Source organism: Ixodes scapularis, unplaced genomic scaffold, assembly GCF_016920785.2.
Source record: "Ixodes scapularis isolate PalLabHiFi unplaced genomic scaffold, ASM1692078v2 PGA_scaffold3__209_contigs__length_174095766, whole genome shotgun sequence".
Taxonomy (NCBI): domain Eukaryota; kingdom Metazoa; phylum Arthropoda; class Arachnida; order Ixodida; family Ixodidae; genus Ixodes; species Ixodes scapularis.
Window position 1 is genome coordinate 55,701,326 of NW_024609868.1, and position 144,179 is coordinate 55,845,504.

Here is a 144,179-nt window from a genome sequence, read left to right on the forward strand (position 1 = left end):
CAGAGGGACAAAACTAATTTAGAAGGGATTCAAATAAAGCCAATGATGGCTGCATAACGACACTCTCAGAAAGGCTATTCCAATCAGCTACTGTTCGCGGAAAAAAAGAGTACTTGAAGCAATTGTTATGCGATCGAAAAGGAGTTATTGTTAGCGTATGCCTCTGTCGAGTAGCGTAGCCTGATGAGAAGTTTATTAAATGAGACAGATCTATCCTATAATGTCCATTTATTAATTGGTACAAAAATTTTAGTCGAGAATGCTGATTTCTGAGAGATAACGACTTTAAGTTGAGTCTCTATTTACGTTAAGTTCAAAACCAGAATCTCTTTTTCTGGTAAATGGTATAAATGCCGATTTCGTGGCAGATAGCTCCATTCCTCGTTCCCTTAAAAAATTGTTTGTTGTGTCTAAAGCTATCTGTAACAGATTCTTTAAGATATCTGGGGACGATCCAGAGACCAAGATACAAATATCGTCAGCATATACAGATATTCGTAAAGGTGGCTGGGGGTTTCTAAGGTAACTGCGCCATTACGACACTGAAAAGAGTGGGGCTCAACACGCTACCTTAGGGTACTCCATGGTGCAGTTCATGATGCTTGCTGTCTCCATCATTTGTACACGCTGCAATGTACCTGCATCGAAGAAACTCTTGTATCCAGCGAAGCATGCGTCCGTGTGCACAAAGAAGCACAAGTTCTAAAAACATCAGCGTGACTAACCGTATCAAATGCTCGGCGAATATCTAGGAACACTACCACTGTAATGTTTCCGTTATCTCGTTCATACTCTACACAGGTGGTGAGGTCTAAGATGCCATTCATTGTGCATCTACGTGGACGAAATCCTGCATATTCTTCGGGAAACGCTTTACTAGTTTCCAACCCCCACTGCAAGCGGTTATGTATGATCTTCTCGAGCAGCTTTCCGACGCAACTGGTTAGGCTTACAGGGCGGAAGGAATCCAGGCTCAGTGGTGATTTCCGAGGTTTTAAAAGCGGAACTATTTTAGCTAGCTTCCACGATTCTGGTATTGCCTCTGTTCTCCAAAATTTCGAGAAAATAGCAGGTGGCATCGGGGCCGATATTTGCTAGTGCATCGTAAGTGATATTATCGAGATCAAGAGCTGTAGACTTCCGGGTGTTGTGACGCGCACAATAAATTTAACGTATGTTGATTTCATGATCTAGCTCTGCATGCACTAGTTTCCTCTCGTTCTCGAAAGTGCGAGTAGCCTGCGTCTTGGAAGATTGGTATTGGAAGTTGTTACCACATCGCTTTGTTCAGCTAACAGAGCGCAAAATTTATCCCTAATTGTCACTTCCAATATGCCCCTAAGAAGAGTTAGCGCGCGGAAAGGTTGTTTTTGCATAACAGGTGTGCGAGGAGAACGAAGTATTTTCCATACTATTGGAATCGCTGTGAAGGGGGTCAGGTTACCGCTAAACTTCCTCCATCGGCGGACTGAGAGAATTTGCAGCTCTTGACGCATAAGCTTATGAATATGTTGGGCCTGGTTATAGTCTTCAACTTTCCCTGATCTTCTACAGCGGCGTTCTGCTCTTCACCTTTCTGCGCGTAGTTTATCGTATTCACCAATAACACCAAAGTGCCGTTAGGTACAGGTACAAGACGCGTTGCTCATTCGTAACTGAGCAAAGTCGAGTTTAAAAAATCATCGGGCTCTTTTAAATCGGTATGTTTTAAAGTATTTAAATGTCTGAACATCTGCCAGTTTGTTATCCATGCTCTATGTTGCTGCCCACGAATATTAAGAAGAGGGTGTTGTACAAGAATGGGAAAATGGTCGCTACCTCAGGTTTCCCTGTCTGTCATCCATGTCATTTGAGGTGAAATGTTTGGAGAGCATAAAATCAGGTCTAAACAGCTGCAGTAGGTAGGGCCACGAACAAAGGTTGGTGATTCATCGTTGAGGACGCATATGTTATACTTGTCCACATACTCGGCAATAACACTTTCACGTCGATCGCAATGGTCCCCCCCCACATTGTGTAATGTCCATTGAAGTCTCCACATATAATAAAAGGAGCAGATACGTGACGAAATATTTCAGAAAACCCAAATGAGGTTATTGGAGTTTGAGGTTCGATGTACACGTACGTTCACAAATGTAACTGAAGATTTACCACATCGTACTTTGCAGGCGACGAATTCTGGGATTTCTTTTGTAGAAGAGAATAGGTGCACCGATACCAGATCTTTCTGTACAGCTAGCATCGCTCGACTTTGACCATTTTGACGAGATGATTTGTACTGCACGTAGTTTGAGAGGCGAAAGTCGTCGTCCACGCGAGCTTCGGTTAATGCAAGTATTGGTATATTGTTCTTTTTTACGAAATTGACGAAAATCACCAGACTTTTGCCGTAATCTGTTGGCTTTCCACTGAAATATTCCTATAGGGCTGTACAAATCAGGCGCTGGAATACTCTTCATTCATCAATGTTCGTGAAGACTTAAGTAATCTTTTCACAGCGAATAGTGCTGTTACCTCAGGAAGATTGTTGGCTGCGGGCACGGCGCTGAGTATGGTCCTTAGAGCCGTAAAAAACATCGGTAGCAGCAAATACGAGACGTTGCTCGATTGCCGTGTCTCAAAGTAATCCTCCCGATGATCGCGTCTGCTCATATCACGCTTCTGTTTGCGGGGTGCTGGTACATGGGAGAGGTTTGATGTTCTGTCTCCTGGAGGCGTTTGACCAGAAATCGTCGAGTTTAGGTGAGATGGAGTCTTGAACTGGATCTGGGCGTTTAATTGGCGTTTTAACACATCAGAATACTGCGACCTTTGAGGTGGTTGAGATACTTGTGTCTGCTGTGGTGATGTAGAGGGACGAGGGGGAAGTGGAGGTGGGCAAGAAGGTGGTAGAGGAGGCAGCGGGGTGCGTTTCCCCTCAAGATTCGGGGAAGGATAACGGTTATTTTGTATTGGTCCATTCGGGATTTCATGTTTTCTGGCTGCAGCTGCTGCCTTTTTGTGAGGACAGCCTGAAAACGAAGTGCACTGGTTGTCTCCACAATTTGCACACTTTGGATTCGTTTTGTCCATGCAGTCCTTGTAGCTGTGTGGTCCAGCGCACACCTTGCATCTCTGTTGGCCGCGAGAGTGTCTTGGGAGGTGCCCATGCCGTTGGCATTGAAAGCACTGTACCGGGTTTCAAAGTACTCCGTCACAGGATGACTAGTGAAGCCCAATAGGGCCCGTGCAGGCATCGGGTGATTCTGTGGAAAGTGATGCAGAACACTTTCTTTTGATTGTTGCTCCCATGCTGCCGTCTTCTTTCTTTGAATATGCAATTTGTCCTTGGACATGCGATGACACCAGCGTCTTTTCAGGTAGTCTAGCAGTTCGTAGCAGTATTGGACAGGGATGTTGTTGACCTTGCCAACATTGCGTGTGTATGACCCGTACACGGTCATTGCTACGTCGATTCCGACATGAGATTTCATCATAAGAAGCCTGTTCGTTGCGTTCAACGTCGCCGTGTTGACCGTGATTGTGCCATCTTTCCTTGTGTGTGGTGCTAGTAATTTCTCTTGTGATGCTGTCATGATTTCTTTTATTATTCTGTGGGGGTTGATTTTCCAGAGCGAGGTTCCCTGCTCTTTTGGCTTGATGATCAATGGGATTCCGGCGGGGCGATTTTTCCGCACAGTGACTTGAGTGAAGTCGTCTTCGTCTCCAGGATAGCTAGGTTCGACATTGTACATGTACCTTTTTTTAGTACACGGAAGTGACGTCATCACGTCTGATTGGTTGGAAACAAAAGTGACGTAATTTCCCTAGAAAAATGTGGGCGGAGTCGGCAAAACTGGGCGGAGTCGGCTACCGGACGTGACAACAAAATGACGTTTCGTTTTGTACCGAGTACGTTTCAAAAGGTACTTGCTCGAAACTAGGTGTCATTGGCAGCATGTGTTCGGCGGCGAGGCGTCGCCGTCTCGTCAATTCGTCTTTTTCTTTAATAGAGCTTTTTTTTTCGCCAGAAAGGCTGTATCGGGAACACCGCGATGCATTCGAGCTCGCGGAGGAGATCTTTTGGAAGCAATACCGCCTACCCAAGATCGTGGTGCGGTGGTTGTGCGACGAACTTCGCGAGGAACGGGAGGTGGGGAGAGTGCGTACCTCGTGTACGGTCATGACTGTGGAGCTTCAAGTGTTGTGTGCACTGCGCTTCTACGGCACGGGGAGCTTCCAAGGCATGGTGGCGAGCGACGAACACGTAGCGCGGGACCAAACGACAGTCAGCGTTGCGGTCCGCGCCGTGTCCGTCGCTATCGTGCGTCGTCTCGGGGTCCAGCGTGGCTGGATCCACTTCCCCGAGACGCCGAGCGAGAGGTTCGACGCGGAGAAGGGCTTCAGGCTGTTCGGCAGGATACCCGGCGTCATCAGTTGTGTGGACGGGACCATGGTCTCCATCGTCGGCCCGTCCAAGAACGACCCCACCGTCACGAAGGCGGCGTACTGTTGCCGCAAGTACTTCTACGCCCTCAACGTGATGGTGGTAAGTACACTCATGTTACGTTGTCAAAACGCGCCCCAAATCTCTAGAAAAAAAAAACGTATTGCCGATACGGTTTAAGTATGCCGTTTTATGACTGCGGGCTGTGGGGTCTCACGACTGCGCGAGCGTGTGCTCTACGTAGCATGTGAGCCGTGAGACGCTTCTCCCAAAAATAATATTTGTCTGTTAAAACGTGCAAGCTTCCGTAAAGAAAAAAACACATTATTTTTGTTTCAAGGTAGTTAGTTGTACCTTGCATCCAGGAAGGTGTGTTGACATGCATGTGTCAGACAAAATAACTTAAAAGCTTCTGAAATTGCGACTGCTTTGTGAACCATAAGTACAATCTACTACTTGTGGATTCAGGTAATTACATGTCAATATCTCTCTCACTCTCAGGTGTGTGACGCCGACTGCCGGATAATGTGCATCGACCCACGGTATCCCGGGTCGGTGCACGACTCCTTCGTGTGGCAATTTTCCTGGCTCCGAAACAAACTCGAGCAACGGCAGCTGCCACGCGACGGCCGGTTCCTGCTTGGTGAGCATACTAAATTCATTCCTTACGCACACGGTGGCTCCCACTGCTTGAAAGCCACAGTACCACACGTACTATGCTTGTTGTGAGGCACACAGACACAGTTGCTGGAACTCCTTGAAGTGAGATAACACCCAAAGTTTGGCCATTAATCTCTGTTTATGTCCACATAACTTTCACACTCTGCAGGCTACGAAAGACACACTACACCAATCTCACGAGAGTGATAGACTACGCAAGGCATGCGACCGCAGTGCGAGTCGCTGTCCGGTTCGGCCCACTCACTGTTACTGTCTGCCTGTACCCTCTTGCTGGTTGGTTTTTGCATGAAGTTGGAGCTCTTTCACTGATACCTGGCGGCTCGCCTAGTCGCTTTGACGGTCGTCAGTTTGTACGGAAGGGGATCAATTCCTCCTTGGCCACTTGGGGCTCGCCAAATCTGTCCTCGGGTCGTCTCTGTCCCACACACTGGATTCTTTTCCCTGACCCTTCTTTTTCGGTCTGCTTATATAGCTCCTCCTATTAGACCCTCCGTGTCCCAACAGGACCTGACTCCTTTCCAATCTAACCACCCCCTCTCTTTTCCCCATCTCCAACTCCACCGAGGATTAGGAAAGAGGTTCGTCGAACTGGCGCCTTATCCCTTTGCTTGCCAAAGACAAGGCCAGCGTGTTCTGCTCTGCCCGTGCCTAAGGTCACGGCCACACTCCCAAAAGCAACAGAGCTTTTATCTGTCGGATGCAAGGGCCTAATAATGCACTTGCATACAACACAGCACCCCTAAGGAATCGTGCACACATCCCATACAACCCACCAGGAAAACACATAGTTACATGAAATAACAGGGAGTTTGCAGGCAAGCTGGTGCTAATTAATCATAATGTAAACTGATACTGTAGTGCAGAAATATTAACACACTTTTAAGTCCCACTTAAGTTACATTATAATTGACATAGTTGCACACAGCTGTTTTCTTGCCTTTCATTTTAAAAAGTAAAGAATGTAATATGTTCCATCCTCTACATGTGCAGGTGACAGCGGCTACCCCTTGGAGCCTTGGCTCATCACCCCTGTCCCCGGGAACCACGCGACCTCCACCGCTTGCGACCGGTTTAATAAGGCGCATTCCTCGATCAGGTCTGTTGTGGAGCGCTGCATCGGGCTGTTGAAAAACAGATTCCGGTGTCTCCAAAGGCACCGGGCTCTGTATTACCACCCTTCAACAGCCACCGCCATTATTTCGGCATGTGCAGTGCTCCACAACATCTGCCTTGCATCGAGCGAGCCAGAACCGGAGTCAGACTCCGACCCTGAAGAGTCAGAGTTGGAGTCTGAGCCGAGCTCGGACGGTTCTGAGCCGAGCTCGGAGAGGTCAGCGTCGGCTCCCGAGAGGCTGGCTCCTGCCGGCCCTCCGGTCAACCTTCCGGTCGGCCTCTCGGACAGGGGGAAGGCTCTGAGGCAGCGCCTTGTCGCCCGGTTTGGAACCCGCCGCAGACGTGCCCGTGCGGAGCGCCACACGCAAGGGGTCCGCCGCCACGACGGTAGTCCCGACCACCAGGGACACCGTCGGGAAGCCCCTCAGCGCCCTCGCTGCGGTGGTGCCCAGCACGGACGCCGCCAGCGACAGGGAACCTCTCGCCACCACGACTGAGGTCCTGACCACCAAGGACCCCGTCACATCCTTGCCCTCAGTGAAGCCTTACGCGTGGAAGCCGTAAAGTGCACACTTCGCTTCCTGCTCCACAGTCATGGCCGTCCACAAGCTACATACTCTCTTCAGCTCCTACACCTTGTGAAGTTCGTCGCACAGCCAGCGTGCTGCCTCCGGATACGTGTCGAGTGCATCGCGGTGAAATCGATATAGCCTTTTTTTTTATTTTTATGAGCAGAAGGCACGAGACGCAGTCGATAGTGACAGAAATGGTTCGGAGGTTTAGTTGCCAAACCAACAGGTCATCTGGATTGCCCCTGCAAACAACTCAGAAGTAATTTAGACTACCTCTAGAAAGAAATGCTTGCTTTTGCAGAGATTGCTTTCTTAGTTGCTGATTGAACCAGGGATATTGTTGTCATGGACATTGTTTCATTTTACAAATGCTTCAAAGCGTCTTGCCTTCTGCTCCATTTTATTATCTCTTTTATGGTACTTCATCAAAGTTAGGTGATTGTGTTATCTCAAGACTGTGCACATGTAGTTTGTTTTAAAAATTGCTTTATTTCTTAAAGAAAAACCTGTGACTTCATGAATAAAAGTGTGATAACATGGAATGTAATATTTCATTCTTGGAAGTAAAACTGAGCATCGACTGGAACCATGTAAGCAATTGGGCAATCTTAAGTATATATCACAGATATCTTGTTGAACACTCTGGTCTTATTTGAGCACAATAGTTAAATTTCGAAAGGAAAAAAAAATATATATTTTCTGACTAGCATACCACCATGTAAACACTGGACCACTTTGAAAGAATTATCACAGATGTTGCGCCAAACATTCTTATTTGAGCACAGCAATAGCAAGTTCTCAAAGATAAAAAAATTGTTTCTGACTAAAGCAGCCGTCACTCGCGAGCTCCCCGTTGGTTCCGCCGACCCCTCCGCTGCCCCCGGCACACCCGGCTCCTCGTGGTTCGACATTTTGGTTTGAAGAAGGCGCGTAGCGCACATCCCGCATAATATTGGAACAACTTTCTCTCCAATTAATTCTTAAATGTATTGCAAAAGGGTACAAAAAAGCGGTTTGTTTTAACAACGCCCAAAAGGTTTTGATTGTTTTTCAATACTTTTACCTGTACTAGAACAGATGCGACGGCCAGCGACGCACAGGATTGGTTGCCGTTCCTTCGCTAAACGCAGGAACTGCTCCCCGCGTCGTACTAAATCCTACCCCGTATCCCGCTCGTAGGGACGCCTCAGGGAATGCGTAGCTACTTCCGCTCGTCGGTGGTTGGCTCCGGACGTCGCTGAAACGGGTGACGGGTGTCAAGTTTGCGATGACGTAGCGGCGTCAAAGTGGGCAGAGCCGCCACGTGAGTGTTGCTAGGATACGCTCCTCCTTTGCATTACGTCACTTCCATGTACCTTTTCTCAAATGTCCAACCTAGCGATCCAGGATCGCTAGGTTGGACATTTGAGAAAAGGTACATGGAAGTGACGTAATGCAAAGGAGGAGCGTATCCTAGCAACACTCACGTGGCGGCTCTGCCCACTTTGACGCCGCTACGTCATCGCAAACTTGACACCCGTCACCCGTTTCAGCGACGTCCGGAGCCAACCACCGACGAGCGGAAGTAGCTACGCATTCCCTGAGGCGTCCCTACGCGCGGGATACGGGGTAGGATTTACTACGACGCGGGGAGCAGTTCCTGCGTTTAGCGAAGGAACGGCAACCAATCCTGTGCGTCGCTGGCCGTCGCATCTGTTCTAGTACAGGTAAAAGTATTGAAAAACAATCAAAACCTTTTGGGCGTTGTTAAAACAAACCGCTTTTTTGCACCCTTTTGCAATACATTTAAGAATTAATTGGAGAGAAAGTTGTTCCAATATTATGCGGGATGTGCGCTACGCGCCTTCTTCAAACCAAAATGTCGAACCACGAGGAGCCGGGTGTGCCGGGGGCAACGGAGGGGTCGGCGGAACCAACGGGGAGCGCGCGAGTGACGGCTGCTTTAGTCAGAAACAATTTTTTTATCTTTCGAGAACTTGCTATTGCCGTGCTCAAATAAGAATGTTTGGCGCAACATCTGTGATAATTCTTTCAAAGTGGTCCAGTGTTTATATGGTGGTATGCTAGTCAGAGAATATATATATTTTTTTTTCCTTTCGAAATTTAACTATTGTGCTCAAATAAGACCAGAGTGTTCAACAAGATATCTGTGATATATACTTAAGATTGCCCAATTGCTTACATGGTTCCAGTCGATGCTCAGTTTTACTTCCAAGAATGAAATATTAGATTCCATGTTATCACACTTTTATTCATGAAGTCACAGGTTTTTCTTTAAGAAATAAAGAAATTTTCAAAACAAACTACATGTGCACTGTCTTGAGATAACACAATCACCTAACTTTGATGAAGTACCATAAAAGAGATAATAAAATGGATCAGAAGGCAAGACGCTTTGAAGCATTTGTAAAATGAAACAATGTCCATGACAACAATATCCCTGGTTCAATCAGCAACTAAGAAAGCAATCTCTGCAAAAGCAAGCATTTCTTTCTAGAGGTAGTCTAAATTACTTCTGAGTTCTTTGCAGGGGCAATCCAGATGATTTGTTGGTCTGGCAACTAAACCTCCGAACCTTTTCTGTCACTGTCGACTGCGTCTCGTGCCTTCTGCTCATAAGAATAAAGAAAAGGCTGTATCGATTTCACCGCGATGCACTCGACACGTATCCGGAGGCGGCACGCTGGCTGTGCGACGAACTTCACAAGGTGTAGGAGCTGAAGAGAGTATGTAGCTTGTGGACGGCCATGACTGTGGAGCAGGAAGCGAAGTGTGCACTTTACGGCTTCCACGCGTAGGGCTTCACTGAGGGCAAGGATGTGACGGGGTCCTTGGTGGTCAGGACCTCAGTCGTGGTGGCGAGAGGTTCCCTGTCGCTGGCGGCGTCCGTGCTGGGCACCACCGCAGCGAGGGCGCTGAGAGGCTTCCCGACGGTATCCCTGGTGGTCGGGACTACCGTCGTGGCGGCGGACCCCTTGCGTGTGGCGCTCCGCACGGGCACGTCTGCGGCGGGTTCCAAACCGGGCGACAAGGCGCTGCCTCAGAGCCTTCCCCCTGTCCGAGAGGCCGACCGGAAGGTTGACCGGAGGGCCGGCAGGAGCCAGCCTCTCGGGAGCCGACGCTGACCTCTCCGAGCTCGGCTCAGAACCGTCCGAGCTCGGCTCAGACTCCAACTCTGACTCTTCAGGGTCGGAGTCTGACTCCGGTTCTGGCTCGCTCGATGCAAGGCAGATGTTGTGGAGCACTGCACATGCCGAAATAATGGCGGTGGCTGTTGAAGGGTGGTAATACAGAGCCCAGTGCCTTTGCAGACACCGGAATCTGTTTTTAAACAGCCCGATGCAGCGCTCCACAACAGACCTGATCGAGGAATGCGCCTTATTAAACCGGTCGCAAGCGGTGGAGGTCGCGTGGTTCCCGGGGACAGGGGTGATGAGCCAAGGCTCCAAGGGGTAGCCGCTGTCACCTGCACATGTAGAGGATGGAACATATTACATTCTTTACTTTTTAAAATGAAAGGCAAGAAAACAGCTGTGTGCAACTATGTCAATTATAATGTAACTTAAGTGGGACTTAAAAGTGTGTTAATATTTCTGCACTACAGTATCAGTTTACATTATGATTAATTAGCACCAGCTTGCCTGCAAACTCCCTGTTATTTCATGTAATTATGTGTTTTCCTGGTGGGTTGTATGGGATGTGTGCACGATTCCTTAGGGGTGCTGTGTTGTATGCAAGTGCATTATTAGGCCCTTGCATCCGACAGATAAAAGCTCTGTTGCTTTTGGGAGTGTGGCCGTGACCTTAGGCACGGGCAGAGCAGGACACGCTGGCCTTGTCTTTGGCAAGCAAGGGGATAAGGCGCCAGTTCGACGAACCTCTTTCCTAATCCTCGGTGGAGTTGGAGATGGGGAAAAGAGAGGGGGTGGTTAGATTGGAAAGGAGTCAGGTCCTGTTGGGACACGGAGGGTCTAATAGGAGGAGCTATATAAGCAGACCGAAGAAGAAGGGTCAGGGAAAAGAATCCAGTGTGTGGGACAGAGACGACCCGAGGACAGATTTGGCGAGCCCCAAGTGGCCAAGGAGGAATTGATGCCCTTCCGTACAAACTGACGACCGTCAAAGCGACCAGGCGAGCCCCCAGGTATCAGTGAAAGAGCTCCAACTTCATGCAAAAACCAACCAGCAAGAGGGTACAGGCAGACAGTAACAGTGAGTGGGCCGAACCGGACAGCGACTCGCACTGCGGTCGCATGCCTTGCATAGTCTATCACTGCCGTGAGATTGGTGTAGTGTGGCTTTCGTAGCCTGCAGAGTGTGAGAGTTATGTGGACATAAACAGAGATTAATGGCCAAACTTTGGGTGTTGTCTCACTTCAAGGAGTTCCAGCAACTGTGTCTGTGTGCCTCACAACAAGCACAGTACGTGTGGTACTGTGGCTTTCAAGCAGTGGGAGCCACCGTGTGCGTAAGGAATGAATTTATTATGCTCACCAAGCAGGAACCGGCCGTCGCGTGGCACCTGCCCTTGCTCGAGTTGGTTTCGGAGCCAGGAAAATTGCCACACGAAGGAGTCGTGCACCGACCCGGGATACCGTGGGTCGATGCACATTATCCGGCAGTCGGTGTCACACACCTGAAAGTGAGAGAGATATTGACATGTAATTACCTGAATCCACAAGTAGTAGATTGTACTTATGGTTCACAAAGCAGTCGCAATTTCAGAACCTTGTAAGTTAGTTTGTCTGACACATGCATGTCAACACACCTTCCTGGATGCAGGGTACAACTAACTACCTTAAAACAAAAATAATGTTGTTTTTTTTGTTTTTTTTACGGAAGCTCACATGCTACATAGAGCACACGCTCGCGCAGTCGTGAGACCCCACAGCCCGCAGTCAAAAAACGGCATACTTAAACCGTATCGGCAATACATTTTTTTTTCTAGAGATTTGGGGCGCGTTTTGACAACGTAACATGCGTGTACTTACCACCATCACGTTGAGGGCGTAGAAGTACTTGCGGCACCAGTACGCCGCCTTCGTGACGGTGGGGTCGTTCTTGGACGGGCCGACGATGGAGACCATGGTCCCGTCCACGCAACTGATGACGCCGGGTATCCTGCCGAACAGCCTGAAGCCCTTCTCCGCGTCGAACCCCTCGCTCGGCGTCTCGGGGAAGTGGATCCAGCCACGCTGGACCCCGAGACGACGCATGATAGCGACGGACACGGCGCGGACCGCAACGCTGACTGTCGTTTGGTCCCGCGCTACGTGTTCGTCGCTCGCCACCATGCCTTGGAAGCTCCCCGTGCCGTAGAAGCGCAGTGCACACAACACTTAAAGCTCCACAGTCATGACCGTACACGAGGTACGCACTCTCCCCACCTCCCGTTCCTCGCGAAGTTCGTCGCACAACCACCGCACCACGATCTTGGGCAGGCGGTATTGCTTCCAAAAGATCTCCTCCGCGAGCTCGAATGCATCGCGGTGTTCCCGATACAGCCTTTCTGGCGAAAAAAAAAGCTATATTAAAGAAAAAGACGAATTGACGAGACGGCGACGCCTCGCCGCCGAACACATGCTGCCAATGACACCTAGTTCCGAGCAAGTACCTTTTGAAACGTACTCGGTACAAAACGAAACGTCATTTTGTTGTCATGTCCGGTAGCCGACTCCGCCCAGTTTTGCCGACTCCGCCCACATTTTTCTAGGGAAATTACGTCACTTTTGTTTCCAACCAATCAGACGTGATGACGTCACTTCCGTGTACTAAAAAAAGGTACATGTACAATGTCGAACCTAGCTATCCAGGAGTGCCGTCATGAAACGAGTAGTTGGTTTCCTGTCCTCATCCATTTGTTCCGAGGGAAGATTCACGCACTGTTTCTTCGTTGGAACGTCGTCATTGATGTCCTTAGCTGTCAGTTGCGGTTCTTGTAGTGGTTGACGCGTTTCCGCTGCAGAAATGTGGCTCGTAGTCGCGACGGTATCCGTTTGAGCGTCCGAGGTCAAGGTCTGGTTTATCGGGTCATTGGAGCGGGGCAGCTCTGTCGCAAGTGGTCGCTTTTCAGGAGCCAGGGTTGTGCCCAGTAATAACCCCGCAGTGACCAGTTACTAAAATAAATGTTGAGGTAGCCAAATTGAGAAGAATAGCATAATATTTCAAGCTTACAGGAAGAGCGGCAGAAAATGGTGCTGGCTATTCCAATCGTCGTCGTCGTTCTCTCGGTCGTAATCAAACGCTAATAATAATAATAATAATAATAATAATAATAATAATAATAATAATAATAATAATAATAATATTTATTTTGGTTCAGGAGAACCGCGGTGCCGCAGAAAGGCAAGTAGCCCATACCAGGAAGGCCTGTGGCGCCGCATTTAAGGACGATGGGATGAGATTCTGTACAGATGACAGAGAGGTGCTGACGATGTTGAAATGGAGCTTGTCGGCGAGGGTGGCGGGATGATGTTACGGGTGATGTGGATGTGAAGAGCGTGAACGGGCCTTACCTCTCGAATAGTTATTTTCAAGTAGCGTTTAATCGTACACACTCGTGAGTCGTGAGTAGCTGTTATCTATACAACGACACATGATTTTTTTAAAGGTGTGCGAGCTCACGAATGACGACACCTTCCGAGCGCTCCCTCTCATATTGACGAAACTACCCTTTCGCACGATCGACCATTGTCACATGTGCTTCTTCATCCACGCAGCTCCAGATTCAATTCGGCGGCACCGAGGCAATGCGCTGGATTCCCAGTGGGCGAGTTCTTTAAATCCCGGTCGAAGTGCTCTCTACATTTACAACCAAAAACGCGCAATGATAAGTCTGTAGGAAATTTATTTCGGGCGCGAAAACGTCAACGTCTTTCCAATAGTCTGCGCCTGTCCGCCATTGCTAGATCAGGGACTCCTGAAGGCTCCGTTATACACTCTGAAAAAAAGTCTGTGCGTCTACTTTCACGCAAGCCACTCGGAGAGCCAATCACTGCAACTTACGGAGGCAGCTCAACGAATGACGATGCCGAAGCATATGTTTAGGCCAAAAAACGCAGTCTGAGTTGTGACATTAAGCAATGCAATTAAGCGTGACGCTTTGCATTGCTTAATGTCACAACTCAGACTGAGTTTTTTGGTCTAAACTTATGCTTCCGCATCGTCATTCGCTGAGCTGCCTCCGAAAGTTGCGGTGATCGACTCTCCGAGTGTTGTGCGTGAAAGTAGACTTACAGAAATTTTTTAGAGTGTACTCCGATGTTGAGCGCCGCTAACGTGGCGCAACGCAGCGCAAACAGACACTAGACAGTAGGGAGTTTTAGAATAACGTACGCAATTTTAGCGCACGCTAGCGCTAAATTTAGCGCTTGCATTAGCGCCCGCGACGCGAGAGAGTTTTAGAATAGCGTTTCTTTGCCGCGACGCAAAAGCCCAAGCATCTGGCGCTTGCGACGCCATCAAGATACAGTAAAATTTTTTATTTCACACACGAAATAATGTAACTTCAGAAAAAAACTATTTTTTTGGTCCAGAGTAGTATTCTAATTTGTTTAAACATGAGAACGCGACGCGAGCGGTTGACCGGTCGTGTCCGCTTGCGTCGCCTCGGCAAGAGAGGTCTCGGGTACTGACCTTCGCACATCGTTCCTTCGCCGTGAAATGTTCGCGCGTCGCAAGCATCAAGTTGCCGGTGATCGCTGCCAAACCGAGTACAGTGTCGTCCCGTATTGAAAATTGCAGTCGCGAGGATGACGCCGACGTCGCACTCACGACGCCGCCAAAGCAGCCGCCAACATAATCCTGGAAGCCGCCATTTTTTTTAACTGTGCTCGTCTTGGCTTCAGCCAACTTCTCATCACGAATCCTCCTTGGAGAAGTGCAAAGACTCTTTGAGTACGCACGCTATTTCCGAGAAATAGCGCGCGCTAAAATTGCGCACGCAAAGCGCAAAACCTGGTTTGCGTTCGGAGGATGCGCAGTGGCGACGACGCTATTCTTTACGCACGCAAAGCTTTAGCGTGCGCTATTCTAAAACTCCCTAGTTTTAGTGGACCGTACGTTATAGCTTTGCGTGCGCAAGGAAATTGTGGGTCGTGAGTGCGCTTGCGCAGGACGCTATAGAAGGGCTAGCGTATTGCGTACGCACGCAACGCTGGGGATTTTGCGAGGCGGGCTAGCGCAATACCACCTAGAAGACAAGGCCTGCGCATGACGTTTCGTTAGTAGATCCCCGACCCGCCCCAAGCGGCAAACAGCCCGAAGCTTGACGAGAGTATATATGGGCCGCTTCAGAACTACGGCCGCGTTCCAAATCTTACCCAAACGGATCCGAGTTACTCCGACGGGTCGTGTCACGTGACAAGACAGATATTGAAAAACGCTGGACCCGGGTAGGTTTTAGAACGCCAAGGTATAAACACCTTATCCTGGAGTAAGATCGAGTAAATTTTAAAACATGGCCAACTACGTCGCATTCACTTGCGGCCACAGCTGCGTGCGCGTCTGCTGTGCGCGTCTGCTGAGCGCGAGCTGATAGCGAGCTTGCAGGTCATTTGTAACGTGCATGCGAACACTCCCTCGGCCAGAAGCGCCGGCTAGCACGCGCTCCTGGCTTTGGGACGAGCATTTCTCGAGCGTGCGCTCGTTCTGCCGAAGAACGCTTCAAAGCAGCCACCTTGAGCTCTCGTGCTTCTGGCATTGGCTGCGTTATCTGCTTAGGAATGAACGGAGTATGAACAGCGCCCTCAAAAATGGCGTCCAGTGCCAGCGTCCAGCGCCCAGCGGAGGGCTTTGAGGCCCTTCGCACAGCAGTAAGGCACTTTCACTCATGCATTTGACGCTCTACGTGAACGTCGAACTTCATCGTATGCTATAGCAAAAGACACTCGACATGAGCATCTGTTTCATTATCTGCTACACAAACCACTGAAGCAGTCAATGGAGCAGACGATGTTGCAGACGATGTAGCAGACGATGTCGCTCATCCGGGCTAGCTAGGGGGCGCTGAGGGGATCTACTAGTGATGACGTTTAGAGGAGGAAACGCGCAGGCCTTGTGTTCTAGGTGGTATTGGCTAGCGGGCCTTGCGGGACGCTCTCGAGAGATCTCGGACCCAACGAGAGCGCCGGTTTCAAGATGGCGGTTACCTCGACTGGCGCAGCAATGGCGACGTGTTGTTTCCGAAGTTCTGTGTTACGTGAAATTGCGTGGTGTTCAGCTCGGGAATTCTTTCTGGGACCTACCGCGGTCAAATCAGATCGTCGTGCAGCTGAAGGAGTGCACAGTGAAAATGTTCGCCGCTCGAAGTCTGCGTCAACGCTGCGATCTGCTCAACGCTAAGCCTATTCGCACAGTTCATCGCCGACGGACGAGCGACTCTAAAAAATCGCCGAAGTTGTCGCTATGCACTGGACATCAGTAGGTCATGAATTGCATTCCGCGATAGCATTGATAAAAGGTGCCGTTTCAACGGGACGATTGACGGAGGCTCCGTGATCGAATTTGGATACGCACTCTTAAGCCTGGTTCAGACAGTTGCGTTTGACTGCGTTGCAGCAGCGAGAAACCAGGACATCTCTGCTACTTATATTGCGTGCTAAGATGATTCTTTGAATTGGATTGCACGCTTCATACGAAGCACAGATCTGCCGGTGACTCGCTTTTGTTTCTCGACGCAACGCAGTCAAACGCAAGTGTCTGAACCGGCCTTTACTCGTAGCCTCTGTACCCCGCAGAAAAGCGCGCTTGAAGAGGCAGCTGCGGCTTGGTTTAATTTGAAATAAAATGATTGGACACGTTTTCTTTTTCAATATTTCTTTCCAGGAGCATGGTTGCGCTATAAGCACGCAGAATTCTGCATATCTAGCAAATCTAACCAAGATCATGAGCGGTGTTCACTCGAAAACGTAACGCACAACTAAATTCGGTCCGAGCAGGTCATTTTTAGCGTACGCTATACTATTGCGTGTTGCGTACGTAAGAGCCAGCAACGCTATACTAAAACTGTCTACTGATTGGTCGCAGATATCGGGTTCCTGGTCGCTGGTTAATGAAAGGTGCACGTTCTGCGTTACGCTGCGTTCGCTGCGCTCAACGTCGGACTATAACAGAGCCTTGAGCATATATTGGACACGAAGGCTGCGCCAAGATTCGGCGTGAACTCGGCTCAGCTTGTATTGGAAACGAGTGTGACGTCAGCGTTCGGCGAAGACTCGGAACCAATCACGCGCTTCGTGTCCAAGCGCGACCGCCAATGTTGCTTGATGGACTCTTGAAAAGGATCTATTGTTTGCAGCAGGGGTCTCAAACTCATTTAAGTGAAGGGGGGGGGGGGGGGGGGGGGGCAGATAGCCTCCCTCGAAAGCACAAGGGTCAATTATTTCGGGGCTAAACATAAACAGACAGACAAAATTGTTGTTTCACGTTACCCAGCAGCGCGAACTGCTCACCCCAGAGATTTTATAGACAAGGAACCTTGATCTTTCTTCTTTTTGTTAGCTCACCGTTTTGCCAATTTTAGCTTTCATTTGCACATGCGACTACTTTGGGCACGCACCTGAAGTTATCAGATTATTTAAATCATCACCACACCACAGTGCTGGCAGTTTTCAATAGGAGAGCAAGCACACCATCCTTGCTCTGTCAGACAATTTACTCGTTCCCAAAGGAAAAGCAAAAAAGCAAAAAAAAAAAACATATCTCTTCATATGGCAGTTTTTACTTTCCTGGCAATTTTTATAGCACCATTATAATAATATTCTTTAATTTTAAAGGTATTGTCTGACAGCTAGAAGCCCGAGCGCCCAGCTTAATCTTTGGCAGTTGCTCCTGTTGACGAGAGTTCCTGCAACTGAGGTGCCTCCTTGAGCAAAGAGCTCGCACTTGTAGCCTAGAAGTCGTATTGCCATTCCGGTTGATTTATATGAGAAAGGGGAGGGGAGGGCTCAAAAGCAAATATCTAGACGAAGCCAATACTTAGTTCAAAAGAAAACACTAGTGCAAAATGCGTGAACACGTTGCATGAGCAGAACTCCTTTTCGAGGGGAAATGAATCGACGATATAAAACTATTATTTATGGCGCATTTTGTCGCTCAAGGCATGAGAACGAAAATTCGCGGCCACGGTATGCTTGCGGGCTGCGTCCCAGAGAGTCGCGGGCCGGATGTGGCCCGCGGGCCGCCTTTTTGAGACCCCTGGTCTCAAAAAGTAGACACGTAGATCAAGATTAATTTTTGTTCTTGGTAATACTAGCGGGTCCGCTCAACCAGTTCTGCGGAGTGTGAGAACATCTAAAGTAGTGTTATGAAAAAAAAAAAAGTGTTTCAGAACCTGTATTTCTACATAAGCAAGTTACATTGCTGTGTTCGTGTTTCCAAATACATTTCTATCTTTCAAACATATTTATAATACTGGTCGCGATACCAATTTATGAGTGCATTGCAGAATCAGTACTTTAGCTCTCTTTGTCATGTATTTGTGGTTTTCTATTTCAATATACTTTTTAACTGTATTGTGCCCTACCCCGGTTGCAACAGGCTGTGCCATGGCACAGCCTGTTGCAACCGGGTTGTTGGGCAACCAGTGGTTACCCAACTTCAGCTCGCGACTCCCTGCCCCGGCTTCCTGCGGCGGCTTCCTGCCCCGGAACGAAATGGGAATATATAACTAGATGCCTTTTTCCCGGAATGGAGTGGGAATGGAATGGGGGAGTCGGTTCTTATACGGGCTGTGTCAATTTTTATCGAGGGCAGACGGGCTGATGGCGCAATTCACTAGTGCATTGTAAGTGGCTTTTGAAACAGCATAGCTGCAATGGAGGTGACTGACGACTTGATTGTGCTTATGCTTATCCGAAGATGAAAATGGCGCGTCCTGAGCAAAGTCACCAGAACTGAATAGTTGTATAGACGAACAACGTGTTGTTCCTGACGACGCGAGGCGCGACAAAGCGGCTACTGTAATCTTGCGCGATTAGCATGTAGTTTTTAACCAGTGTTGAACAGAACCGACAACCGAAGCAAAACCATTATTTTTAACTAATCCGGAACTGAACTGCATCCGAAATCAAACATTTGATGTTGAACCCTAACCGGAACACAATCGTAATCTAATGTGGCGGTTACCGGTTCTTTGGAGATGGTTCGGCGTGATAAACTGTGAGCCGCGCCTTCTTGCGGGTAGAGGCGCGAAGTCTGTTAAATATTCGACGCTGGAGCCAGCGGCTCAGTTTTCACTAAACAAACGGCAGCGACGACATGAAGACAGCTAGATAATAATAAAATAAATAAATATATTACAGTCGATGTGCAGCACGAATTGCCGTCGGCGAATGGCTTGAAAAAGCTATTCTTTGTGTTTGTTTGTGTGTGCGTTTGAGTGTGTTCGTGCGTGTGGTTTCTTTCTTTCTTTTTTTTGGCTCATAGCCGATTCACACGACGGACTGATCCGCGGACGAATTGATCACGTGACGACATGTCCGCGGTTCGTTCGTTTCCCAGGCAGATCCACAAGAAGGAGACGATCAGCCGACGCCAGCGAGGACGAACCGAACCTGTTCGCCACCATACAGTGACGCGAAACTCCAACATCGCACCGTGGCACCCTTGTCCAAGAGAGAAATCGACGTTTGCTACCGCGATGAAGAATCGTACGCCGCTGTTAAGTACAGATCAACACAGAACGCCGTTATAGGCTTCGCGCGAAGCGCCACTAGATTACTATACTCCGTTTCACCTTCAGTCCGAGCGCAGTGGACGCCACGAGCCATCCCAGCCGGTCCAGCGCCGGGAGAAAGTCGCGTGACCTGCCGGTGGGGCGGGGCGACACAGGGAGCTCAAGGTCGCATGACACTCCCTCAACGCCGTATTGGCTGGGATGGCTCCTAGCGTCCGCTGTGCTCGGACGGAAGGTGAAACGGAGTATAGCCCAAGGCATGACAGTGACACAAGCATGGTCCTGCTCGAGAAGGCTTCGGCGTAAGCGACGAAGCTCTGGGCTCACGGAGGGGTGTTTGGGGTGCCTTCAAGCACTCCGCGCTCGTGCAAAACACTTCAAAACACCACAGCCACAAGAAAGGTGTTGCTGGGTAAAAGGCTGATTGGACGTGCAAGAATTATTGTGGCGTGCTAGACGACTTTAGACGGAAGCTTCTTGACACGGACCCAAAATAATCCCAGAACCTGCGTCGCGTCAGCCGGGAAAAGTTTCTGCACTCTCTTTCACGTGTGGGACCAAGAATCGCGCGACAAAATGAATTAGCAAACTCACAAAACACGAGGATGCGCCATTTTTGTTTTAATCGCCCCCAAAAAGCAAAAACAAGAAACCATTGTACCGTTGCCAGACTAAATGCTTTACAAGTCAATCTCCAGCCAAAAAGCCGGGAGGGAAAAGGCGCTTGACTTTATCAGTCCGTACGTCCAAATACGAGGCGCGGATCGCAGGAATCGAAGACGTGACGGTCACGTGATACACTGTCCGCGGACGAAAATCGCGATTCGATCCGTCGAGTGAATCGACTATACGCGGTATTCATCAAGGAAAGTAGAAAGCCAACATAAATATCAAAATCAAAACAAAAAATGAAGGCTGTCGGTGCGTTTGTTCCGCAGTGGCGAAGTCTGAAGGCGCCAAGAGGCGTAGCCGCGACGAGTGCGACACTACGGCGCCAGTCGCCAGGACGCCAATCGCCCAGAGCCCTGGACGCTGCTTGAAGAATTTTTTTTTTGCGTGTGTTCGTTTTCTAGAAACATGAAGTCACTCGTCGTCTTTTGCATGTCCTTTTTGGTTTGTTTTAATCGTCTTTCGACCGGCCTTCACTTTCTTTCTCCTCTTCCACCCAGTCGTTTGAGCAAGTCGTTCGGGCGTGCGGTGTGGGTAGTTTGCCGTTTCGATCTGAATGAGCATCGTACCGGCGTGCGATCGTGTATCAGTATTGCGTGATGCCGGTTGAATACCCCAGGATAGCTGTCGTACTGCACTGGCTATATTTCTCACCTACAGGGAGTAAGAATGTCGCCATATTCTGGCAGACCAAACTTCAGCTGTCTAAACAACTAAAAACTAATTTGTTGTTTTTTGTGGGTAGCTTGCGAGTATGGTACGTGCTAGCGTCATGATGTCATTGTGCATGCTGGCTGGTTGACTTCCCATGTGAATACTGTACTTTGGTAGTGTTTCCAAGTGCCTGTATACCCACGTATTTTTTTTATAAAATGGTGTTTCCGTTAAAAATTCAAGATAATAAAACGAGTCTATATGTGTTTCATTGTCCTCATTTCCGCTGCACGGTTTCTGACCTAATTTTTTCAATGCAGATGACGCCATGTTGAACTCGTCCTTTCTACTTAACGACTAGGAGCTTTGAACTTTTTTTTTTATAAAGAACCGGTTTGAACTGGTTCGCACTTGGTGTAACAGGTAACCAAACCGTTATTTCAAAAGAATCATGGAACCAGAACCGAACCGGAACAAAAGGCAAAGCTACTAAACCCGAACCCTAGCCGAGCCGGAATAATGACCGGTTGACTCCCTGCTTTTAACCCAGCCGTTCTTGGAACACAATTAAAGAATTTGATTCAATATGCTAAGAAATTTCAAGAATCCTAATGCAAAGGTAAAAGTTTACGTTTTAAGACGGGTTACATAATATGGTGCTACAGTCCCTTGTGCTGGCGCCGCACAACATTCGCACTTTTTCAGCGGTTTTCTGCTCCTGCAGCACTGCATGGAGATTTAGGTCAGGTATATGCGGCTACGCTTCCATACAAAAAAGAAAAAAAAAAAAGAAGCACTAGCGGCTGTGTTGTGCAAGTACTCGAAGTAGAGAGCTAGATTGCTTCTTCTGGCACCACACACGAACTAGACATTTTTAAAACCTTATCAAACAAACAAGATCGCGTGATCGATGTCCGCAGTGGCACCCAGTGCCACGAAGGGCTTCGTGCGACCACCCTTCGGTTTAGTATAATGAATGCTTTGAGAAAGCTTTAGCATACTTTTGCAACCGTCTCCACATTTGATAACGTCAGCAGCTTTATGTTGCTTTTTCCCAGTAAGACAATATGGCTGTCAATTGCCACTTTTTTACATCTAGGAATTAAAGGAATGGAAGGGTGGATTTTTGCCATTCCAGGAGTGGGAATGAGCCCAGTGCCTCCATTCCGAGGAGTTGAAAGGAATGGACTTTTCGGAAACTCTAATTACCCGGAATGGAATTGAAATGGAATGGAGGTGCCCATTCCGCAACGCTAGTAGCAACGTTAATAGAAGGAGGGTAAGTTGCTAAACTGGGCGATATTGTTAAAGTGAACTAGAGGAGGGGTAGTGAGATCAGGCGCCGAGGCGCGCCATGCATTGCTGTGAAACGGCGCGTGTGGAAAGGTCCCGGATGTACGCGGTGGCGCTGCGGACGTAGTGGCTGTAGGATCCGACCGCTTCCGAGCGTTCCGAGGGCCCTGGGTGAGAAGAGTTGGCTTGCATTTTTGGCAGCTCGAAGTGGCCCCCATTCTGAACCGCTTTTTATCCCGTTTTACCCGTGTCTGCTGTCGTTTATGGTCATTGAAGTGCCATGCCGAATGGACGTCGACAACGCCACTGCTTCGCTCCGGGGTGCCAGAGGGGCTATCAGCTGGCGGAAAGGTGAGCAGCCGTAGCTGTTCTCAGTGCCTTAGGAGGAAGAGCAAGGAAAAGTTTGGGAACGGAACTTGCATCGCCAGGATAAGCTCCTGGACGAAACGTGTTCGGTGTGTGAGCTTCATTTCGACCGATCGTGTATTACGCGAGACTTCGTTCACATTATAAACGATGAAGAGGTGCGCATTCCGCGTGGAAAGCCGCAGCTCTTGCCGGGCGTTGTACCGACAATGCCTAAGAATGCTCCGAGCTACTGATCAAAGAAAGCGTCGCAGCCAAAGCCCACGAGAAAGCGAAAAAATGCCGATGCTTCCTCAGTTGACGGTAAAACAAAAGGCCACACACTGCCTCTCAAACTGCCTGCAGCAGCACTGCCAGCACCACACCGGCTGCAGCCGATACCGGGGCGTTTGATGAAGCCTGTATGCCCGAAGAATACTCCACGCTGCGTGTCCCCTCCGAGTACTGGAGCCGTCACCGAGCTCCGAGCCTCAGTGGTTTCGTGTATTGTAAACTTAAAATGTGTGACAATGAAGTTTTATCCGAGAGAGTAGTGATTTGTTCACGAGACAGCATGCCTGGTGTTGTCAGCTGCGAGGAACCGGAGGTTCTTCTCCGAGACGTCGTCTCCTATCGTCTCTGTGGAGGTGCCGTGCCGACGAAAAATAGGTCCCGCGAACAATTCCGGTAAAATGTAAACACATTGGAACCTATAGCGAGATCCCCCCGCGTCGCGAAAATGATAGAACCCACGAATTATTTTGAAACTTCAGCTTCGACCTAAATCGCGAAATATTGAGCCTGCGAAAAATACGTCGTTTACAGTATTGTGTTTTTGCTGAGTTTAACCAATAAAAAGTGTATTCATGTATAAATAACAGGATTTGCTGTCACACAAGTTTCTTTTGTCCAGTAGTATGTACCCAACAGGTTTCTTTGAAATTGGCTTAACGAGACACATGATGGTGAATCAATAAAGGAGATTAAACCTTGGGGCTAGCTATGCACGGTTTCAATACTAGGTATAAAAGGAATGCCCTGTTACCGATTGCATGCCATTTTTGAGGCTTGAGCCGTGATTGTTTCAATGTCTAGGAAACGTCAATATGATCCTGTCTCGTAAATATTACAACTAGCCATTTATGCGTGCGAGTGAAGGACTTCTTGACCATTAAATAGCTTCACCCTATTTCTAATGAGAGACTCGTAAAACCCCACCCGCAATTAAAAAAAAAAAAAATTGCACGAACATTTTGGTTTTGAAACGCCGCCCGGGAAATTGAACTGGCGGTGTTCGCCTTCCACGTCGCGCATTTCTGCTTCGTACCCCGCGCATTAAAGCGAACACGGCCGGACGAATTGCGTCAATTTTGTGTCGCGTATTTCCTTTATGGGGTTCGGACCTAAAACGAAAAACATTTCGAGCCTAAACGCTCCAACAAAGAGTGTTTAGTCGCGCAGCAAATGCAATGCGAGCCGCCCTGGCCACCCGCTTCATCCAGCCCATGCATTCGCGACGCCCTCTCGTGCCGTCGACACGAAGTGCGGCCGCCGTCAGCGCGCTCTGACCTCACTACCCCTCCTCTAGTTCACTTTAATATTGTGCCGCGCCGCCATCACCAACCACGACAAGTGGCGCTGCGGTCGTACCAGGCTCCAGTGCTGCCGGCCATTTCATTGCGTTAAGCGCGATCCAAAGCAACGCTTCTTTTTGCGCCTGTAGGTCGTGCGGCTGCGGATGTGACGCATTTCGTGGCGTTTTTGCTGTTTCCGGGCGCGCTTTCTGAGTCAGAACCGTGCGCTTTGGTTTGGACGGGCGAAACTTCGGGCGAGCGCGCACGCAGGCACGAGCGCACAAGCAAGGTGCAACTGCGACAGACTGGCCGGCCAGACGGCGAGAGGAAGAGAGAGAGAGAGATCGCGTTGTCATGTTGGAAGAGAATAAAAGGGGGGGAGAAGAGGGCAGCCAGACGGCGAGAAACGCGGAGCCGGAACTAGTTTGCCCTCCACCGATTGGCCGGGACACAGGAGCGCCCAATACGTCACCGGGCGTTTTTGTGCGCGTTGAGAAAGAAGTTGAAATCAACCAACTTTCTTGTGCGCGCCCGGAAGGAGCGAAGAAGCGGCGCGACGTCACGAAAATACGTCACATCCGCAGCCGCACGACCTACAGGCGCAAAAAGAAGCGTTGGTTTGGATCGCGCTTTACCGTAGTGCAGTATGTAGTGTCCGGAGAACGCGCATGCGAAGTGCGCCCGTAAGCTGCTGTAAACTGAGGTTTCGTGCTGCTTGTGGCTAGCTAAACTCTCGATGGTCATATACACAAACCGCTCTTCACCGAATATACGACTAAACGTCGCCTGAACGAAATATAACCTCAATCTCACCGGTCAGCTGGACTCCTCTATCTGCGAGAGCTGTGACGTCGTAGAAACGCTGGAACATGTCCTTTGTCAGTGCGCCCTCTACGCTGACCAAAGAAATGAATTGATAAACTCCCTCGCTCTTCACAAGGGAGAAGCGCTCACGCTCAATCATTTCCTGCGGCTATGGCCATCAACATTGCAAGGAGTCAAGTCGACGAGTTAATTTATTTATTTTCTCCAAAAGACTAAACTTGACAAAAACACTGTAGGACACGCTCCAAAAGTAAGTGACAACCATCCTCAAAGTTTTCTTTCTTTCTTTTTTCTTTTTTTGCCTCGTTTTCCTTTTCCCATGTCTAAGTAGCAATCCTGCAAATTCCCGCGGGATAACCTCTTCGTCTTTCCAAAAGAACATAATTTTCTCTCTTTGTCGATGGTCATGCATTCATCATGCCAACGTAACTGAATGCACGAGCGCTTACAAAGCGAACCAGACATCGAGACATTTTTCTCTAGGCTCCGCGTGACCCGGATCTCCGCGCGACATGAGATCGCGCAGTTCCTCGTCTCGACAGAAAAATCTTCCACAAGTCACGTGTGTGCAACCTTCATTTTCATGCAGAGGACATCTTAAAGTCGTAGACACACGTTATCGATGGGAAGAAGGTGCAGATCGAGCAGGGTAAGTGGAGTCTCGCGGGAAGAAATCGACCGTAGGCATCCCCAAACCTACCACCTTATCATTTCATAACCACCGGTGAAGAATAGGAAACTGCCAGATAGGGAGCGCACAGGTCCAGAGACATCAGCCTGAAAGAAAGATATGACGGATTTGCACCTGAAGCTCTCAAGCCCCCATCATGCTCACTAGTGAATCTGCTGGCTGGCATCGAGCCACGAAGTAATGGAAAGCGAGACAAAGGCTGAACGAGTACTCGGGAACCTGTTCTGGTCGATTGTGAACCTCCTCACAAGCCTACACACTTACTCAACTAGGGTGTAGGCTGCACTTTTGAGCAGTTCACAGTGTAAGGCATTACGACTTGATAATGAGCATGCACTTTTACATAATATTTCTCGCAGAAACGAGGCGAGTGACTGAGAAGGTTAAGGATGCCACAAAAAAGTATCGCTTGATATAAATAGCTTTTGGCACTGAATTCAGCCGCCCAGATGAGGGTAGTTTGCAACAAAGTTGGGTAAATAAAATGTTTTAATTTCGGTCTGGAGTGATTTTACGTAGCACTCTTAAAATGATCCAATGCGCATGCGAATGCTTTTACAGCCACGTACACAAGTAGATGTGTCATTTCCCTCGTCGGGAGCATTTGGCAGGTCAATCTCTTGGACTGGATCTGATTTTCTCGTGAACTGTATAGAATGCGTGCATTGATGGAAGCGCTATTCGAAGCCCAGGCGACGCGCTTGTGCTCCTCTTGAACGCCTGTCTGCGTCCCAGTGCGTGCCAACTTGTACGACTAAGCACAGAAGTCGTCATTGAAGGGACTTCTGCGCGTTTTCAAACACTGTCGGTGTCGCGGTCTTACGCACACTAGAAACTGGTTACGCAACGCGTAAACCCAAAACTCCGGAGATCACTAGCGAAGTAAAAATTCTTTGACAAAGCCAAATTTTGAGGTGACTTCTACAGCCTTCTAAGGGACTTTCTTTTTTCAATAATCCTAAAAAAAATACCGTTAAAAACTTTTTTTTTTGTCGTTATATATTTTTATTGCGTATGTACGCAGCTCACTCTACATGGGTCGCTCTGCGCTGCTGCGAAGAATTTCGGGCGGCCGTCACGGAGTTTTCGAGTAAAGTTCGTTGCTCACAAAGAAATTAAGTTAATAAGACTATAAGTAAGCTGGAAAATTAGACATTTCTGATTAGTTGCATCCAAAAGCGCGCGACGCCCCGCTGCCAGCATTAGTGCCATCAAGCCCCTCTATCCTGGGAAAAGTGGCGCCACTCATTGTTGCGGGAATGCTCGAGACACGTGTCACGCGCCACTTCTGGGAAGAACATGGCGTCTGAAATCTAGGTCAGTGCTGCGCTGTGCCGCCATGATCTCCCCAAAATCTGCACTTTGCACATGCCTGGTGCATCGAGCGCTACGTTTGAAACATGAAGGGGTTTTGCAGTGCCACAAAGATGGATGCTACCGCTCATGCTTCGTCTGCTCCTTCCGTCGAACTGCTCGATAGGGATCGCGTGGTTCATGGGTCGAAAGCGCTGATTGTCTGCAAACGCCTCCGCCTTTCCGTCTGCTTTTCTCCCCTCCACGCGAACAGGCAGCGCATTCGCACTAGCGACAAATGTCCCCAGGAGGCGTCCGCCATTCAATTGTAAACGCTCCCCTTGATTTGAGATGGATCTTCTCAGTCTAGGCTTTCTACAGGCATGTTGCTACCGCCGCGCCACGGGAGGCACTTACTTGATCGAATGGTGTTTAGCGAACGCGCACGCTTCACCGAATGACACTTTAGCGAATAGTCGGACGCCGCGAAGCGGCGTTTTCGGGTGGGTCAAATGGGTTCACATTTTTGTAATGAGCTGCCGCAGACTGTCGCCGGCGAAGCGGCGTAAAGCGCAGCGCGACGGATGGGTTAACGCGCGCCCCCGTTATTCGCTAAAACGTCGATTCGCCCAAAATGTCACTGTTCGCTAAAATGTCGTTCGCTCATGTGATATGGACCCCCGCGCCACAGGCACTGGAATCTGCTCAGGCCTGTCGCGAGAAGTTGACAACCTACCGTCCTTTTGTTAACGTATACGTGTTGGTGGTTCAGAAAATGATTTCCTTCCGTTGTATTTTATAGTCAAAGTCAAGGAGGATATCTTTCCCCAAATATTCAGCCTTTTCATTACGAGCGAAATTGTACTTTTTTATGGCTCTTCGGATATATTCGTCTGGCCACCCCTGGCTATGGTATGCAATAAGTCTTACCAGTCGTACCAACGGAAGCACTCTCTACAGTGATACGGACCCCCAAACGCTTTGAAAATCCTTCACATCCCATCTCACAAGTTATGTGCCGCGTTGTCAGAGACACAGGTCCACGGGCGTGGATCCGAACAGTGCTCTATCTCCACCAACAATGTAGCCTGGAAAACGCTTTCTGAAGCCACGCGCTCACGTCTATTGGCCACGAGATGTTTCGGTTGCGCCGTCTGACGGTTCCTATCACTGACGTCACGACCGAGATTATTAGCAGTGAGCGACAAGCTCGATGGTGCGTAAAAAGAGCGGCGGAAGCCTGGTCATTACGTTCCTCAATCAATACCGTCAAAGGTGACAGTTTACCTTTTCTCCTATTTCCGTCGGTGAGAGCAGAACTCATCATACTAAAAACGTCACAGTGAGCGTTTGACCCATCGGATTCTAGTGACGCTTTTGGTCGCGCGCGTCGCCAACTCCCTCGGTAGCAATGCACGGAACCCCTGAGATGAATTGGGCTCTACCTGATATTTGGAAAATCCCGTCGGTGATGGAAGCAAAATGAATTTTCTGCCCTCGGATGGAGAGTAGCAGAGGAAAGACTCCATTCGCGATTAAAATTATATATATATATATATATATATATATATATATATATATATATATATATATATATATATATATATATATATATATATATATATATATAAACGAAATTGTGCAGATGAATGAACCGTACTGCACTGTGCTCAAAGAGTACAACGTAATGAGACATATAAATGTGCTGATTTATTTATTACAATCATAACATGTTAAAAAAAACAAAAAAACAAAAACGAAGAGATTTAAAAAGTGGGTTATAAGGCAGCAGACCAAGTTTCTAAAGTCAGCTAGCGTCTTGGAAAATGCTGAGATTGCCAGTTACCGTATGAGCGAAATCATGAACAAGGCACAAATACCTTTTTAATTGAGAAGTAGTCAACGAGCCTCATTATGTCGCGATTAATGCCTTCTCTTGAGAGAAACGAATGTAGCGAACTTCTTTGCCGAGGACAGCGTCTACGAGACGTTCAGGCTTCCGCTTGAAAAGTTGTGTGAAATGAGGAAAGTTTACTAGGGTCATTTCAGACACTTGTATACAAGAGCCTATATACAAGACCCATGTATACGACCCTTAAAGGGATACTGAAGCGAAACTTATAATACACCTATTATGGTCAGAAATAGGTTCAATATGATCAATGATATTCATAAATCATAATCGCGCGTTTGTATTTTGAACGGATGGCTATATTTTTCACCCTGATGGGCCCGATTGGGCGCGCGCTCAAAAATCGGCCATCGGAGAGCGCGATGCGTCTTGGGATATTGGGCGCATTCGTGACGTCACTTGTGCCGGTCGGGAAAGGCTACGGCGTGAATGTTGTGGTTACGAGCGTTGCCACTTGGTGGCGCGTCGACGATTTACGACCTGTGACAACGTGGCCGTTTGAGATGTGCAAGGGCTGCACGCACGCTGCACCACGGGACCACGGCTGACCACGGCAAGTCGGCAACCACGGCAGCACCAGGCAGCACTGACAAAACCAGCTCTGAGGCCGGATTCTCAAAGCGAATTCACGACGAAAAAAGTGCGTACGACATATTTGAGAGAAAACCCGTGCTCTCGAAACGAAATTGTCGTAACCTTTGCGCAGGTTACGACAGAATCCTACGACAGCTCCGAAGCTGTCTTACGCACTTTTTACGATCAAATCAACAAGGCCGACAGCGTCGCTCAGTTACTTGGTCTCGGCCACCAACGGACATTTATTTTTCTTCGTGCTCTTCTCGTGCGTCCCGACTTCAACCAGCAAGAAAAAAAGGAAGGAGTACTTAAAACAGACCACGACGGTCAAGAACGCAGGATCCACAAACACACGAGAAGAGCTACAACAGCCACGATTCTGCCGACCGAGCGAGCTCGGCAGAATATAGTAGGCCTAGCAGCAACATCGACTCATCGCACCGTTGCTCCGGCGGTCCTTGGCCAAGACCGTCTGTCCATGACCGGCTGGCCTGCTGAATGGAATATGCCCGCGCGACCCTTGTGGACCCTTACCGGATGAGTAGTTTGATCCCTGAACTAAATTTCAGAGGTCAATATTTTCCCCTTGTCATCTCGATCTCCTTGTTTTCCGAGACAGCGGTGACGAACGCTGTCGTCGAAAAGGGACTCTCATTGATTCTATCTCCTTGTTTTGTGTGATATAGAGCTCAAATAAACGCCATACGGATTACCTTGGCAACTCGGTATGTACACTCTGTTATTAGTATGCCATTTTTATTCTGACTCGACGCTACGTCAGTGTCGAGCTATAGCAGTTCGTGGGAGCTACGCGATGTCGGTCTAACCTTTCTTTGCCGAGTGTCATGTCAGTATCGAGTTGCAATCGTAAAAGATCGGTTCGGAAGCGCTTACCGAAACGCGGTCTAACAGAGCGAATCCAGCACTTCGATCAAACGCGCGTGTCCGCTCCGAGTGCGAACAGGTATTTGGCATTTGCGTGGCTCTTGCTGACACCCTCGTAGTTCAAACATATCCTTTTTAACGTCGGCTCGCAGCTCGCAACTCGCAGCAACTAATACCGGCCGTGCCAGAAGCATGCTCGGGACGTGTCGTGCAAAGAGCCGCAACGAGAACGAGCTCACTGTGGCCAACTACGCTTTGGCTTTTTCCGCCAAGGCTTTGCGAACGCGTTCAGGCCTAGGCGAATTCTGCCGGCACGCCGTATTGCCGCAGAACGGCGCTGCTATTTTGGCACAAGTGATGTCACGAGAACTTCCCCCCATCCACCAGATGAGAATTTGAAATCGTTTAATTATGTTTAAAATTAGTTCTCCTGTGTTTTACAGCGCAATATTTATATTTCCGAGGTGGTGCCTGTCCCTAGCCCATATTTATGCAACAAGATCGGCGCTAAAATTTCGTTTCACTACCCCTTTAATTGTATACAACTATACAAAGTTCATTCAAGGTCGGAACTACTTCCTACAGAGGAACTTTAAAAAAAATCTGACAGGCACGAATCTATGTCAGTGTTCCAAAGTATTCCCCTCCTGCGATTGTTTTGGCAGTTTCCTAATTCATTTGGTGTAAATAGAACTGGGCAGCGTGACTGCAGACGGATGAACGTGTCCGAGCTGTTTTATTGTTATCCGCCTCGTCCTTTGCCATAATGTTGACGAAATTCGTGCTCTCTTGTCCATGACATTGTTTGTTTCGCGTACTGTGATTGCACACTTCTCAAAGTTTCTACTGTTTGAACGTTCTCCCTCTCCAGAATTTTTTTTTTATGCCCAGCTGCTCTACAGCTACAGAGACAATGCGTTAAATACGCCACTTTGGGCGTCCGTAAATTTTATTGCGCTACACTTGGTCAACGATTTTTACGGACAAAATTCCCAGTCAACCTTGAACGATCCTTGTACCTACAACAGACGGCGCCGTTTCCTGACGGGCAGGGTGCGTGACGTTACGAAGCGAATGAGTGCCAAAATGTAACGCGCATAGCACCCTGGTTACCCGCTGCGCCCCTCGTCGGGAGCACGTGTGTGAGAACTCCACTCGTACGAACAAACTGGATCACATATTTGAGCAGTGTTGTAGGCGTTACCGAAAAAAAAAAAGGAACGAAATACGTTATTCGGTACTTGCAAATAAAAGGAACGCGTTGCCATCTTACGTCACCTCAAAATAAAAGGAACGCGTTACAGCTACCGTAACCGATAAAAAGTAACACGGGTTACTTTTGCTTTTCGTTTTATTTATGAATTAACACGTTTTACTGTTTTGAGGTTACAGGCATGCATACGCGCCACTTTTCAAGAAACATTATGGTCATGCAGAAACTGAACATAATTACTTTATTTTTTCTACGGTTCCACCTAAATACTCGTGGAAAAACGCAAAAAAAACGCGGAAAAACTAGGAAATTCACATGACTCGGCGCCTATCAACACACACACAAAAAAAATTGAGGTGTAATTTTTTTATATTTTGAGAAGGAAAAGTAACGAGTAATGCAAATTCGTCCCACGTTACTTCAAATAAGTAAGGTAAGTACGTTACCCGTAACTGTTTTGAAAAAGTAACGAGTAGGCAGTACGTTACTACGTTACCGAAAAATAACGCTTTATCGGTAACGCGTTGCCGCCAACACTGCATTTTAGCGATCACGCCACAGCGCACCATGTCCATTGAAGCGCGATCTCGCCTTCACAGTTGGGGTATTGCACCGCGGGAAGCTGTATGAAGGAATTTCTATGATTGTGCATTGCGATTTGCAGCTAGAACGACCGAGATACAAAGATAGCGCCTTTGGGCAGTGACGAATGTGACGATACCGCTAAGAATAATCAAAAGCCCGTGCTCTAACATTTTGGACGTCATGGCAGAAGGATCGCAAGCACACAGAAATTGCACACGACTGCTTCTTCGGCATTCAGTTAGGCCTCACGTCTAGTCAATGCGTCGAAGGAGACCCGACGTTGAGCTCAGGCCCACCTGTTGAGTTGGCGTCATTCGAAAGTGATGACGTCACGTGACCGTAGAGGAGGCGGTTCATATGATTTTAAGAGTTCAGGTGGCGTTGAACGTTACTGCCCGCCTATGTATGTCTGGATAAGCATATTACACCACACATGATAGCAATGTTGAGACCCATCAATTTATGAAAAAAAAATATAGCACTACAAATCGATTGTATGTTCTAACCGCGTCGCGTATTGTACGTACTAAATCATGCACCGAACATTTTTACTAATATGTTCTTAATATTATATTTTTCTAACGTTCTTAGGACTTCAATATATCTCACCGCAGCTGATCATTGGCGCTTTTGTGATGCGACCTGTAAGTACCACTTTTTGACAAATGATAACCCGCGTACAGAAACGTTATGTGCGCCACTGTATTGCTTACTACGTATCACCCCGCTTTCTACGTATGAACAGATGCCTGTCTGATCTCGAGAGCAGAACCACTAAACAATGATATTTCATTTTTCAGTTCAAATTTACACAAATATACAAAGCGTTTCAGCCGAATGCATTAAAAAAAATACAAATAGGGCAGTTGAGAAAAAAAAAATCTAGAACGAACCGCCAGCAACAGCGGACGCTAAAGTTGGCATAAACATACTAATTAACTTTGTTACAACGGCAAGTTTCTAGCTTCGGACACGACGATCTCATGTCCGTTTCTCAAACGGAGAAAAGGCTCTTTTCCCAAACCTTGCAGTGCAAGAGAATGTTAAACTTTTTCTCTTCACGCAGGACGCGCTCCCCCGAGCCAATACCTCTCCGGGTACTCCCACTCCCTGGCCATCCCTTAATCACCCCCCCCCCCCCCCACACACACACACACACGCACACACGCACACACACACACACACACACACACACACACACACACACACGCACACACACACACACACACACAAACACACACACACACACACACACACACACACACACACACACACACACACACACACACACACACAGCACCAGCAACGCCGCAAACACCTTGAGCAACAACGCCTCTCGAGGACCGATGCCAGCATCATCCGGCGAGCCCAAACAGGCACACTCCCATTACCTCACTTCACACCTTTTTACCCAGGCACAAGGCTCTCCCAAGTGCCCCCATTGTGGCGGCTATCCCAACATCCCACATACCTACTGGTACTGTTCCCACGCTCCTAGTCCACCTTCCTCCCCAAACCCTCCCTCTTCCTGGCAGGAGTGGCTGGCCCCCCCGCCCGATCGGGTGGAACAGTTCTTCGAAGCGCTCGTTGCCCTGATTCCTTTCAAAAGAATGCCCTGGACATAGGGCAATATTCTTTTCAATAAAGATGTTCTCTTTCTCTCACGCAGGAAAACCGAAATGCAGTGCATGAGGAGAGCAGGAAGGCGCTTCTCATGCGCCTTCTTTTGTGGCGATTATAAATCACTTTGAACATCACTGCTGAAAGGAGACTTCAGCATTTATTCGAATAAATAAGGTTGGCATTACTTCTCGGCATATTACATCACGTTTTACCCAACGTGTTTCATGCGGACTTTCAAGAACGAATTTGTTAAATGTTTTAGGGGGGAAGCTCCTTTGCGTCTAACCTTGTCCGTCCGGCGTCCGTGCTCACACCAATTGCACTGCCTCCCAGATCGGCCCACTCAAAAAAAAAAGTTACAGGTTCGAACTCAGGACCGCTGGCTCACGAGGCAGACGTCTTAACCACTACGCTACACTCCAACGTTGAATGCAGCCGCTCAACGTCTATCTAGGAGAGGGCGCTGCGGTCAAATGCGTATATAATCGCGTTAAACTTTGCATGCACTGGCTCAACGTTTATAGACGAGAGGGCGCTGCGGTCAAATGTTAAAATGCGTATAAAACCACGTTCCATACCACACATTCTCTTTCTGACATGGACCGTTGACTTAAGCGGTGGAGATGCGTTCCCACGGCTTCTAGCGGATCCAAGCTGATCCGCTAGAAGAACCACTGGCTCTGCATTTCACCGACCATAAAGCGGTAATAATGAAGTCGAAACGCAACCCGGAACTCAGCACTACCCATGAGCAATAAAAAAAAAAAAATCAGCACCATCAGCACTACCTATGAACAATAAAATCAGTGTCATCAGCACCCACCAGAGATTCGCCCCAATCAACATCATTCACCACGTGGAGATGCGGCCTCTTTTTTATCATCGATTTCGGAGGTAAATCTCCTTGGTGATAAAGCGTCTTATTCACTATCAGCAACCGAATGCTTTACTGGGTGATGCCCTGTCATGAATGTGACGTTCCCGTTGCGCTCGAATGAATCACTTAACTAAAACATCATGACGAGGAAACATTTCTAGGGGAGTGTATTGAGTGAAATAAAAGTATGCGCCTGTCTGGGGGTGGGTAAGATGAAAAAAGAACAAAAATCGAAAGGAAGCCCGAAAGTGTAGAACGTCTTGAGTTATTTTGTTTCTCGCCAGTGTACGACGACCAAACTCAAACAACGATTTGATTGAAGAAGAAGCAAAAAAATGACAATGAGCGTATTTTTGTTTTGTTTTTTTTGTTGTTTTTTTTTGTTTGGGGCTGATAAACGGTCTTGCTGTGCATGTTTCTAGCCCTGTCCGTTTATACGCTGATAGCTTTTGCGTTTATCGTTATATTTCCGGTGAAGCGGATTCGTAATTTTTACAAGAGGACTTTAACACTGTTATATCATAGTACCTGCCATAGATGGAACATGACCTTAAACTTTGAAAAACGTAATGTCGTCACGTTTACAAATAAAAGGCAACCTCTGGCCACGGAATACTTCCTGGGTTCTACAAGTCTATCCTTCTCAACTGAATATAAGCATCTAGGGGCTTTTTTTTCTAGTGACCAGTCATGGGACGCTCATCTTGACGATTTCTCCTCGAAGGCCAATCGCGCATTAGACTTCCTTGTACAAAACTTTAGACAAGCACCTCTAAAACTCAAAGAAATTTTATACATGTCAAATGTGCACCCTATTTTAAAATATGATTCTGAAGCTTGAGATCCAGTATCTACACACAACTTAAGCGTATCCAGAAACGTGCGCCTCGCTTCGTTTCCAGCAAATATGAGTTTTCAAAGAGCTCCTCTGAAATACGAAAGCTCGCGCTGCAGAACCCAAGGACCCTGGGTTCGAGCCCCACCCCTGCCCGTTTTGATCTGCATGAGCACCGTAGCGACGTGCAGTCGCAGTCGTACTGCGCTGGCAGAATTCCTCATCTACAGTGTTAACCAGTGCCGCCCCGTCCTAGCAGACCGACAGACGTCCAACTTGACCTTCTTGGTTTTCCTCTGAAATACGTTGCAAATAGGGATTGTCGTTACTGGAGGTCAAAATAAAATATCTTCTGCTGTTTTTATTCTAAAGCATATATTGAATGGTACAACTGGCATTGAGAGAGAAAATTATTTTTAAAAAAAACTAACCTCCGTGTCCCCACGAACAGATCGTCACTTAAAGGTACGCGAATTGCGGTGCAGAATTAACATTTTCAAGAACACTTTCTTTCCACGAACGGTGCGCGAACAGAATAACTTACCAGCTGAAGTTGTCACTACACCTCCTTCATCTTTCTTTTTTCTTACTGTCATACAAAAGTTGTTGCTGGAATGATTATTGCCTTGTTCGTCTAAGGCTGCTCGTTTTATTTTCTTAATATCTTTTGATGTGCTGAAGTTTCTGTGCAATGTCATTTCTATATCACCGTTATGCGTCACGCAAAGTTCAATGTACTTTTTTATCGTTTGTCTATTTTTTGTATTGCCTTACCCCCTACAATAATGCCCAGAACTAGGTGATGTAGGTATCTGAATAAATTAATAAATAAAAGTGAAATCGCCATGCCTTCTGTTCCTGCAAACATCGATTTCTTTTTTCTTCTTTTTTTTTTTTTTGTCTAATCATGTTTTTGGCTATGTCATTCGAGTGAATTCTTCTGTTGTTAGCCCCGATTGGCTGTCGTTGTGTTCTGCAGGAATGGTGATTCACAGTATTCTTCCTTTTGTAGAGTGCAGCATTTGCATTCGCGTGCCCAACTGCGTTCCTTAAGGGGTATTCAGACGAGGGAGAAATCCCGGGGGATTTCTCCCCGGCACGCGCATCCCACGGCGAAAACGTCAGGCTTTGCGATGTGCAAAAGCCTCGCGTTTTCATCTCGTTATGCGCACGTGCCGCTGCCCTCAGTCGGCGGTTTCGTGCTTCACGCGACCGAAGATTTTAACGCAGAATGGGGAATAAACCTTTCGCTAAATTACCAAGGAGAATGCTGAGAACGTAGCTTCACGCGCTGCACGCGCTCGCCTTCTCTGTAAAAAGAGAAATCGAAGTAAATAACAAAACTAAAACGTTGAGGAAGGCATGTGCAAATTGCCATTTGTTTTAGATTTTTGCTTTCCAGTTTGAACCAGTTACTGCTGCAGACGCCAGCACGTGCGGCGTGTGTGCCTACGTTCCCAGCATTAATTCCCTCCCTTTGGTGCTTGGGTAATTTAGAAAAATGTCTATTGGAGATTCGTACTGGATATTTTCGGATTTTGGACGCTCGATTCCGCGGAATCCGCTTACTCGGTTGGCGGCGGGAATAGGGCAATAATTCCTATGCCCCCCCCCCCCCCCCCCCCTCCGCCCCGGGTTTAAAAAAAAAAAAAAAAAAGAAACGCTTGGGGTAAAAATGTGTAACGATACAAAATGTCCATCGAGCCAAAATGTCCAGCTAATCACGTCATATGTGTGTCAAAACGGCCACCGAGACAAAATGTCCAAAGAGGCCAAATGTCCAACGAGTCGAAATGTTGAACGGGACGAAATGTCCAAAGCGGTCAAAATGTCTAACGATATATTCGACGAGTCAAAATATCCATCCCCGTTTAGGCGAACACGGAAGTGCTTACGTGCCGAAATGACTTGATTTGGCTTGTGCGCTACACTGCTAGCCGGGTGTTTCTACAGTGAAATACGGCCGGTGGATTTTGAGTGGTTTGGGAGCGCCCCTTTCTTGTTATCTTCGTGCATACGCAAACGCAAACGGGCATTTGCTGCTGTGAAGGCGCAAGCGTGCAGCGCTTTAGGATCGCTTCATAATCCACTAGCAGGATGGGCCCGCAAATGTTCGGCGCGATATAGCAGCATATCAGGAAAATTTTTGATGGGCTTTTAACTGCTGTTGGAAGTCAAGATGGAATAAAAGTGCGGCGTATTGAAATTATAACGCTGAGTTGCCTTTGGTTGTACACTGTTACAGACTGCCGATACCATAAAGGGCCAACAAATATGGCGGGCTGCAACGTCTGCTAGTAATATGCATACGCATAGGTGAACCCGGGCCCATTCCCTATTACAGTAGCCTTCACAGAGCAGCGACACGACAATGCATTCGGGAGCCAAAGAACTCTCACTCTCCTTACTTGACACACTCGCTTCTCTCCAGAGAACGAGAAAGCTAAGCTTAGGGTGCCTTCATGTGCACTTTGCTTGGGGTGGAGACATCTGGCCATTTTGTTCGCACTTTTACATTTATTTTTTGTTCAGAGGCGCGTGAAAGAGCGTGTCCCTGCACGCGCCTGTGGCGCTGACTGTGCTATGGCGACATTTTGTTTTCGTCGATTTCTTTGTACTTTCCCCGTGAGCGCCTGCTGTTGGCAACGGGTACTACAAAGGGTGGCATCACTCTAAACAGAAGGTCATTGAGGCACCCTAGCTAAGCTAGCCCTGAAGACTGTGACACTGAAGCATAATGTCTGAAATTTCGTTGGAAACAAAATGTCCAAGGAGTCATAATCTCTAACCAGGTCAAAACATCCAACGAAGAGACGAAATGTCCATCGACTCAAAACGTCCAAACAGGTCAGGGCGCTCAAGAGGACAGGATATTGCCGCGCGCCAAGTAGGCAGCGCGGCCGTAGCCTAACAGTTATCGCGCTTGCCTCCCACGCGAATGGCCAGGGTTCGATTCCTGGCCGTGGCTACACGTTTTTGTTTACACTGTAATGTGATGTTCTAGTGAATTCGAGAACCGTCTAGCTGATTCGAGGTTGGAATGTTCTACGCGTCGAACCTTCTACATCGAATGCTCCAGAAGCCAACGCGTGTACAAAAGCGGCTCCGCCTGGCAAGCAGGAGTCAGTCTCGCCCCAGCGCTCGATCCTGCGGTTTCGCCGACTTCGACGCCCGCGACGCTTTGTTATTATCTTTTGTACTATTTTATTTTTGGCACAAGTTCGCCATATTAAACGTTTATTTCTTCCTGTTCATCCATTGTTTTTCGTCACCACCTGTGACAATATCACGTTAGACAGAACGTCCAATATTGTGCATTTTGACCCGTTGGACATTTCGTATCGTCGGGCATTCTGATTTGCAATGCCCCCCCCCCCTCCCCCCCCCCAGGTATACTGTCCTAACACACCCCAAGGCTCAGTACAATTAACAATCTCCACCCCTCCCCCCCCTCCCTGAATCCAAATCAATAAGAAATGTGTCAAGCCCGATCCAGATGGCGTGATATTGCGTGTGAACTCGCAGCTGTGACGCCGGGCGGTCCAACTTCCACCAGGCTTTTTTCATTTTTTTAATTTTTGCCACACGAGAGACTTTGCAATGGAAGAAATCGCAAGTACAATCGCATCATGTGAATCAGGTTTAAGTCTCCCCAGATTGCCAATCTGGGATAAACCCCTGGGATGTGACCGCAGGCTTGATCTCGTGGTTCGTGTGATGCGAAAACGTTTGACACTCTGTATTTGCAGCAGAATTTCACCACGAAAGGCTGTTATATCGTCAAATCGACCTTCAGGAACCAGAAGCGTATCTCTACATTCTCATTCATGACATCTTTCCCGGAGCTCGCTACCTCTTACCGAAACGCGTTCCGCTATTGCCCTGACTCGCGATGCAGTTACGTGTGTTCTTGGAACACCCAGGTTTCCGGGAATTTAATGGTTAGTAGTCTTTAGTTACACGAAATAAGAAAACCAGTTGTCCTCTGTCTGCGCGCCAGGAAAGCTCGACGAAGGACGAGACAAAACTTCTGGAGAACACTTGAAAGATGGGGTCGCCAAAGTGTTTCTTTTTAATTAAGATTTAAAACGTTCGTGGTTCCATCAAACTAAACTGCCCCGATTTCTTCGTTTGCTTCTGTTTTGTTAGGGGGCCATCATACCTACACGTCTCGACAAGACTGCCTCGTATACCCTTTCAAACATGCTTGACTAGAGTGAAATGTATACAGTTACAAAAATTTCAGACACAGTATTCATCAAGCAGTACGCAACAAGCCTGAATGAAGAGCTGTCAGGTCTTTAAAAAGATGCATAGAAAGTTCATGGAAACGTTTAGGCGTGATTGGTTCTTTTGGCCAGAAAAGTGGCCCTTAATTTTCATGCTAAGGGAATTCTTTCTGTATGGTTTGCGCGTTACTTATATTGAGATTTTTGTTTCTGACGGTGCTCTATACATTAAGTGTAGAGGTTGGAAGTTTACCTGTCTTGTTACAATCTTTGTGCAATTTAAATTGTAAGCGAATTGTATCCAGGGTGCCATAGTGTTGCTGTCTGCTTGTAGGAGCTTTGCCACATTGATCAGCATCTGCACATACTTCGTACTCGGATTAACATTCAGTTTCTAAACTATAAGTAAACTATTGTGGGCTACAAAAAAAGCAGGAGAGAAGGGGAGGCAGCGCATGTTAGCACACCGCAGCTCGGAGCACCTGGAGCGAAATGATGAGTAGCAGGGCCCGAGGGTCTTGGATTCTATCTTTACTCCCGCCCATTTTGATCTGAATAATCACCATACCGTAGGGCAACCCTAACAACTGCGTGATGCACGTTGAAGCCCCCAGGCTGGCAGAGCTACTTCTCTGGCTAAATTTCTCATCTACAGCGTCAGACAGCTAGTGTTGTCATAGTATCACATATCAACCTTACGCTGTGTAAATACCTATTGTCTCAACTGCTTTTACCACACGAAATGGTGAGCTCGCTCTTGCCACGACGTGACTTCGTATTCGTGTATATATATATGTGAACGAAGAGGGGAGAAGGTGACTAGTGAATTTATGGGATTAAAGTTAAGGAAAGGAAAAGAGAGCTGGCGAAAAATTGGGCCAGGAGCGGGGTTGAACCCGCAACCTTCGCCTGTCCGGGGCGACGCCTTAACCCAGTGGTCGGCAATCTTTTGGTGAAGCGGGCCGAGTCGCGGCGAAGCCTAGGCGGAGCGGGCCGGACGGCAAGCAGGGGGGGGGGGGGGGGGGGGGGGAGTTAAAGTTAAAACAAAGCACTTGCACGAACTTACATTGACGTACATAAATTGAAAATGAACAGTTTCTTTATTTCACGACAAACAACATGAGATACGACATTTACCCGAAAACGTAGAGACTCCTCTCAGTGAGACTTTTGGTGTTGAACTGCGCTCGCCAAACTACGAACATCCACATTCAAGCTGCTAACTGCGGGTCGCAAAACATTGTGGGGGTTCTCGTCAGTCATTCGTGAGCGGAAGTTGGATTTTATGCACTTCATTCGTGAAAAAGTCTGCTCGCAGACGGGCAGTAGTCAACTTTATTTTTTTATTTTTTCTTTAGCTGACTGCGTAGGGGGGAGGGGGGGGGGGGGTTACCGGGAGGCTGAGGGCCGTATGAAACTACCTCGAGGGCCGGATCCGGCCCGCGGGCCGCTGGTTGCCGACCACTGCTTAACCGATTAGACCATCCCGGCCACTGGTTTCGGCGGACTCGAACAAGCGAAGGCCGCGGGTTCAATCCCCACTCCTGGCCCAATTTTTCGCAAACTCTCTTTCCCTTTCCCTAACTTTAATGCAATAAATTCAATAATCACCTTTTCCCCTTTCTCTCTCTCTCTCTCTCTCTCTCTCTATATATATATATATATATATATATATATATATATATATATATATATAGTCTTCCTGTCGAAGGCCGGACTCCGGCCAAAACGTCGAATAAACCGTCGGTTGTTGCTGTTTTCACCAAGGGTTTTCTTTTCTTCTCAGTTATATACCCACGCCTTCGGCCCCCCGCCATTATGTATATATATATACATACAAGTTTTTTTTTATATATATTTATTTCAGATTTGTTTTAAAGGGGCGATGGGACGATTTTTGTATTTTGCGCAAATACCGCTTAGAACAGATCCCTGACGTTAATGACCTGTGAAATACCCGTTTGTTTTTCACCACACGCAATCGAAGTCACAGAAAAAAATAAAGGAAAACGAGCAGAGGTCATCCCCTCAACTCGCAGCCAGAACAAGCGGCCACGTGATCTGGAGCCGATTATATGCCGCCAATGTTGATCATAGCCATGCGCTGGGGTTGGCAAGGCATAGGACACGCGCTGCGTTCCAGACATTGTTATGGTTCGGCTGTTGTCGTCATTGCAGCGATTGGAAACAGGACACTACCCGAATGCTTCTCGGGCTGTCGATTATCACGAGCCCAAATTGAGTGCCCACGCAATGCTCGGGTCCAATCTATAAGCCGCATTCAAATATCGTCACTGGGCGGTACTGCTACCGCCGAGCTACGTCATCAGGTTTTGCGAAGGAGAGATTGAATGAAAACGCTCGGTTTTGTCCTCGAAATTACAGCGCAACAAAGGAGTTTCTTGGTCAGTGCCGTTGCGTGCGAGTATCCTCGAGTCCCATTAGTGCCAGTAAGCTCGTGTAAAGTGAAAAACATTCCAATTGAATATCGTTGCACCGCTCCTTTAAGAAAGCTGTGAAAGCTACACTTATGCGGTTTGTGGAGATGAGTTATATGGCCAGGGGGACATAGTACAGGGAGACAGTCGCAACCATCATTTGGCTAATTAAGTAAAATGTGTTAATTAATTTTTCAATTATTAAAAATAGACATATAGTTCCAATTGGAAACTTGTTGAGCATCATCGAAAACCACTAAATCAACTCTTTTTAGAAGAATATAACGCCGGGACAGCATCTTTCGGCGTTCTGTAAAAACGTTTCTTTTGGACTCTTTTGGGCTCGTTTCTAGATTTCAATCGTACCTTTGCGCCCGCGGTCCTGCACCCCGGTGGTCGAGACACGAAGCCACCCCCTCGCCTCCCTCGTACAGTGGAGGGAAGTAGGGCGCACGTGTGTTGCGCGTCTCAGCCACTGGGGAGCAGGACCACAAGCGCGTAGTTGCGCTCCGATAAGAAACCGAAATCTAGAAACGCGTCCGAATGAAGCGTTTTTACAGAACGCCATAAAATGTTGCCCCGGCATTATATCCTTCTAAGCAGAGTTAATTTAGGGGTTTTCGATGATGCTCAGCAAGTTTCTAATTGAAACTATATATCTATTTGTAATAATTAAAAAGTCAATTAACACATTTTACCTAATTAGCCGACTGATGGTTGCGACTATCTCCCTATACTATGTCCCCCTGGCCGTAAAACTCAGCTGCACAAACCGCATAAGTGTAGCTTTCTGGGCTTTTTTTTAACAAATCTAAAAGAATAAAAAAAAAAAAAACCTGTAATTATATATCAGCGGTATAAATGTATTCTTAGACAGCCAGGAGCCAAGAAAGAGGTGTGCGGCCAGGTCCAGCCATCTAATTATCCTTCATGAAACATGACTGAGAACCTCTCGCAAAGTAGAGAGCGCTGTCATCAGCAACGCCGTGACGCTCTTATTGGGCGGTCCGCAAAGTCTTTATCAGCACAAACACGGACACTGACACGGACACAAAGACGGTGATCGGATGACTCAATAGACTCAAATAAATAGTTCTTGGATACGGAGTACTCCCTTACGCATATCAAGAAAGGTGAAGTTGTCTTTTTCCCTTCCCAAACTGAGGCCGGACTTTTCAGCTGGCAATTAATAAAGGATAACCACAAGTCGTACGATGGGGTCACGGCATAAAAAGCAGGTACAACCGGGTCATTAGCGGATTCCCGGAAAAAGAAAACAAGCTTCTCGACGCGGGTGAGGCCAAGGGAAAGAAAGTTAGGCAAGCGGAACAAGCGCTCGTCTTCTAAAATGTTTCACGGTTTCACTTCCCGTTCGTGCGGCAGGTCGCGAGCCAAAAAAAGCGAATCTTGTCGCGGCTTTCCCAGGGAGATGAGAATGTCTGCGTCTATCCGGTTTTCCGCTGGATTTCAGTGGCGTTCCTTTGCCTTGACACGATTTCCGCGGTCGCATCCTCCGGCGTGGCGCTCTTCTTTCTTCTTCCGAGTTTGGCTGGCTGGGCCTGCAGCAGACAGGGCCGACACGGCCAGGAGGATGCGTGCCTAGAATACAGTGTGCTTACAACTGCTCGATCGGGTCACGTGGTTTTAGGGGCCGCGCTCGCAATGCGAGCTGCGAGGAGGTGGCAAGAGCGTTGATCGTGTGCAAGTACCTTTCCGCCCGTTTTCCTCTTCGCCACGCGACAACGCAATGTATGCACACTTACAACCAATTTTCCCAGGAGGCGTCCACCATTAAATTGCGAAATCTATCTATGGTATTAGTTGCTCATTCTCTTAGATCTGGACTCTCTATCCAGGGGGGACGACAGGTGCCGCCTTCTCGTGGGCCACAGGTGAGTTCTGGCGGCGAGAGCGGCGAGAGCTGACGCACTTTCCCTTGCCCCGGCGACCACCGGCACCGAGGGGCCCACCAGAACGGTCTGCGGTGGAATCCAGACGAAGTGCGTTGCTCGCCCTCGAGGACTCCATGACGCGGATGACATGGACCGGCTTCAGGTGAGTCTCGCCGTGAACGCTCGCGCACCGAGGCTCAAGGAACGCATTGTCCGACGTCGTCGTCGTTCCAAAGTTCTAAGGGATCCAAGCTTTTTCGCCCTTCGTATTTTTTTTATTTTCTTTTTAATATTTGCGTGTGGAGGGGAGGGAGGCACCGAAGAGAGAGGCCAAGCGGAACGCACTGCCTTCCGTTTCTCATTGAAAGGGCAGGAGGAATGCGGCAGGAATGCTCGTGGCCGTCATTCAGCGTTTGTTTTAGACGTCGCCGGGGAAATGTTTTCGCGTCGGGGGCATCCGTTGTTTCCTCTTCGCTTCAGAGAAAAAGCTCTTTCTCGCTCTGGCATTACAATACGACTGTCCCTGTGGATTAAACCTGTACTTCAGAGATGTTCCGCTATAATCCATCTCGAGAGTCCCAAACAGAGCCGAGGCAGGAACAGGCGCGTGTCTTCAAATTGTGCTTTGTTATTACGAGTTCCCGCGAACAGAAACCACGTCGCAGAAATGCTCGCGCGCCTGTGCCTTAGGTAGCACTGCACACAAACCACCTGGATGCAAACTAAGTCAGCCTGTTGAAACAGCTAAACAATGCAGGCAAAGCTGTTGGCGCCCGTACGCGCATGCACTTTGAGCCCCGATTAAAGCTATGCACGTCTACTTTTAACTTCTTACGAATTGCAGTATAGTTCTTGATGCCCAGGATCAGCTATCGGAAGAAGGCCCCGTGTTCAGTTATCTGGCTGGTTACGTAATCTTGCGCTGCATTCGTCTAGCTTGGCTTCGGCTCAGCCTTCCGATCATAAAAGAAAGCTGCTGCTGGACTACACGTGGAACAGTTGGCTGTCTTCCAGGACCTTGCACTCAGACCCTCAAAACGCCGATTCCCCACTGCGATATAAGCCATTCATATCCCCTAGCCGAGCACCCTACTTCACCATGCACGCTCGGCGGTCCTTGTTGTGAGACTCCACCAAGTGAAACCGACGTTTCGTGCGCGTACTCCTCTCGCTAAGTCGTGCGTCACCCCACGGGCGGCTCAAGGGTCTCGCAAGCTGCACGAGGGACCGACAACGTCCAGATAAGCGCCGCCTTTTCTGTGTCACGGACGTTCGTCGAGGAAGGGCTGAGGCCGGGTCGAGGAGCGTCCCGGGGGCCCGGCCTGCGGTCGGGTGATAGATGGCGGCCTCGTTGGACCTCATTGCCATGCGGCTCCAGCGACGATGATAACTGCGTCCAAGGAGAGCAAGGAATCGATCGAATCACATCCGAGGCGCGAGTCTGGAGCATGCGAATGCGTCGCCCCCGAAGCGAACATCGCCCTCTTGTCCGTAGCACATCTTGCACGTTCGTGCTGTAGTTCAGTGTGCATGGGTCATTGCCAAGGTTTGGCTGGCTGACCGCCATGTTTGAGCGGACACTGAAACGTGAGGCAGGTCGAAGGGTGGGTCCAGTATATTGGTGTTTTCCTCTCAATCATGCACGGTTTTAAAATCAAATTCTGAATTAAAATAAACGTTTTTTAGCATTGATTTTGGGTGGCCTTCTTAAGATTTTTTAATTCCTTGACATTACAGGGAAACCCAAAACTCTTTATTGAATACAATTCAATATCATATGTTTAAAATAAAATATATTACATACATTTGAATGAACGAATGTTTCGAAAATCCAGCAACGCCGGGACCGATTTTCTCGAAAGCTCATTCTTTATTTACTTCGGGCTTTATCGGTAGCAAATTATAATTGAGGTTTATGAAAAAATATAAACAGAAAATGTAGTATTTTGCGTATATGACCGCAATAAAAACTTGAATCTTGTCAGTTGTTTGTTGTGACTGCGTCCTCGCATATGTGCTATTCTGGCCGACATCGTGGCGTGGTACAGAAAGTTAGCTAACATTAATACTTTAATTAACACGTAACCTTAAAAATAACAAAAAGTGCGTAATGCGGAGTAAAAAATATTTTACTCCGCAACAAAGCTTGCCGTTTTACAACGCACATCTGACAAGGTTCATACTTTAATTGCGGTCATATAAACAAAATACTATTTATTATATTTCTAATTTCTAATAAATCATTATTATACCTTGCTACAAATAAAAAAACGCAGCAAATAAAAAATACGTAGGGTTTGAGAAAAGAAATCCGTAATTTTCTTGCAAACTTTCCAAACATTTGCTGAAAATCATCAAAAGAACACAATTCCAAATTTTTCTTAATTCTTCCAAAATATAAGACATTGTTCAATTTGTTAAAAGGACTAGGACACGTCAAAAATAAAAAAATAAAAAGATGAGGTAACTATAGTGCTATGGTTCATTGTATGCTCCTCTATTTATGCTAATTTTTATTTAATCAATGGCGCGACAGTTTTCTAGCTAAATCGATTCATATGCAGGACCCTCGAATCCATCCCATTCGGGAAGGCCGCCATCTTTGTTGGGTCGGTGACGTCATTCGTCCAGCACGCGGCGTCCCCTTGCCCGCACTCGCGGACTTGGGTCTCTCGGCGTCTCGCGCTTCAGCTTCCTCGTTTACGCTCCGCGCTTTGAGCACGCGGTTTCGAGGCGATGACCACTTCTGCTGCGATCAGTCTTGAAGACTCCGGCGAAACGGGCGATGCCGTATAGGTCATGATGATTTATACGGCATCAGTATATACAGCGCCAAAAAACGACAGGACAAAGACGAGAGTAAACAGGACGAGGTCTTTGTCCTGTCGTTTTTTGGCGCTGTATACACTGATCATGAACCAACTAGCCCAAATTTCTACTTTGCTATACGGCATCGCTCGTTTCGTCGGAGTTTTTAATACTGATCGCAGCAGAAGCGGCGAGAGTGTTTGTTGTCAAGATAGTTTGGGAGCTGGTCATTTTAACCTCGACTTGCTGGCAACCAGCTCCAGCAACGGCGACGAGATCGTCACGGACGTAATCGCCACCTTCCGCGACGATTTCGCACGTGCATGCAGGGTGGTAGGTCAAAGCGCAAGGCGTGCGAAGAGAGAGAGAGTGAGAGTAGCGCTGGAGTAATCAAGTAGAGTGATCGTACCGTGGCGAGGCGAGCTTGGGCGACCATGGGGGTGTCTAAAATTAGAGACTGTTCAAGTAAATTTTAAGATCAGGTGGTTATGGGCACCATGGTGGTGACTAACTTGTGACGTGTTGCCTGGTCGCCAGACTAAAATGATAAACATTCGTAAATCTATTATTGAAATTACTAGGGCTCTAAATATTGCGAAACTTGGTGTATGTAGTATGCGGCCTATGAGCATTCCATTTCAAGAATAATCTACACGTTTCATTTTCGTGTTCTTGCGCTTGATCATATTCATTTGAAAAGTGTCACAACGATGTCATCGTTCTTTATGTTGGAAAAACAAAATAGCGAGTGGGTAAAGGAGCGGTGCAAGAATATTAACCCTGGAATGTTTTTTTCACTTTCACGAGCTTACTGGCACTAATGGGACTCAAGCACGCAACGCCACTGGCCAAGAAATTCATTTGTTGCGGTGTAATTTCAAAGACAAAAGCGATCATTTTCATTCAATCTCTCTTTTTCAAAATTTGATGACGTAACGTGGGGATCGCAGTACACCCCAGTGACGATATTCGAATGCTGTTCATAGATTGGACCCGAGCATTGCGTGGGCACTCGATTTGGGCTCGTGATAATTACTAGCTCGAGAAGCATTTGGGTAGCGGCCCGTGTCCATTCTCTGCAACGACGACAATAGCCGAGCCATAACAATGTCTGGAACTCAGCGCGTGTCCTGTGCTTCGCCAACCTCAGCGCGTGGCTATGATCAACATTGGCGGCATATAATCGGCTCCCGATCACGTGGCTGCTTGTTCTGGCTGCGAGTTGAGGGGGTGAAAGCTGCTCGTTTTTGTTTAATTTTTTTTCTTAGACTTCTATTGCGTGGGGTGAAAAACGAACACGTGTTTCATAGGTCATTAACGTCAGGGATCCGTTCTAAGTGGCATTTGCGCAAAGTACAAACATCGTTGCATCGCCCCTTTAAACACGTGGGAGAAGCGCCAGCTTTCGCCTCGGCCAGTTAAATAGTTAATAACTCGAGAGAGAAAAAATTCTTTAAGCTTACCGGTTGTGCTCTTTTTTTTTCCCCCAAGAATGCTTTCCCAAGCATATATAATTTTTTGGTAAAAATTAAAAATTCAGCCCCAAAACCGTGTATGAATCGAGATGAAAACGACCATATACCTGGGACTCTACGGCACCAGCCAGTGACAAACACAAAATTGTACAGCCATTGTAGTTTTTTTTTTTTCTTTAGCACATGCCAGCACACTAAAATTTCTGTAAAATATATAAACTGTTGCAAGAAAAATGCTGAAGCTGCTATTTCTTGTTCGCGCTAACTGAGCGGTACTGCGAAAACTGATCGATATGTTGGCACTCACTTCCGAGTGCCTGACTGCACATCAACAGTTATGTAAAAAAGAAAGCAAACATCATTACACGTAAGAATATAGTTCACAATAGACACCGCTGTACATGCTGGGCAATCTGAACATGGCAATCTATTAAGGTCGCGCTTTGCATACTTAGCAATGTGCGCCCTGGAGCGCGATAAACCGGATCGCGTACTATCTCGATAATTCGTGTAGGAATTTATGCGTCGGATGTGACGGGCAAAACAGACGATTTCTATGAAAGTTCACGTTGCTCCTTGACGGTATTATTTAATTTAATGGCCCAGTCGACCTCCACTCCTCGGATCATATGAGCCAGAGGTTCACTGGCACCGAGTCTGCCTCCCTGCTCACTACCATGCCAGCTTTCTCAGGGCCAGGCGCGTTCGTAAACGGGGCCATCGTTTCGGCGGAGGCATGCGAAAGTGGTCCGGTGGCAGGAAAGCGTTGTCGGGTGGCAGCGGAAGCGCTCGGGGCTCGTCCTGCAGCGAGGGGGGCGGCGGAGCGCCTTGTCGGTCGAGCAGCGGTCCTTGTCCCCCGGCCGCTGAACTCCGCCACGCTCGGCGGCGTTGGCCCCACGGCAGCCGCCGCCTGGAAGACGTCCCGCGGGTTCTTTGCCGCGGCTGGCCGAAACTGTCATCGGGCCACCAGAGGCCAACAAACGTAGGAGCGAGAGGGCGTTCTAATTCAAAACATGGAATACGTGAGCTTCGGCATTACCTTACAACTTGGTCACTACGGCTAACGGAACGGGGAAAAGCACTTGTTTAAAGTGCATCAGCTCACAGCAGTTACTAGAGAGTTTGCAAGGCCTGTTCACAGATACGACATATCGCTATATCGCAGCGCTGTTAATCTGCGATAGACATAGCGCTAAGCTTGCTAATGCCGCGCTTACTTTGCGATATATAGTAGACATGATAAAGCGCTGAGGCTGCATACACGCTAAGTCATGTTCAGGTCAGAGCTGCATCGGCGCTGTTCCTACAGTATTGATTTAGCGCTGCGATGTATACAATACCCTATACTCAGCTATCGCCCTTGGGAACATATCGTATCGTTATCGGGATCGTTACCCAAGGTATAGGGACAGTCTACTCAAGCTCGACTCTGTGTGCCTCGTTTGCGATTGTGTCTTCATTGTCGTGGATACATAATAAAAAACATCGATCGTTGCTTGCAGGCGGCTACATCGTTTCGAAGTAAAACTGTTGAGCCACCGTCAAAATGCAGACTACACAAGCATGATGAATTCTACGACACATGTTTGTTTTTTATTAGTTACCCTTATGGCCCTGCGAAGAAGACCCTGGTCTCGAAAAACACGAGGCTTCGACTAGAAATCTAACAGATCTCTTTTCATCAACATTATACTTTTTTGTTTTTTCAACCTTTCGTGCTCCATGGTGTGTGTGTTTTATTTTCCCTCTTTTTTTTTTTTTTTTTTTTTTTGCCGCCCTTTAGCAATTTGAATCTAACTTTCGAAATATGTATGCAAGCATGCGTAGCGAATTAATTTTTCGCGGGCTCACTAACGCGCGTGTCTGCCCGAACTAGCAGAAACATTAAAAAGCAGCCCCCCCTCCCCCCCCCCCCCCCCAAAAAAAAAAAAAGAAGTACGATTATTTTAAAACAACAATGAAAAATGTTGCTAAGTACCGGATTCCACCACGGAGGTCTCTTGCCCTTCAGTGGGCAACTGGCCATGAACGACTAAAGCTAAATCAAACTTTTCGCAGAATTTTGGCCGGTCGCGTGGCGCTTCGCAGAGGCGAATTCCCTTATAATTGAAAGAGCTGTTCCACACAATATATATATATATATATATATATATATATATATATATATATATATATATATATATATATATATATATATATATATGGCGGCCGACGGAGTTTTCAAACACATGGGGCTCTATGGCACCAGAAACCGAAAACGGGCAAAAATGGGCTCCATTTTCCCATTGAAATTTTCAAAAAATCACTTATAACTTTTAATTAAGTTATCGGATCGGGCTGAAACTTTGGCATCTGGTTGTGACCTCTAGCTCTACCTTTGGGCGGAGAATGATCGTTCGGCGACGCCTAGTTTATTTTTGCGGTAAAAAAGACCGTGCAAATTTTCTTTTGTGACACCCTGTATATACTTGCACATACAAGTGGAAGGTTACCCAATATTCACTCTACAACAGGCCCGTGCGTTCACCTTCCTAAATAATTCTCCACGACCGAATCCCCGCAATTTATGGACCAAGCTCGGAGAATGACGAGGCTAAGAAAACACTTCACCTTAATATTAAGATCTGCAATGTGAAACTGTAACAAGACATGGGCGTGTGAAACGCCATGCTCTATATTTCGCATCGTCCACTTCATTATTTGGTTTAAACGCTTTTCCGCCAAGCTATAGCTTTCTTCGTGAACCGGAGACAGCCAACACCGCCTAGGTAACAAAGACCGTAGTGCTCAAGTATTGACGTCACCTAAAGAAGGCCAACGCGGGGCAGGGATCGGATCCGGCAGCTGGTTCAGTCAGTGCTAACGGGAGTCCCTGTAGCCAAACACTTTGCAACAGTCGCGTTCAATCTGTTCCTCGCGTGAGCCGCCTTTAGCAATTTATGTCTAAATTAACCGTAAACGAGGAATTTGTTATTTAACTAAGTGTAGATGACAGCACCCCGAGTGTGCTGTATGAGTGAATAGACGCACGCGTGGATGTCTTTGAGTTTCTATCGACCAAACGCACTGTTTATAAACAAGTCCGCGTTTACAGGGGATCGGTGGCCGAGTGGTCTAGCGCACACCAGCTCGGAGCACGTGGAGCGAAAGCTCGCGCTGCAGAATCCAGGGATCCTGGGTTCGAGCCCCACCCCTGCCCGTTTCGATCTGGATGAGCATCGTACCGGCGTGCGGTCGTGTATCACTACTGCGTGGTGCACGTTAAAGACCCCAGGCTAGCGGCTGTACCGCACTGGCTAAATTTCTCAGCTGGGAGACTCGTCGCCCCTGTGAGGCAGACCAAGTTCTAGGCTGTATAAACACACACACAACCCAATTTTTTTTTTTTCCGCGTTTGCCCTCACCCAGAGTGGGGGCGCTCCGCCAGGTTCGCTCGAAGAGAAGCGTGTGCGCATGCGCAGTGTGGACAGCAGCGCCACTGCAGTGGCGTGACGTCAGAGGGTTAAGCTGCTTTATAGGCTATAACAGGGGCCTCAAACTCATCCGAGTGTGGGGACCAGGCATCCCACACCTCAAAGTTTCAAGGACACAGCAACACTGGGAGGGGGGAGGGGGGGGACCTCGAAGAAAAGAGACCTCGCGCTCTATGCATTTTGTAAACTCACAGTTTTGCCAATAACGTTTTTAAATTTGATTTGTTTATATGAATACTGTGAGGCCTTCCCTCATGTGATAACCAGAACTAAAATTACACCGCGCCGCCAACATGCTGTCATTTTTAACGGAACACGAGAGCAAGTTCTCTGTCGTTCCCGTTCTTTAATTCACTCAGGAATTAACCAAGCTCGACATGTCTCTGAAAAAAAAAAACAAAAAAAAAAACAATCATCTAATTTGACAGTTCTTGCTTTCCTGGGGATTTTTATTGCAACACTCTGAAGAAATACTTGTGTTTTAATGGCGATATCTTTTTGAAGGCTAGAATCCCGAACTCGTAGATTTATCTTCGGTAGTTGCCCCTGCTGCTCGAGAGCGCGAGCAGCCCGGGACGCATCTTGCAACGAATAGCTCGCAATTGATTTGCAGCCATAGTAGCGGAATTGTTGTGCATTACAAAAACCTGGGAAGCAAAACATAAAGCGAAACAAAGGGCAAATGAACACAAATAGGTATAAACTATGTGAATACGTTAAAAGAGCAGAGCTATTTTTAGGGCGAAAGTGAATCGACAAGATGAGATCACTATGGCACATGACATATCTAGCGCTCGAGACATGGGAGCCTGGACTCGCAGCCGCGCAGCCGGTTGCCTGCGGGCCGCATCCCAGCGAGTCGCGGGCCACGCGTTTGAGACTCCTAGGCACTGGCAGCTCAAGAGACGCAAGGCGTGTCCCAAGCGTCTAATTATCCCTCCTCAGCCAGTGAGACTGCGGCACTGGGCGATAAGAGAGACAGAGAACCAATCACAAAGCAAAAGGTGCATGTCATAATGATATGTCCTGCGTTTATCGAGCTGTCGGTAAATAAAAAGTGATTAGTCCTTACCGCAAGTGATTTTATTTCGTCGCTCGAATATGTGACGAACACAGCACTGTCGTTCGCAGGAGAACTTGTTCGTCGAATAAAGGCGATCTTTAACACTAATTGTGATTCAGTTGATGTTGCGTTGAACACCATCGCCTTTAATTGGCTAACGGCTTTTATGCGTTTCGCCAATGCTTGCATGGAACTGTTATATCACAAGGGCGTCCTTTCAGAAAAATACGGCTTGCCTTAAAAAAAAAAAAAAAATATGAAGACCGAGCTTTATTTTTGCATGTTTATTTCTGAAATTGCCGCGTGACTGTGATCTATTTGACTCCTTTGGTAACAGTAGACAGGTCCTTTGTGAATCCCTACCTTACAACGGTAGCTGCGACACCTTATTGGATGTATATATACATATATACCGAATATGTGTGTGTATATAGAGTAATTTTACCTGACGTGAAGGAACTATTCAGAGCGGAAGTCCGTTTGCTACTTTTGCAGGGGTTGTGGTGAGGTCAGAACGCCAAGCTCCAATTGGCTCCGATTGAAGGATAGTGGGTAGACCTCAAGCAAGCTGCCTTGAGGTCCAGCCACTATCCTTCAATGAGACCCAATCAGTGCTAGGCGTTCTGACGTCACCACAACCCCTGCAAAAAAAGCAGATGAACTTGCGCCCCGCAATGCCTATGTCAGTGTGACACTCACTTCCTTTATACGCACAGATGTCCTCTAACGGACGCCGCTTCAGACTCATGTGGCATGATGTGGCGTCACCACAACTGCGGACATCTAGCAGGCGCTGCGCGAGGCTCAAATGTGCATGGCATCCTGAAAAAGAAACCGCGATTGGTTCTTGGTGTTTTCGTTTACAAGCATTTGACGATATCAACGACGGACGTCCAACATCTACAACGAGTACAACTCCGTCATTTGGAGTGGGGAGAAAATTCCAGAACAGCTATCACTGTAAAACAAATACGAGATGTTATGATGATTCATTTGATGTCCTTTCTGACGGGACCGCGTTTGCAAGCCCACGTCAAAACTAGCACAGGTAAAGATAATTCACGTCACCTTGTAAACTACGATCAGGGCCAGACGTCGCGTTAGCGGTGCGCTACAACCGTAGTATTAGAGCATAGACGAGCTGTTGCGTATATCGAGCATTGGTAGTCTGGAGAAAAAAGCGACTTTGCTCGCGGCCACCGACCTGCACCCACGGGCATCCTGCCATTTCCAACCGGCATACCCGCGGAAGCTTGTCCGAAGATTTAAGCGTATTTGAACAACACTGCCTATCGAATGAGCAAAGGCTGCGCACTCGAATTTCGACGCCATCTCAGTGAGATCGAGCGAAGACACAGATTGGACACGAGTGCTGCGACAGAGCTCTGAGGGTCCTCGTGTCCAATCAGCATCGGGCTCGGGTCCATTTGCCGAGTTGGCACCATACGACTGTGATTACGTTCGACGGAGGAAGAGTGAGGCGTGACCTATTATGATTATACTTCTTGCTTCGTGATTTGTTCTTTGCTTTCTTATCAGCTGATTCCGAAATATCACCGGCTACGGAGCGGTAGATATGATACTCGAGCGAAATACTCCAGCGAAATGGACGGAACCTGTGGCGGCAAAATAGGACAAAAAGCTGTGGCGGCAGGTGCACTCTCCAGCCTTCTCCAGCGAATCATATATTCACAGTGCCTGGAGGTTACAGAAAAACAAAATAATATAAAGTCAGGAAAGCATAGGTTCAAAAACACGCGATGAAAATCGCCAATAGTCACAAAGCCCAGCAAATAAACCTTTCCAGAGTAACACATCTCGCACGTTTACTTTCACCATATATACGTCGTGCAAAAGTAATAGCCTTATGGACACGACGCGCGTGTCATCGGCTGAAAGAAATGGTGTAAGCCAAACCGACGACGAGTGCACCCGGAGCCTGGCAACGTAATTGCTGTCCTTCTACACGACCATCGGAAATTCCTGAATACCCCCAGACATGTCTGTGGTTGCAGTCCCATAAAAGCTGCGAAAGGTCGCACATTATTTCCAGAAAGAAAAACAAAAATATAATCACCCAAAACACATTGTCGCGAGGCAAACACTGGCTGCTCACTGTGAGCTTTTAAGAAACGCTTAGTGTGGCGACTTAGGAGCATCTCATTACCACCCGCCGCCAATCAGGTTACAGAATTGGCTGATAAGAAGGTCAAACGACCGAATCACGAGGCAATCGAGACACGTTAATACAACAAGGTATATGTTCCGCGTTCCTTATGTTGTCGGGGACGATAAAGTAACTAAGAAAACCATTAATAAGTAGTATATTCTCTTGACTTAAGCATGCTGGGGCATATCCTTTATCTGAAGAGGAAACACAGGGAGGCCGCCTTCGCCATCCACAAAAAAGACACGAACAGTAATCATATTTAGTCGGCTGTTAGGCACCGGACATCCGCGGATATCCGCGAATAACCCACGCGGGTCTGCAAGATTTAAATCAGAAGCCCAGACAGTGGCAGTAAGGCGGGTAAACGCAAAACGCGCCTGCTTTATGTTCGTTCCTTTTTTCATTTTTGTGTGCTTCAGTTGTCGAGCTCGAGTAATGTTAGCTTTGGCCCCCATCGGCTCTCGAGCAGAAGCTCACTACGGAAACTTGATCTTCCTGGTTGGGGAACACTCAACGCGGGAAGGCGTAAAGACGGGTCTTACCGGAAGTGCCTCATGGACAGAGCCTACGCGAGAAGTTAAATCTTGAAGCTTTGGATGCGACCTAACTTGTACCGCTTACTTGCGCGGTATATAGGATCTGGTAGCGAGTACTATAAGAGAATGACTTTAGGTACCCCTTTCTGACGCAGAGTGTTTGTAATCCCACCCACGTATACCTTCTTTTTTATTTTTTTATTTAGTGCGTCGCATGTATAGGGCCAGCCTTAAAGACCGGCAACCAGTTCGCGCTTTCCACTTTTCCCTTCCTTCCTCCTCTCCCCCTTCTACCCTGTTGACCGTTGCCTGTTTCCTCCTCTCCCAGGGTGAGGAAAATATTCTGCCTTGAAGAATCTCGAGTATGGTCGTCGGCTTTTAAGCCGCAGTTACCTCGCTCCTTGTATGACGCTGGCCATATAAATACTTTCTGCGGACATGCTGGAAGCTTGTACGAAGCATACGTGCTTTAGACATGCGTTAGGTCTGTCCGCAGGTGATTGAGTCATGTCTGCGATGAACAGCGCGTCTTTTGTGTGATGTATACTAGCAGTGTGATCGCGATTTCGTGGCCGTGGTATGTAGTCTCCGTCACCTCGAAATGTCACGTGACATTGTGGCGTCATCCCCAAGGCGCTATAAATAGGTAGATAATATTTATAGATCTTCCGTAACGTTATGTGACACATCGCGTGACACTGTGACGCAAACGCGAAGCCGTGGTTCTGATCATCTCTGTTTCGATAAGACTGGTTCGCGGAGTTGCCGCTGCGGCAAGAACGGCGGCGCTGCGATCGCATCCAGCTCGGCGCTGCAACTCGTTTTTTTTTTTTTTTTTTTACCACTCACTGTTTTTGCTATAAAAATAAGAACAAAATGTTTTTTGTGTGCGTGTGCGATCACATTGCGCGGGTGAAGGAACACTTTGCGCTCACGGCTTTCTTCGTACGTCGCTACAGTTCAGAATATGTGTTCTTTGTATCCGATTCCTCTTTTATTTTAGTCTGTAAGGCAAACATCTCAGTGATGCACAACGCAACGTTGTTATTCAACAGAAGTTCGTTGCATAATAAATTAACAAGAGTTTGGAGCTTGTTTTATATCTGGGAGATAAATAATATAACAAACAAACGAAGAAAGAAAACAAACCAAGAAAGAGTATGAGTGGTTTTAGTTCATCCTGACTTGATAATACGGCTTGGAATCGAACAACACTTTCGTGCCGGCGGGAGCGCGTTTCATATACCGACGAATCTCCAGTTTGAAGAAGGAATTCCTCTCTTACGCTTCCATGCATGACCCTATAAAGTTGGTTTCCGGGCACAAGCACGATTCGTTTTTAACCCCCCCCCCCCCCCCCCCTCCAAAAAAAAGAAAAAAGAAGAAGAAAGAAGTGCATGCTTTGGTTTCGGCACCCATGCAGGAACGAACGGAATGCAAGCGAGCACGATAAGAATCTGGAATGCTCCACAGACTCCAGCCGTTCTTTAAAGTCTTACGATCTGGCCTAGCGATCTGTGTCAGAAAAAGCAAAAAAAAAAGGCAGCTTTTGCCTATATATACTAATGATCGACTCCGACTACCGCGTCCAGCTGACTCACGACTGCCTCATACAACGCCCCTGGAATCCAAGCGAAGTGGTCTACGCTAGGTATATTTTTAACAGTGATGACGCGAGAAGTGCCGTGTATACCCAGTGAGGTCACAGACAGACCGACGGCGGAACTTCCTGGCGGCATGCGAGGAACAGGATGAAGGTGTCGCTGCACACGACTGTCAAAGTGGTCTCAGGGGGGGCTTTTTCGGACCAAGAAAAGAGAGGGGAAAGGGGGGGGATACGATACCGCAGCGGTGACCCGGGGCTCAGAGATGAAGGTTCGGCGCTGCCGTTGCCCCACCCCGGCGGCGGCATCGCGGGGGCGAGGGCACGCTCTCTGGAAACCGGTTGGGCGAAAAGGAAAAGAGCGCGGACACGACTCTAGGGGAGCCAGGCGCCGGTAATGGCCGGGGAAACAGGCCTGACCCCCGGGGTCGGAGGGGGCCTGACCCGTCATTTGGCATGCCGCGAGCCGTGGGAAACGCCACAGCCAATGGAGGTGTACCACACCCACGCGGCCCGCGCATGCGCAGCTCTGCCCCCCCGCCACAACAACGCCGCTACGTGCCGCTTGCCACAGGAGAATGGCCGACCGGACGACACGCGGCCACGGATTACCCGGCGACCACAACTCGGCGGCATGGACCGCAGCGTCATGAACTGGCTCGAGGTGAGTTCCACGAGCGCATCGAGTCGTCAAAAAAAGGCGCGTCGAACAGACGCTGGCAAGAAGAGCGGCGCTGCTTCTCCGTGGATGTGATGGCCTCCCCTTTTGTTGTGAGCTTCGAGAAAGCAGTGTCTGCTCACCATGCTTAGCTGGCTGGTTCAGATGTGGCAGACACTAGGGGCCGGCATTTAATTGCGCGGACAGGGACAGCGTGGTCGTCGTGCCATTCGGACGAACCAGCTTCCGTCGATACCGGCACTCTCGGTTTCACACTGACTGGAAGGCTGCCAAGCGTAGGGACGACTATCCTGCGATCGAGGTAGCTAGCGCAATATCAATAGCCAGTTTGGTTACCACAAAATCAAGACACTATCGTCGGTTAAAATTTATGGATTCAGAGCACACTCCGCTTTCAACGCCAGTTCTCTGCCTTTGATGACACTACGTCGCACGTGCAGCCAAAGCCCGGCGGAAGGCACTTGGCGCGTGTTTGAGGTGGGCCTCCTACTGCGTTCTTAGCTTTCCACCGACTACATTACCAGCGTATTCGGAACATGACACCTACCTACTATCAAAATATTCAAGCGGTGGGCCACCACAAGTATACTTATATTACGTTACAGCTCCATACGTTTGGTCCACTTCCTCGCTCTATGACTCGTTTTAAGCTAAAAAGTATAAACTTCAATAATCTAGAAGTGAATCCACGGAAGCCTGGCTGTCAGTGCGCGCTCAACAACCAAACTTCCAATATATCGAACCAATGTACTACTACATCCTTGCACGGGGCTCCCTTGGGTTACCTGTACGGACAGACGTCGGAAAGGAAGGCGGAGATAAAGCGTCACGATCCTATGCCTTCTCTCCATGGTGTATTTTTTGTATACACTGTCGCACCGGACGGAAACTAACACTAAAGTCACGCTGTTCGCATGCCGTGTATACAAAAGACGCAGTGTTTGCTGCAGACATAATGACAGCATTGTCTGCGTACACGCCTCATGCATGTTCGAACATGTCTGCTTCATCTACATGTGTGCGCTTCGAACATGTCTACGGGCCGTTTTTTTTTTATTTTTATTTTTTTTTATTTACATATAATATAATACAGGCAGCGGATGCATGTCCAATGTGACAGGACCCTAATACAATGAAAGAACTACGCCTCAGAGAGTGTGACTGTCTGTATGGTGTAGTAGCAGTGTGACCACGGCTTGAGGCTATCGTTTACCAAATGCCGCTGGTTGTTTTGTCTTTGTGTTCCCTTCCATAAATGAACTCCGCGTTTCCTGTGCTCCTACGAAGCTGGAGGGACGAGGAAAACGCTTCGTAGACGACGAAGACAGGGGCGTGCACACAAAGCACCGGTCAGGGCAGTTCAGCCTGTTTCGAGGGTGACGCACTCGATGGTTTGTTCTGTCGGAGCAAAGGGGGGAATTTCCCCGCTCGGCCATCATCATCGTCGTCGCTGGTCATCGTTGAAACATATACGCCTGGACCCGCTCTGTCGAGAGGTGAATTTCGTCATAATTTGCATTCAATTATCGTGTAATGACAGTCGGCGGTGTGGGCATACATAGAAAACATACGAGATTTCATAGTTGCACGAGAGAGAGAGAGAGAGAGAGAGAGAGAGAGTGTGTGTGTAGAGAGAGCGAATAACACACAAATGAGTATGATAAAATGACACTCGCCATTGCTCACGCTCCAAATGAGACATGTCCAGATACCATTGGTGACAAGGTTTGCGTTTCTTTGCCAAGCTTGATGTTTAAGTTACGATATCTAAACTAAAACAATATAAAATATCGCTCGAGACATTCCATGCCTGCGCATGTGTATGGGGGAGAGGGGAGAGCACCAGCGGGTTACCCCGAGCATTGTTTTGGTCGCGCGAAGGCTTATTTGCCACGTTAAGTTCGTACAGATCACGGACCTGAAATTGTTGCGTTGTATTCTTACCAAAAGCAAGAAAGCAATGTAACATTTACTTCTTTCAGAGCTCGACTTGTAAGAGTTATTAAAAGAGAGTGTACTTATAGGTACAGTTACGGACGGCTACCCATGCCAAAATGTAATGACGATTTATATATATATTTTTTTTCTTCTCAGTTTTATACCCACGCCTTCGGCCTCCCGCCACCGTGCCCGTTATATATATATATATATATATATTCTACCTATAGATGCGTGTATGATAACTTCAGAGGCACATTTTTTTTTTTTTTTCAAAGCAAGATGTAATAAACAATTCCATAGCAGCATTTATGAGGCTGATATCTTTGATACAATTTTAAGTGTGAAGAACTATAGAAAGAACACTGGAGTACCTTCTTAAGATCAGTCATTTTAGAAATATAAAATTGGCATAGACCTTTATGCGTGGAATACAGGATTAAGGAAGCAATATTTTGTTTTAGTTTAGAAGACATATTAAACATCGCGTGAAGTTATGATGTCAATTCGTGGTGTCACGTGACCTGACATGCCATGGGATATGTACGAATACACGGATGGGCGAATTTTTGGTAGTCGGGGCTTTTGTTATATTGTATGACTTATAAAACATTCAAGAACTAAAAGACTCAAATATGTTAGCTGCCTTATTTTGCGAATGTAAGAAATCCATAAACTCCGCCCACATCACACTAAGTACTTCAAACCTTTGAAAGGTGGGGGGTTTCACGGTCAGTCGCATTTGAGAGGAGACGAGCAACTTCAGTACAATAATACCTCCCTCACCCTTCTGGCTAAGCTCCTGTATGATAGAGTTATATTTTTCAAGAAATAAAGGGTTATGCGAACGTCTGCACCCCAGGTACACAAAAAGTACCCAGTTGACGATTTGCAGTTGCTTGCACCACTGCTCGTTTCATCTAAAGACAAAGCAAGTTTTGCACATAGTTCATATGCGCGCGAAGTATTTCTTAAAATATTTGGTTCTCAGAGAAAGAAATGCACGTGTACGTTTTAACAAATAACAATACAATCATCTTAAATGCACCGACAAGTATATAATTGACAACACAAAGAAAAAAAAGTACTAAAGCTCCACACGCAGCTGAACTTTTTTTTTTTTACTGCGATTTTTGAGGAGAAAAGAAGTGATTAGGCACCGTGTAACCTTGCCTACTACAATTGTGTCATGCCTTCAAATGTTACTGCTGCCTGTTTTGATGCATAGCGGACTTGTAACGGCGTTAGTTCTCGTAATTACTGCTGAGCAATGTACTTTAAAAAAAGTCATGAAACGATTTTTCTACTTTCGCTAAACACTACTTAGAATCACTCCCTAAGACTATAAACTGAATTAACTTGCCTTAGGTTTTCTTTCTAGGCAATGGGCAGTTGGCAAAAAAAATTCGATAGATACTACAACGTAATCTCCTCAACTCGGATCCAAAACAGGCGGTCACGTGGCTTGATGCCTATCCTATGCCACTAACGTTAATCATACCCACGCGCTGCGGAGTTGGCAAATTAGAAAACGTGCGCTGAGCTCCAGGCATTGTTAGAGTTCGGCTATTCTCATCTCCGCAGTGGGTGGACACGAGCCACTACCTGAGTGTCTGCCGAGGCATTGATTGTTACGAGCCGATGTCGAGAGCTCACGCAGTTATCGCCGCCAGTCCATGAGCCTCGCTCGAGTGTCGTCGGGTGGGTGGTTTCGACCCACAATTACGTCATAAAGCTTTGCGAAGGCAAGACTGAAAGAAATAGACCCCTTTTATCCTCCCAATTTCACCTCGACAAAGAAGCTTCTGAATCAGTGGCGGTATGTGCGAGTATACTTGGGCCAGACTAGGACCAGTACACGTCTGCAAGGTCATGAACATTCCAACTCGATATCGTTTCATGACACCTTTAAAGACGTCAGCTTAAAAGCTACACTTCACTGGCCAGATTGCCCACCTACAGGGAAATCACAGCGCGGAAAATGTTTCGGAGGACTAACTTCTCGCTGTCTAAACAACGCCCAATCTGATTTGACTTGTCCTCACAGCTCAGACGCTATACAGCTTGAGGCTCGAGTGTTCGATGCCCTCTGACTGATTGGCAGTAATGTAACCAGAGATGTATTTGTTCATTCATTGGGGGGGGGGGGGGGGGTCAAATCTTTTTCTGACTACGCCATTGCCGACTGGGTTGGAGGCCTCCTGTGCACGGATAGCGTCAAGCCTTGTTAGGGATGTCGTGAACGTTTGTCGAACCCGAGGGGGGTTCGACGCGTTCGGCGAAATTTCCGAGATTCAGCCAAATGGACAGTGCTGCCCGACATCACACACATATTTTAAATTTCGAGTTTATAAAGTAGATTTTTTTTTAATATTTTATAAATTGATTACCAATGCTCACACCATATAAAAGCAAAATATGCGTACTTTTAACGGTTTAGTTCGCTCATTATTGTAAAGAAATGAAGTAATATACCCAATAACCTTTGCATGTTTCCACTCCCAGGTGGCGTTGGCTCGTCTTCAATTTTTACGCAAGCGCACAAAAGTGGAAGTTTAGTGAACCTATTGGAATTCGAACCTCGGCAGGTTCGCGAAATCTCTAATCCTTGTGAACATAGCGACACTTGCATTCAGTAGCAAACCTCCGGCAAACATACCATCAATTGAACTATTTAGAGATACGTTAACTAACCACCATTTCTTACGCGCCGGGCTAATTAGTTTCTCACAATATGACTTACCTTGTATTCTTATTGTGTTAGTTTTTTTCAGTGTTAATTTGTATACCCTCCTGCTTTGTAATGCCCTATGAGCCCTGGATGTATTGTTATAAATTATAAATAAACCGGCCCTGATGTATCAGGTCATTGGGAAAGTATGAGCGAAATTAAAAACTGCTTTTTTAAGATTACTAACTCGGTTATGAATCAACATACTAATTTAAAAACATAGATCAATTTCAAAGGATAATTCCGTCCGTGCCAACGCAGTGGAATCTGATGGATTTTATTTCAATAAACGTCGGGACAATACGGTTCACTAAACCTTGGAAGGTTCTTTGAATTTTATCTTAATTCTTGAACGTTTTGTTCTACAAAAAACTACACAGATAAAAAAAGGTAGTTGGGGCAATGCTTGGAGAGTATTGCGGATGAGCTAGTTTGAAACCCCAAGTTATTCAGCTTCCGTATCACCATCCGTGAAACGCAATGTATAGGCGCGTGTGTCGTAATATCAGACACATAAAACCTACCGATGCCGGCAGATTTTCTGTTACTTTTACTTTGAGTGAGTTTCGTTTAGTTGTTCCCGAAGAACGTGCCCTTATTTGACGTCAGCGTTCCAATGATAATAAAGCGATGCACGACAAGCATAGAAAATACACTATTTAAATTATGATTTTAGTTTACGTAGAATGTATTAAACATATCATTTTAGTATGAGCACCTTAGTTACCACAGTGGGTCGACGCGCGGAACACAACGCTTAAATAAAATTTAACATGTATACTTTAAGTGTAGTCTTTAGCTCCATAAAATACGAAATTAGTATGTTATTTCCGTACTACTTCTTCTACCAAGGGTGGGTACGAGAAATTTTTCTTAAAGGGTCGCCAGGTGGCAACCCCTGCGCAGAACATTTCCTGGTTATCCTAAAGAATCAATTTTTCATCACACGTCACGGGTCGGTCAAAGGTGCGAAGTGGAAAGAAGCGAAATGTTTAATAACCGAAAAAAAAAAAAAAACGCTTCCGAGGATTTATTATTTCTAGAAGTCACGGCAGCGAAATCAATTTTATAAGCGGTTATAATGGTGGAAAAGATTTATTGATTCTGATGATGTCCATTTTGAATAGATATACTAAAATGTACAAATTATAACAGAGATACGAAACCAGAAAGATTGGTTTTGAATTCCAAAAGAAAAACTTTTCGAATGACTTGGAGTATAGCTAGAGCTCATATCCTCCAGGTTTAAAGCAGTTTCGAAAAGTTTTGTTGCGTTGCGCGCACAAATGTGAATAAGTGTTCGAGCGAATTGTTTTTGGATCGTTCCAAATGTCCTCCTATTGTTCCCACCGCGACTGGCTGTCTTTCTGTTCTACTGGAAAGATGACTCACAGACTTATTTTATAGTGTATCATGAATTCTCGTAATCTACAAGAAGACGGTCTCAGATCACGACTGATTAGGGGAGGGCTGCTGGTTGCATGCATGGGTGCCCGCCAAGATGCTACGCGTTCGATAATATTGTCACGGGTAGTGACCAATAAACAAGAAATAAACAGGAAGAAATAAACGTTTAATGTGGCGAACTTGTGCCAAAAAATAAAAAGGTACAAAAGATAATAAAAGAGCGTCGCGGGCGTCGAAGTCGGCGTAGCAGCGGAGACGAACGCTGGGGCGAAACTGACTGCGGCTCGCCACGCCCTTATGTACATGCGTGGTCTTCTGGAATAATCGGCGTAGAAACTTCGACGCGTAAAACATTCGGGCCTGGAACAAGCAACATGATTCTCGAATTCTCCAGAACACTAAGTTACAGGAATAAACAAAAGACACGTCGCTCCCAGGATTCGAACCCTAGCTTTTCGCGTGGGAGGCAGGCGCGATAACCATTAGGCCACGCGCGCGCTACCCACTTGGCCAGCGCGCGCGGCAATATCGCCTCTTTCAAAGCTGGGCACGAAATTAAAAAAATAAAGTGTTTTTAATACCGATATTTGATACCCTCAAATATTGTATTTCCAATATCGGTACGAAATACAGATCGGAACTAAATTTCCGATCCAGATACTCGATACTGTATCATCGATTTCGATACATCACTGGAATCGCCAATATTAATAATGGAGGTAATATGATTAGCAAAGTTATGAATTTTATCCGCGGTTTCTGGAACACTTAGCGTATTCGACATAGCCGACTGTTTTTGAAATGACTTAAACGAATCCGGCCACACCAATTTCTTGAGGCTGCATTGTCGGCGCAGCTGGTTTTGTTAGAACGTTTTGCATTGGATTGAAGTCATGGTGACGTTTAAACGACCACTTCCATATACAGCGTAGCAATGTTTTAAACTAATGTTCTCTATGCGAACCGGTCTCTGAGCACTTGACAAAACACACGAATAAACTTGGTACTTTTTCTGGTGCTTTTCGGTTGTTACAGCAGTATTTACCGGGTCGCCTCCGCCTTTGCCCCGTGCTGAAAGGTGCAAGCTCCGTGCGCTTAAAAAAGCCAAAGAGTCATTTCCCCAACACTGTGTTTAACAGACATTTGAAGTTGAACATTCTGCGTTGCCGTGTCGTATTTGATGAAAGCGGATTTTATCAACGGATAAAGTATATATATAAAAAAAGATCTACGGATCCCTTTTTCAGTGTGATATCGCCAGAGTGAGTGCCGCTGGGCCAACGTCTGACTCAGAGCACCTTCAAAATCTCCGGCACATCCTTTTTCCCGTTTTTTTTAGTATAGAATATTGTGGAAATACACGATACACTAAAAATGTATTTTCGATACCGATACACCGATAGCTTATTTTCTGAAAAGCGATACCGAATACCGATACACAAAATGTATAAGAAGAAGGTACTGCAGATACACATCTCTTCGATACATGTACCCTAAACTGCTCATATAACCTTTTAGGTGACAAGCGAGCTTGCATTCTAAATGGTGGGCCAACTTGGACCATGCAGGCATCGATAGCACATGTCAATGCAGTTCATGACAACCGCTGAAGCGCCATGAAGTTTTTATTATTATTATGATTATTATTATTGGGCGATTTTATTTCAAATCGTGCAGGAAAAAGGGGTCATGTCTACAGAAGCTTAAATAAGGTATATACTGAGAAAATTCTTCACTAGGACGACAATGAAAACCATTTCTACGTCATATTGTAAGTTTTTGAGTTTTTGACTTGTAAAGTACCAAAGACGGATTTTGGGATTTGGGCGGTCGTCACAGGTCGCGTATTTAAGAGCTTTACAGGCTCAACACCTTCCGCAGAAAAACATTTTTTAAAGCTATGTTAAACGCGCAAAATATTCATATAAGTTTTTTTTTTTTTTGTAAAGGGTTATAAAATTCGTGCCTTTGCCGACAATTTACCAGGTTTTGATTATGATAACTTTTGATATAATAAATTTTATGACATATATTATCTATAAAATTAAATCTAACAAATACCTATTCAACAAGTGCAATATAAATATAATCAAGTAAAGTGATCTTGGCGTACAACGCATTGGAATACAAGAAAACATTCTAAAGATACAAATTTCAGTTTTATTTCTTTTAAAACCATTTTAAGCATTTTTTCTTATACGATTTGAAACATACAATAAATATTAAATGTACTAATATTTTTGGAGTTACAAATTCGCACATTCGAAAATACGATATATTTGAAGCTCTATTTTAAGATGGGAAACTTTAGGTCGTAACCATCTGTTTCTGCCATATTTTTAATTGTTTGTTGGCACTCACTCATAGTGGTGGTTGGCGTAAATATAACAAATAATTAAGCACGTTAAGTATAATATATGAAGGCTTTCATACACGCATCCAGCTTCTTTACTTAGAAAATCAAGGAAATTGCAAGTAAAAAAAAACATTTATTTAAATTGAGAAAGAAATGCCAAGTTTTTAAATATTACCCTCTTGAAGTCTAATCCAGGATACTGTGGCATTAGGGACAAAAAAAAATGATTACTGATGCGTCGAGAGGCACCAGCGCGAAAGTTCGCCCTTTTCCAACTGCCGCGATAATCAATAGCTCGACAGGCATTCGGGTGGTGGCAATCGCTTTAATGACGACAATAGGCGAAACCTAAAGATGTCTGCAGCTCAGGGTGTGTTGTGTGCTTTGCGAACCCCAGCGCGTAGCCGATGAACATTAGCGGCATATAACCGGTCACATATCACGTGTCCGCTCGTTCTGGCTGCAAAATCAGGAGAAAAACGCTGCTACATTTTGTTTACGCTATTATCATTGCGCGAGGAGAAAAGCTAATGCGCGTTTCCTAAGTTGTAAATGTCGGGGACTCATTCCGAATGGTATTTATGCAAAGAACAATAATCGTGGCAGGGCCCCTTTGACGCCGTTAGGTGATAATAATAACAATAATAATCTTCATCTTCGCGTGTCCAGAAACAACCCGAAAGTCTTCACTTCGGTGCACAAAAATCGAGTAAACGCCAAATTAACACAAAACAAATAAAACAAATCGTTCGTTGTGGTCAATTTTTGTGCTATCGTATACTTATCGGTCCTACCCACTCGGGCGAAGAAAGCGCTTTCGGAAGCCAGGCGACCGCGTCCAAGTTTTTGCCGGCACTGAAAGCCATATTTATAGCTGAAGCGTACGTCCGCCATGTTGGTTGTAGCGAGAAACCAGCGACCGGCTGGCGACGAGCACGTAAAGGCCCAAGAAGACTTGAAAGTGAACATTCGAGAGAAGTATTTCTAGGAGGGGAGCAACAGTTATAATAAATAAAAATATACACCAACCAACTCCTTGTTTAAAGGGGGAACCGTACGTTTCGACAACTGCTGGGTGTCTTCTTCAGGGGTTGACTGCGGCTATGGCTATTGAAGTTTGGCACATCCAAACGACGCCAGAAAACATAGATAGATCCCACGGCACTCTGTCGACCGTCTACGCGTGCACGGACTTCGCCACCTCACCGATGCGAAACGAAAGACACCACAGTAGAATAAGAAGAAAACTGAATGCTGCTCCTCAACGAGCCGCAGTCAATCCCTGAAGAAGATACCGGGGTGCAATTCTGGTCGCAAACGGAACCTTTCGAGTTGTGACGTATCGAGAACGAAGGGGCGGAGCCTCAAACTAGAATGATTCTTGTTTGAGGCTCCGCCCCAATGTTCGGGTTCACGCACGCGGTCATCTAGAATCTGACGATCCCCCTACGTCGCGATGACGTGTCCACGCAGTTGGGGAGCAGAAATCCCCGCATTTTCCCCTGTTATTTTTGTTATCTTCTTTCTTTCCTCCGGGAGTTAAAACGAGCCAATAACGGAGAAAAAGCTACCTTCCGGAAAATGGAAGGAAACAGAGAAAAATAATATTATCTTTTTATAAAATACGAAATATTATTTCAATAATTATGACGTAAAGTAAATTTAGCTAAGATATCTCAGCTTGTTTTCTCGAAGTCTTTCGCTACGGTCTTTGAAAACAAACATGGCGAAAACCGCGGTAACGACCTTGTGGTGTTTGTGTCTCGTTTGCGTCGTTGCTTTCCCTGCTTCTGCACAATACGGATGGCATTACGAGAAAAAAATTATTACGTGAAGGTGCGCTGCGACACCGATCATCCTTTGTGAAGCCGCCGTGAACATAAGCTGCAAATGAAATTTCCTGTTTGCAGGAGACTTCAAATGGATACAGAGCTGACGACGACTCTATGGTAGTATATGACAAGTCATGAAATCGACGCAGAGTGGAACGGTTGTGAGCATTTTGTGGATGATGCAGGAAAGTTTCTTCGGGCAGTTTTAATAATGCTTTGCTCCTTTGCTCACTGCAGTGATTATGCCGGTATAATCTCCATAAGCCATGCTCTTCTCTTTCGGCGCTGAAGAAATGCACGCGACGGCATAATCTCGGACAGTCTTTTTTACTTATTTTTATTTGCAGAATAGCTTGTGCAAAAAAAAAAAAACGGCTTTTACGTTTTTACACATTCCTACATAGGCACCTCGCTTTCCCATTGGCTTCATTGCGCGTGACGATTCAACGCCATTTGCCATGGAAACGTTCGTGAAACTAGAAAGCCTCTGTTTGCCGCTAACAGTCATTTTTCGAGTTCGGGTTGTGACGCCAAAATGACGTAAGAACAAGAATGCACGGGACTATTTGCATTGTTTTAACTCGACAACCGTACCCTTGACGAGTTAAACTCGAAAGAACATGGCCGCGATGCTCGTCGGATCGACCGCGGCTGGGGTTTGACATGCGATCGGTCACTTGATCAACGCGCACACGAGTACTTTCGTGCTGTTCGATGAGCCCATTCGGCGGCAGGACCGGGTCGAAGAGCACAGTGAGCTGGCGTTTAACGTCTCCGACGTAACGCTTGGCGAGATGCAAGACTTGGCTTCTATTTGTGCCGGTGTTATGAAACTTGAAAGTGGTGGTGTTGTTGTGGCTCGTACGGTAGCGTTGCTGAGATTATGAAGACGGTAATAGACCTTTATTCAGCGTTGCCGTGCATTAAGATTCAAAACCTCACTTGACACAAAGGGAACCACGTTTCCGCGAGCACGGAGGCAGCGGCCAACGGTCTGAGAAAGAATTCTGCCGCCGCCACGACCGCCAGCGATCGCCCCAACGGAAAGAAAACAAACGACAAGCTCATTGAGGTTTGTGTAGTGCTGACTACTGATTCATCGGACGACAAAGGTGAATGATGTAAAACGCAACGTAAGTTTGCCAGCGTTTTGCAAAACGAATTCGTTTCGTTGAAAATTTAATTTGTGGAATTCGTTAACGCCTTGAAAGTTTGACGGGGACCGGATTGTGAACGCAGGCTTCACACAAGTGTTTTCTACAGTGTGTGCTTTGGCTGCATGCATATAAAGACAAAAACACTGCCCTATATGGTGGATAATATAAAAGAAATTTCGTTTATCTTGATAATGTTGACTATCTATTGAGTGCTGTTGATAGTAGTGGCGTAGCCAGGAACTTCTAAGGGGGTGAGGATGGAGGGGGGTTGAGGTAGCTGGGATGTTCATGACTTGGGGTGCGGGGGGGATAGTGTCGGAATTTGTGTGTATATTCTAGGGCCCGCCGGATTTGGGAAGGGAAGGAGCGAAGCCCCATAAACCCCCCCCCCCCCCCTGGCTTTGACCACAATGGCAAGATAGTTGTTGATATCTTCACGTTACGTAGCAGTTCTTTCTTTAGTACATATGCTCGCTTTTCCTTCACACATCTACTCTGCCTCCGCTTGTCGTTTATGCTTGATGGTGATGAGCCAACAGTGCGTATTTGCTCTGCATCACAGGCAAATTTCAAAAATCCAGCTCACACTACTCTTTAATTTCAATGAGTTACTGTCACTTTTGAAACGACAATCTATTTAATTCCTATAATAACCTTTACATTAAACACACGTGTGTTGAATGTAGGACAATTCTATTTTTATGTTTTTCTTGGTCACGAAGATGACAACCATCCACAAGACACTGGATAAATTTCTCGTCTACAGTGGGTAACAATGTTACCATACTCTGTCAGACTAAACTGATGCTGTCTAGACAAGTAACGATTCATTTTAGGACAGACCTGTTGGTAGTTTATTGCAGGGCATCGAAAAGTGTTCTTATGACTTTCCGATGACTGACTTGCAATTCCAGCAGCTTGGCGTGAAAAGATAAAATATCTAATTGATACAACAAAATGCCATCAGCAACCCATCCATATTTTATTGCGTGATTGACAGTAGCTACAGACCGCAACAAATTGTCAACTGAAGACATACGTACTAAGCGTGCACTAACTTTGAAGCGGTAGAAACCCTGAAGTTTAAACGTCAACTTACCACCATGTTGTTAATGGAAAAATTGTGTTTGCGGCAAAGTGTTGGAGTCCTTCAGAATGGTGACGGTCTCCTTCAGACCGATGATGACGGCGACGAAGGTTTAGTTAGAGTCTAAGTTTAGTCAACGCACCCGACGACGTCGGTGTGCTTGTCATGGTGGCGACGAAAGCCTTCTTTCGCACATGCCTCAGCTGCCTCTCGGTCCGGGGTTTTGTCGACCCAACCGTCTCTTCCCAGCCGGTTGACAGCGATACTCACGACGGCCGTCACGGCTCTGATCACCATCCACTGGGCATTAGCTATGTGATCATCGGGGGCAACCGCGCCCTTGTAGTTCCCCGTTGCGAAAAATCTCAGTGCGGTTCAATTAGCAGCTGCTGCTAGACGGTCATCATCTCTCATCGTCGCCGTCTCTCGTTGTCACACTGCGATCACACGGTGCTTTTCGACAAGCGGTATTGCCGTCAGAAACAGTCGTCGTGCATCGCGAAGGCAACCGGGTGCTCGAAAAAAACCTGTCATTGTACGCGTTGGTCGAGCCATCGTTGAGCAACAAGCATCGCCGCCATTTTCTACGCTCTAGAATCCTGCCCAAAGCTTGTTTCCCTTCGTGCAATAGAAAGAGAGGTTAAAAGCACGAGCGCATCACCCCGAACGATCTTGCACGAACGTTGGCTTGCACTGCGCAAGCGCGCCTGCTCGACAGGGACGTTGAAAGCCCGGAGCACGTTCTTGTAGCTCCTACACCCGCACTAGCTCGCACTCATAGTGAAACAGAGAGTAGGGTGTGTCGAGTAATACCGCAGTTAATCTAGTGACGCGACTTCCGCTATGTGCTACGTAGGTCGGACGTGGTCATACGTCACTTTGTCGTCACGGTCCGAACTCGAAGAGCGACAGTTACGGCAAACGGTTGCTTTCGTGTTTCGCGAACGTTCCCATGGGAACCGCGTGGAATTATCACGCAGGCTGTGGCCAATAGGAGCGCGCGGTTCGTAGGGGGGAGGAGTTTTCGAGAAACACGAACGTGACCGTTTGTGACCAGCGGTGCTATTCTGGTCGCAAACGGGTACCTTTCGAGTTGTGACGTATCGAGAAAGAAGGGGCGGAGCCTCAAACTAGAATGATTCTTGTTTGAGGCTCCGCCCCAACGTTCGGGTTCACGCACGCGGTCAGCTAGAATCTGACGATGCCCTACGTCGCGGTGACGTGTCCACCCAGTTGGGGCGAAGAAATCCCTGCATTTCCCCTTTTCTTTTTGTTATCTTCTTCCTTTCTTCCGGGACTTAGAACGAGCGAATAACGGAGAAAAGGCTACCTTCCGGAAAATGGAAGGAAACAGAGAAAAATAATATTATCCTTTTATAAAATACGAAAGATTATTACAATAATTATGACGTAAAATAAATTTAGCTAAGATATCTCAGCTTTTTTTCTCGAAGTCTTTCGCTGTGGTCTTTGAAAACAAACATGGCGAAAACCGCGGTAACGACCTTGTGGTGTTTCTGTCTCGTTTGCGTCGTTGCTTTCCCTGCTTCTGCACGATACGCATGGCATTACGAGAAAAAAATATTACGTGAAGGTGCGCTGCGACACCGATCATCCTTCGTGAAGCCGCCGTGAACATAAGCTGCAAATGAAATTTCCTGTTTGCCAGTGAAGGAGACTTCAAATGGATACAGAGCTGACGACGACTCTGTGGTAGTATATGACAAGTCATGAGATCGACGCATAGTGCAACGGTTGTGAGCATTGTGTGGATGATGCAGGAAAGTTTCTTCGGGCAGTTTTAATAATGCTTTGCTCCTTTGCTCACTGCAGTGATTATGCCGGTATAGTCTCCATAAGCCATGCTCTTCTCTTTCGGCGCTGAAGAAATGCACGCGACGGCATAATCTCAGGCAGTCTCTTTTACTTATTTTTATTTGGAGAATAGCTCGTGCAAAAAAAAAAAAACGGCTTTTACGTTTTTACACGTCCCTACATAGGTACCTCGCTTCCCCATTGGCTTTATTGCGCGTGACGATTCAACGCCATTTACCATGGAAACGTTCGTGAAACTAGAAAGCCTCTGTTTGCCGCTAACAGTCATTTTTCGAGTTCGGGTTGTGACGAAAAAATGACGTAAGAACAAGAATGCACGGGACCATTTGCATTGTTTTAACTCGACAACCGTACCCTTGGCGGGCTAAACTCGAAAGAACATGGCCGCGATGCTCGTCGGATCGACCGCGGCTGGGGTTTGACATGCGATCGGTCACTTGATCAACGCGCACACGAATACTTTCGTGCTGTTGGATGAGCCCATTCGGCGGCAGGACCGGGTCGAAGAGCACAGTGAGCTGGCGTTTAACGTCTCCGATGTAACGCTTGGCGGGATTCAAGACTTGGCTTCTATTTGTGCCGTTGTTATGAAGCTTGAAAGTGGTGGTGTTGTTGTGGCTCGTACGGTAGCGTTGCTGAGATTATGAAGACGGTAATAGACCTTTATTCAGCGTTGCCGTGCATTAAGATTCAAAACCTCACCTTGACACAAAGGGAACCACGTTTCCGCGAGCACGGAGGCAGCAGCCAACGGTTTGAGAAAGAATTTTGCCGCCGCCACGACCGCCAGCGATCGCCCCAACGGCAAGAAAACAAACGACAAGCTCATTGAGGTTTGTGTAGTGCTGACTACTGATTCATCGGACGACAAAGGTGAATGATGTAAAACGCAACGTAAGTTTGCCAGCGTTTTGCAAAACGAATTCTTTTCGTTGAAAATTTATTTTGTGGAATTCGTTGCGTTAACGCCTTGAAAGTTTGACGGGGACTGCATTGTGAACGCAGGCTTCACACAAGTGTTTTCTACAGTGTGTGCTTTGGCTGCATGCATATAAGGACAAAAACACTGCCTATATGGTGCATAAAATAAAATAAATTTCGTTTATCTTGATAATGTTGACTATCTATTGAGTGCTGTTGATAGTAGTGGCGTAGCCAGGAACTTCTAAGGGGGTGACGATGGAGGGGGGTTGAGGTGGCTGGGATGTTCATGACTTGGGGTGCGGGGGGGATGGTGTCGAAATTTGTGTGTATATTCTAGGGCCCGCCGGATTTGGGGAGGGAAGGAGCGAAGCCCCACAAACACCCCCCCCCCCCTCCCCCCTCTGGCTTTGCCACATAAGGGGAGCACCCTACATTCACAGGCTGCTATAAGCATGTTCATAGCCACTGAGCTCGTACCACAATGGCAAGATAGTTGCTGACAATCTTCACGTTACGTAGCAGTTCTTTCTTTAGTACATATGCTCGCTTTTCCTTCACACATCTACTCTGCCTCCGCTTTTCGTTTATGCTTGATGGTGATAAGCCAACGGTGCGTATTTGCTCTGCATCACAGGCAAATTTCAAAACTCCAGCTCACACTACTCTTTAATTTCAATGAGTTACTGTCACTTTTGAAACGACAATCTATTTAATTGCTATAATAACCTTTACATTAAACACACGTTTGTTGAATGTAGGACAATTTTATTTTTATTGTTTTTTTTTTTTTGGTCACGAAGATGACAACCATCCACAAGACACTGGCTAAATGTTTCGTCTACAGTGGGTAACAATGTTACCATACTCTGTCAGACTAAACTGCTGCTGTCTAGACAAGTAACGACTCATTTTAGGACAGACGTGTTCGTGGTTTATTGCAGGGCATCGAAAAGTGTTCTTATGACTTTCCGATGACTGACTTGCAATTCCAGCAGCTTGGCGTGAAAAAGTAAAATATCTAATTGATACAACAAAATGCCATCAGCAACCCATCCAGATTTTATTGCGTGATTGAAAGTAGCTACAGACCGCAACAAATTGTCAACTGAAGACATAGGTACTAAGCGTGCACTAACTTCGAAGCGGTAAAAACCCTGATGTTTAAACGTCAACTTACCACCATGTTGTTAATGGCAAAATGGTGTTTGCGGCAAAGTGTTGGAGTCCCTCAGAAAGGTGACGGTCTCCTTCAGACCGATGATGACGGTGACGAAGGTTTAGTTAGAGTCTAAGTTTAGTCAACGCACCCGACGACGTCGGTGTGCCTGTCATGGTGGCGACGAAAGCCTTCTTTCGCACATGCCTCAGCTGCCTCGGTCCGGGATTTTGTCGACCGAACCGTCTCTTCCCAGCCGGTTGACAGCGATACTCACGACGGCCGTCAAGGCTCTGATCACCATCCACTGGGCATTAGCTATGTGATCATCGGGGGCAACCGCGCCCTTGTAGTTCCCCGTTGCGAAAAATCTCAGTGCGATTCAATTAGTAGCTGCTGCTCGACGGTCATCATCTCTTATCGTCGCCGTCTCTCGTTGTCACGCTGCGATCACACGGTGCTTTTCGACAAGCGGTATTGTCGTCAGAAACAGTCGTCGTGCATCGCGAAGGCAACCGGGTGCTCGCGGAAAACCCGTCATTGTACGCGTTGGTCGAGCCATCGTTGAGCAACAAGCATCGCCGCCATTTTCTACGCTCTAGAATCCTGCCCGAAGCTTGTTCCCCTTCGTGGAATAGAAAGAGAGGTTAAAAGCACGAGCGCATCACCCCGAACGATCTTGCACGAACGTTGGCTTGCACTGCGCAAGCGCACCTGCTCGACAGGGACGTTGAAAGCCCGGAGCACGTTCTTGTAGCTCCTACACCCGCACTAGCTCGCACTCATAGTGAAACAGAGAGTAGGGTGTGTCGAGTAATACCGCAGTTAATCTAGTGACGCGACTTCCGCTATGTGCTACGTAGGTCGGACGTTGTCATACGTCACTTTGTTGTCACGGTCCGAACTCGAAGAGCGACAGTTACGGCAAACGGTTGCTTTCGTGTTTCGCGAACGTTCCCATGGGAACCGCGTGGAATTATCACGCGGGCTGCGGCCAATAGGAGCGCGCGGTTCGTAGGGGGGAGGAGTTTTCGAGAAACACGAACGTGACCGTTTGTGACCAGAATAGCACCCCAGGCACGGTTCGTAGGGGGGAGGAGTTTTCGAGAAACACGAACGTGACTGTTTGTGACCAGAATAGCACCCCAGGGGTGCTATTCTGGTCACAAACGGTCACGTTCGTCTTTCTCGAAAACGCCTCCCCCCTACGAACCGCGCGCTCCTATTGGCCACAGCCTGCGTGATAATTCCACGCGGTTCCCGTGGGAACGTTCGCGAAACACGAAAGCAACCGTTTGCCGTAACTGTCGCTCTTCGAGTTCGGACCGTGACGACAAAGTGACGTATGACCACGTCCGACCTACGTAGCACATAGCGGAAGTCGCGTCACTAGATTAACTGCGGTATTACTCGACACACCCTACTCTCTGTTTCACTATGAGTGCGAGCCCCTAGTGCGAGCTAGTGCGGGTGTAGGAGCTAAGAGAACGCGCTCTGGGCTTTCAACGTCCCTGTCGAACAGGCGCGCTTGCGCAGTGCAAGCCAACGTCCGTGCACGATCGTTCGGGGTGATGCGCTCGTGCTTTTAACCTTTCTTTCTATTGCACAAAGGGGAACAAGCTTTGGGCAGGATTCTAGAGCGTAGAAAATGGCGGCGATGCTTGTTCCTCAACGATGGCTCGACCAACGCGTACAATGACGGGTTTACCGCGAGCACCCGGTTGCCTTCGCGATGCACGACGACTGTTTCTGACGACAATACCGCTTGTCGAAAAGCACCGTGTGATCGCAGTTCGACAACGAGAGACGGCGACGATGAGAAATGATGACCGTCGAGCAGCAGCTACTAATTGAATCGCACTGAGATTTTTCGCAACGGGGAACTACAAGGGCGCGGTTGCCCCCGATGATCACATAGCTAATGCCCAGTGGATGGTGATCAGAGCCGTGACGGCCGTCGTGAGTATCGCTGTCAACCGGCTGGGAAGAGACGGTTGGGTCGACAAAACCCCGGACCGAGGCAGCTGAGGCATGTGCAAAAGAAGGCTTTCGTCGCCACCATGACAAGCACACCGACGTCGTCGGGTGCGTTGACTAAACTTAGACTCTAACTAAACCTTCGTCACCGTCATCATCGGTCTGAAGGAGACCGTCACCATTCTGAAAGACTCCAACACTTTGCCGCAAACACAATTTTTCCATTAACAACATGGTGGTAAGTTGACGTTTAAACTTCAGGGTTTCTACCGCTTCGAAGTTAGTGCACGCTTAGTACGTATGTCTTCAGTTGACAATTTGTTGCGGTCTGTAGCTACTGTCAATCACGCAATAAAATCTGGATGGGTTGCTGATGGCATTTTGTTGTATCAATTAGATATTTTACCTTTTCACGCCAAGCTGCTGGAATTGCAAGTCAGTCATCGGAAAGTCATAAGAACACTTTTTGATGCCCTGCAATAAACTACCAACAGGTCTGTCCTAAAATGAATCGTTACTTGTCTAGACAGCAGCAGTTTAGTCTGACAGAGTATGGTAACATTGTTACCTACTGTAGACGAGAAATTTAGCCAGTGTCTTGTGGATGGTTGTCATCTTCGTGACCAAGAAAAACAATAAAAAAGAATTGTCCTACATTCAACACACGTGTGTTTAATGTAAAGGTTATTATAGCAATTAAATAGATTGTCGTTTCAAAAGTGACAATAACTCATTGAAATTAAATAGTAGTGTGAGCTGGATTTTTGAAATTTGCCTGTGATGCAGAGCAAATACGCACTGTTGGCTTATTATCATCAAGCATAAACGACAAGCGGAGGCAGAGTAAATGTGTGAAGGAAAAGCGAGCATATGTACTAAAGAAAGAACTGCTACGTAACGTGAAGAATGTCAGCAACTATCTTGCCATTGTGGTACGAGCTCAGTGGCTATGCACATGCTTATAGCAGCCTGTGAATGTAGGATGCTCCCCTTATGTGGCAAAGCCAGGGGGGGGGGGGGGGGGGAGGGGGAGGGGTTATGGGGCTTCGCTCCTTCCCTCCCCAAATCCGGCGGGCCCTAGAATATACACACAAATTCCGACACCATCCCCTCCGCACCCCAAGTCATGAACATCCCAGCCACCTCAACCCCCCTCCATCCTCACCCCCTTAGAAGAAGTTCCTGGCTACGCCACTACTATCAACAGCACTCAATAGATAGTCAACATTATCAAGGTAAACGAAATTTCTTTTATTTTATGCACCATATAGGTAATGTTTTTGTCTTTATATGCATGCAGCCAAAGCACACACTGTAGAAAACACTTGTGTGAAGCCTGCGTTCACAATGCGGTCCCCGTCAAACTTTCAAGGCGTTAACGAATTCCACAAATTGAATTTTCAACGAAACGAATTCGTTTTGCAAAACGCTGGCAAACTTACGTTGCGTTTTACATCATTCACCTTTGTCGTCCGATGAATCAGTAGTCAGCACTACACAAACCTCAATGAGCTTGTCGTTTGTTTTCTTGCCGTTGGGGCGATCGCTGGCGGTCGTGGCGGCGGCACAATTCTTTCTCAAACCGTTGGCTGCTGCCTCCGTGCTCGCGGAAACGTGCTTCCCTTTGTGTCAAGGTGAGGTTTTGAATCTTAATGCACGGCAACGCTGAATAAAGGTCTATTACCGTCTTCATAATCTCAGCAACGCTACCGTACGAGCCACAACAACACCACCACTTTCAAGCTTCATAACACCGGCACAAATAGAAGCCAAGTCTTGCATCTCGCCAAGCGTTACATCGGAGACGTTAAACGCCAGCTCACTGTGCTCTTCGACCCGGTCCTGCCGCCGAATGGGCTCATCCAACAGCACGAAAGTATTCGTGTGCGCGTTGATCAAGTGACCGATCGCATGTCAAACCCCAGCCGCGGTCGATCCGACGAGCATCGCGGCCATGTTCTTTCGAGTTTAACTCGCCAAGGGTACGGTTGTCGAGTTAAAACAATGCAAATAGTCCCGTGCATTCTTGTTCTTACGTCATTTTGTCGTCACAACCCGAACTCGAAAAATGACTGTTAGCGGCAAACAGAGGCTTTCTAGTTTCACGAACGTTTCCATGGCTAATGGCGTTGAATCGTCACGCGCAATGAAGCCAATGGGAAAGCGAGGTACCTATGTAGGGATGTGTAAAAACGTAAAAGCCGTTTTTTTTTTTTTGCACAAGCTATTCTGCAAATAAAAATAAGTAAAAAAGACTGTCCGAGATTATGCCGTCGCGTGCATTTCTTCAGCGCCGAAAGAGAAGAGCATGGCTTATGGAGATTATACCGGCATAATCACTGCAGTGAGCAAAGGAGCAAAGCATTATTAAAACTGCCCGAAGAAACTTTCCTGCATCATCCACAAAATGCTCACAACCGTTCCACTCTGCGTCGATTTCATGACTTGTCATATACTACCATAGAGTCGTCGTCAGCTCTGTATCCATTTGAAGTCTCCTGCAAACAGGAAATTTCATTTGCAGCTTATGTTCACGGCGGCTTCACAAAGGATGATCGGTGTCGCAGCGCACCTTCACGTAATAATTTTTTTCTCGTAATGCCATCCGTATTGTGCAGAAGCAGGGAAAGCAACGACGCAAACGAGACACAAACACCACAAGGTCGTTACCGCGGTTTTCGCCATGTTTGTTTTCAAAGACCGTAGCGAAAGACTTCGAGAAAACAAGCTGAGATATCTTAGCTAAATTTACTTTACGTCATAATTATTGAAATAATATTTCGTATTTTATAAAAAGATAATATTATTTTTCTCTGTTTCCTTCCATTTTCCGGAAGGTAGCCTTTTCTCCGTTATTGGCTCGTTTTAACTCCCGGAGGAAAGAAAGAAGATAACAAAAATAACAGGGGAAAATGCGGGGATTTCTGCTCCCCAACTGCGTGGACACGTCATCGCGACGTAGGGGGATCGTCAGATTCTAGATGACCGCGTGCGTGAACCCGAACGTTGGGGCGGAGCCTCAAACAAGAATCATTCTAGTTTGAGGCTCCGCCCCTTTCTTTCTCGATACGTCAAAACTCGAAAGGTTCCGTTTGCGACCAGAATAGCACCCCAGAATAGCACCCCAGGTCTCGAAAAGTGAGGATCTTTCTTTAAGCAAGGATTTGATTGGTGTATATTTTTATTTATTATTAATGCGCAAGAAGAGCGTAATACAATACTAACCCTTAGCTCGCAGGTGTGGGTGAGGGTCGATGACGGTGAGCAGTAGGAGGCCTCGACTTTTACCGAAACGCTACGAAATTGACAAACAGCAGAGGAATCCCGACGCAACAAAAATGAAATCGCACAGAGTGTTGCCCGATTTTCGAACAATTTCGCATATAGTATTATTTTATCGTTCCGCATAACAGTTTTGTACGGAAGTATACAGGGTGTCACAAAAAAAAAATTACAGAATTTTTTTCACCGGAAAAATATACTAGGCATCGCCGAACGCTCATTCTCCGCCCAAAGGTAGCGCTAAAGGTCACAACCAGATGCCAATGTTTCAGCCCGATCCGATGGCTTAATCAAAAGTTATAAGTGACTTTCTGAAAAGTTTAGTAGGAAAATGGAGCCCAGTTTTGTCCGTTTTCGGTTTCTGGTGCCATAGAGCCCCATGTAGCCGAAAACTGCTTCGGCCGCCATTTTCCCATTGAAATGTTCAGAAAATCACTTATAACTTTTGTTTAAAGTTATCGGATCGGGTTGAAACTTTAGCATCTGGTTGTGACCTTTAGCGCTACCTTTGGGCGGAGAATGAGCGTTCGGCGATGCCCAGTGTATTTTTGCAGTAAAAAAGACTGTGGAAAATTTTCTCGTGACACCCTGTACATAAGCTTTTAATTCTAATGAGCAAATTTACGGAATGTATTTACATGCTATTTCAGATGTTTAAAGGTTATGAATTGGACATGTGTGGAAAACCCTCACATATTAAACATAACATCCCGTCTATGCACTGATCCTTAGTTTATTTCATTGTGTTAAATCGAATTCAAGGAGTAGGTTTCAAGAACCAATTAAATAATAGGCACACAAATGACAACGACCAGCTTGGTTGTCGTAATTTGTACGCCTATAGATCTTAAAATAAAACTCCAAACATTTCATATTTTTAAATGTACGGATGGATATGTCCAAACCGTATATAACCTCTAATTTTATTGGATAGTAATGTTGAAATCTGTATTTCTTTTAGTTTCCTTTTGCAATTTTAACCAAGATGACTTTCTTTATTATGAATATATCGAGCTTTTTGAATAGGTGTTTGTTTCAGCTTTCATTTTATATATACTCTGTGTTATAAAATTGGTTGTTACAAGCGTCATCATCAATCAAACTTTGTAAATTATCGTCAGAGGCCAAGTCCTGGGTATTTTACAAAAATAATAAACGAAAAACTTTTATGCAATTCTGCACTTTTAATATAGATTAAAAAGTCACACGAAAAGTGCATTTGTTGTTTGGAAGGTATCTGAGCCTGGAGAAGCTCCGAAGTACACGACTTGTGACGATCGTCCAAATCCCAAAATGTGTCTTTGGTGCTTTATAAGTTAAAATCTCGAAAACTAAAATTATGACACATGACGGTTTTCAATTACGTCCTTTTGAAATATAGGACCAATATATATATATATATATATATATATATACTTTATTTTTTCAAAATCTTTTTTTTTTCTGCACGATTTGAAACGAAATTTCTCATTATTATTTAAACTGATAGCGAGTCTTTGTTTTCAAAAACCCCTACAATTAGGGTGGCTCAAAAAAAAAAAAGAAAAAAGAAAAAGAAAACTATTTTCGGGAACAAACCACCAGCCTCGGCGGACGTCAGAGATTGCAAAACCCTCACAAGTTAGGAAAATGATTACCTAAACTTTACCCATTCACTTCTCAATTAGTACTAATAAACGTGTAATTCCAATAAAAAAAAAATAAAATAAAATCTGCTGAGTGTAGTTGGAATTTCCAAAATCGGTCAATCTCAGGAAGACTCGAAACATATGCGGGAAGCGCGCCGGGGTGCGCTTTATTGTCCACTCGTACAGCAGGCGGAAGGTTGGCGATACGAAACCGCGAATAAAGTAAATCCCCCGTGAATCGATAAAAGGACGCTCAAAACTCACCAGCGAGAGTTTAAGAAACAAAAGGAGTCGCTTATCATGTTCATGCTTCGTGATTCGTTCTTGGGCGTTCAATGCGGCGATCACAATATGGCAGCGGAAGGGAGATGCTTTGGCCTCGGCCCCGTGGAGCGGAAGTTCGTCTGCTTCTGGCGCAGGGGTTGCGGTGACGTCAGAACACCGAGCTCTGATTGGCTCTGCTTGAAGGATATATTGGGTGGACTTCAAAGCGGCTACCATTGACGTCTACCCACTATCTTTCCAATCAGAGCCAATCAGAGCTCGGCGTTCTGACGTCACTGCAACCCCTGCGCCGGAAGCAGACGAACTTGCGCTCCGCATAATCGTTTTTCGAAGGCCCGCTGATGCGCGGTTCAAATCACTTCTGGGCCCGTTTGCTCGAAGCACTAACCGCGGTTAAAGTTAGCCGCAGTACCTAGGAGGGGGATTTTGAGATCACGTGACTGGCTCGGTAGGGATGCGGGGAAACATGGCGGTGCCCCAGTGAGTGAGCGCCGCTCGCTTTGGAACTAATATGTCGTTGTGGTTGCAATATCGGGCGCGTTAGTCAGCAACGAATGGTGCAGGAGGCTTTCGCTTTGCCTTACCTCACTTCAACCGCAAAGCATGGGCAATGACATCGCCGCATTTCTTAGATGGTGTTTCGATACTGGGCACTCCTAAGCCTAAATGAACGCGATAATTGTCGGCATGGCAACGTCTTTGGAAAGCGGATTGTTGATCGCACACAGAAGCAGACGGCGTCCCAACAGACCTTTTCTTCAAATTATCCAAGCACCGAGGTGCATGCTACGACTGTAGTTGCACGCGTCGCACGTGCTGGCGTCTGCAGTAGTAACCGTTCTAAAGCAAAAAGTATAAAACAAATTTTGCCTTGCACGCGCGTTCGTTAAAGCCTTATTATGATTTTTTACTTCAAATATTTTATAAGAGGAAGGCCAGCGCGCGTGAACCGTAGAATTACACTTCCAGCGTTCTCCTCGCGATGCTTGGATAATTTAGAAAAAAGTCTGTCGGGACGCTGTCTGCTTTTGTGTGCTATCAACGATCCGCTTTCCAAAGACGTTGCCATGCCGACAATTATCTCGTTCATTTAGGCTTAGGAATGCCCAGAATCGAAACACTATATCTAAAAAATGCGGCGATGTCATTGCCCATGCTTTGCAGTTGAAGTGAGGTAAGGCAAAGCGAAAGCCTCCTGCACCATTCGTTGCTGACTAACGCGCCCGATATTGCAACCACAACGACATATTAGTTCCAAAGCGAGCGGCGCTCACTCACTGGGGCACCGCCATGTTTCCCCGCATCCCTACCGAGCCAGTCACGTGATCTCAAAATCCCTCTCCTAGGTACTGCGGCTAACTTTAGCCGCGGTTAGTGCTTCGAGCAAACGGGCCCTGGGGCCTGCTTCGAATTGGCAGAGCGAGCTTACAATACCGATATCAATCCAATGATCTGAGAAAACTCTATCCACAACCGTTCTTTATTCCAGCCCAGCTTTTGACTGTAGACACGCGCACAAGAGGCGGTCTGAATTAAAAATAACCCGCTTTCTCTCGACGATGACCTACAATATATGATGCGAGGCAATATTGTATACATCCCGCGCCATTTAGACAGGCGCTATTTTTGTGTTTGCCCTTTCTTTGTTCGTAGCGTCTCGAGTTCAAGACTGCAAACGCTCACCACGGCGTCTTTTAATTTTCTTTGTCTATTGGACAGCTTTCTGGGGCAGCACAATGGAAGCGATATGCGTGCGCTTGCTTGGCTTTAGTCGGCTCTCAAAATATCTCAGAAAAATATTTGGTATCTTTCACACACAATTCTTACGAAATCCGCAGTCCAGCGTGCAATACGGTGGGAAACTGTAGGAGAGCAGTGAGATGAGAGTGTGCGAGGACGACAGAGCACAAAGTTTTAATTGAAAAGATAGTGGGTAAACGAAAATGCTAGCGTTCCGATGTCTTTACAAACTACTCGCTCAGGGTCTAACGTTCAAACTCAAAATGCCGAATGGCAGACCTAGAGCCACCAAATGAGCTACGCTTAGGGTATCGGCAGTCTGTTCCCCGATATTGTTGTGAGCGCCTTCATCTTCGTGCTCTAGTCCCGAGCAGACGCCACTGCCGATCATCATGATTCAAAAGTGCGGCTTCCTCAGCAATTGGTTCGTTGTCAGGAAGCTCATGCAATATTGTTTCACTCTGTCGCGAACCGTATGAAAATTCGTGGAGAACGGAAAAGCGTTTCCTCTGATTTCAGATAAAGCTTCAGATAACTGACAATCATGATTGCACCAAGGTGGGTAAGTATCGTTACTCTGAAGCGTAGCCTATTTAGTGACTCCAGCCAGACAGTGCGCGAGGTGCAGGCGATGCTCTTGTTCGCTCTGATCGGAGGGAGAAAGTGGGCACAGGCGAAGGCAGCTAGTATCAGCGTCTGTCCACTATCCTTTTAATCGAAGCTTGGCACTTTGACGTCAACGTCCGCTTTCATCTCCTCCTGGCCTTCAGTTTGTCTCCGTATAGGAAGTATTCACTGGCGGACATAGCTGCGTGCTCGACTGCTGAGCGCGTGCTGACGGCGAACTTCCACAGTTCTTTTGCAACGTGCATTCCGCACCATCAAGATTGGTGGTCTTAGCAGCCTATTAATGTGAGCTCGTTGTGAGCATGCGCTTTAAACATCGCCCTCAACTGTGGCGTCCAGTGAATACTTTCTATATCCATAGCCCAGCACCCGCACATTCGTTTTTTGGGGAAGCGAGAAAAGCACACGCGCACAAGTACGAACACTGTGAATAGTACCTGCCATGTCAACTTTCATCACGTGTTTTCGGACCTGTGTGCATAGAAACTGAGGAAGAGTAGGACACGAGATCGTGCGGGGACGATTAGACCGATCTCACCAGCCAGCTTGACTACGCCACCGCTGCCGCAATGCATCGAGGGAACTCTAGTCTTTATGCACGTGCAATAACCTTGCTGGAGCACTGAGCTTGTGGAGCACGAGACGGCACGAGCGCTTGCATGCATGGCTGTCTGCCTCCCGTGAACTAAAGTTATGGCGGCGTCACGCATGCGCCGAACGCTTAGTGAGAGGCTCTGTTATGCATTGAAGTGGCAGCGCGAGCTTCCGTTACAAAGAGCGTGGCTTGAAAACACGAAAGTGACCGTTTTCGCTCTCTCGCTCCGCTCTATGGAAAGCGGACTCGCCATTGCGCATGCGCTGCCCGCTCTGGGATTCGAGCGTGGAGCGTCAGCTGCGTTTTCCTCGCCGTTTCGGGAAGCGTGTTCCACTCTCAGTAAAGTTTCAGTAGATGATGTTTTTTTCTGGAAAGGCATTCGAAACGGGAGCTCGCCACTTGGAAGCACGCTTGGGAGCGCGCTTGGCCGGTATTAACCTCGTTGCACTGAGATAGATGGCTGCGCAGTAATCGTTTGTAACGGCGTCCTCCAGAAAACGTTTCGCGGTGATCGAGCACCTCTGGCTGCTTCGGAAAATCGCTGGCTAAAATCCCTTTGCTGACCCTGACCGGTGAGAACAGATGCTGCATTGTCGAAGGCAGCGGGCGCAATTTTTCTATGGGAGCAGTCCGCGAACAGACATATTTTGTTGGGTCACTTCAGGTAGCAAGACACCTCAAATTAGCGAAAGTGAGTGCTTCATTCATAGCTCTCATTTTTTTTTTGTTTTATTTTCCCAGTAAAATCAGCCCTTTCTTGTTCGGATGCTTCGGTTTGGGATAGGGTACCTTAGTGTTTATGGACAGTGCGCGACACCGTTAGCGCGAACAATCAATAGCATATTTGTATGTTTTCATTTTAAACTGGAGAGGCTGCCATCAACCTATTGGTGGGGAAGAAAGTGCTCGTTCGGTGCACTAGTCTGAACGACAAAAGTTAAGCGCTCTCAATGGCTGTAAAAAAAATTAAAAAAACTGCAAATGAAAGCGCCTTCATCGTTTTCGTGTTAACAGTGGCGCGTAGTGTACGTATGTGCATTGGGGGATGACATGAAACAGTTTCGCGTCGCTACACTTTTTTTTCGTATTCTTTTAAGTATTTTTGAAAGTGCTTTTTTCGACTCGAGCTCCTACCTAGTTTCAGCCTCACTTATGCTACGGTGTTTGGTATAGGTGCAATTAAAGGCCACGCAATACAGACTACTTTTACAATGCTGAAGTCAACAGTAACACTGTAATTTGATTAGATGCGATATTCGCACGCACATCTCAGAAGTAAAATGCCAGTTGGTAGTAAATGTCGTTTTATTCAAATATTTCTAGAATCGTTCCAATATGGTTATACAAGTATCTCGCTCATTACAAAAGCTTGGATATGATCCACAGTGATCAGCTTACATATTCTAAGATTGAATCAAACAAAACAACAACAGAAAAACATGTTAGACCCCCCTGCATCATGGTTATGGTATTCGTAGGCTCCGTCCAGCTGATAAATTATACCGTTTGCGCATATCACTGCCTGGCATTTTCGACGAGAGGGCGCGTGCACAGGTTTAAAGGGACCATGAAGGCAGTTTCGAAGTTTTATTCGACGATTGAAATGAATGTCAGGCACGTCTCAGATACTGTTGACCAAGTTCTAGCTCGAACAGAAGTTTGGGTGCCGCACCAATCGAGCAAACAGGCGCGGTAATAATAGCGCCGGGAACGATGTCTTAGACCCCACCGAGGCGGCGGCAGAAAGGTGAACTAAAGTGCGTCGAAGCGTGACGACAACGGGCTCCTCGTCTGGCGATTGGTTCAAACGATAGACGCGCTCTTGGTTTCGATATCGGTGGTGAGATGTGATGAAACATTTTTATTTGAACGTTGGATAATCTTTTGAAGTTGTAGTTGGGAATTAATAGGTTTCACACCGTGTATAAAAGCATAATCTGAAGCGATCCCTCCGTTTGTCACTGGTTGAACGCATCCCGCACTGCTACATCGGGCGCGTAACAAGCATCGAGCAACCATGGACAAAAAAAAAAAGAAAAAGGTACGAGCGCCGGGGGCGGCGGACTTTTGGTTTTGGTTTCGTGCGTCGTCTCGGGTTCGCTTTGCGAACTGGTGTCTCACCAATCATGCCGCGTTTATGTGCAGTAGTAGGTTGCGCGAAAGGTCGGCTAAAGACGTGCGGTCGATCGGGCGACGTTAGTTTGCATAAACTGCCGACCGATGCAGCATTGCGCAGCATTTGGTTGCGCGCCGTCGTCTTGCGTAGAGCTGTGGACAGCGGTGTCACGATTTGTTCGTTGCATTTCCGACCAGAAGACTTTGAGCAGCACCTTGACGTCAGCCGAAGCCTGGGTAAAAGTGGGGCGGGGAGTCGCTCTGAGGCGGCGACCGAGGAGTTGGTGGTAGGTCTCCTCGGTCACGTAAGTTCTGCGTCCTTAGCAGCATCTCCCGTTCAGTCGGCGTGGGGTCGCTGAACGGGAGCTCAAACTCGTTTGCTAGCGCGGCGTTGTCGTCCATTTCTTCCAGGTTTTCTTTACAGACCGCCGTGCACTAGAGCGAACCACGGGAACCACACTGAGTGTGCACTAAATCCTGCCGATGCCGACAGTGCTCCCTGACGTCACTTTTCTTTCCAGAGGCGAAAAAGTTAAGAAATCTGAATGTTTGTTTCGGTTTTGCAAATTTATTTGCAGGTACAGAAATAAGAGTCACAACGTTCTAGAAAAAATTGTGTTGCATGCCAGGACCCCAATGCTTCCGAAAACACCCTCTTTTTTAAAACAAATTAAATTGCCTTCATGGTCTCTTTAATTGGCCTTCAAGCACGCGCTCCCCTACCTCTCACTGCATAGCCATAGAAGGTCCACAAAAACGGAATAATTTTACCGACACCGTGATGGTTGCAAAGTGATGCTCGTTCACTTTGTTTGATTATGCTCTTTTGTTTTGCATAGCACTCAAATGAAATGATTTACTTTTCACGGGTGGGGCGTACGCTTTACTTTTTGATTCGGCCTCTTTCGGGCTGAAGTCTCGGTGAAAAACCTCAACGCGTACTGTTTAAGAGCAGCCATCGTGAGATCTAAGCGATCACGCTAAGGACGCTGAGAGCAGTCCGCTTTGCAACTTGTGAAGCGGAGCGCACGCTCACTCCGCTAACTACGCTCCAACCCAGAGCGGGCCACGCATGCGCGGTGGGAATGATGCCTCCCGTAAAGCGTAAAGTAGAGCATGGAGGGCGCATAAAAGTGGCCTACTAAAACTCACAGATTACAAACAAGCTCGTCGTGACTTGTCCTACACTGCCCATGTACGCCTTGTTTTTTCGTGTCAGAAGAAAAGTAAAGACGCAAATTATTGGCGTGTTAAGAAGATTACCTTTTTACCCAACAGAGCAGCTGTGCTAGACACAATGGAAACGCGACATTTACACAAGCACCGCAGTGTCTTACCTGTGAGCACAGCTCCAGTTTCGCAGGGCTCAACCACCATGTTTGTTCATGTCAGCGAGCAGGCGGCCGAACCTCTCGTTGATGTGACCCACGATGAGGTTTACAATACTGGAGCGCACCGACGAGTGCCGTTCAAACACTCCTTCAAGGTCGAACACACGGTTGGGATAGGCCAGTCGACAAAGAACCATGCAAAGCGTCTCGTCACCGGGGACGGCAACACCCTGCCCCGATCTGACGGTTGCTGGGATTTGGAGGCCCGCTTGCGCAGGCCCACGCGGGATTGGCTCCTAAAGGATTCCTCTTCCACGTTGGCGATGTCCATCAGACCTGGTTCGTAAGGGAGACTTTACGCTTCCTGGCATGCGTGATACAAATCACAGATTCGATGTCTCGACAGCTTAATCTCGTTAGCGGAAGTCTCCTTCTTCGAGAACAGTGGGGATTCATCGTGCGACAAGCAGGTGCCTTGTGTGAACTTTTGCAACATTGTACTCGTACATCGCTTCGTCACTCCCAATGCGCAAACTTTCTCAGTTTTTCATTCTTTCGTATTTTTTTATTTTATTTCAAAAGCGTAAATCCGTTGCTATACTTCATTTCACTTTGAATTCGAGTGTAGCAGAAGCTATAGGAGGTATTCAATGGTCGCCATATTTGAGGGCGATGTTTAGAGCGCATGCTCAGAACGAACTCACATTAATAGCCTGCTAAGACCGGCAACCTCGATGGTGCTAAATGCACGCTCCAAAAGGACTGCGGAAATGTAGAGAGTTGAGCTAGCTGGTATTTAGAACACATACCTAAAACAGCGCACACACACAAGAGGAAGAGAATAGACACAGTAAAGAGCGCTGGTTACTGTGTCTATTCTCTTCCTCTTGTGTGTGTGCGCTGTTTTAGGTATGAGGACTGCGGAAGCTCGCCGTCAGCACGCGCTCAGCAGCAGCGCACACGGATATGGCCGCCAGTGAATACTCCCTATAGTACAAGAGCGAGCGCCGGCCTTTCAGCCTCCCTGCCCAGCACGCGCGTTCGAGCAGTGCAAATACAGTGTGGTGCAAGCACCGTTTAGAGCAACATGCTCGCGCTTCGTTCGTTTTCACTCGCACACAAAGTGGAACAAATATTTGTATATATTATAGATTAATATTCTTCGGGTGTGTGCCTCCTCTTCTTTTGTGTTTATCATTCTCGCCTTCGTTTTATTACCTTTAAAAATACTCTCACTTTCAGTGTTATCGCCCTCATGTGGGTACGGCGCATATGCTGGGCGAGGTCCGACCGCGACGTAGCGATCTCTGAGCGTCGTCCAGACCGGTCGCGCTTTTCGGGAGAGAGCGGAGGAGTTTATACTCTATTTCACCTTATGATGTACCGCAGTACATCATAAGGCTCAAGCTCGAGCCCCTTGCTCTAGGACACATCTCGGCGGCACAAGCTCTCGTGCGTTAAGGGCAGCTGACAACGCTATGAGCTCGCGCTTCTACCTTCGCTGCGGTAAAACATAAGGTAAAACGGCGTGTAGTGATGGCCTTCCTCGACTCGATCCGAGCTGTAGAAGGGTCGAGCAATCTGCGCAGCAAGCTCCATGTTTCCTTCGAGCCCAGAGTGCCCTGCACCTGGCCACAGAGTGTGTTCCAATTAGTTTGGGTGAGCTCTGCCTCCTGTGTGAGGTGAGCGACCCGCGTGCGGAGTTTGCGATTGTGTTTTGTCTTTCTCCACCTCCTCTACTGTTGATGCTTGATATTTATTGGCAGTTTATCTCCACAGCTTCTAATCTAGCTATGCGCTTGGAACGGGTTTAATACACACAAAAAAACGCACCTAGTTTTCCACTGAACTTTGAGAAAACCAATAACTGTGATCTACAGTATTAGGCAATTAATTCTATCAGAAAAAAAAATTTTTACTGAAAACTGGAGGCAGGTATGAGACACAGAGCATGATATTTTACATGCTCGCGTCGTGCCGATTCTAACATTGCAGTCTTGAAATTTAGGTCGGAACGTGTCTTCGGCCTCGTCACTCACCGGCCAGTGGCTCACACATCTGCGTTGTTTGCGTTCGCATGCAACCGAAAATATTTTAACGACAAAGTCAGCGGAACAAGTGTTCGTCGTACACAGCATGGCAAACGATGCAAGGGGTAGTTTCACGAAACAATTAATGAGTCACGGTTGTTGCGGTGTTTTGGTCGTTACGGTCGTTTCGGTTGCATGCGAACGCAACCGCTGGACATGCGTGAACCTGCCTTTAGATTCTTCGAGTATTATGTCACAATGTATACGCACTAGAATTCATTTTAGCCTAGCGCTTGAGTTACTACGGCAACTGTAGCTACTACACCTGTAGCTTCTAAAAATGGCATGGAATCACTCATCTGGAACGAAGCCCCCGCGCATGCGGAAGCGTCTTGGGATTAATTTAATGAACGCACCAGAGACGGTTCGCTCCGTGCTGCCAACCAAGGCGATAAAAATACAATCTCCTGGGTTGCTCGTTACTTTTTGGCACTACCCGTAGAGTGGCGATTATCCTATCCAATGGTGCAAAGTTGCTTGACGGGATTGAGAACTTTGTATGGCAGAGGTTTTAGCTTATTATATTCCTCAAACTAATCAGCTAGGAAAGACAATGTAGGTTTGGCTTTGTATACTCCTCTAATAAGTACGTTAAGGAAGAAATAATAGGTTTAGTAGCTTCTGTTACATAAATTCCTTAATTGAACAAACTAGCGCAGGTATGCATGCCCATGTTCCTTCGTCCTTATATGTCTTCTCAGTTAACATAAATCGCAATAAACTTTTTATTCTTTTTTTAAATACACATATTAGTAAAGTAAGAACAAAAATTCTTCGGAAGTAAGAGCATATATTATTGTACCTAAATACATTTTGAAATAAATATTTCGACATGTACCAGAAGTGCATTTAAGCACTATACGTAATAACTGTAATCATATGAAGAAGTGTTGTTGTCTATGAAAGCCCTCCGTGTTTTTATTCTTTCTATTTTAAGTAATTATATCTTAAATACATTTTTTTCTTTTAGCTTAATTTTTAGAGCCCTACCCCGAGGAAAAAATCAACAGCTGATATTTCGGGAAACTGGACGGTGCTCACCGCTTACGCAATTTTAAAAGCTGTATCCCTATTGACGCTTTCAGCACTATTTAAGAGAGCCGTCACATGCTCCACTTCCCATATATCACCGACAACCGTTCCACGGAAATTGGATATGATGGTTATACATATATCAGTGTTGGTGACACTAACACTGTGGCCTATAGTATAAAGTCATTAACCTGTTGCGTGTCCACACTGATGGAGAACGCGTTAACGAGGAAACTAAAACGTGACGGCACTTGGTCTCAGTCTTTAACCAACAGATAGCTTCCGCACACAGGCACCCTTCGCAATGCGGTCTCCGTCATTCCCATCGGGTGTGACTTCATTGATCGTCCAGAAAACAACGAGATGACCGATACTGGTTATGTCTTCCCAGAGAATCAAAAAAAAAAAAAAAAGAAGGGTAATGCCTACCTTCCTTTGCTTCATGATAGGTTGTGCATCGTTCGTGTGTGTACGATATACGATCTGATAAATTGGTGAGTGTCACAATTTATTTTCTTTCGCCGCTCGAACCAGAATTTAGAACTACTTTGACTGGTTCTGATGTATCGCTGTTACTCCACGGCCACCAATTCAATACTGCCAACCGTGACAGGTGAATGAAACCTTGCGTTGAATAACTGTAGCTGTATCTTAGACCCCATTTATTGAGTAACCTTTACTTACTTTCGTTGGGCACTCACGGCTTAATATGAGACCGCCATCGTTCCCCGGGCTCATTTTGATTCCAGTACTCTAAGAAATGTTGAGGGATCCTAATGAGCATATGCTGGACTACGGTGTTTTTGTTAAAGGGCGTTAGAAACGGTCAAGAAAAACAAATAGACGCACGATTATTGGCATACGTTCCTAATCCAGGTCGATATGCCTTCGAGGTTTCGCTAGGCCGGTTGAATGCTGCAGGGGGGGAACTTGGTAAATGAAGTACGATAGCTACCTCGGGCCTGTTTGCTGGTGAATGCGAGTACCCTTGCCGGGTGTTAAAATAGGCGCATGGGCTGGTACGGTTCTGTTAGGGGAAAGTACCAAGCTTTTCAGCCGATTTCTCTCATCAGACGTAAACTTTGCCGGTCATTTTTTTAAATTTTTTTTTATTTCTCGTTTAACGCGACCTTTTCCAGAAATAACTTTACATGTCGCTCCTAAATTACAGGAATTCGATACGTTTCACTTATACTTAAAACCTGTTCACCCTCTTTCTCCGCGCAAGATCGGCGTTGAATAATCGAATCAGGCAGTCATTTGACTGTAACAGTAGGCACTTTTAGTTTCTTGTCCCCACGGAGCCACTCCCATGACCACAAAAACTACCTTGCGGCTATTTAAACGGCCGTGAGAAACACCCGCATTCACGAGCAAACCGGCTCTAGGGCCATTAATACGCACGACACACTAGTAGTGATTACGTGACCCATGCCGGTGCAATGCCCGTCCCATACTGAAACCGCCAGGGGCGGGAGAGGGGGTGAATTCAGAGGACCTCTGGGGAGCACGAGGTATCGTTCGAGGTGCTCCAAGCTGCGGTTTGGAGACACACGCAAAGCCCTGCCCCCCCCTCCAATTGTATGTGTTTACGCTAATCTTGGGATCTCTGGACAAAAAGCATCTTTCGGTGTCATCGTTCGCGATGCATCCTGTACAACTCATTGAGAGACGTTGCACGCATTGTGCGGGCAAGTGGATGCGAGGTTTTATTATTTTTAGATCATCGTCGCATTTCTGATAACCCTAGACACTGTATTGTCGCCACAGGAGCATCATGTGTCATAAAAGATGTGTTGCACATTATAGGCGTTTCCACTGTTTACAATCACCGTCTAGTCACACAGCAATGAACGAGCCCTCATGCACTTTTATGGATAGGTGTGTACATACTAGAACAGCCTTTCCTCTTCCCCTCATGACACCTCTCCCCCCCCCCCCTCCCCCCAGCCCCCTCTGTCTTCCCAACCAACACACTAAATTCGCATTGCAACTTTTCATCTAAAGCGTGCCCACATATACTTTCGTAAAACGAATAGATAAAAATAAACTAACGCCAATTCTACAGAAACGAGAAAGGTATGGAGGGCAATACACACGAAACAGGCCAGTGCCGTGTGTGTTGTGTGTTTATATAGGTATACATTTCGTTTTTGCATTTTGTAATACAGTTACCAACGCACTCCACCATCCAAACGCTAATTTTGTTAGTCTTTCTGGGTCATTGCTAATTCTGAAGATTCATATCATATATACCTCCACATTTGCAAAAAAACAATTTCTTTTTTTTTTTCCTTTTTAGCGGCATCTCGTTGATTAGTAATCCCAAAACTATTTAAAAAAACACAAAACGAAAAAAAAAAAACTGCCTGGATAGAACGTGGGCATGATACGATTGCTTTAATTCTCGCAGCTGTAACAGTCACGCATTCTTTTCAAAATCAGGCGAAACCCGTAACGGTAACCCGTCCCCAAAGTGGGAATCACCAACCAGCAGCAAGAACGGGCCATTGTTTCTGTCTTCGAATGACACACGCAGAACGGCGCGCCGAAGCAATAGCACCACCTAAAAAGGCAAGGCCTGCCCATGACGTCACTTTTGGTGGACCCACCCCCGAGAGGCAAACACGTTCGAGCTTTACGAGAGTCGTCGCAAAGCGGTACACACGCGTCCATCTTGGCGTCACCGCGTTCTAACGTCGTCGCGCTCGTTGTGAGATGCTGCAAGACGCGTTGGCGGCGACGCTGACGCGAGCTAGGCGGCGTTACCGGCGCTGCGTCGATTCGCCAGCGATGACGTTTAAGAAAGGAAAATGCGCAGGCCTTATTTTCTAGCTGGGCCGAGGAAGGCCTTTCTCCTCCGCGCATTCTCCGTCCGCGAGTGCGGCGGGCCACCGAGTGACGACGACGCCGTCGGGGGGCCCCCGGGGGCCTAGCGTGCCGACGGTGAGCCGCGCGGGACCACACTCGACGTTTTTGGGCACGCACGGCGCCAGCTGCGGCCGTCCCGAACAAAGGAGCCCCCGCTCGTGACCCGTCCCTCGGATGGGGGGACCCGCACTGGCGACGGTCATCGAGCCCAAGGCAGCCCCCCTTTCGACGGCCATGTCGGCCACGTGTGCTTCAACGGCATGCGGCTGGAGGTCTGATCAGCGAGGGCGCCTTCCTGGAAACAAGTGTCCAAACAACGGGAGGCCTCAATAGGCGATTTTCTGTACCCACACCATTACGCGATGGACCTGCGCTAAAGTTCGCGGTGGTTCGGGCGTACAGAACGCTAGGCCCGCTTCTTCAGACGGGGCAACTTTTCCAGCAATTTCGAGGTTGCTGGCGGGTCGTTCCCTAGCTTTCCCTAGATCGACACGAATTGCTGAGATCGGGTCCGGCTCGAAAGGGACGAGCAACTCGAACAACTCGGAGACGTTTGAAGCGGCAGCAGCCAATCAGGGACGCGATATTTTCACGTGACACCCCTGTGGCTGATGATGACAGCTGAAGATTTGGTTCTGGTTTGAAATGAATCGTTTTTGAAAATGAACCTTTTCAGAAAGATGAGTTATTATTCTCAACGGCATTCGGAGATATAAAAACACGTTTTCAGCGGGTAGCAGAGCGTGTAAATAGTGCGAGAAAAATCAAATTGAATGATGATGATGGCAAGTCGTAGCAATTCATTTGCTGCGTGTGTACGCGGGCGGCCCGTGTTGCTGGTGTTGCGACGTCTAGTTGCTGGGCGAAATCACCCCGTCTGAAGCGGGCCTTAGGAAGCAGTTTTCTTTTTCGTGTGCAACGAGCTTTACATGTTGTCGCTATACGCGCTTTGTACCATCTCGTTAATGGAATAGTGTAACATAAAAAAAGGTATAGGCACATACTTTGTCATGTACGCGTTACCCTAAAAGATACCTAAATACCGTTACTCGTTACTACCTCAAAAATCAACTAAATACTTTGCTCTTCACCGATTCTCAAGAGGAACGAACGCGTTACGTTACCTAAAAGTAGCGAGTTACTTTGACGGCCAAATACACAACTGCTTTTGTTTTATGGTTTATTATTTTATTTTCAGCAGTCGTCGCACTTATGCAGTAGCTTCCTCTCAAGGTTTCCGTCGGCTATGTTTCCCCGCTTCCTTAAGAATACATATCCAACGACCCTGAGGAGTCGTTCTACTCACGCGCACGAAGGCGCGTTGTGCTTCAGGAGGAGCTGGTGGGATTCCTCTCTCTTTCTCTTTTTGTTCTCTCTGCTTCTAAAGTTCCAAGTTGACAATGGGTTCTGTACTTTCCCGTGTTGGCAACCTCTGGGTTTACATTCGGTCCGTACAGGATTTTAGAAAGGTTCAACCAGAGTACCTTGTTGTGTTCGCCGGGTGAAGTACTTTCCCAGCTGCAGACTTCGACTGACGTGTTCAGCGATAAACGTCGTTATACTGTCATAATGTTTAGCTGTTTTTCGGGTTGTTCACCTGCCTTTGTCGCAATAGACGCATACTCAGGTTAGAATTAAAACCAGGCTGTTTGAACGGTGTTGTACACGCTGTTCCTCAAAAGCAACGAAATACCGTTATTTGTTACTTGGCCTTAAAGATAACCAATTACGTTACTCGTTCATTTTCTAGAAGAAAGTAACTAGAGACGTTTCCCGTTAAAAAAAAAGTAACTCGGTAGAAGTAACTAGTTACTAGTAACGCGTCACGTAGATCTCTGCATATACCTGTTCAGCCCTATTGCTGATACTGCGGTGGAAGCTGCACGCTCGCCGCACCAAACAACCGCCTTCATTTCATCAGCCCAGCTTGCTTTCTGCGTGGGGGCGGGAGCGAGCGTGATCATGTGGCGAAACATACGTTTATGACTGGTCGAACGAGCACGTATACCTCCTCGTTGGTGGAGGCCATAGCCTCCACCGGACTGCCAGCTTAATAGTGTACGGAGTTTAGGCGCATGCAGCTTAAATGAAACGTAGGTTGATACACTTCCTAAACGCCGTCAGATCCATGCATGTGTGCGTGTGTGTGTGTGTGTGGGTGGGTGGGGGGGGAGTAGTTTCGCTGCCGCTGAGCGTTGACTACTGGTTTCCTCGAGTGCGGGAGCCAATGGTGCGAATTTCTAATTATGCTTTTGCATGGTGTTCTTCGGGCCATGGGGAGATTCTCTTATAACTAATGGGCCATGTTCCAAAGCGCGCCACCGTCGATTGATCACCAGCGCCACCGGGGCCAAATGAGGCAACAGTGGGAAGGCAAAAATCGACAGCGCCACCGGCACACGCTTGCTAGACGCCGTTTTTGTTAGGAACTCGGAGCGTTTTCAGCTGTTTTCAAAATGTATCCAACGCCAAATTTATTAATGTGTATGTATGTGTTTGTGACTGTTTGTTTGTGTAGCATTAGGTAGTTTTAGTAGATATTTTCCTTGATGGGTTGAGAAAACCTAAAACGGAAACTTTGAGAAAAAAAAAATGAACGTCCAAATATTACGGCCCAATTTTAATGAAGCCAACTGGGCAAGGGCATTTTTGTTCGAGGTCTGTGCGCGCTTCGAACGCACAAAGGCGGAAATTCTGTCGAGTTCGCCTTCTCCACAAAAGTGAAACTAAAAGCGCCCCCCGTCTTCCTCACCGTCAATAGCTTTTACTCTTTATAACCCTTTTTTGCCAAGTGGACTCTACCGCGTGAATAGATGACCTCATTTTGGGGATCAGCTTGTTTCCTCTCCCCCCGTTGTTGTCCTGAAGATAACTGTGGTGTCTGAGGAACATGTGTTTCGTGTGTTTCGATGGTGTCGGACGTAGTTGCCTGTCGCAAGGTGATGATCGCTCTTGTCGATTCGATGTGCTGTTCTTTTACAGCGAAGCTGTATATGGCTCGCTGGTTGTATTTCCGAAATTTTTTCGAGTCGTCCTCACAAAAGAAAAAGAAAAAAAAAAAGAAAGAAAGCCTTCAGCGATTGAAGCGAAGAGTGCATATCACGCATACACCATACAGCACAGCATTCGTTTCAATGAAGAACAAGCAGAAAACAAGAATCCGAACCAGATAATAGATAATATGGCGCTTATCGTAGGAAACGTAGCACTAACCGCATACGTTTCCTTTTAAATATTACTGTTTCGCAAGCCGCAGTGGCGGCGGGAGCTTGCAACGTGGGGAGTGGCGTCACTAGAGCGTTTGGTATTATAACCCCCCCCCCCCCCCCCCCCCTTTGCTGTTTACAAAACATGAACTGCCGCCTGCGTCCCAATCGACTTCCGGTCGCTTCGTCTTTGCAAGCCTGTCGTGCTTGCTTATGTCACTAGTGCTAGAAAGCACTATAGTGACATCTTCTTTGTTCTCTTGGCGTTCACCTGGAGAATTGGTAACGTTTCATTGACATTTCAAATAGCAGTGTTGAGGTGGGGTTTGTTCATTATTTTTATGAACCGGAAGTTCTCTGCGATGTAAAAGATTGGAGAGCATCCTGGTGGCGTTTGCCATGAAAAGGGTATATATAAAAGGTCTTGGTAGAGTGCATTTACTGTTCTTTGGTCAATCATTTGGTAAAATGTAGTGGGCAATCGTTGCAATCGATACCGCAGCTTCGCTGGCCAACCTCCTTCGGAGCGTGGATTGGAGCCCCGACTTTTTTGTCTGACTGGGAGAATGAAAGCGTCATTAAGCGTTAAATGTTATTTATTTTGTTTAAACTGCGGCCTTATTGTCCCCTCACTTTTCTTAGAGACTCTCCGTCGTCCACACTTTTTGTTTTTATTTCAGCGCTTCAAGACGAACCTCAACGACCTAAGGCTTTTTTTATCAGTTGTGCTCTCGTTCTCTGCTTGGAAGTAGGCGAGCAGGAATTAGTGCACGCGCTCCTACAACGGGCAGTCTACTTTCTCGCCAAGTAAACGAACCTGTGGAGCGAAAGCTCGCGCTGCAGAGCCCGAAGATCATTCCGCCCGTTTCGATATGGATGATAGATTGATTTTTAGTAAAACACGAAAATGTAAGAAAGAAGTCGTTCACTGACTGGCTGCTTGCAGGTGGGTAGAGGAGAATACGAACCCTACTACATGGGGAGAAGGCGAGGGGGAAATTCGTGCTGCTTGCGGGTTTGTTGTCAAAACTGAAAATGGACGCGCGCGCAGCAACTTTCACTTTTCTTAAGAAAAACGTTTTTTTTTTTTTTTGTTGTTGCTGCTCGTACACTTAGAATCACAGTGATTTATGTTCACGCGAAGCCTCACGTACGTACGCACAAACCCAAACTTCAAGTTGAGAGAGGGATAGGAAATAAATTATGGATGTGAAGAGAGTGGAACTTCAAGTTGATCTTGAAGTCGAATATTTTTACGTCATTTTTGGGTGTTTGCAAGGGGTTGTGAAACGATATTTGATTGAAATACTTCTCACCCAAGCCTAATGACGACACTAGTATGAAGTGAACCAAGTATGCTCGCACGCAACACCACTGGCCCGAAGCATTTTTGTAGCGGTGTAACTGGATAAATGCGGACTGTTCTGTGTGTCCCTCCGCAAGGTTTGGTGATGAAGTCACGGGTATTACCTCTTGGTGACGATGGTTGAATGCGGCTCATATATTGGACTCGAGCACTACGTAACACATGACTTGGGGGATCGTAATAACTAAAGTAACTTGATCTTAGGAAACTAGCGCCATTGACTTCCCTGTCTGCTAGCCGGACACATACAGATACTAACATACAGACTGCCAAACCTCGCAAGGTGATTAGCCGAGCGAGCTCGGCTGTTATGGCCCATTTCGATCCATTCAAATCTTTAAAGTTACGAGAGGGTCATTCTGAACCAGCCGCATCGAGATCGCTATCGAGCATCGTCGTAGTGAAAGCGTTCCTCGCCAATACATCTTTGGCACTGTGCTCGTAATCAACATATCAATCATGTTTATGTCCAGATCTCTTATAACGGTGATATTGTTTCTTGCGTAATTCAAGACGGGAAGATTCTTTTTCAACGCGGCCAAACACTGACGCCGCATGCGGTGGTGGTGCGAAGATGAGTGCTTGTTTCGCCTGTGTGGGGATAACAAAATCTCGGTATTCAAGAAATGTCTTTATAATGTCCGAGTCCCACTAGGGCGACAAACAGAAACAGCCGAAACCGACATGTCTCAAACGCGTGCAGCATATGCGCGAAAGAATCTTTGGCAGGCCCATGCTCTCTCGGTGCTCGTGAAGCAAGCACGGGTGATTGCAAGCCTGCCAAAAGTACCTGCGCGTGCGCGCTGCGTGCACGTGTTTGATCGTTGTCGTCGTGGGCTATTTATGTTTGTCGCTCTAGTGTAACTCGGGCATTAAGCAACCTGTCACCGGGATTTTGAATCGGCTCATTATGAATGAAGAGGCCAAGGAGAAACTGCTTATTCCATGAATCAAAATGGTGGCCAAAGGGGGCCAGTTACTTTAGTACAACAACCAAAAACTCGATTAACATTCGGCTATGTTTGTTTCAAATCGCTGCAATGGCGGCAATAGTCAGTTAGGAGTTTGGCGCGTATCCTGTGCTTTAACAACCCCGGACGAATATTGGCGGCATATTATTGCCCCCAAATCATGTGGTCGCTTGTGTTGGCTGCGAGTTCAGGGGTGAACGCTGCTCGTTTAGTTTCATTTCTTTTTCTGTAACTACGATTGCGTATTAAAAAAAAAAAAACGACAACTAGAAATAGCAGAGAGGAAAGGGACGAGCTCAAGAAGTTTTAACATCTTCGAAACAAAAGACCGAGGAAAAAAAAGGAAATAAAGAGACGACACACATAGATAAACTAATGCTTGTTGTGTAGTCTATGAGCGTCAAGGATTAACTAAGTGGAATGTACTGAAACTAGCAAACCTTGTTGTTCTCACCCTTTAAAAGAGTGTGTTTGTGGATTTGGAAGAGCACCGTATACTGACACGTGCGCTCTCGTAATCATGACTGCGTGTTAAGTCGCACTGCTCATACGAGTACGTCGTTCAAAAGCAGACTTGTGCTTTATCTTAAATACATTACTCAAGATACTGTATTTGAAACACTTTTGGTAGTACCTTGTTGTCTTGCAAATACATTTCGTGTGAAGTATTTGATACTTTATCTTAATTACAGTTATCACTATCTTGCACTCTGTATCTCAAATACATTTTTTAACCTTGCAAAAAGAAAAATCGTCGGCAGAACAATCTACGGAACTAGGGATAGTCAGACTCCAGGGAAAAGCTGAACCGATTACAAACTTGGAGCTAAGAGACCGAACAGAGAAGATGCCAACAATGCCAACAAAAGACGGAGAGCTCCAAGTACGCCCTCTTTTGTGTGCTCTCTTGTCAGATTTTTTGTTTCAAGTTGTCTTTGAATGGCACGCTACCCTTGGAGCTAGCAAAGTACTGGTGACATCATCGGGATTTTACAACTTTAGTCTTTAGCTAGAGTGGTCCCGTCAGCGGAAGATTGTGACGCCAATGCTCGGTACGTTCACAATAAACCAGTTCGGAAATCGCCGATTCAGGGGGTTCTGCTATGAAAATGCGAAATCACGTTTTCAAGTGAGCGTAGACACTTCCTCGGTGAAGGAAGCTAGATCCTGCCGGCTTTATTGAACTGCAGTGACCTAGATAGGGCTTGCGTAAAGCACCCTGTGTGCCCTATTGTGGTTTAACTTTTATTCCCAAGCTCGTTCAAAAGTGTTTCTTTCATCTCCTTCCGAATGCGCGCATTGTCTCATTCTTAGAATTTTTATACCACGTTTTCCGCTTGGTGGAGCCAGCTATTTATAAACTGATAGATTCTCATTCCGGAATCTTGACCTCAATGTGTCAAGTATTGTTTGAACTGATGCGGAAAGGAGTAAGGAAACGGGGATTGGAAGTGCTTTATTAAACACTCTCTTGCATTACTTGCGTGTCCCTCTTGACCTTCATAATATTTTTTGACAGTTTGAAGATATAGGCGCTCCTCCACGCTCTTAGCCAAGGAGACGAATTACTCGCTCTTGGTCGTTGATCAGCGACAGAGGCTGCTGTCCTCAAGCCGATGTTTCTCCTGTGCGTGCACGTTTGTCGTTCACTCTCGTACTCATCAACAAGTCAGGCTGCCTTATCAATTTCTAGTTGGTCTGTTAGGGATTTGCAATACGGGACCTTGTGTCAAGTGCCCCAAATCGCGTCGAGGCATGTTGCGAACTTATTGCGGAATCCGTCATGAGCCGAGCCTGCCGCCAAACTGAAGCACGCCAGTTGCCATGCCTACGATTACGCGAGTCCTCCTTGTTCCTAAAATCTTTCGGTACCCATTCTGTTGCGTGCCCCGAAATATTCCAAAGTACATTTCGAATGCAGCATCTATATATCTCTTTTTGAAAGTCAAAGTTGACAGCAGAATACAATGTTCAGCGAAGTCAGCGCAACTAGAGCGCCCCCTTGAATTTTTTTTTATTCTTATATTACCAGCGCGCAGCCTACTTGTCAAGTATCTTCGAACGTAATTCATTTACTTTTTAAGCGTTTGTACTCTATTCACAATAGTTCGCAGTAAAAGTAACCTGAATACTTTTCTAAATACATTTTCAAATGTGTATTTAGTATTTCATCTTAAATTCTTTTGTCGACTATTTAGCACCACTGTGCAAAAGACGCGGTGCTCGCAGCAGATAGGATGACTGAATTATGTGTGGATACGCCTCATGCCTGTTCGAACATGTTTGCTTCATCTACATATGTATGCTTCGACATAGCCTCCTCTATACTCACAAAGCCTGGCAGTTCGACGACGGAGCCATAGAGTGCCCGGCCGCAGATTTGGAGCGCGAGGATCTGGTAGCACAGAGCATCAAAGAGCCATTTCTTGGGGAACTTGGACGTCAGCGCACAGCTTTTTCAGCGGCGAGGACCCGAAATTTCACACTTGTTCGCTCGGAAGAAGTGTGTTTCGGCGTCTCGCCGCAGCGGGGCGCCAGGGACGTGGCTATCCTGTCCCTTTCCATTTCGGCGGCCGCTTCTCGTGGCGATCTGCCAGGCTTCGTCAGTATATAGGAGGCCATGGCTTCGACCAACATGTGACATGGACCGTCCACACAAGGAAGAAACACGCCTCACAGAGTGTCTGCAAACTTTCTCTTGTACTATGTATAGCCAACCGGCAACGGCCAGGCGGCGCCAGCTGCGTGACAGCGCACGGTTATACCCTGTCTCGTTGTAACTTGGCAAATGGTGAACGATAAGCCCCACATTGCGTGCCGAAGGCTTCGAAATACGCGACGTATACGAACGCAACGCACACATATTGGAGCATGACGCAGCGAAAAGCCTGATAGTTCTCCGGAGTTGAGGCGCGCTTCAAAGATACGCAGTCACGTTCCGATTGGCCCGCCAGGCCCGTAGCTTCCGCTCTACTGGCACGTTACGCGATCACGGCTTCCTGGGATACCCAGTATTTCTTGCTTCAGACACTAGGCTAAGCGGCGCCACCAGAGTAAAAGCTCACGTTTGAACAATGCAGCCGCCACTCCCAGGAGTACCCAATATGTCTTGTTTCAGTTGGTAGATGGCGCCAAACCAAACAGCATTGCAGGTTGCCTATATTAGCAGCGTCACCGCGGCTTTAAAGATCCCAGTTTGACAGTCATAAAAGCACTGGTTCGAATTCCCACCTAACACGGAGGCAACGAAACTTCATTTCCTGGCTAACGAAATTCCCATACAAGCAATGAGGTGTTTGACTTTGGTCAATGCTATTCAGTAAAGTAAAACAGCTAATCGCAATAGCCACATTACATTTTCAAATCGAAAATGAGATCCCTGCTAAAACGCTCGTTTTCTTTTTTTTTTCTTTTTTGCAACGCTTACAACAATTAATCCTGATAGTGACAATCTGATAAAGTAGCGTATTTTTTTCCACGTTTATCAGAAGCGGGAGCGAGTGTCCGCTCCTCCTCGCTCGCTATCGAGAGACCCCGAGCGAATTTTAATTGTTCACCGAAGATCGCGTAAATACATTTCACCTCAAACAAATGTATCGCGACCTTTCCGTTATATACGCTTCACGTTACAGTTACAAGATATTCCTATTTTTTTTTGTCATCATTTTCACGAATTCTATTAGCTATTATAATAAAATTAATCGGAACAAAACAGATTCACTTTTGCCCAAGTCATCAATCCGACACGTACTTTACAAAAAAAAAAAACGCTTTGTTTCACACTAAGTCCTAGCGTAGCCGACACTACATTCCAATGTAGCCAATCAAGCAACACCAAAATTGCATGGTCATGGCGCTCGTCGTGTTTGTGCATTTGCTATCATCGGTCATTCCATTCGCGTACAGTGGATGCGCCGGGATCTTGCTCTTTTTTCTGCGCGTGACTGGTTTAAGCGGTGATAGTCGACGCACAAAGACGACGAGCGCAGTGACTGTGCACTTTTGGCGCTGCTTGATTGGCTACGTATGATTGTAGAGTCCGATGCTCTCGTACTTTGTATGAGGCGGTGCATAAGAAAGACCAAAGGAAAAGCGCAGTTATACCGTGTCAGGAAAGTCTCGAAAAACTAAATGCCGATTATGGGCGAAATGGGTCGGACGAACAAAGGGAACTATACTTCGTTTCAGCTTTGGTCCGAGCGCGGCCGATGTTATGAGCCAAAGGGCCAATCAGAGAGCGCAAAAAGCGCAGCGTCATGGCGTGCTCTGCTCTTGATAGGACTAGCCGGCGGAGGAGCACGCACAGAGACACGGCGAATACCGGCTGGTCCTATCAACTGCAGAAAGCACGCCATGACGTTTCGCTTTCTGCGCTGTTTGATTGGCCCTTCTGCTCGTAACATCGGCCGCGCTCGGACCGAAGCTGAAACGAAGTATAGCACTCCCTAGCGGACGCCTGATAATCAATAGACCTATTGCTAAATTTCCCAAGCATCAGGGAGAATGCAGGGACTGGTGTTCCACGCGCCACACGCGCACGCCTTCCCCGTATAAAAGATTTGAAGTTAATAACCAATATAAAGCATCGATGAGCGCGCGTGCAAGATGCAATTTATTGTAGGCATTTGCTTTAGAAAAGTTACTACTGTTGAGGTCAGCACGTGCGGTGCGTGGTACACCAACCCCTGCATTCTCCTTGATGCTTGGGTAATTTAGCAATAGGTTTATTAAAATCAACCCAGCTACCGGCTCTCTGACAGTTTCTACTCTGCCGTCGCAATGGGACCCTCGCTAAGCAACCACCGAAGTTCGAAGGACACTGATACAGGTAGTGGAAATGTGCTCAGGATTTGACCGGTTATTTCTAATCCGCGGCTTAAGTGTTAGTTACGCCGCACCTACACACCGGCAAGCCTCTGTCAGGTTGTGGCAAATATCTGCAGAAATTTGGACCCACCATTTCAAAATTCTCGGGCCCTCACTTTACGTGGTGTTGAGTCGCCGAGAGTAGGTGAGAACGATTAATGCTGCATCATTTGGGAATCACCAACCGAGAACAATATCAGTATTTGAACGCAGTAAAAATAAGAAAAAAAAAAAAACATGACCATGATATAGAAACAAGAAAATGAGAACAACTTACAAATAAAGCGTTAGAAACATATGTAGACGAAAATAGCATAGCGGTTAAGTTGGAATTATTAGCGCGTATAAGTTGCAGCTCTCGGTTTAGGTCGGAAGGGCTACCGTACTTGTTTTTATTTATACTAAAATTAATCTAGTAACAATACAAGCCTCGCATGCACGCCAGATGAGATGCAGCTGGGTAATTAGGGTTGATTTTGGCACCCCATATCGAGGAATCTCTTGAACACATAGAATTTTTCGTCGAACATAAAACGCGTTATACTGCCTCTGTGGGTCTGAGCGCTTTGGTCGGCTGTGACGAAATATAACGTTTCTGTTCGTAAAGGGCTACATCGTAGACTCCCCTAAGATCATCGACAAAGATTTCCGTAATAATTACGTGTCTTTACCTTTAACTCTTCCGAGGCAGACGCTTTTTGGAGTACGCTCGCTTATTTCGCTGCAAAAACATACCCGAAAAAAAAAAAAAAATCCGCGCCACTGCGTTTTGTTATTTACTAGTTTTCTTCACTTATATAACGAAGTCGGGTATTTCTCAAGTATGAAATGCAAACAAGACATTTACGAACAGCGACGTTGCGAAGGCCACGACCTCGTTGTGAAACTGACGACATCCTCCGCCTTATCGCATCATGAGTCCTCGTTGCGGGAGGTACGGCGGTCGACCTTTGAGCTCCTGCGCTGTCTGGCTTCGTGTTCGCCCCCCTCCCCCTCCCCCCCCCCCCCCCTCCCTTGATTTTCGGCGCTGTTTCGCGCTTTGGTGTCATCTACGCCTTTGCACTTGACTAAAACCACAGGGATTTCCGGCATTGCTGTAATCTGCCGGCCTTTTTGGTTGGCGTCCACGTGTTGACGCATTGACAAGCGGCGCGTCTTTTCGCAACAAGCAAGTTTTTGGTACTTTGTTCGTGCGTCATGAATCGTTCTAAAGCTCTATAGTACAGCTGACATAGATTGATCTCCCCCTCCCCCCTCCCCCCCCCCCCCCACACACACATATACATAATTTCAAAAATCACAATACAAACACGCATACATGACCATGTAGAGATAATACTTAGGAAAACGTCACGGTACCGATATAAGAAAAAAAAATGTTCCCACTCAAAACAAAATAAAGCCATAAAAGTTGTTTTTTCCCGGCAATCTTGGGTTTTCCTTATTCAGGGAGCTCCTATTCGGGGTTTTTCGCTTTTCCCCCATTATGATAAAACCAGACCGGGGGTTCATTTTCGCGGTTTATCGATTCTTACCGAAAACTCGGAAGACTACAAGCTATGACTTTTGAGTAAAGTTAGTTCTAAAACTTTTGGCATTTGGTCCGGACAGCTAGCGCTGCGTTTGGGCAAAGACTGAACGTTCGGCGACGCGTTATTTATCTTTGCGGGGAAGAAGAAAAAGAAAAAATTATTTCTTGAACATAATGGTAGGGCGCAAACGAGCTAGGGATGATCAGTATTTCAGTATTTCTTTTCGGAGACAAGATGTATATACACGGCGCGCAGAGAAGTATGTGTCGGCACCCCCGACATAACCAAAAGCTATAAAAATTAGTTTATTGTTTTGTGAGTCTGTCGACCACAACAGTTTACTCTAGCGATCATTCCGTTTCCATGTATAGTTCACTGGACACGTTGCAAAGTGCTCCATGCTACGGATATAAATTTGACTTGCAACCAACGCACGCTATGTAGTGTATACAACGCTGTCAAAGCTGCTGGAACGAGCGTGAGGCATGATTTAGCAACCCACTTGCTCGCTCTCTCCAGGTCAAGTTACATGCTCGCTCGCGCCAGCAGCTTTCACAAGGTTCAGTTAAGCATAAACGAAGAAAATAATCCCTGAAGGGGAACAAGGCGGAAAAGGAAACAGCTAGGTAACCGGTGGGCGACTGAAAAAAATCCGCCTGGTCCTGGTATCGAACCAGGGACTTCTCCATTTCCAGTGTGGAGCGCTCTACCGACTCAGCTAACCAGGAGTTAGGTGTCAGCATAGAGCAAAGGGGTTTTATCAGCTGCCACCAGTCTAACACCAACAAGGGTGAACGGCCTGCACTGTTTTAAGGTGTGATGATAGTGCAATGCTCTTGTTTTTCTTTTTACTTAAAGAAACGTGCATACAATATTCGCTTGGAAAGTTTTTCATTTTACACGAGCTTACTGACACTAGTGGGGCCCAAGGATACTCGAACGCAATGCCACTGACCAAAAAACCCTTTTGGTGCGGTGTAATTTCAAGAACAAAAGAGAGCGTTTTCTTTCAATCTCTCCTTCACAAAATCTGATGACGTGGCTTACGTAGATGACATAGTGGCATTTGAATGCGGCTGACAGATTTGACCCGAACATTGCGTGAGCACTCAATGTGAGCTCGTGATAATCAATGGGGCCCGGTATTCACTGAGCGCCATATTTGAGGGCGCTGTTTAGAGCGCATGCTCAAAATGAGCTCACATTAATTGGCTGTAACACTCCGTTTCACCTTAAGTCGTACCGCAGCGAACGCTAGAAGCGTGAGCTCATAGCGTTGGCAGCTGCCCTTAAAGGAGCTGCGCAACGATTTTAATGTTGAAAGAATTGGCATCTTCTACTTTTGACATTGTTCATCTTGTCACAAAGGACAGAAAACACACCTCTTTCGAAATGTTGCGATTCCGCCGCGTAATCGCGAGGCAAAAATTATAATATTTCTCGGTCTGCAACCACAAGCGCCGGCCATGAAAAACACGCGGCGTGACGTCAATGGGGGTCTTGTAGAAAGATAGCAAGTTGTGCAAATACCTGCTCGATAAAAGGTAACTTTTCTATAAATCTTGTTGTTCCAACATAAATATAAATGCGTCAAAAACCTGGTATCATTGACAAAACTTTTATTATACGGAGTTTTAGTGGCGCCATCTATCCTAGGTCCACAAAACCGTCAGCTCTATCTGCTACCGCGAACAGCTGCCAGAGGCCGGAGGGGGAGGGGGACAGAGCCGGACGGGTATGGCCCGACCCGGATGAGACTTTCCTCCTTTCACCATATTGTTCGCGCTGCGGCCGCCAGCACGTGGTCACGCGGTCGCGAGCGGATGGGTTCTCGCTGCACACTGATAGCTCTTGAGAGAGAGCTCCACCCGAACCCCGCGCCACCCCCATTGACGTCACAGCACACGTGACTCAGAAAACGGTGAAGGAGTTGAGAGGTGCCGAAAACCTCAATCTTTGTCCATTTTTAAATAAAAACTAGGGCATGCAGGCAAAAGCGGTTTTTTGTTCTTTACTTCAGAAAGGTCGAGACACCAACTCCCGAATTTAAGTAAAGCACTAAAACTGTTTGTTACACAGCTCCTTTAATGCACGAGAACTTGTGCCACCGATATGTGCCCCGGAGCAAGGAGCTTGCGCTTGTAGCCTTTCCTGCGGTATATCATAAGCTGAAATAGAACATAATATCCGCAACCTTGATGGTGCAAAGTGCACTTTGCAAAAGAACTGCGGAAGCTCGGAATCAGCACGCACTCAGCGTTCGCGCACACAGCTATGGCCGCCAGTGAATACTCCCTATTCGCGGTAAGAAGCCCGCTAGGGGCGCTTCTGTTTACCTCATTATGGGCAGTGCATGTGCCACCCACGTGGGTATGTTTTATTATTTATTGTGCAGAGGAGCTTGGCATCGCACATGCTTGCACCAGTAGAGGAATTTGAAGTATCCTCACTATGGGTTGTGACAAAATTCCACCAGGCGGCGCTACCCAAACTTCTCGCCGCGAATAGCTCGACAAGCATTTGTGTAGTGGCCCGTGTCATTGCCCATGTCCAGTCGCTGCAAATATGCCAATAGCCGAACCATAACAATGCTTAGAACTCAGCACGTGTCCTGAGCTTTGCCAACCCCAGTGCGTGATTATGATCAACATTGGCGGCATATAAGCGGCTCCAGATCACGTGGCCGCTTGTTCTGGCTGCCAGTTGAGGGGTGAACGCTGCTCCTTCTTCTTTAATTTTTTCTGCGACTTCGATTGCGTGTGGTTAAAAACAAACGCTTGTTTTGTAGGTCAATAACGTCGGGGATTCATTTTAAGCGCTATTTGCGCAAAATACAAAAATCGTCGCATCGTCCCTTTTTGTTTATTTATTTTTTATTTATTTATTTATACTGTTAGCCCGAAGGCCGATACAGGGTGGTACAAAATAAAATCAAATGTGGCCGATGTCCTGGCCACTGCACACGCCCGTATACAAAAACACAGGCGTACATACAAAAACACACAGGCATAATATGTAACAAAATGATAAACGACAGTATATTATGACAAACTACCACTGGAGGACGCAAGATAAGCTACCATTTCGTCGTTTACCCCAGTCTCAGGGTAAACGACGAAATGGTTGACTTCCACCAGCTAGCCTGTACTTTGACTCTTTTCTCGTTAAGATAAGCGAGTACGTTATTTTCAAAGCTATTCAATGAGTCCAAGTTCAGGTATGCTTTACAATGTCTGCCTCGCGTGGGAACGCTTTTGTTTCTCTTGGGTGTACAACAAAGAAAATGTGCTAAATAGTGTACAGATTCCATGTCCTTTCTTTAATAATGTAGGGCTTTCAACCTTTGTCAGGAGGCTCGAGCAATTAAATACCGAATAAAAAAGAAACGGGCAGGGCTTTTCATGATAGATCTGTGTATTACTATACTTCTGTATGATCCGCTTTTCCCATACAAGTTTACCTCAGTCCTAGTTTTCGATTCTAAACTTATATCTGCCATTCACGAAGCGTGGCAACATTTCTGAGTGAAACTCTGCAACGATGGCTTCTAAAAAAAAAAAGATAAGAATAAAAAGAACAAAGATTTGTCATTGTAGTTGTCTAACGTTGCAGACATTCCCAGTGCAACAAGAATCAACAATTTCGGGGGTTGAACCCTTTAAATTGCAGAAAACTTATGTCCGCGGTTTACCTCTCAGCTTTTCCAACAAGAGACTGGTGTTTGCAGCTGACGCTGGCGCTGCTGCTGGTCGTGTGCTCGTTGGACCTGAAGGCGGAAATCCTCAAGGGCTACCCGTGCATCCGCAGGCTCAACCAGCTCTACTGCCCGACGCCGGGAAACAGCTACCCAAAGTAAGGACTCCGTGCTCGCTGGATGAACACAGATCGAAACCTCGCTTTATACTGGGCAGTTGAGGTAAGAGGGGCCCTGGGATGCCCGTGATTCTTTCAGATCCATTCCTGTGAACTCAAAGTTAGGATTACTATGTGCAGACATTATATTCAGCCGCCTCGTTGGAAGCATACAGAAGGTCGCCATGCGTGGGCAGAAAGATTTTGAGCAATAGACCGATCTCACCAGCTAGTTTTAGTACGCCACCGCCGTCGCCATGCATTGTAAGATCTGTATAGTCTTTCTGCGCGCGCGACAACCCAGCTGGAGGCCTGCGCGAGCAAAGCACGAGACGGCACGAGCTGTCTCGCGCGCGGGCGCCTACCTCTTCTGAACTACAGTTATGGCGGCGTCACGCCTTCGTGGAACGCTTAGTGAGACAGGATTATCGCTTGTATCCTATGTGGTGAAACATGATATCATTTATGTAGCCGATAAGATCCCTGTCCAGCCGCAGGCGCGTACAGTAATCCGATAGAACTTGCGGCGAATTCCTTATCGATTTCTCGAGCCCCTGACATACGGAGTTAGGTCCCATCTAACACCAGCAAGCTTTATGGACGCGAGTGGATTCCAAGAGACGTTTGGAGGCCTAGTGACCGAAACAATAGAGGGTCCCTAACGCCTGATTACACACCGTGATCTCATTAAAGATTTTTTTTTCTTTTTTTTTTTTTTTTTAATTTTGAAGAGTATTTTGATGCGTAGAAACCTTGATACTTTCGCAAATGTTGTTCGTATTTAACATCAAGAATTACTCGTATTAGAATCTTATGTGCGATTAAAGCCGCCGACTTATGTTTCCTCTGCTCCAATGTTGCAACGTCAGGTTGTGGCAAACGCCTTAAAGGGATGCTGAACCGAAATTCGGATTTCCCAAAATAAGGCCGCAGAAGCGTTGAACGGGACACTACGAACTCCAAAACAACACTCGTACATCGATATCTCAAACGGATGTCCGTACTTTTGGAAAAGAAGAGAGCGATCAAGGCGAGGACTGTGACGTCACGATCCTCGTAGAACAGTTGAAATGAGGGGAAGCGGCCCTGCTTCTCTCCCCTTCGCTTCGGTTCATCTGCCTGAGGAAACGAAGCGAAGCGGAGAGGGAGTCAGTCGTAACGTGCAATGTTCTCATCGGCCTTGTCGGCGTGTGTTCAGTCGCGCACTTCTTTTCCAACAGTTTGGCGAACTGTTAGAGATATCGCTGTATGAGAGATGTTTTGGGGTTTTGCCGCGTCCCGCCTATAGCTCTAGCCTTGTTTTTTGAGATCCAAATTTCGGTTCTGCATCCCTTTAAATTTACGACATTTATGGTGTTGATGTTGGGGTCAGTTTGTCGTAAAGTGATAGTATGACCGCTATTGAGCCATGAAATTGTCCTTTATATATTGTACGCATTTGTATGTAAGAGTGATTTTTGTTTGGAATACATTCGTTTCTCTTCCAGTCCATTAGAACGAGCTGTTCCCTGCAAAGCTGCAGCAGAATGTTTAAGGCCGCCCCTCGTTCACGAAATTTTGCATGTGAACAGTCAGCCCTCGTTTTCCAATGCTTAGAGTTGTCTCCTAAAGCTATAACGGAAGTTGAGATCTAGTAAGGCTGGGGTGTAGCTTGCTTAATATACCAGGACAAGAACGCGTAACAAGGAAGTTCTGTGATCTAGTGCGCATTCCTTGTACAACGGGAATCAATTTGAATGATATGTTATATGTTTGCACTGACGTCAATGAGCCCGCTATGGTCCTTTCACTACCAAGCTGATAAGACTGTGTAAGCTGTTCTTGCACTGCGTGATCACACTTTTGCATACTTACGCGCAGAGAGAGAGAGAGAGACAGAGGGGTGTCAGGCAATAAAGATCAGGCGATTGATTGCACCGGCGAGCACGTAGCTTCCACTGCTCTGCCAAGTTAGCGGTAACGAAGTATAACATGAAGTTAAATCATCCACAATGAGGCATCACGCAGCCTACCTCGCGCGAATCCTTGACATTCCCGATTCCCCCTCTGGGTTTTTTTCGAATGGAACCCTCACATGGCAAAGCAGAGTCACTTTTTGAAGTCTAGAGGGGTCCTTCAGCTTCGCCAACATTCGAATTTCAATTAATATCGCTCAAGTCTGAACTTCAGTCATGTCCGAACAAGATTTTCTCTTAAAGCTAGCTATACTCTACTGAGCCGGAGTCCTTCGAGAGACCGTGGATCGACATTTTACAGAGATATTTGTACATAACTATTTTGCAAGCTGCTTACTCGCTTTACCTAAACCCTTTAAATGCTTCAAATAAAAACAACGTCTAAAAATGCAAGTGGAAGAAGAACGAAAGAAGAGAAAAGAAAGACATTTTTTTGTAGACTCGTAGAGACATATCTTTAGATAAACAAGATGGACACACGTCGAAAGTGGTAAATTTACTTATTGACCTCGCCATTTGCGTTGAATACTAATCATATTGCGGTGGTATATGTGGTGGGTTTTGGGGTTTATGTTTGATTGTCATTACCTTTAGCGTTTACTGCCTGTTGTGCGGATATTTTGGGGATTGACTCACTAAGGTGAGTTGATCTTATACATACTTCTACGAATGCTACCAATTTGCTTAAAAATCCCCAAATGATAAAATAAAGTTAAAAATGACCAAAAAACAAGATGACACCAAGAATATCTTGTTAGCCTGGTCGGCAGCTTTCAAACCGTCAAATATAGGGGAATCTTTTCAAATTTAAGGGTATTTTTCTATGACTTGGAAATCATTCGCAAAATTTACTAAACAAAGGAAGTTTACCTTTCCTACCAAGAGTTTCCCTTTTTATAGGAGATGCATTCTTTCTGGCCTATCAACGTACCGGTTCTTGAGCCGATCCACAAAGTAGCGTTCATTACATGAAGCCCGTGGTAGGTTTGGGTCGTGAGCGAGAAAGGCCAAGCGTCTGACTTTTCGAGGGTTCGAACGAATCGCCCACCACAAGCCCTGAGAGCGTGTGTTGTCGTTCCCATTGCCCTTCACCCACAGAGTCAATTGGACAGGCATTGAGGGTGGCGAAAAGTACAAGGGGAAGCGAGTCAAAAGGTAGGTGCTCCTGCAGGCCAAAGCACGCGCACGCCCGTTTCTGGGATTCTGTCTGCATGGCGTGTGGCGCATGCTCCTCTTCACCGACGGGGTTCCTCTCTGCACGCTCACTCAGCCGGATGCACCGTCGAGACACGCAGGGTTCGACAGACGGCCGACTCTTCCCGCAGACGTGATGCAAACTCTTTGTGTCAGTCCATCGACGTACTCCGTCGCCCACCGAGTCTCAGACAGCCGACACTCGATGCGATGAAGCATTTCGTGTAGCGTCAAAAAGTGCATTGTCACGGTGCTTGCTTGTCGTCTTTGTGCGTTTTCTATCACCGGCTAACCCAATCACGGACAGAATATAAAATCGTAGAGCCACGGTGCATTCATCGTGCGTGATTGGTTTAGCCGATCACGATGAAAGCCGATAACGATGAAAAGAGAGCATAAACGAGAACGCGTTCTGCGTTAGACGTTTTGTTCACGCTTTGCGGGAAGAGCCGGCGGACCGTTGATCCACTGTGGCCAGGACCTGGGGATCGAGTGCCGACCAGTTGACCGACACAGTGTCACCTGCGCAGGGAACGGATCGACATGTTCATCGACGAGAACAAGGCGCTGATCCGGCGTATGTTCGGCGAGTACTCGTCACCCGACGACGACAGCGCTCACAGGGATCACTACGAGACATACGACGGCAAGACTATTCATACCAGGACGGAGAGGTCCAGGTCTACATTTTCAGGGGCGTCGTCAAATAAGTACGTGCCTTTCTCCACTTCCGGTGCCCCGGAAATACTCGAAGTAAAGACACGAAAGATGCGCGTCCTAGCACGACAGATCATATGCTTCACCATGATGATCATGAAATGTGAAGTAAGTTTGACTTAACGCCGAAATAATGCCGCGTTTAACCAACCAAGCTTCACAATGTTTGTCCGATTTGGAAGACAGTGACGGCAGGCGTTTACAACTTTACTAGAGCTTGACGAAATCTCCAATGAGAAGCTTGGTATCAAGTTCCGACATAAACGTCTTAGTTTATTTTATGGACATCATCTGATACTGTAGATTGACAAAAATTGTGTCTTTATTAATGGCTGCTGTGTCTGAGTATAGTCATTTTACAATATCCTTCAGGGTGGACGCCTGTGAGTCCGCCGTGGAGATCGTGACGCCGTACTGGGCGTCCAACAGCGCTGGCAAGATCAGAGCCATCGTCAACACGCAGCATCTACAACAGGCCATCCAGCAGGAAGTCTGCCAGTACGTATCCCTCCGCAGCATATGATTGGAAGTGCTCTAAACATATCTCTTCTGGTATTTTTCGCGCAGGTCCGTGCAGACCAAAAAGTGCAACAATGACTGCAGCTGCGAACAGAAGTACAAGTGGCACCGGTTGCTAGCATACGACCCAGACGACGACTGCAAGGGAATCTTCATGGACTGGTTCCTGTTCCCGTCATGCTGCGTGTGCCGCTGCGCCAACCCCATCAAGAAGTGAAGGACTCGTGTAACCACACCGGGAGAGCGCCACCATCGCTCAAAAAGCGGTTCTCTCCGAGCACAGTGACGTCTGGAGTTGGCCTCAGTGCCAGAGGTGAACTCTCTAACGCGCTCAACGAAGAAGGCTGCAGAGAAACGGCCGGGATAGAGATATAAAACGGTGGCCTAATGTGCGTCGAAGTCCGGTGGGACAAGCACTGAGGCTGGAGCCAGCTGGAGTACTCTCAGCTTCAGCGACCAATCCGCGCCCAAGCCCATCACTGCAGGACTCTTCCGAGCCTCCCTTCGTCTTGTCCATCCCGAATCTCGAGCCCCAAAGGAAACTGTGTCGCGTCGAGCGCGTTGTGTCCAGACACACCGAACGGTGAAGACCTGCTTGACGGTAAAAGTGCCGGTGGCGTCATAGCAAGACCCGTTTTCCACGAGTCTCTCCTTGTTTTGGTTCAGCGTCGAAAGATACTAGGCGACGCTGTTTCGGTAGTATTTATGAAAGAGATGCTGTTATATTAAACACACTGAACTGTGCACGTGAGTCTGCGATCGCGGATTGTGCGAGTGAGTGGTGGACAAAGAAGAAGATCGTTAACCGACGGCATGGAACGTAAGTCCCCTTGTGAAAGACTTTGAAGGGACGTCTCGCAGAGATCATCTTGATGAGTTAAAAGTGTGTTTTGTCCAACAAAGATGGTGTACTTCTCTGAAGAAACGTTTTGGGTGCCGCTTGTTCTAAATGTCAAATGCACAGAGTGTTTGACGCGCCAATACAAACAACTTATCTTGCTGCAGAATCCAGGAACCCACTTTATGGTAAGTTCATGGTGCAAAAACCGCTGATGCCTACTGCAACCGGATTTCGACCTTTGTCGCACAGTGTCGTACAATGCGGAAGACCGTAAGTATGCGGCTCTATGCCGATGGATCTAACTATATTTTTAAGGTTAAACTCTGCAGCTCAATTAAAAACGCAGCATATAATAAAATACATAGACTAGCTCAAAGGTGGTCGCCCATGTATTTTATACATGGACGACCACCTCTGAAGCATCTGAACTGGATGTCTCGTACCGTATGTCCACTACTTTAGCGGCGAAAAGGTTTCGCAAAAAAATGCAGTACTCAAACTCTGTACTCCAGAGAGCTATACAATTACTAGACTTGTCATTTTTATGGTGTCTTTTGCACACGCCACTTTGCAGTATTTTCAGATCTAACGTAACATGACGTAATTTTTGAAGGTTTCTATTGGGCAGGAAATCGAACTATTGGCGACGTGAGCGATCGAAAGCGTCGCTGTGGTCGGCCCACCACAATTGGCCGAATGCTGAGTATGACGTCAGGAACGGATGTTTGATCGACGGAAATAAGAGTAATGCAAGAACTTCAATTTTGACGGTGTTGGCAGTGTTGCTTTGAGAGCGCAATGATTTCAGGCTTCCACCATGCCTATTACAAACACCATCGAACTTGTTGTTCACAAGGTAATGACGTCACGAAAGGTAACCAAACGAGGGCGCCACCGAAACATCTCGCCGCTAATAGGGGGAGTTTTATCGGGCTTGTTGTCCCCACAGCCTGGTGTTTACTAACACAGAATAACAAAGGAATTGAACCTCGCCATGCACGGTCTGGACACGAGCGCTTCACTCTTACCAGTGCTTTGGTTGCACGAGGAGCGGCCATTCGAATCGTCACCATCGATATCGCTGATCAAAAACAAACAAGAAATTCGGTTTGTTGTCCCACGGCCGTGGTTGTCCCCACAGCTGAAGCGTGCCGCCAGAGGCATGATTGTTAGATCTCCTTCCCAATAGGGAGTATTCACTGGCGGCCATATCCGTGTGCGCGACTAATGAGCGCGTGCTGATGGCGAGCTTCCACAGTTCTTTTGCAACGTGCATTCCACACCATCAAGATTGCCGCTCTTAGCAACCTCTTAAGGTGAGTTCGTTCTGAGCATGCGCTCTAAACAGCACTCACAAATATGGCGTCCAGTGAATACATTTTATAGGAAGTACTCACTGGCGGTCATATCTGTGTGCGCGAATGCTGAGCGCGTGCTGATGACGAACTTCAACAGTTATTTTGCAACCTGCACCTCGTACCGTCAAGGTTGCCTGTCTTAGTAGCCTATTAATGTGATGGCGTTCTGGGCATGTGCTTTGAACATCGCACTCAAATGTGGCGTCCAGTGAATACCTTCAAACCCTCCGTAGGACAAGGCTGGTAGGACAAGCGAAGTAAAAAGCGTATGCAGGCATGACAGCTCACCCAGCCGTCGGCTGTTCGATTTTTGGTTAAATTTTGGGGATCCAGTGACTTTAGGTTTTAGTCAAACGGAGAGGTCCCAAATCTGCGACAGAAATAGACCATTTGCAGTACTACCCAAGCATCAAGGAGAATGCAGGGATTGGTGTTCCACGCGCCACACGCACACGCATTCCCCGTATAAAATATTCAAAGTTAATAACCAAAATAATGTCTTGACGAACGCGCGTGCAAGATCCAATTTGTTTTAGGTTTTTGCTTTAGAAAACTTACTACTGCTGAGGACAGACGGTGCGCCGCGTGGAACACCAATCCCTGCAATCTCCTTGATGCTTGGGTAATATAGCAATAGGACTATTATTTCGAGAAAGTTCTTATTAGTAACGAATGAAAGGTGACACGTCGAGGGACTTGCAACAACGACAAGATTGTTTACAATAAAAAAATAAAATGGCGTAGCTTGATTTTTGAGTTAATTTCTCATTTACAGTTTTAAATTGCATCGTTCAGTAATGATCTTTTTGAGCACCGGACTCACGCAGAATGGTTCTAGCGACCATGCGTAAAACAAAGTAGAGATGAGCAACTTACATGGTCTTTTGAAATAACAGTTTTAAATACCACATATAACGCTTATAGGTAGCAAGAACAAAACGGTTGCGGGCGAAAAGTGTCATCTAAGGTCATTATTCTCACTGGTTTATTCGTCTATTCTTTTTCTTATCCCGTATGGTGATGCAACAGCTTGACTACTATTCGTCTCAGCTTAAAGGGGCTGTGCAACGATATTGGGTGGGGACGTTTCACACATCAGCTTACTGGAGCTAATGGCACCCAAGAATACTCGAACGCAACGCCACTGACCAAGAAGCGTCTTCGTCGCGGTGAAATTCCAAGGATAAAAGTGAACTCTTCCTATAACTCTTTCCTTCGCAAAACTTGGTGACAGAGCAGTAGGGACTACACCAACAATGAGATCCCCAGGAGTGCGTGATCAAGCTTTGCATTCCTCGTTGTGGGATATTTAAATGCTGCTCACATAGTAGACACGAAGACTGCCTAGGCATTCGATTTTGGCTCGTGACCCAATCGCTGGGATGACGGAACTATAGTCGAACCACCACACTGCGTGGAACTCAGCGCGCACCGCCCTGTGCTCTGCTAACCCCAACGCGTGGCTATGATAAAAAATTACACCATCTTCCCGAGGGGAACCGTGGGGCGTGCGGAGCATCGCGGATCGTTATTAATGGTGTTATTAACGGTGTTAGTAACGTTGTTAGTAACGTTGTTAACTTGCGTGTTATTACGTTGTTAACTTGCGTTGGTTACCACACATCGCGTGAACGTTGTTGGAAACTCCGCGATGCTCCCATCACCCCATGGTTCCCCTCGGGAAGATGGTGTAATTTTTTTAATTGCGTAACGAAGGTGAAACGGTTAACGAAGGTCTTTATTAAGCAGCGTCTAGTACTTGAGGTGTGCACTTTGCTTTGATGAGGATGGCTTTGTGGTCGCTGAAGTGGACCGTGAGGGGATCTTGGCGCAGTGGGTGGATCTTGAAATTGGTGAAGACGTGATCAATGCATGTGCCGTGAATGGTAGTTGGCTGTTATTTGCGGTCGTCGTATGATACGTGTTGCAGCGAGTGGTGTGATGACATGTACTCAACTATCCAATGGCTCTTCACGACGTTGATATTAAAGTCGCCAATGTGCGTGAAAGGACGGAGTGATGTGGAGTCAACAGCAGTGAACTGAACGCGCGCAGCCGCGCTACCACTGCTTATACACCAACTCATGTTTACAAACAAACCGGAGCGCCCCTAGCGGACGCCACTGGCGCCGCGCATGCGCGATGGGGTTGTGGGCAAGAAGCTCGCCGTCGCCCATAAACAAAGCATTGAAATGCGATGTTGTCGGCGTCGCTGTCAGTCCCCCTGCCCTTTTTCGCGTTCGAATTGTTGATTCTACGTCTTCCTGGGCGATGTCTGACTGTCTCGAGCGGCGTCAGCGAAATTACCGAGGCTCGTTACACCGCAAAACTTCGCGTGAATAATGTGACATATGTGGCGATTCATTCTGCGTGGACGCCGCAGTATTAACGCTAATGCTTGATTCGCTTGATGAGATTTTGCTCGCAATTTTCAGTCGCGACACCGCTCGGGCTGCAAAAGCGTGAACCGTAGCTGAGATGGTCCACGTCGATACTGAAAATCGCTAGCAGAATCGGACCAAGTGAATTAGGCATAACAAGTCGGTGATGGTCACTGGTAACAATGATCAACATCTTCATGTATCTACTGTTTACGTCGAGCCTGCTTACCAACCTTCAAATTTAAGTCTTCTGAGGCCTGCACTTACTTCTTATCGCAAGCACCGGGACAACATTTGGTCTACGGGTCAACGTCGTCTAAGAGAGCAGACGACAAGCAGAAACGTTTGAAAGAGCAGACGACAGTTCGAATGATCAGAAGGCCGTTTGAACTTGAAGACCCACTGAAGGTAATCCGCAGGTGGTCCGCACAACTTGACGGTTTTCTCGCGTTCATGTTGGAACAAAACAAATAAATCTGATGACCACAAGTATCCGTGAATTCAACCCAAAGTGCTTCCCACCCAAGCAATCGTTGTCCGACGGCGTCTGATTTTCCCCTTTTCACGGCACATTCCCAGATCCTCGCAAGAACCAAGCACGTGAAAACTGACCTTCAAACTTTTCTCGACACTTTCGGCACCGCCCCAGTCGCGGCGTTTTGACGAGAAGGCAGGTTTTTGTCTGGTTCCTTTCAAAACAACGCAGGAATACACGTCTGGCATGGGACTTCTGCCCACAGTTCCAGACCGGAAGTGCAACCGACGCGCCACCACGGCGCCGTGACGTAACAGAGATGAGTTCGTGTATATTCACACTTGAAGGAGAGGAAACTAGAGGAGGAGAGTTGCGCATGCGCGCGCGGTGTGAGTAGAAGCGAACGCACGCGAAGTGCACGCAGCTGGTAGAGAGAGAGAGAGAGCGGAGAGAGTAACGCGCAGCTGTTGGAGAGAGGGAAGGAGGAGAGTTGCGCATGCGTAGTGTGAGTGCGGACTACGACGCCGACGCCGCGGGACATAGACCCGAGCAAGAGATGCTCCGCATCTAAAAAAAAAAAAATAATAACAACATTGGCGGCATATAATTGACTCCAGATCACGTGGCCGCCTTTTCTGACTGCGAGTTGAGGAGTAAACGGAGTTCGTTTTTCTCGGGTTTTTTTCTGTGACTGCCACTGCGTAGAGGAATAAAGCAACGTCTGTTTCATAGGTGATAAATGTCAATGAATAGTTCTAAGTCGTATTGATTGACAGAAGAAAAAAAGCAGCGTCAAAAGCGCAGGTCACTGCGCCTTTTCTTTTTATGATTGATTCAGCGATGATAGAAACATGACGAACACCATGACGGTGCCATTTTGACGCTGTCTGATTGGTCATATGAGCTCGTAGCGTCGCCTGCGTTTGGACTTAAGGTGAAACGAAGTAGAGAGAATCCAGGAACGTGCACATTCCGTAAGGTATTAGGTAATTTAGTACAACGGTGACAACCTTGGAGCATATGGCTACCACAAAAAAAAATTATTTAAAACATTAAAACGCCCCCACCTGCTTTCATTGTAGAGCGTTGATGATGATGTGTCGCGCTGTTCACGGTACAAAAAAAAATAATAAACAGCATACAGTTAATGTTTTGGTGTTCTCCTGTTTAAAGACCCCAAATCATGAAATACTCTATGACAGTAGTTTTCAAATGGGGTTCAGCGGACCGCTGAAGTCCGCGAAGCAGTTTTTGAAATCCGCGAATTCCTCGTCTCAAACCTCCCCCCCCCCCCCCCCTCTTCGCATGAAAAGAAAATTTATTTTTTGCTGACCCTGGCCGGGTGGCACAAGTTACCACCCGTTATAAATGTATACAGCCGTCACCATCCATCCATCCATTCATCCTTTTACTTGATGCTCCTCACTTCTCCTTTCTCTATCACAGTAAAGGATGCTCTTTTGACACTGCAATATACCTTATGCGAAATTACTTGGTGGTCTGTGACAACACTGAGTGCGTCGCCATTTTAATGTTGGCAGGCGTCGTCGGTGCCGAAGCGCGGGAGGCATCGAACACAACCGTACGGGCAATGTGCAATTGGGTTGCAGTTGTGTTTTTCCCCTTCCGACCATGGAACGTGGACGAACAGTTTCAACAACCTACCGCAACTTTCTGACGAAACTCTCGGAAGCCTGTGCACGCTGGTGACAACCTCGTTGAAGCAGCGGAGCAAGTCCTACGCCTTCGCTGTGGAAGCTTACACACAGCGGGTTGTCGCCAGCGCGTCCACAGACCTCCGAGAGTTTCGTCAGACAATTGAGGCAGGTTGTCTAAACTGTTCGTCTACATTCGATGGTCGGAAGGCGGAAAATACAGCTTCCGCGCCATCGAACACTGCCCGTTCGGTTGTCATCACTAAAATGGCTGCTCTTTCAGTGTTGTCAGATCACCAAGCCATTACGCATAAGGTCTATTAGTTGTATTATTTTAATATTATAGCCCCCCCCCCCCCCCCTCTGTCCCTCTTCCCGTTGGCATGGGGTCTCCCATCACTTTAGCGGGTCCCCCAAGGGGTCCCCAACTCATCCACGCTTTAGATCCACTGTTCTATGGCACAAAGAAAAAGAAGGTTGCCATCCCAAGAAAAAGAAAACCATGTGCGGCCTTCGATATTGTATCTTCATTATTAAATGAATAGCACATTCAGATGTTTAAATAAAAGCTGAAGGTAATACAAATTATTTCCTGTCGTTAAGCAAAATTTGTTTCAAGCTATTTCCGGCGAGATGCTTTGGTGGCGTCCTCGTAAGGTTACCTTTCGTGACGTCACTACTTTGCGAACAACAAGTTTGACGGTGGTTGTAATGAGCATGGTGGAAGCTTGAGATCATAGCGCTCTAAAACCAACACTGCCAACACCCTCAAAATTGGAGTTCATACATTCTGCTTATTTCTGGCGATGAGAAATCCTTTGCCGACGTCATAGTCAGCATTTGGCCAATCGTGGAAAGCCGACCACAGCGACGCTTTCGATTGCGCACGTCTCCAATAGTCGCTGACTGACTATAAGAATGCAAAAGATCCGCCTCTGGCACGCGGACGCTAACTTCCATCGGGTTTTATGTACGCGTGCGACGAAGCGCTATCAAAGGCAGAGAGCTCGCGCTGAAGGGAAAGCAACGGCATTCTTAACTCGGCGCAAAGAAAAAAAAATGAATTTAAGAAAAAAAGAAAAAGCCACATGGTTTTTCAACTGAAAGAATAGGTCATAAAAGTCTTGAACCGTTGTTTATCGCAGGGAAACGAGTCGGTTGTACTACTGTAGACAGTTTGTTCCGTTCCTGGAATAAAGGAAGGAATACTCATAGCAGAACATGCCCCCCCCCCCCCCCCCCCCCCCCATTTGACTCTTTTTACAATAAACGCACCACATAAACATGCGTATGGGCACTGCGAATTCGGAGGTTATTATTTCGGGGTGTCAAACCGGTCATTATTCTGGTTCGCTTTGGGTTCGGGTTCGGCAGCTCTGTATTATGTTCCGGTTTTGTTCCGGTTCAGGCATCCGTGCGAGGTATCAGTTCTGTTAGCGGTTTCAAGCACGAACCGCGGTTTAAACTGATTTATAACTCCAGCTTGGATTGTGGCCGCCCGTGCGTTTTATTCGCTGGACGAAAGAGAAGCTTGGCAGGTCCCAGTTGACAAGAAAAAAGTGCGTTCAACACAATTGTCTGCTCTAAAAAAAAAAAAAAAAAAAAAGATTTCCCGTAACAGTGCTACAGAGATGAGGAAGCAGAACTAATGGGTGTATCTCGAAACAACCCATTCTTATTTGAACCCTTCTCGTTTGAACCCATTCGCAAAACGCCCTTCTCGTTTTAACCTTTCGCGTTTCGACCCTTTCTTATTTATACCCGTCTCATTTGAACCCATTCTCATTTGAACCCTTCTCGTCTGAACCCATTCGCAAAACACACTTCGCGTTTTAACCTTTCGCGTTTTGACCCTTTCTCATTTGAACCCGTTGTCATTTGAACACCGTAGTGAGGTATAGAAAGGAAGAAAAACAGTTGAAGGATGAAGGTTGAAGATGAAGCGAAGCGGCACCATCTCTTGCATAGCACATGAAACAATTTTCCTTATGCCTGCGTGCCACCCCGAGTCTGTTGGCGTAGCTACGTGGTCACATGGTGACGTGGTTTCAAAAGTGCTAGCGCAGATTCGGTACTTCATTTCTCTTCTGTCGCTGTATGTCGTTAAGATGTCGTCGTGTGTAACGGATGGATCATTGTGCTAGACGTGTGTTATTGCTTCTAATGGCCAATTCGGGCGGTCATTTTCCCCGAAAAAAAGTTTTCCCATATCTTCGGCAAGGGCGTTCACGTGGTCAAAGGCTGGCGGGTGCAAGCTTTTCGAGTTGCGCTTCTCAGGCGTGTACCGGCAATTTACTAGCAGAAGTTTCCCGAGCTCCAAGAGGTCGGGCAGCTTGTCTGCCGGACTGTATCCGGTATCGTCACATCCGAATCGGGATAGGGAACCAAACGAAACAATGCTCGCTGAGGCGGCAAATAGCGGGGTTCGAGTGGCAAACGAAGCCATCGAGACAGGCACCCTTTTGTGCTCTTAAACAAGATAGCAAAAGCAACGAAGAGAAAGATAATTTATGCTTCAAAGAAAGTCAACATTTTTGGAAGAATTTATTCAGCCTGAGCAAGGTATGTTTGCTCTGAGACACGGGCTGCATCATACATCACTTTATTTTACCACTCTGTAATAACAAGTTATTACACCGTTGAAAAAAAAGTATGCATAGTGATGCAGTTTGAAACTTGAACACGCATTACAATTTCAAGGAGGGTGGGTGCAATGAGAAAACTGAGGATTCCAAAAAAGGTACTAGAGAATTTTAGTCGATCGTTCCGATACTCCCGATAGCCCCGATAACGATACTATGCATGCGCAAGGGAGGCGCTGGCGGAGTATCGGGTATCGTTATCGGAGTCATGGGAACGATCTACTAAAACTCTCTACTAACAGTAAACAGAATATGGAAAGCGATGCTGGCAAGCCTCCGTGGCAACAGTTAATCAAAAATCCAAACGAAGTTTATTGAAATTTGACGCGTGTGCGGGCAGCACCACACTGATTTATACATCTGCCCTTTCATTGATTTTATATTTTAATATTTTGTCAGCTGTACGGACTGTGGTAATGCCAATATTTTGAAAAGTTTTGAGAAGCCGCTTCTGTTTGGGTCCATATCACAAGAGCGAATGACATTTTAGCGAACGGCGACATTTGAGCGAATGGTCGTTTTAGCGAATAACGGGGGCGCGCGTTAACCCATCCGTCGCGCTGCGCTTTACGCCGCTTCGCGGCGACAGTGTACGGCAACTCATTACAAAAATATGAACTCACTTGGCCCACCAGAAAACGCCGCTTCGCGGCGTCCGACTATTCGCTAAAGTGTCGTTCGATGAAACATGGGCGTTCGCTAAAACGTCATTCGATCAAGTGAGTGCCTCCCCTTCTGTTTACACCCATCTCAAAGAGTCGTAATTTATGTTGTTGGCGTATGCAGCGTGCTCACCGTACCATAGCATGATCGAAGAAGTTAAGAGAGCTCACTCGCGACCAAGTCAAATAAAAACACCAGTTCATTGTGCTTTGTATTCGGGAGGAGAGGGTCACGTGATGCGCCGCTGGCGCGTTTTTGGTCGCCGGTGCCACAGGCAAGGGCTCAAAGGCAATTAATTACCCGAATTCGCCATAAATACTGCAGAAAGATTCCGAGATCACGATGTTGGATTAATTTACGTTCGAAATGAGACAGGTTAAAATGAGAAAAGTCTTTCTGACAATGGTCAAAACCAGAAAGTATGTTTTGAGAAAATTTGAAATGAGAAAGGTTAAAATGAGAAAAGTCGTTTTGAGAAGGGTCAAAACCCGAAAGTTTGTTTTGAGAACGGTTTAAATGAGAAAGGGAGAAACGCGAAAGTTGTTTTGCGCTGGGTTGAAATGAGAAGGTAAAAACGAGAAGGTAGAAGTGCGAACGGGTTCAAATGAGAACCACCCGAACTAATATATAATTAATTTCCTTTTTTTATCTTGACTTCTTGACGTAACTGCCATTTCATTTAAATTACGTGGTCATATTAGAGGCACTGGCAATTAGTACCGAAGTACAGTATTCACATTAAAAGTCAATCGACCAGCACGCACGCTCACCGTACTCGCAAACTATCCATCTCGAAGGTTGAGTACTGAGTTGAGGACCAGAAAGATAGCGAATGGCAGTAAAAAAATAATTTCTAAAAAAGAAAAAAAGAGAGAGAGGAGGAGCACGTTGCATGCCGCGCTTAAAAAATGCAAAAAAAAAAACAAACAAATAAAACGAACTTTTTTTTTTAGGCAGCGTCCAGAGCTGCGAGGGCGATCAATGTCCCGGCGAATGGCGCCTCATTTTCGCGTCCCTCTCTCTGCAGCCGTCTTGGTGGCGCCTCCAGTTTTTGCCAGAGGAGAACAAACATCCACCGAGAGCCCGTAGATATTTTTTCTTCTTTTTATAACCAACTTTTCTCGCCTTAGGGAGTCTTGTTTAGCTGAAGCAAAACAAAGAATAGATCTTTAGCCCCTTGGCATAATCAGACAGAGGTGTAAACGCCTCCTCGCCGATGTCAAGTCATGCTGCACAAAGACGTTAAATGTATTTATTTGTTTTCTTATTATCGAGCTGTCTCCAGATATAGCCGTTGTTTAATTAGGCACTACTGCGCCGCTGATGCCAGAACTACCAATGCTAAAATGGGCCTCACGCCCCAAACGCAAAGTCAGGCGCGGCTCACATTTTACTACACCAAACCGCTTTCCAATAAACGTAACCGCCCCATGATATTGTGGTTTCGTTCTGATTGTTTCGAGGTTAGATTCACTGCTTTTAGATCCTTGTATAATACACTGTACGACAACTCTACGCATAGCGCGCCGTTGGCGTTGTCAATAGATCTTTCAGTTGTGTGGCACTGTGGATAGCCACCCTAAAACACTTACGACATTATTTACATTCCACTCTAGCTGCCTTTGTGTAATTATTACTCAGCGGTTCACGTTAAAGACCCCCGTTAGAAGTTATACAACCCTTATCAAATACTGTATCTCCTTTAACAATGGGTCACCTCTCACTGTCTAAATATCCAAACAGACCAAAAGTTGACGCGACGAGGGCGGTATGTCTCGTGTTCCCGTTGCAGCGGCGCACTTTATCGCTTACAGTTTAGCTACATTTTGCTGTCATCATATCAAACGGCTGGCTTTTTTTTTTTTTTTCGCGCTTTTTGAGCGTGAAAAAGACCGTCGTATAAAGGCAACAACACTTAATCGATTTATTTACAAATGCATTCAACATATTCAGGACTAAACAGGAATGGGATAGAGTGAAACATAGTCTCAAGCTCTCGTGATAGCTTGACAAAAGATTTGCTGGCCAGAGGAAGCTTGCAGCAAAGTACAGCAATGGTTTCCCCATGACGATGCTCAAGGCAGTTGGCAGTCCACGCGATCTCTGCAAATGCTTAATGCACACATATCGACCTGAGAGGAGTTACCAAAATTCCTTGATATTAAATAAATGACTACCTCAATAGGAAACTCCAAGAATGTTTGTGTCATCATTCCTACTACTTGAGCAGCAAGATGCATCTCTTTCACTCCGAATATTTAACTGACGTACACCGTGCTCTCAAATCCTCACGAGTGCTTTTTGTGCCACAAACCAGAAAAACAGCATTGCAATAAAAAAATAATGAAAACTTGCATGACGATTGCTGAAGGTCCAAGCACACAAAGGTGTTTGTTTAGATTGTGTTATGAGTCAACCGGATATTTGTGATTTCAATTTCGCATGCAAACCTAGTTCGTGTAATGGTCTCTACGCTTCATACGAAGCGAAGCGATTCGAATAGAAAGCACTGCAATTGAAATCTTTATTTGGAAGCAGCCGTTCTTCCGAGCATCATTAGTGCCGACCCATGCTCAGTCGAAGCAGTTTGTGAAATACACTGCCCTAACAAAGTTTGCTTCCTTCATTGGACCACAGGAGTTCTGTCATCTAATAAAGTCGCAGCAAATCAAAACATACTCGGCTAGAGTGAGTCTGCTGTCAGTCGGCAAGGCGTTAAATAATGGGAATGAGGCCTCGTTTCTATGCCTCGTTTCAGCTTCAGTCCAGACGCAGCCGACGGTATACGAGCTAACGGGACCAATCAGGCAGCCTCAAAAGCGCAAGTCACTGGGCCTTTTCTGTTTATGATTTCCTCAGTGATGATAAAACGTGTAGAGAAACATGACGAGCGCCATGACGGGTGGGCTTTTGACGCTGTCCTGGTCGGTCCCATCAGTTCATAGCGTGGGCCGCGTCTTGACTTGAGGTAAAACGAGGCATTGTTTGAGTTCAGTATCAAAAGCTCACTTTAGATTTCGATTTTGTTCCGGTTTTATCAAAAATAACAGTTTTCATCGGGTTTTTGGTTTAGGAGAGTTCGGTTCAACATCCTGCTTTTTTTTAAAAACATACAATTCTCCACGTGAAAAAAAAAAAAGAAATTCAGCATAAAAAGTTATTTTACTGTTTTTCTCTTGGTGCATGTTTGTACAAATATTGCTTCTAATAACACGCTAGATAGTTAATAATACAATAAACAAAGTACACAATTTATTCATCACTATTAAATCACTCAACTCGCTGCAGCAAATGACGTCAAAGGCTATTCCTCGAAGCTGTTGCAAAATGTAGAACCCAGATACATAAAACCCGACACCAAACTATTGATCACGCAACACACTGTAACTGTGGTTTTGTGTCCAAGTCGAGGGGGGGATCGGTGGCCGAGTGGGCTAAAGCGCACACCCAGCTCGACGCGCGTGGAGCGAAAGCTCGCGCTGCAGAACCCAGGGATCCTGGGTTCGAGTCCCACCCCTGCCCGTTTCGATCTGGATGAGCATCGTACCGGCGTGCGGTCGTGTATCACTACTGCGTGGTGCACGTTAAAGACCCCAGGCTAGCGGTTGTACTGCACTGGCTAAATTGCTCATCTACAGCGTGTGACTCGTCGCAACTTTAATGGCAGACCAACTACACGCTGTATAAATGTCCCCACAACCCAATTATTATTATTGTCCAAGTCGAATTTAGGGGTTGTTACGTGTCCATCCAACACCTCTGGCACCTCCCGGCAGAGGACAGAGGGTTAATTTGAACCACATGGGGATCTTTTGACGCCCCAGTTACAACCGATATCTCGGTCACCCGGCGCCTTCTCCGCAAGAGGCCTACGTCAGATTGCATGCACCTCCAACGAGATTCGAACACGCCATCTGGGAATGTGTTTGTGTATTATACACGGGCTGCGGTATTTAGCTACCTTTTTTCACGTTTGTAATTTTGTTGTAATTTGTTTGTAATTTTCACAAAAAGGCGATAATCACGCATATTATTATTATATTTTTTTTTTTTTGGACCGCACGGGCGCGTTTTTTAGGAAACCAAGTGGGTTGAAGAGCTGCGTCTAGAATTTACTTTCGCTACGCCTCAACTGATTGGGAAAGGAACGGGCGTCGGGCTTCCCACAATCGACTTTGTTAAAGGGACCATGAAACGAATTTTAGGTTGGGATGAATGATTTTAAATTGGGACTTTACTAATCGCATATCGTTTAGTTGGCCAAAAGAAAGAGGCTAGAAAGTCAAAAGCCAGCTTCTCGGTACGAGCATTTGAAAATATAGCGGACTATTTTGTACCTTCTTGCCTTCGAAAGCTCTCCGCCTTTTCACAATGATACATCCGCGGTTCCAAAAGCGGGTCACCGGCGCCAAACTGACGTCAGCAGAGTCCATCTCACGCATTGCACCAACACCACCTAGACAGAAGGCCTCCGCATGGTTTCCTCTTCTTCTATGAAACGTCATCACAGTCGGATCGCGCTCGGTCGGCTATTGGACCCGAGCCCGACCTTCGACGCGCTGATTGGCCACGAGCCGCAGCCGAACACTAACGCAGCACTCGTGCCCAATCTCTCGCCTCGATCGATCTGACTATGATGACGCGTGTGGAGGCCTTCTGTCTAGGTGGTGTTGATTGGACACGGGAACTGCGTCACTTGGACGTATGCGCTCGTCAACAATCAATCCGTCGACGAATATTGGGATTCGCGTTCGTGGCCAGTGAGTGCCCAACAAAACTTATTGTAACTGGGGAATGACAAGTTCTATGGTGTGCATAAAAATCACGGTGGAAGCTAGGAGTCATCGCACCGGTGCCAAAGGAATGTCGCGACCACGTCACGACAATTCGCATTTGAGTTGAGGATTAAAGCTAAGGAGGAAGAAGTAGGAAAATCGTTTCATGACCCCTTTAAGGCCTGTTAACAACTGCAAAGGAGCGCTACAAGCATAGCGCTGACCTCGCGTTGAGCGCGTGCTGACGGGGGCGTTCCCCAGCTTCGCATCGCGCAGTCAGAACTGTTGCTCATGGCAGACTATAAGTAGCTGACGACACGTGAGCAGCGCTACATCAGCGCTTCGCTGCATGTGAGAACCGGCCTTTATAGTCACTGCCAAGTTGAAAACGGCAAGGAGGCGCTTCAGTTGTGCCGCCTCTAGCGCGAGCTTTCTATCTTCGATGACGCTTCTGCATCTCGAGCACACCGAGCACGTGCGCGAAACCAAAGCACGGCGGAAGGCACGGAGCGCGTGCTGGAGAATGCCGGACGTTCGATAAACACCTCCTGCGACTTTCGCTCCGTCAGTGACTATATATAGTTTAACGGTTCAACTCGGTCAGGACGAGCAATTTTTTTTTTCATCGCTTTTTTTTTTTTTTTTTGTATAGAGAGTTCTGCATAACCTCACTCCTATCATAGGCTCGACGAGGTAGCACCATATTAATAAATGGTCGAAAATATTTCTGTAACAGCGCAACAAGGTTCGCCGAAAATAGTCTTCTTTTCTTTTTTCTTTAAAATAAAAAGCAACCCGCAGCGGAAGCGTCAAGCACGTAGCACACAGACCGAATCGATTTTCTTGCGCCTAGAGTTGCCCCGAAATTCGAGGAAGCGACACAGATTTGCAGTTCAACCCCTTCCTGTACAAGAAAAACTAAGATTTCGAAACATCATTGGCGAGAAAGAAGTGAACGGGAAAGACCTCGAGACGACCCCGAATTGAAATGCGACGCGCGTCCCCCGTCGATTGACCCGATCGAGAGTCAAGGAACACATCGTCGATTGCTTCTTGGAAGCGGAATACAATGTGGGCCACGGCCGGAACGACACGGAAGCGCGACTACATCCGTCGTGTCGCTACGAAGTGCACGCATCTCTAGCTTCGGCCAACTATCGATAATCCCTACGGTAGTTAGCTTTCACGCGCTTAGCGCAGTCGGTGGTGCCTGAGGTTCCCGCGGAAAAGAGGTCGTGCTCTGTTTGATCTGCAGACGTTAACGTTTGAAGTTACAACAAGAACACCCGGAAAGATATTTGATGAGTAACCGGAAATTCTGTTGCACAGTGTTTCCGCAGCAGTCCAACGGGGGGTATGGAGGCCGACGTTTGTCCTCGAGCTACACAGTGTCAAAATAAAGAGGTGATGTAATGGAGGGGATCCGGATAAATAGCACGGAATGTAAAGAAGATTTCCCGGAACCGAAGTCACACAGAAGTCTCAAAGTTGATTGAATGGTTTGTTTGCACACTGAACTAAGGAAAAATCAGGTCATCGATCAAATATCACACCTCTCTCTCTCTTTCTTTCTCGCTCTCTCTCTATATCTCGTTTTTCTACTCTCGATTGTCAGAGTTAGGTAACAGCCCTATGCACGCGAAAGGGTTGAGACTTTTTTTAACGCATACAGGGCCAGCTACTAGAGCTTTCGTGTCCCGGCCAGGCTGAAATGTAACCTCGACGGAGTCTTTCTTGGAGCGAGAACCTTCCACAGCGTGCAGTCGGTAGCAGAAAGCGGACTACAGGTACCACGAAAGCTCTTGCCTGCCGGTTTTGTCTACCACCCAAGCGGTGCAGAAGCGAGAACGGCGGGCGCAGCAAGGTAACGAGGGAGGAGCGAAGCACGCGGCTACAAACTGAGAGCGCAAGTCCCATGTAGCCAGGAAGCCCGTCGCCATTAAACAGCGGCCGACCGGAAGTTCAAGCGCAAGGTCATGGAGAATGCGCTCGGAATAGTGTTCAGACAGACCGTGGTTTCGGCCGAATGTGACCGAGGGCGTTCAAAGGATGTGCATTTAGAACGTCTTTAAAAAATGCCAGAGACAGACATCTTTTTTTTAGGCTGCTGCATTGTTTTACGTTGCCCTTACTGTTTAGTCGTTATAGTGACATCGTGCAAATCACTGCCGGTGAATAAAGCCAAGCGACCATGTCTTGTTTCTAAAAGATACTGAGCAGTCATTTTCTTTCCTATTTTTTTTTTTCAGGGTACAATCATCCTAACATACTGTATGACCGGCAATCTCGATGTCCTTTCGGATGACATAAACATCTATTATTATAATGCAATTAAATGCAAATGTGCAAGCGAGCTGGTCAAGAATAACGAAAATAATCCCTGGAGAAGGGGAACAAGAGGAACAAAGGACAAGCACAAATTTCGAAACACAGCTAGGTGACTGGTGCGCGACCATAAAAATCCGCCTGGTCCGGGAATCGGACCCGGGACCTCTCCATTTCCAACGGAGCGCTCTACCAACTTAGCTAACCAAGGGTTAGACGTCAGTAGAGTAAAACCTGTGTGCTCTACTGACGTCTGGGGGGGGGGAGGGGGGGGGGGGGGATTGCGCTGCCCCTCTCCCTCCCTTCCCCTCTGAAAACTGGGAGATAAATAAATCGCGCGCTGAGGCGCTGAATTCTCTCAACTTTTTCAATATCTTTAAGTACGGGTCCTACACAATGGGCGCATATTACAGCACTGGCCGAATTAAGCGTTTATACACCGAAAGTTTTAACGACGAGTCACATGGTCCCAGCTTCCGTCTTAGATAACACAACTTTTTGTAAGCCTTTGCAGTTATATTATCTATATGAGTTTCCCAATTTAATTTTGAATTAATATTTAGGCCCAGATACTTTACCTCGTTTACAGTTTGGATGCATTTGTCTCTTACGTGGTAGGCAAAGCTAAGAGGGTATTTCTCGTATGTTACTGCGAAAGCGGATGTCGTAGAGTAATTAATAACCACTTGCCACCTCTCTCACCATTCAGTAACTGTGCAAAAGTTTTAGTTAAGCGATACTTGATCGAACGTGTTTCTGACAGTTTTATAAACAACGTAGTCATAAGCAAACATTTTCACAGTCACACTTGTGTCAAGATTGTCGGCTATGTTGTTGGCATAAATTAAAAATAAGAGTAATCATAAAACCGACTCTTGCGGTACGCCAGACAGCACGTCAAAATGTACTGATTGACATCCGTTGATTTCAACAAATTGTACTCTATTTTCCAAATAAGCAGCGATCCATGTCAAAAGACGAGGATCGATTCCGACCCGCTGCAATTTTATTAGTAGTCGGTGATGCGGGACCCTGTCGAAGGCCTTGGATAAGTCCAAAAATATTGCATCAATTTGTTCTCTGTTATAAATCGGATGGCCGAAATCGCGCACTATTGAAAGTAGTTGAGTAGTGGTAGAAAAAGTTTTGTTTCTTAATCCACGTTGAAAGTTGACTAATATGTTATGGGTATCTAAAAAAAAAAAAAAGCTTATGTGACTGGCAGTGACATGCTCTAGCAATTTACAACCGGTGCTAATTAATGATATTGGTCTGTAATTTTCAGCAAGCAGTTTGCTCCCATTCTTATGTACTGGTACAACTTTTCCACTAAGCCAGTCGGGTGGAAGACATCCCTGATCTAAAGAGGTTTTGAACATGGCATCTAAATATTGTGAAATCATTTCTGCGTAACGTTTCAGAAAAGAATTCGGTATGCCATCAGGACCACAGGATTTCTTTGCATCAAGATTTAAAAGAAGATTACGTATGCCAATGACTTTTAAGTCTATATCTTCTATTATTGGGAAAAGAGGTACTGATTCAATAGTTTATTCAGAAGTGCATCACGGACTAAAAACACCATGAAAGGTGCTGTTAAACTCAGCAATTGTGGAGGAGTCGGTAATTGCATTTCCATCAACATAGAGTTGTTGAATAGATTTTCTGTTGCCCGACAAGTATCCCAAAAACTTTTGGGGCGCTTCTTTCATAAAGTTTACCGACGTTGTTTTAAAAATGTATATATATAATCGCGCTTTCTTTATTTTTTTGTTTCAGCGTCACTGTGAGGAAAGATATGATATCAGCATTTTTACAATTTGCTTTCCGTTTCCTAGATAATTGACTTCTAAGATGTATTATATCTCTTGTTAACCAGGCGTTCTGATGTTTCTTTTTTACTATTTTTGGTACATATTTGTGAAGGCACTTTGCAGTAATATATTTGAAACTATTCCATAATGTTTAAATGTCACCCTCCGTTTCAAAGTCCCCGAAGTCCAAATCAGAAATATCTATAATAGCTTCATCACCTGCAGCAACAAAGTTAGACACATTTACTATCGCGACCTTTTATTACTGGGCAAAAATTGCTCGTAAGGTGAACAAGCTTGTGGTCAAGGAATTCCATCGCGAACGCTGACGTCAGCGTCCTTTTGGAAAGTTTCCAACAAAAATGAGGTCCAGTGTGTTATTGCTATTTTGGGAAATGCGAGTACCTTCAGTAACAAGCTGGGTTAGATTAAAATTGAGCATCAATTCGAGTAGTGAGTTGCAATTGTTTACCTCAGTTGAGCCAGGCTGTAAAGTCGACCAGTTAATTGACGGAAGATTAAAATCGCTCGCCAGTATAGTTTTAATATTAGGTTTGTATATTTGTTGCATATGAAATTGAATGTTCTCTAGAAATGACTCGGGGGAAGATAGGGGCCGATAGACAACACCTACGAGAGCTGAAAACCCATGATAGTCGATTTGGCAACATATACTTTCATTGTCAGTTATTTTGTTTAAGATAACGCATGAGAGTTCCTTTTTCATTATCAAGTCAGCTCCTCCTCCTCGAGTGCCACGATCACGTCTGATTATCTTGTGAGTGGGGGAAGTAACTTCAAAAATATCTGCTGATAACCATGTTTCTGTGATTGCTATTATCTGCGGGTTGTACGTAAGTACAATTTCTTCGAGCTCGTGAACTTTATTGACGATACTTCGGCCATTTAATAGTAAAAAAACGTAACTGCTTCAATTCACGTTAATCGACATCGTTCCGACGATTTTGAGACCGGATGCGCTTTAGTCAGTCATTCTGCTCGTCCCATTCATAAAGTTCGTCATCAACTCGTCGTTTATGATAGTCTAGTACTACTTTACGTCCTCTAGATTTGAACTCACCAGATTTGGACCAAAGCTTGCTCCTTTTTTTCAGAGTACTTTTGCAAAAGTCATGGTAGACTGAGATTGCAGTTCCTTTGAATTTATTACAATTTTTTAGTACCTTCAGTTTTTCGTTATAGTCAACAAAATTTATGATCAAAGGCCGCGGTTTGTCTTGTTTTTTTGTTGTGTTTTTTCCTATTCTGTGGACTGTTTCCACCGAGCTAAGAGCCACTCCACGCTTCTGTCCTATCAAGTCCTCGATTATCTAACTTCTTAACGTTTAGGTGTTTTCACGGTCGGGCTCATGGAACCCGAAGATCACAAGGTTGCGGCGTCTACTCCTATCTTCTAAGTCGTCAAGGCGCTTTTGGTGGAGCTGGAGGTCATTTTTAAAAGATGTGGCTTCTCCCTGCAGAACTCCAATCTCTCCCTTATGCTCCTGTAGAGCTGCCATTACTTCACCCATATAACCTAAAGTACAGTTTAATTGGAAACTTTCTATTGATGTAAACGCAGCTATACTAAGAAAAAAAAACTTGATTTTTTAGCTTGTTATAAAGTTTTATTTACTTTTTATTTCGCTCATTAGCTTGCAATTGGACGCTGCGTACCTGAAGAAGGTGTAAGGAAAGCTCGACGCTCCAATTTGCTCAGATCAGCACTGATTTTTGCTCCAGTTCAGCTTGATATAAATCTCCCTCGCTCGATAAATCTTTGACACAAATACAAAAAAAAAAATGTACACAGAAAGCATCAAATGATGACAAATCAGTTCAAAAATATTTTCGGGATTATCTTTGCGGGAAACGTTTGACTTAAATCAATAAACTGGTCCGACTTAATTCATGATGTAAATCAGGATTGAAATCATCTCGATTTTTATTTGCCACCCTGTAACGAAGAATTCATTCTGAGCGTACCTGAGTCCAGATGAGAACGCAGTAATAATGGACCGCAAATCTATAAGTGAGCGCCTATCAAGGAATATACAGGCACATTTCCGTGTTTCACAGATCCGCTTCGTAACGTAGCATAGAGCAATCGAGTGCCTCAGAATAAAACAGCCATGCCAGTGCCACGTAGAAGAAAAGACCTCATCGTATCCCCTGAAACGTCATCGCCAGTGGGTCCACGCAGTGCCACCTAGGTTTGTTGCTGGGGCGAACAGTATTTTGTTTCCCTTTCAGCGGCTGAGGAACCAAGCAAGTAAGCAACGCATTTTAGTTTATTCACGCATAACATAGCCACCGAGTGAACAGTCACGCAATTACACTCCACAAAAACGCGGGAGTTTTTACGCAGAAAAAAGAAAAAGCTAAAGTGCAATATCAATTAGACATTTATGTAAACCGAAGATGAGGCGTATATGTAAAGTGGTATAATATTTTTAAAAAAGACAAAACTCCTCGATGCAAGTATCAAGTAACGCATCTGAACTGTTGTCATATGACTTCATTTTTTTATTTCATATGTGCCTATTTTTTTTTTTTCATTACACGAGGGGTGATTAATAAGTTTTTTCTCCTAGAGTGTAATTTTTTTATTTCGTTGTGGAATTAGAAGATGTTATATTTAAATGAAGGTCTGGAACCTCCTCCTTCCCAGGAGCACGTAACTTTTTAATATAGTCACCACCGTCGGCGATGCACTTCCGTTACCGGTGCACTCCTCTCCCCATGCCGCCGTACATGATTGAGGGCGGCCTTTGACGACACCAACGGCGCACTGGCGGTAACCTCGTCGTCGGACGCAAACCGTGTACCCTTCAGGTGTTCCTTTACCTCGGAAAACAGCCAAAAGTCTGATGGCTCGAGGCCCGAGCTGTGAGGTGAATGAGGCAAAACATATTGGGACTGCACGTCGTCCAGGGGTCCTAATCTGGACACTTGGCGAAAATGTCGGCCAGAAATCCGACAGCTTTGATTGGCCGGCGCCAAGGTCAAATGCGCCGTTGGCCAATAACGACCGCCGGACTTCTCGCCGACGTTTTCGCCAAAGCGTCCACGGGCACGACACTGCATCCGGAATGGAACGCTCACGCATATTCCTGCTCCAGGTACTACTGGGGACCCTCTTCGGCGAAGGCGTGGACGCTGGACCGCTACGCACGGACATCACCGGTCTAAGGCCCGCCTGGCGCGGGAAAACTACGGCGGAAAAACATCGTATGCCACCAGACCTGGAGGATTTTCATCACTTCAGCTGGCAACATCGATCATCGACCACCGACGCCACCGCCACTACAGCTGGACTACAAAAGCGCGCCCACTTCGAGCTACCTTTGGGGCACGACACTGCATCCGGAATGGAACGCTCACGCATATTCCTGCTCCAGGTACTACTGGGGACCCTCTTCGGCGAAGGCGTGGACGCTGGACCGCTACGCACGGACATCACCGGTCTAAGGCCCGCCTGGCGCGGGAAAACTACGGCGGAAAAACATCGTATGCCACCAGACCTGGAGGATTTTCATCACTTCAGCTGGCAACATCGATCATCGACCACCGACGCCACCGCCACTACAGCTGGACTACAAAAGCGCGCCCACTTCGAGCTACCTTTGGGGCACGACACTGCATCCGGAATGGAACGCTCACGCATATTCCTGCTCCAGGTTAGTTATTTGGAGTTCGCTGCTTGCTATCGTTCGAGTGACTACTGTCTGTTAGCAGTGTCGTGCCCCGACCACTGGCTTGGACCTTCCCGGCGCGTTCGTTTTTGGTGTGAAGGCTTGTTGCCCGCTGGACTGAGGGGTATTATGTTGCTTATGTGCGGCGACGTGGAGGCCAATCCGGGGCCGGATGACCTGCCCGTAGTCTCCACTCTGAGCACTGACGTCATCTTGACAACGGTACTTGCCACAGTTCAAAGAATAGAACAAGGTCAAATTAGTATGCTCTCAGAAATGAAAGAACTCAAAGAGAAGCAAAAGACGACGGACGAAAGAATGCAGGAGCTGTATTCAAGGGTAGTGGCGCTGGAAACAAAAACTGGTAACGCATCTGACGTTCAAAACGAAGGGGCTTCAACTGAGTCCCTTTCTCTAGTTCATGAAAAGCTCAGTGATATTGTGACCCGATGTGACGTCGCAGAAAACAGACTAAGGCGATGCAATTTATTGTTCTTTGGTTTTTCTGACGACTCCAATGAAACATGGAGTACATGTGAACAAAAAATCGTGAAATTTTGCGCGGAGAACCTCGGGATTACCATCGCAGCCGATAATATTGAACGAGCTCACCGCCTAGGAAAGTTTGCTGCTGGAAAAAACCGACCCATAATTGTCAAGTTTCTTCGTTTTAAAGATAAAGAGCAAATACTATCTTCTGGGTTTAAACTAAAAAACACCCCCTTTGCAGTAAGAGAAGACTTTTCCCTCGCTGTACGAATAGCGAGAGCTAGGCTACTCGCATTCGCAAAAGAAAAAAATGTTCCTTTTAAGCTACGTTTCGAGAAGCTTAAACTCGACAACAGAACGTACGAGTACAATCATGACACTAACTGCATCACGGAAGTAAGATAGCAACACGGGAGATTGCGCAGTCACGCCCGCGTCGTTTTTCCGCCCTCCGTGAACACGTGCAAAAAATATAAACCACCCCTTTCCTTATCGTTTACCAACATTCGTAGCATTCTTTCTAAGCGCGATGCATTGAGTGCATTTCTCGAAGATAGCGACTCGGACATAGTTGTAGCAATCTAGAGATACTTTGGATCTGCATATCTTTGTCTACCGGCAAATATGTTGTTGGTGTATGTTACAGGCCCCCAGATTATGATAAAAGTTTCTGTACTGAGTTAAGAAGTGTTCTTTCCGTTATCAAAAACAGGTTTCGAGATTCTATTGTGCTACTATTCGGTGACTTTAATTTTCCAAATATTGACTGGACGACGCTTTCATCATCATGTCAGGAGGAACAGGCATTTGTTGATTTGTCTCTCGACTTTAACTTTGAGCAAGTAATTGACCAACCGACACGCTTGAACAATATTCTTGATCTCTTTCTTGTGACTCATCCAAGCGTGATAAACTCAATCGTGTACATTAATGGCCCATGTGACCATAAACTAATACACATAACACTAGATATATGTTCACCGCAATACTCAACAACTTCAAAGATTATACTTGATTACAATAAAGCTGATTATTTTCAAATGAATGACGAACTTGATGTGTTTTTAAACAGCTTTTCTGTTGATTTCTGGAGCCGCACAGTAAATGAAAATTGGTTGCTGTATAAAAACAAAATGATTGAATGTGTTGACCGTTATGTGCCACGCTTTAATATACTTTCCGATAGCAACAAACCTTGGTTTAACAAAATATTGAAATCCTTGCGGAACAAGAAGAAACGGTTATTTCGAGCTGCCAGGTATGTCAACACAGAACGTGCTTGGTCCAATTACGACACATGTGCTAAACTTTATGTTAATCGCCTACGAGAATTCAGAGGAAAATTTTATAACTGTGACCTACCATCCGTCCTCAAACACAACCCTAAAAAATTCTGGAAGCTTATCGCACCAAATGAAACCACAAATAAAATATCCTTGGCTAACCGTGAAGGTGACACCATTTCTGATGCTGAATGTCCTGTTGTTATGAATAACCATTTTGCATCGATATTTACGCAGGAGGATACGTCAACAGTGCCCGTTATTAATGACGTTAGCTGTCAATTCATGAGTCCTATTTCCGTATCACCTTCGGGAATTGAAAATATTATAGATAACCTAAAAATTACTACGTCGGCTGGCACAGATAACATTAACCCTAAGCTTCTTAAAAAATACAAAACGCGTGTCCAGTGAAATTTGCGGTCTACTATTTCAACAATCATTGTCCACCGGTATACTTCCAGACGACTGGAAGATAGGGAAGGTCGTTCCTGTTTTCAAAAACGGAGATCGCCACCTCGCAGAGAACTACCGCCCCATCTCTTTAACTAGTGTTGTGTGCAAAGCACTTGAACATATAATTTTTTCACATGTTGCATCGCATCTTGAGCCTAACAATTTTTTTTATAAGCATCAGTATGGTTTTCGCAAAGGCCTTTCCTGCGAAGCACAACTGCTTGAATTCACCCATGACCTACATCTTAACATGAACTCTAACTCTCAAACCAATGCAATATTTCTGGACTTTTCTAAAGCATTCGACCGCGTTCCCCACTGTCGCCTTTTGTCGAAGCTTTCGTCACTAAATCTTGATTTTTTAACCCTCTCATGGATTCGCAACTTTCTGTCGTTTCGCTCTCAGTATACTGTCTGTGGTGATTTTCAGTCTGACATTACTAATGTAACCTCTGGCGTTCCGCAAGGCAGCGTCTTGGGTCCTTTGTTATTTCTTATCTACGTAAACGACCTCCCAAATGCATTGTTTTCTAATGTGCGTTTGTTTGCGGATGACTGTCTTGTACAGAAAAATAAACACTCCAGATGACCACGTACTACCCCAGCATGATCTTGATCGCGTTAACAACTGGTGCGAAGAATGGCTAATGACACTAAATAAATCCAAATGCCAAGTAATGAACTTTACTCGCAAACGATCTCTTTCACAGTTTCCATACACATTAGGCACTTCGTCCCTTAGCGTATGCTCATCCTACAAGTATCTTGGTGTCCATTTTACATCTAACCTTTCATGGGTCACCCATATTAACTCTGTGACCGCTGACGCATCTAGAACGCTCGGTTATATTAAACGTAACTTAAAATCGGCTCCTAACCATCTCCGCAAACTCGCTTACGAAACATATGTCCGTCCTAAACTCGAATATGCTGCCGCGATTTGGAGCCCTCATCAGAAATACCTAACCACGCACATTGAAAAAGTCCAGACTCGAGCAGCACGCTTTATAACCTCTTCCTATTCATATAGCATGAGTGTCTCTCTCCTAAAAGATCAATGTGCCCTGCCATTACTCGAAGTGCGTCGAACCATTTTCACTCTGTGCCTAATTCACAAGTTCTATTATAGCAATCGTTTTTCAAGCGTTACTTTCCTTAAACCTCCTAATAGATCATCTCATCGAACCACTAACAGTAAGAGTTTTCAACACCTCACTGGGTCAACCAACGCGTTTATTAACTCAGTTGTACCACGTGGCATCCGCGCATGGAACGACCTTCCCGAATCCATAGTCACCATTGCCGAGACTACACTGTTCCGTGCCAAACTTGAATCTTACTTTCTAACCAATGCGCTTCCGATAAATTCTGTTTCTGTGTAACTTGACAACTTTTTATATTAGTCCAGTGTTTTTTGTTATTGTTTTTATTTTTCTAAATTTGTACTTAGCTGGGTTTTTATTGTATCCTGTGCCTACATGACAACTTTGTGTGAGACTGTATGTGCGTTTGTTCTATTTTCTCTTCTGAATTTATGTGTATAATACCCCCCTTACTCAATGCTCTGGAAAAGAGCCTGTAAGGTATTGTGAATAAAAAAAAAATAATAAATAAGGGCCACAGCGTGGCGTTGGTGTCGTCAACAGCCGCCCTCAATCGTCTACGACGGCACGCAGAGAGTAGTGCACCGGTAGCGGAAATGAAAACTTGTAATATGCTCCTGAAAAAGAGGAGATTCCAAACTTTCATCTGAATGTAACATCGCTGAATATCACTGAACAAAAAAGGTATAGCCTAGGAGACAAAACGTATTGATCGCCCCTCGTATACCTATGCTTAACCGCGACGTATTGTACATTTTTATGCATTTTCAGTGTATTCAATGTCAGTGTCTGTAATCGTAGTGTTTTATTAAAATCGGCCCAAACCAGTCAAATCGCCTATGGGCCAGGATGGTGTTTCAGTAACTCTGAATATGCATTGACTCTAGTAAAAATTATTGATAGATTGAGATTGGAAAACACCCAAGACATATCAAGAATGAAGTTAGCATGTTTGCCTCAGTTAAGTACGGTTGTGACTGTACCTGCGGCTAGCGTGAGAAGATACACGCAATCTGACCTGGAAGGATGATGCGGCACCAACAAGCTAGACTTTATCTCGATTTTTCGGAATTCAAAGGCTGAGCTCTACTCTGCCAGTTCCTACCGTCGTTTGGGTCAGGACTGCTTCTGTGGCAAGTTCGTACGGAACGAAAGTTGGCGACCATGTTCACGCTCAGATTGTCCGCGATTGCACAAGGATACCATGCAGGTGAAAAAAGCGCAGAACGTTTCCTTCTTCTCATCTGTCATAGCACTAGAGGCCTGGCTTGCAAAACGGTTTTACGTGTGCGCAATAAACGCTCGTGAATTTTAATGTCAACGAGCGCGTTCGTGCTCAACGCGCATGCCATGCGAAAGACACTGCAAATGCCCTTCCGCATTGAGCTTGTAGGCAATCGAACTCATTATTAGACGCTCGATTCTTGGCACGTAAACTATAGAAACTGCGATACAATCGGTGCACAGAAGTTGGCACAGCCACAGAGTCATACATCTCCGTGAAGCGTCATGGAATTTCTATAGACTTTGTCAATGAATGAGCCCACTCGTGACTGGCGTTTCGAGTGTGCCTCACAAAATGTACGGTACTAGTTGTTGTTTTTTTTTGTTTTTTTTTAGAGTGAAGACGCACATTTGCTTTTTGTTCTCTTACCTGCTGACCCTCTTCTTTGTTAACATTGTATCGTAGTGTGTGCTTATAGTTTCATAACTTGACGATTAGCTATGAGCAGATTCAGAAGTTAGAGCTGCTCTTAGCAGCCCAGAGTTCTAACAAGACGCAGTTTCATAAAGGCTAAGTGTGACTATAGTCATTGACAACTCAAGGAACGCAGGATGGGGCGCACCATGGGCATCTTACTATCACTCTTCAGCTAATTAGGTTGCGGCAACACTCCGCAGCTAATTAAGTTGCACCTCACCATTCGCAGGAATCATTACGTAATTACAGTAATTGATTTATCCTCCTCGTGCTCTGCGGGGCAGCAGCACAGTGCGGAATACCTTTAGATTTCTAAATATGCTTTGATTTGCAGATTGGTGAGGAATGTCTGCTTGAGTGCGACGATTTCGCTCGCGCTTCTTGCCACCATAATCGCCATCGTCTACTACGCTTCGAAGGAGGGTATGGTAAACCCGTACGAGGCTTCTACATGGTCAGCAGTGCACACTCACGCTGGCGTTGCCCGTTGTGTTTCAGACACTGCGATTTGTAAGTATATGGTACTTGCAGATAACTCGCAAACCTTCGCCCTTTTTATTAACTTTTTTTTTTATTTCAGCTGAAAATATGTTTGGCAAGTATTTAGGTTTTCAGTTGGGCCCCTTCTTTCAGAAATTTAATCGTTTTCTTCTCCAGAGTTTCTTGATCGTTCTGGGAGCGATGACAGAGGTGAGTTCCCGTACCTGACGACGCACAGAGTCTAAGATCTTATCTTTCAGCTGCAATTTCCTCGAAAGCGGGAGCTATCCCTTGTAAGTGAAATTTTTTTCCGGCAATACAAGGAGAGAGAATTCCTGTATATTCAGAGAAAACGGGATCAAGTTTCTAGTTGGGCAGTGGTATAATCGAGCTGCACATGTTATAACTCACATATTAGTACAGTGGTTCTCAAACGGGGGTCCGCGAAGGCATTCTAGGGGTCCGCGAAGCCTGCATTATCAGTCAAGAACGGCAATAAACATTGTCCATCTTTAGATTGAGAAAAAACGGTACAAATTTCAGGCGAGTTCTCTCGTGTGTATGTCAATGACAGAAGTCTACTTCATAAAGCTCTTTGTTATATTCATTTATTAGATCAGTAACATAATTAAACGGTATACCTTTCTCTTCCCCCACCACGAGCGGGGTCCTCGAACCTCTCCGCGGGTCCCCCCCCTCCTCCTCCTCCTCCTCCTCCTCCTCCTCCTCCTCCTCCTCCTCCTCCTCCTCCTCCTCACTCCCTCCCCCCCCTCACACACACACACTTTTGCGTCCCCCTTAGTACGCGCGTACTTTGAATGGCTCAAAAATGTGCAGAGAATGTGCCACTTGGCACTGGTACACTTTTTGAAAAGTCCTCCCGTGAATTTTGTGTATGCACATAACCAACAACGTCCTGAAATATGACATCAAGAATTTATGTCTGTGCCGTTTTTGGGGAACGCTCGAGCGTCGCGCCAGGCAAGTGTCGTTGGCCTGCGCGTGCTACGTTCGAAATCGCCCATATATACCATCGCGCCTCTGGATCCTGGGCCATCCGGTAAGTATAAACAACAGACTTTAAGGAAGTTACGCTGCTTGAGAACCAATCTAAATAATATGGTACGCTACTTCCTAGTTTCGGAGTGATCCCCGCCGTACTCTGCCTAATAAAATGCTAAACATTTCCTGGCCCTGTTTAAAGCATGCACGGAAGCAGCAGAAGGCGGTAGGTATTAAAAGAAAAACATAAAAAAAGCGAGGTCAGCTCTCGGAGTGAAATAATGACAGCCATTTTGATAAAACGCTAAAAGCCGCCGTTCTGGGGCTCTATAGCTACCGGGTGAACCGCCATAGACTCCGCTGTATGGGTTTGATACCATCTCATGTGGCGTATAACGTGCACATACAGAGCTTTAACCAGGACCCGTCGGTTACGACACATTTTGAACACATACTAACAATGCTTGGATTTGAGCTAGTTGGTTTGACATTATGAGGTATAGTTCAGCGCTTTCACATGCACGTCGTGTTCTTTTTTGTCTGCCATGTCGTCGTATAGTTACGTGTTTGTTCAGTGTAATTTCGCAGCGCAGCATACCTCTTAACATGTATGACGTCAAGACTGCTTCTTATGTTTACATGCAGGCGGAAATTAGTAAAGTAGTTAAATGAAAGTTATTTCCTCACGAGTTGTTCCCATCCTGTGCGTCACGGCATTTTGTTTGTGGGCGCTCATGACTAAACATTAATGTATTCTAAATTTTAGTTGGAATTAAGGTGCTAAAGTTAATCACTCTTCTCAAAACTTGACATCAAAGCATAAAGCCCGGCACTTCATACAATCACGCAGACTTGTACGTAGTTCAACTACTCTACTCAAGTTACTGTAGTTTAAATACTTTTCTGAGTAGTTTAGTAACTTTCAATTACAGTTTTATTTCGGTAATTAGTAGTTTACTTCAATTACTTTTTAAGTAAATTCTACTCAAGTTAAAAATTACTTTTGAATTTTAGTGGTTGCTTTGCCTATCAACAAACATTCCTGCACAAAGGAGATACGATGATCGAAGATCAGCTGATATTATCAAATAGGGGGAAGCATGTTGCGTAGGAAGGGAGGGAACGAGAAAATGGTTTGGAAAGTTCGGAACCCCCCACGCCCGAATAGATAATTTTCTAAA

At 46.4% G+C, this 144,179-nt stretch overlaps 1 protein-coding gene and 2 pseudogenes across 2 annotated transcripts; 2 read left to right on the forward strand and 1 right to left on the reverse strand.

Moving 5' to 3' along the window:
* The first annotated feature begins 22,385 nt into the window (after positions 1-22,385).
* LOC121837382 lies at positions 22,386-23,300 on the forward strand (annotated as a pseudogene).
* A 20,423-nt stretch (positions 23,301-43,723) lies between these two features.
* Positions 43,724-114,780, forward strand: LOC8052749 (protein spaetzle 3). Of its 2 annotated transcripts, XM_040212938.2 has the most exons (6): positions 43,809-44,040; positions 109,350-109,474; positions 112,528-112,584; positions 113,154-113,333; positions 113,713-113,838; positions 113,908-114,780. In XM_040212938.2, exons 1-6 carry the CDS (start codon positions 44,026-44,028, stop codon positions 114,074-114,076), a joined length of 672 nt encoding a protein of 223 aa, XP_040068872.1. In that variant the 5' UTR covers positions 43,809-44,025; the 3' UTR covers positions 114,077-114,780. The 2 variants fall into 2 exon arrangements, with proteins under 2 accessions (XP_040068871.1, XP_040068872.1); XM_040212937.2 differs by lacking the exon at positions 112,528-112,584 and having other exon boundaries at positions 43,724-44,040.
* An 18,949-nt stretch (positions 114,781-133,729) lies between these two features.
* LOC115320821 lies at positions 133,730-134,320 on the reverse strand (annotated as a pseudogene).
* Between the last annotated feature and the right edge of the window lie 9,859 nt (positions 134,321-144,179).

Coding starts and splice junctions, on each gene's coding strand:
- LOC8052749 (XM_040212938.2), top strand. Junction 112,585..113,153: donor AAGGGGAAGCGAGTCAAAAG/GTAGGTGCTCCT, acceptor TCACCTGCGCAG/GGAACGGATCGACATGTTCA. Junction 113,334..113,712: donor TCAGGGGCGTCGTCAAATAA/GTACGTGCCTTT, acceptor AATATCCTTCAG/GGTGGACGCCTGTGAGTCCG.